This window comes from Dendropsophus ebraccatus, chromosome 5 (genome assembly GCF_027789765.1).
Source record: "Dendropsophus ebraccatus isolate aDenEbr1 chromosome 5, aDenEbr1.pat, whole genome shotgun sequence".
In the NCBI taxonomy this organism is placed as follows: Eukaryota; Metazoa; Chordata; class Amphibia; order Anura; family Hylidae; genus Dendropsophus; species Dendropsophus ebraccatus.
Window position 1 is genome coordinate 33,910,150 of NC_091458.1, and position 112,312 is coordinate 34,022,461.

The 112,312-nt window shown below is 42.6% G+C and overlaps 2 protein-coding genes across 4 annotated transcripts in view; one reads left to right on the forward strand and one right to left on the reverse strand.

Moving 5' to 3' along the window:
• The window catches only part of SGCG (sarcoglycan gamma), a 189,979-nt gene extending 159,401 nt beyond the window's left edge, over positions 1 to 30,578 (forward strand). For both annotated transcript variants that reach the window (XM_069972053.1, XM_069972054.1), the window contains exons 6-8: positions 17,763 to 17,835; positions 26,236 to 26,359; positions 29,760 to 30,578. In XM_069972053.1, coding sequence (XP_069828154.1) covers positions 17,763 to 17,835; positions 26,236 to 26,359; positions 29,760 to 29,936 — 374 coding nt within the window. In that variant the 3' untranslated portion in view covers positions 29,937 to 30,578. The remainder of the gene's footprint in view (positions 1 to 17,762; positions 17,836 to 26,235; positions 26,360 to 29,759) is intronic.
• Positions 30,579 to 48,694: 18,116 nt separating this feature from the next.
• Positions 48,695 to 108,251, reverse strand: SACS (sacsin molecular chaperone). 2 transcript variants are annotated; one of them, XM_069969830.1, is made up of 10 exons: positions 107,899 to 108,251; positions 98,869 to 99,249; positions 88,542 to 88,692; positions 76,870 to 76,957; positions 75,997 to 76,082; positions 75,404 to 75,515; positions 73,751 to 73,897; positions 71,210 to 72,692; positions 68,951 to 69,042; positions 48,695 to 61,381 (listed from the first exon to the last, which is right to left on the reverse strand). In XM_069969830.1, exons 2-10 carry the CDS (start codon positions 98,886 to 98,888, stop codon positions 49,818 to 49,820), a joined length of 13,743 nt encoding a protein of 4,580 aa, XP_069825931.1. In that variant the 5' UTR covers positions 98,889 to 99,249; positions 107,899 to 108,251; the 3' UTR covers positions 48,695 to 49,817. The 2 variants fall into 2 exon arrangements, with proteins under 2 accessions (XP_069825931.1, XP_069825933.1); XM_069969832.1 differs by lacking the exons at positions 68,951 to 69,042; positions 71,210 to 72,692; positions 73,751 to 73,897; ... (4 more) ...; positions 98,869 to 99,249; positions 107,899 to 108,251 and adding an exon at positions 67,842 to 67,871.
• Between the last annotated feature and the right edge of the window lie 4,061 nt (positions 108,252 to 112,312).

Consider the following 112,312-nt stretch of genomic DNA (forward strand, 5'->3'; position numbering starts at 1 on the left):
CAAACAGCGGACGTTATTTTTTTGTTGTTCACACACAGTTTTTCTTTTTTCACTGTCCTTTCTCAGTTTTTACTATTAAATTGAATGAACTTTTCAATTAAAGACATACCCAAAGGCCAATCAGTCCACCTAAACTAGAATAATGTACCAGCAGCTGTTATCGCACTGACGGGCAGCCAATCCTCAAAATAACGGACGTCATTTTGGACGCAAAACGACGGACTACATTTTAAAAATTATAAAGGGACAAGAAAAAATGTTGTGGGAACATAGCCTAAGTCTTTATAAAAAAAAACAAAAAACATTTTGCTTAGTTTTTTTTCTACATCCCCTGTAGTTTTCTGTAAGAGTTGTGCTTTACCTCTTCATTACATTTAGTAGCAGCTAAACGGTAGGACAGTTTTTAATTAAGACTTTTTAGAAAGTTGCTTCACTTTGCTTTTAGAAAACAATGAATCAACAATTAAAAAGAAAAACACAAAAGGTGTCCATACCCTTTAAAATTCAGCTGGAAATGTCTGTCTTCTTGACATTAAATGTTTCCACCTATATAGCATCTTCCTAGTTCTGCACAGCAGACGGCTTCTCTATCCTTCATCTACAAAAATAGACCAATTTTACATCATAAATCCCTCTCAATATACTGTACTGTGATGTAAGAGACATAAACATTGCAGAGAACCTAGGGGTTTGCCCAATGCCATTTTTCCAATGTTTTATTGCTAGGCGGGTCCCCTGACAATAAGCTAAGTATGGAGTATTTCTTCAATTACCATTGATCTATAGGAGAACCTCCTGTGCAATGTTTGGTTGTGTTTTATTCTGGGTGGAAATCTTAAATGTGAATGCTTGTTACATAAGGTTATAAAATGCAATGATCAACTAACATGCGCAATGTCGGCTGATCCTTTTTTTTTTTTTAACATGTTGAAAAATTTTTTGAACAATAATGATGATCTGCTGGCCATCGCTCTGTGTAATAGGAGCAGCAGCAGACTGCCGCTATCTCTACAGAACGTCCGGGGAGCCCCTCCTGCAGCTTCCCGTGCCCCCCCCCCCAAACACACACAATGACCCGCTCGCCATAGGCGTGTGCAATAGCGCCATCAGCGAGCGAGGAAGGAGAAGCAAGTGTGTGCTGATCTGAGAGGGCGGCACTCGCTTGCTTACTTTAGGGCCCTATTACACGGACCGGTTTTCACTCCATGTAATAGAGACAACGATCAACAGATGAAACCTTCATCGGCTGGTTGTTTCTTTAGGTTCAGACTTAAAATGATCAGCCGTGCATCGTGACGTGTAATAGTGATGCGTGACCGGCGGCTGAGGATTGAACAAACAGTTAATACATTCCCTGTCCACGCTCCCGGTCTTCTCCTGTGCGCTGCATGTGTCCCAGCGCCACGGCTGCTGCTCTTGTTGGCTCAGACAGACCACTCAGCCAATCACTGGCCGTGGCAGTCCAGGCCAGTGGTTGGCTGAGCAGCCTGTCATCTCAGACAGGTCACTCCAAAGCTGCAGCCGCAGTGTCGGGAAGCATGCAGAGCGCAGGAGAAGACCAGGAGCGTGGACAGGTAATGTATTAACTGTTCGGGCAATGGCTGCACACACATTGCTAGCGATGTCCGTGCAGCCCTTGCTGAATGATTATCAGACCGTGTAATAGGCCCATAAGAAGTATGAGCGAGCTGCAAGATTATATAAAGGCCACTAAGTGTGGAAAACACCAGGTGGCACAGACCACCATGTCTGGTGAAGCAGAAACAGAGCCAAGTGTCCCATGTCTTCCATTTTGCAAGAGAGAGGGTAAGAGAAGGACAGTAATGCAGTTATACCATGTGTGTACTCGTGCTATCCTCCTCCTTATTGTTCCTGTGTGTGGCCAATCCAGTTCAATAAAGACAAGTTAACTAGCGATGTGGCGTTATCAGAAAAGGGTATACACCCCAACTCCACCATGTCCCCCCATTACATGAGTGCAATCCACAAAGCATGGGCCGTCCTGCTGACTAAAATAAAATAAGTATGATAATCTTTTCTGTATTTTTGGTGAGAAAATTTAAAATGTCAAAATGAAATATATGTTGACATTGCTGTCAGACATTAGACTGTGTACAAAATCCACAGCAGATCTGCCCAGGGCAACACTGTACTGCGGTAACATCACCTTAGGTCTGTGTGGGTTCTTAGCCTCTGGTTGGAACAAGAGCGTCTACATTCATTGACAGCAATCACAGTGAAGACTTGACAAAAAATAATATAGTAATAAGTAAGCAGAAAGTTACAGAATGGTTCAGCATACAGTAAAACAGCTAGAGTCACATAAATGCCAATAATAATTTAATCAATGCAAGGTTAACCATGAAGAGAATTGCTAGGATGGTCTAGGAGGGTGACGTGTTTCATGCTCTTTCTTCTGGAGGTGCTCCAACCAATTTGGAATGAAAGTTGGTAACTCATGCACCACCATCTAAATCCCCAATGTCCTCCTTTCCAGCCCCTGCATCCATAACTACCACTGTAGCAACCATAGCAGCTGCAAAGGGCCCACCGCATCAGGGGGCCCATCCTTGCAATACACTGGGCCCCCTGAGCTGCCATCATACTACCAAGGCAGATGCCTACCATGGGGAACACTATGTACTGGGGAGGATAGGATACTAGAGAAGATGCCTATTTTGGAGGACACCATGTGAGGCACTATCTACTGGGGGGAGGGCTAACAAACAGCGAGATTACCTACAGTAGGATGAGGAGGTGCCCAATGAAAAGTTTGCTATGGGGCCCAATCCTTTCTAGTTATGCCACTGCACCCTACTATGTCCTACCATCCGAAGGTTGGATATAAGGCCATGTTTCCTTTTTAAAAAAAAAAAAAAAAAAAAGCCTGGACAATCCCTCCAACCCCGTCCAAGACTAATAGTGTGTTTACACAGATTATCTGACAGATTTTTGAAGCCAAAGCCAGGAACAGACTATAGACAGGTCATAATGGAAAGACCGAGATTTCTCCTCTTATTTAAATCCCTTCCTGGTTTTGGCTTTAAAAATCTGTGTAAACACCCCATTGGAAGGAAGGCTTTTAAGCTTGGTAAACAGCTCAATGGAGGATTCTACAAAAACCGATGCAGGAAAAAAGTGAAGTAGTCACTCACGACTACCAATCTGCACTTTTCATTTTCAAAATGGTCTGAAATTTGTAACTGTTTAGCTGAACTGACCCTCAGTATACTATAGCAGGTGCAGCTGTGATGGTCAGATCCAATTTTTGCCTACGGGTGTCCCATAGTCATTTCCCTTACTAGTTCCGTTCCATGCGGACAGAAAATGCCGGCTCAATTCTGATCAGCCACTGAGTGGGCCCAGAATGTCACTGCAACTAGTAAAGAAGAGGAAAAAAACGACAAGTCCGGCAATGGAAGGGGAATGGGAAAATATTTAGTATAGCTTGTATAACATATACGGATACAATGATAACATCACCAACACGACTACTAAGCAATAGATTCGATAAATTTTTAAGGTGGCAGGTTTCCTGTAAGGTTGCTCACTTCAGTAGGTCTCTGCTGCAATACCAGACATAACCAATGGACAAGAAGGGCACTGTTCCTCAACGATAGCAGCCATGTTTTTTTTAATCCTATAAAACTTTTGCCATTGTAAGAGCTTAAAGCGTAACTATAATTTAAGTAGCCAAAAAATGAAATTCCTCAAATAAAAAGCCCATGTGTTACCCTTTAAAAATAGCCCTAAACTGCGTTGATAGCCAGATGTTTGGCTCAGAATAATTTTTCTCCTGGCTGAGAGAAAGTGGGCGTGGCCTATCCCTCATCTCCCTGGCTGGGTCCCTCCATTCACTGACCAGCACCTTAGCAGATGTATCACACATCGCAGGATCAGATAGAGCCCCAGCATACAGTATCACACAGTAAGATTAGATACAGAGCCCCAGCAGATGGTATGACACACAGTGGGATTAGATACAGTCATCTTCTCTCATAACACTGTAGGATAATGTCAGCCATGGAGGTGGGGGCACCTGCTGCAGACATCTGATAGGGAATATTATATGTACTATGGAAGGACTACAGCTGTGTTGTGCTGGGACTTGTAGTCCTCCCCTCAGTGACTCACCCACTCTCCCTCATGCAGTACATTGGAGTTATGGCTGGCATGTCCCTCCTGGGTGAAGCACTGGGTACTTGTCCCTCGATCCAGCTCCTCCCCTGCGCTGCTCCTCATACGGCACCCTGACCTCTGTGAGGGGAGGGGGGAGAACGTGGGGGAGGAGGTTTTGTTTCTGTCTGTGTCAGGGCTCTTATCTGATACTCCTGTCAGAGTCCGTACACTCAGGATGGATTTCCAGAGAGGGGCGTGTCCAGCAGGATTGCAGAAATAACACAGAGCTCTGAGGGGACATTCAGCTTCATGTATTTAAAAAACTGTTCATTTTATCTTATTAATGTATATTGCAAAAATTCTTATGACCTAAGCTAACTAAAACTGAAAGGTCAAAATATTTTATAGTTACGCTTTAATATACAGTTTAGACTGCTCAGTACTACTCTGTAATGTCCTCCATGCTGCTGCATTTGATGTGTTCTATATAGATATAGGAGAGCAGGATCCCCTCTGTTACTCCTTATGTATACACACAGGGCAGCTGATCCTGAAAAGGTACCTGAAATGATGGCTGTGTTTTAAGTTGCAAACATATTAATCTCTGAAGCTAGTGGAGGAAATCTCTACCCAGATAGTAAATGGAAAAGTAAAGACTGATGCCACACATGTAGTTACATTGGCAAAGTTCTACAAGTGCCCTATGAAATCCATTGTTGCCCACTGGTCACATAGTACATGATCACAATAATAGACACATACAATACGTTTCCTATGTGAGCAGCGTATTGTTATTCTGCAGCAACCAATTTCCGCTAGATGAAAGAATAGGTAAAATTATTTAGCTCTATGTAGCTCCTGCAATCATTTAAAAGTACAACCTGCAGAGTGTTTCCAGTACTCACATTAAAAGCGCCAGTTTGAGAAATCCGGTAAGTGCGCACTTTACGTAGAGTTCATTCACTATCCAAAGCCATTAGTAGAAATCTATGTAAGCGTCACAGTTGCTGCTGGTTGCTCTCAAGCTAGTAACAAAACAAAACAAAAAGCACCCACTTTTACTGCTTTTATTTCCATGTGCCATAAAATTCCATGATTTATAAAATAATTGTCACTTTTATGCATGAGAATAATTAATAATAATAATAATAATAATTATTATTATTATTATTATTATTATTATTTATAAATGTTTCTTTAATGGATGAAAATAATTTATAATAATAATGAAAATAATAATATTATTATTCGACATGGAGAGAAAGGAACGGCTGCACATCCCATCTATGGCTGATACTAATGCCGCTAGGCCTATTTTAAAATTCAACACCAGGGTGTCTGTATACAATTTGATCAAACCATAATAGCCCCGTGTACCACGTGCAGGTCCTCTGGTCCACACGGGTCCCTACACTAACTCACCACCGTGTCGGTCAGTGACCGCCAACCCCGCAAAGCGTGCACATGCAGGGAAGGGAGGCCATGGAATGGCCCTGCAACCCCAATGTCACAGGACCAGACCCAAAATGCCCCACCAGAACCCAGCCAGCACCACCGGCAGGGAAGGCTGACCCCAAACAACACAAATATGAATAAGGTATTACACTCACCACTGCTGCTCACACAGAATGGGGAAGACATAAGGGTTGCAGGGCCATTTCATGGCCTCTCTTCCCTGCATGTGCACGCTTTGCAGGATTGGCGGTCACTGACTGACACGGTGTGGAGTTAGCGTAGGGACCCGTGTGAACCAGGGGACCTGCAAGTGGTACACGTCCTAGTTCCTGCTGCAAAACAACAGCCTCAAAGCATCATGTTAACTCCACCATGTAGCATTGTGGGTATGGTGTTCTTCTGGCGATGCGCCAGGTGTTGGCCTTACGTCAAATATTCCAAAATTGTAAACCTTGATCTCATCAGGCCACATGACATGCTCTTGGCGGACTTGATATAGGTTTTGCCAAAACATATTTTGGCATGGATTTTTTTCTTTATAAGAAAAGGTTTCCATCATGCCACCCTACCCTACATCCCAAACATATGAAGAAGGAGATTGTTGTCACATGCAGTACACAACTAGTACTTGCCAGAAATTCCTGCAGCTCTTGTTCTTGTGATGTTACTTGTCATGTCACTGTTATGGCAAATTCTATCCATCTCTTGATGATGTCTTCATTGGGTTCCATGGGATATCTAATACATTATAGAAATATTTGTTTGTTGTACCCTTCTCCTGACTCCTTTTAGCAATGAGATCCCTTTGATGTGTTGTTTATGGGCCATGGCTTTTACTACAAATGCAACTAAGAACAGCTAAACCTTATACAGGATTAATCAGAATCACTTTAAAACGAATGTACCACCAGGTACATTCACTTTAAGTGTTACACATGAATAGAAGGGCCCGGGCTGAAGCACTAGAGGTGTACCGGCCCGCCCTAGTGGGAGGAACCCCCCCCCCCCTTCCCCTCTGTGACGCCGCTCCATTAGAATCAATGGACTTTTGAGTGTATATGTGATTGGCCAATTCTAAACACAACCCCATCCCCAATTGTAAAAGGTTGTTCACACTAATGCAACCACATTATTTTAGCTTTGTTATTTCAATTTTCCCCTTTGTACAGTTTATGGTCTCTAAAGTTGGAAAAGATCCAAAATAATTTTTCTTGATCTGATTTTTTTACATGACCTAAAGCTGGCTGGCATGTTAACAGGGGTCTGTAGACTTTTCTATTCACCATAGTTGGACAGTAAGTTGCACATTTGTAAGTTCTGTTTAGTGTCACGTTCAGTCTTTTTACACTTCACACTTTGAAAATGAACATTTTGTAGGCTAATAATATAGTAAGTATTATCTCAGCTCATAACCCACAGCTTGGTGACAGCAGGCGGCTCTTGAGCACTTTGCCTAAAGGCCTCGGCTACAATGGCTGTGCAGGTGCAAGCACTTGGCTCCGGCAATGTGGTACAAGTAGCTATTACTGAATTCTTCTCAAATAGCCTCTCCCAAGGCTACAGCAGAAGGAAGCTTGTTGAAATACACGATGTGCAATCTGAATCATGCAACTTTCTTTTTAGTCGGTGCTTTTGTATTGAAATGTATCAGTTGCAAAATATGAAGGTGAAATAGGAGCAACATATTCTCAGTTTTCTTAGCATTTATGTAAGCGGCGAGTGAGTGTAAAACAATGGTTATGTAGAAACTTTAAAGGTGTTTTATAGCTTCTATGGAGTTTTTAAAGAGTCACTGTCATAAAAAAAAAAAAAACTTTTGATATGTCTTCAGACATGTTAAAAGTTATTGATCACTGTGGGTCTCCCTGCTGAGATCCACTGCAATAAAGATACGCCAAACTCCCCAGCCCGCCGAAGATTCCGCCCCTTTTGCGTCATCATAGTCTGAGGCTGTATCCATGCTTTGCAGGCAGTCCTATGGTGCGTTTACACAGAGAGATTTATCTGACAGATTTTTGAAGCCAAAGCCAAGAACAGGCTATAAACAGAGAACAGGCCATAAAGGAAAGACTGAGATTTCTCCTCTTCTCAAATCCATTCTTGACTTTGGCTTCAAAAATCTGACAAATAAATCTCTCTGTGTAAACACACTATCTTCAGCCACCGCTAATGAAATGCTGCACAAGCAGGCTTGAGGTTCGCTCATCTCTAATAGGTACAGTACTCTTTAACCCTAAACGACCTAGGGCGTACAGGTATGCCCTGGAAGTCTGTGCCCAGACGACCGTGGGCATACCAGTACGCCCTGATCTATAAAGCGTGCTCCGGAGCGTAGCGCGCTTCATAGAAGGTGGGGGGGGGCTGCAGTGAGCACCTCACCGTTAATGACAGGCTGCAGCGATAATGCTACAGCGTTTCATTAACCCCTTAAACACTGCGATCGCGTCGCGACCGCGGCGTTTAAGTGTCAGGGGGAGTCCCGACTGGGGGACTGGGGGAGTGTGACTGCGGGGGTCCCGATCGTTGTAACGGACCGCCGGAGGTCTCTCACCTGCCTCCACGAGGTCTGATTGGCGATCTGCTCACTGAGCCTGCTCACAGCCTGTGGCATAGCAGGGATCAGTGTGAATAATCACACAAATGTATGTAAACGTCCCCCAAGGGGACTTCAAATATGTAAAAAAAAAAAAAAGTAAAAAACATTATTGCACTACCCCAAAGCCCCTCCCCCAATAAAAGTTCAAATCACCCCCCTTTCCCATTATATAAATAAAACATATAAAAATAAATAAACATGTAATATACCGTAGCGTGCTTAATTGTTTGATCTATTAAAATATAACAAGCGTCATCACCAACTGCGTAAACGAAAAGAGCGAAAAAAGTGTGCGGATTACCAATTTTTTGTTACATTATATATAAATTAAAAAAATTATGAAAAGTGATCAAAACGTCCGATCTTCACAAATATGGTATTAATAAAAACTAGAGATCATGGCGGTAAAAAGGACACCACATACAGCCCCGTAGGTGGAAAAATAAAACCGTGTATTACGTAGACACAGGAACCCCCCCAAACGTGACCATATTGCATTCTTTTTTACGATTTCACCAATTTAAATCTTCATAAATAATAATTTTGGGATTTCATCATACATGTTATGGTAAAATGAAAGACGCCATTACAAAGTACAACAACTCCTGTAAAAAACAAGCACTTACATGGCCTTGTAGATAGAAAACTGAAAGTGCTAGAGCTCTTAGAAGAGGAGGAGGGAAAAACGAAAGCGCAAAGATCAAAATTTGCGCGGTCCACTGGGTCATTTTGAACCTGGTCCTCAAAGGGTTCAAAACTGTGTAATAGAGGAAAGGATCAGCCCATGACAGCAATCATCGGCTGATCATGCCTTTATGTCCGACAAGAATCTGACTGTGCATCACTACATGTAGTAGTGATGCACAGCCAATAGCTGACAATTGAATAAGTTGTTCATACATTACATTTTCACGCTCCCGATCTTCTCCTGCCCTCTGCTTGCCTCACCGTGCCGCGGCTGCAGCTACAGAGCGGGTCTCTGAGCTGTCAGACTTCCACTGTGGTCAGTGATTGGCTGAGCAGCCTGTCATCTCAGAGACCTGATCTTAAGCTGCAGCCATGGCGCCGGGAAGCATGCAGAGGGAAAGAGAAGACCGGGAGGGAGGTAATGTATAACAATTTAGGCATATGTTTACATTAATAATCGAATAGGACCCTTTGTGTAGTTTCCTCATCAAGTTTCTATTCGAGTCTATAGAACAAAAAAGTTGGATGTCCCTGCTGGCCAGGGATGGGGCGCACTGCCCCCAGCTGTATCTAGGGATTATAGTGGGCTTTTAGGAGCAACACCCACTGCTATCAGTAACCTTCCATGTCTAAGGACATGTCAAAAGTTACTACAAATGACACTTAAACAAATTAAAAAAAAGCTGAACTGCATCAAGTCCCGGAAGTCTGTACCGGTTAAAACATGAAATTGTTCATATATTTGCAGGTGTACTTCCATACAGCCAGAAAGTTCTTACACTGTTTTAGCTATGACTAAAGACCACTGATCACCTAACATTTGTCCATGTCCTCCTTTGGCTCCATCGTAAACTTTGTTGCTACAGTATCTTTGTACACTCACTCAGACTTTATACGGAAGTTTTCAGATAAGCATGTGGTGTAAATTTTATTAAGTCCCTAATAAAATAGGGATTTGGTTTGTTTACTGCCATTAATAACCAGACATGTTAAAACAAGGAAATGTGTTAAATGTGATACTCGACAACAAAGGAACATTAATCTTTCCCAGTATTTACTGCCATACTGACACATGGGATTTTTAATAACTGTCTATGGAGCCTAATCAGGATTTCTGCTGATCACAGATGGACTAAATGAAAGAAAAATTGAATTACCGTGTTAATATTTATAACTTTCTAATTCAACAGAAATGTAATTTATTTCATATTACCATAATACATGTATACTTCCTCTACGGAGTCCAGTAAGTGTTTGTGTAGTTTTATAGCATTAAACTAGCTTTCACGTTTTTGTCCAAGGCTAACAGATGTAGTGATTTCTGTAGAAACTGAAGCCGGAGAAGAAGCTGACTACTTTTCCCTTGTTGTTATCATTCAACTCCTCTTCTAGTGTTCTTTGTTCTTCAGGAGCCAAAAAGACAGAAATGGCAATACACCATATTGCCTCATGTACCACGTGCAGGTCTTCTGATACACATGAGTCCCTAACCAAAAAATATCACTGTGCCGGTCAGCGACCACAATCCCCGCAAAACGTGCGCAAGCAGAGAAGGGGGGCCACGGAATGGCCCTGCAACTCCGTTGTCACAGGACCAGACCCTAAAAGGCCCCCCGGACCCCGCAGGCGCCACCGGCGGAATAAGTGGACGCCAAGCAACACAAGTGTGAACAAGCTCTTCTCTCTCTCTCTCTCTCTCTCTCTCTCCATTCCTCTGCAGGTAGAATGGGAGAATACTCGGAGATTCTCCCCTTATGTACACAGGTGCTTCCTGCTAATTTGGATCACATGGGTCTTACAAAGCACGAGTGCTAGCCACAATGAAAAAAGGGACAGAATACATAAAATATGCACAAGCCAAAAAGACAGAAATGGCTGCACATCGCACCTATGGCTGACACGAAAGATTATTCAGCTACATTTAAAACCAGCATCAGAAGTTAGTATATAATTTAGCCAAACCATATTGCCTCATGTACCACATGCAGGTCTTCTGATACACAGTCCCTAACCAAAAAACATCACTGTGCCGGTCAGTGACCACAATCCCCGCAAAACGTGCGCAAGCAGAGAAGGGGGGCCACGGAAGGGGGGCCTCCTGGTAAGACCCACATGACCGCAATCAGCAGGAGACACCTGAGTGCACATGTTTTTAATCCCTCCTGTTTGTCCCATCCTATCTGCAGTAGCTATGGTGAGCGCAATACCTCATCCAGACTCGTGCTGTTTGGGGGCGACCTTCTCTGCCGGTGGTGCTGGCCGGGTTCTGGCGTGGCATTTTTGGGTCTGTTCCTGTGATATGGGGGTCGCAGGACCGTTCCACGGCCTCCCTTCCCTGACTGTGCACGCCTGCGGGGGTGGTGGTCACTGACCGGCACAGTGTGGACTTAGTGTAGGGACCCATGTGTATCAGATACCTGCACGCAGTACATGGGGTAGTGTGGCTTGATCAATTCATACACAAAATTCTGATGTTTTTTATGCAGCCGAGAGGCACTAGTGTCAGCCATAGGTGTGAGGTGCAGCGCTCTTTTCTCTCCTGTATTGCATTTTGCTTTCTTTCTTTCTTTCTTTCTTTCTTAGTGTTTTGCACTCCTCCAGGTAAGACCCACATGACCGCAATCAGCAGGAGACACCTGAGTGCACATGTTTTTAATCCCTCCTGTTTGTCCCATTCTATCTGCAGTAGCTATGGTGAGCGCAATACCTCATCCAGACTCGTGCTGTTTGGGGGCGACCTTCTCCGCCGGTGGTGCTGGCCGGGTTCTGGCGTGGCATTTTTGGGTCTGGTCCTGTGATATGGGGGTCGCAGGACCGTTCCACGGCCTCCCTTCCCTGACTGTGCACGCCTGCGGGGTTGGTGGTCACTGACCGGCACAGTGTGGATTTAGTGTAGGGACCCATGTGTATCAGATACCTGCACGCGGTACATGGGGCAGTGTGGCTTGATCAATTCATACACAAAATTCTGATGTTTTTTATGCAGCCGAGAGGCACTAGTGTCAGCCATAGGTGTGAGGTGCAGCGCTCTTTTCTCTCCTGTATTGTTCTTCAGCATATATTTAAAGCAACTCTGTACCCACAATCTGACCCCCCAAACCACTTGTACCTTCGGATAGCTGCTTTTAATCCAAGATCTGTCCTGGGGTCCGTTCGGCAGGTGATGCAGTTATTGTCCTAAAAAACTAATTTTAAACTTGCAGCCCGAGCCAAACAGGAGTATCTGTGCCCTAACTTTGCATCACCCCTCCGTCCCTCCTCCCCACCCTCTTCCTCATTAGGAATGCCACTGGAACATTTTCTCCATGCTGAACACTTCACAGGTGTCTTATCGAACCAGCCCATGTGCCAGGCTGACACAGGTGGGGAATAGGAGGCAATCTGCCTGGGGCATTCCTAATAAAGAGGAGGGCGAGGAGGAGGGACAGAGGGGTAGTGCAATGTTCGGGCACAGATACGCCCGTAGGGCATGGGGCTGCAAGTTTAAATGTCGTTTTTTAAGACAATTACTGCATCACCTGCCGAACAGACCCCAGAACAGATCTTGAAATAAAAGCAGTTATCTGAAGGTACAAGTGGTTTGGGGGGGGGTCAGATTATGGGTACAGAGTCGCTTTAAAGAGAACTTCTGGTTGGTACAAACAGAATTTATGCTTTTAAAATATCATCTTGTAGCCCCCGAGTGTGTGAATCTAATTCTTGCCCCTCAGCCATATATTTCCACCCAAGCCTGATTCACACCCCTTATCCTTATATTCCTCCATCCTTTTGTCTAGCAATCACACCCATATTTTTTTTAAGAGGAAGTCCGGCTATAAACAGGGAACAGGTCATAAAGAAAAGACTGAGATTTCTACTCTTTTTAAATACAATCCTGGCTTTGGCTTCAAAAATCTGTCAGATAAATCTCTCTGTGTAAACGCACCCTAAGGCTAGCAGAAAAAAACAGATAGGTGGGGGGAGGAAAACCTGTAAATCACCACACAAAGCTGACAGCTGCGTTTAAATGCTATAAAAGCCCTCACCTCGTCGTCTAGTGGCTGGGCCGCCAAATCCCCGCCCCCTCAGCGCCATGTACATATGTACTGTCATATTTCTTTTTTTTTTTTTTTTTTTTTGCAGAAATCAATAGTCCAGGCGATTTTAGGAAACTTCGTAATTGGGTTTATTAGCCAAATATGCCATTATCCCAGACTTTTCCCAGGTCCCCCCCCCCCCCTCCTCTTTTCCATTCACTACAAAATATCAGGAACTTGTGACTTGTTGCATCAGACACAACACTGTCTGTTCTATAGAGAGGAGAGGGGGAGGAGGGACATGAGTCGGCATCGAGAGCGGAGAACAAAGGATTACAGGCACGGAGCTGGGTGACAGCTGTATTCAGAGGTCAGAGAGGTCAGTGCTGACTGTCAGAGGAGGTAGCCGGGTCATGTAGTTGTAAATTAACTCTTTGTTGTCCTGTTTTGGTGTCTCATTTCCCTCTCTCCATAGGAGAACAATGAAGACAGGGGGGAGAGCTTCAAACTGCTTTTTCATGATAAAAATTCATTTTTCGGCGAATAAACCCAATTACAAAGTTTCTTAAAATCGCCTGGACTATTGATTTCTGCAAAAAAAAATTTTAATGACAGTGACACTTTAACCCTTTAAGGACATGGCCCATTTTCGTTTTTACGTTTTCGTTTTTTCCTCCTTGTGTTTAAAAGGTCATAGCACTTGCATTTTTCCACCTAGAAACCCACATGACCCCTTATTTCTTGCGTCACTAATTGTACTTTGCAATTACAGGCTGAATTTTTGCATAAAGTACACTGCGAAACCAGAAAAAAATTCAAAGTGTGGTGAAATTGAAAAAAAAAACGCATTTCTTTTATTTGGGGGAAATGTGTTTTTACGCCATTCGCCCTGGGGTAAAACTGACTTGTTATGCATGTTCCTCAAGTCGTTACGATTACTGTGATATATAACATGTATAACTTATATTGTATCTGATGGCCTGTAAAAAATTCAAACCGTTGTTAACAAATATACGTTCCTTAAAATCGCTCCATTCCCAGGCTTATAGCGCTTTTATCCTTTGGTCTATGGGGCTGTGCGAGGTGTCATTTTTTGCGCCATGATGTGATCTTTCTATCGGTACCTTGATTGCGCATATACGACTTTTTGATCGCTTTTTATTACATTTTTTCTGGATTTGATGCGACCAAAAATGCGCAATTTTGCACTTTGGGATTTTTTTGCGCTGACGCCGTTTACCGTACGAGATCAGGAATGTGATTAATTAATAGTTCGGGCGATTACGCACACGGCGATACCAAACATGTTTATTTATTTATTTATTTGTTTACTTTTATTTAAAACCTGGGAAAAGGGGGGTGATTCAGACTTTTATTAGGGGAGGGGGATTTTTACTATTAACAACACGTTTTTTTTTTTTTTTACACATATACTAGAAGCCCCTCTGGGGGACTTCTAGTATATACACTTTGATCTCTCATAGAGATCTCTGCAGCATAGATATGCTGCAGAGATCCATGAGATCGGCACTCGTTTGCTTTCGGCTGCTGCAGCCGGAAACAAACGAGTGCCGAGCCGAGGACGGCGCCATCTTGGACGCGTCCCCGGCCGGCATCAGTAACGGAGATCGCTCCTCCGGGACAAGGTCCCGGAGGAGCGATCTCCCCCACTAGACCCCAGGGAAACGTTGCCTCCGGTAATCGGAGGCAGCTGTCAACTTTGACAGCTGCCTCCGATTAGCTAATTAGCGGGCACGGCGATCGGACCGTGCCCGCTAATAGCAGCGGTCCCGGGCTACTCGCGGCACCCGGGATCGCGGCACTTCAAAGCGGGGCCGCCGCGCGGCCCCGCTTTGAAGTGCTAATGAGGACATAGGACGTACCGGTACGTCCTATGTCCTTAAGAGGTTAAAAGCAGTCCTCCTGGAAAAACTCAGCCCTGTAGCTATGGAAGCTGCTGGAAATAAGTTTTACTGCCAAGTGAAGCTTCAAGAAAGCAAACTCCAGTCTGGAGTTGGAAGGCCTGATGCTTGTAATGTAAAAAGAAATAGAGATTTTTAACACGCTGCATCTCCACAATTTTATTTACACGTACAATATAATCCTGGCTCCTATCCTAGAACAGAGCCAGACCAGCTCACGTTGACAACTGGGTTGGATGGTGAAGGAGGGGCAGCATCTCTTTTTCTTTTGCTTTCTATTGCTTTCTGCAGGTTCTCTGTTATGGTCCCACTAAAATTTGTTTGGGTCTTAAAGAGTCTTTTATATCTTGACTTTATATTTGCAGTGAATCCATTGTCACATGATGACTGCACATATATTACAATCCTTCAGGGTGTGTGCTATATTAGAAATAAGTGGCAAATATTCTGGATTCATCTCCATGCATCCTATGGGATCTATGGGATTGTAAATGCCATGTAATGACTGCAGCATTTACATCTGTATTCTAGGAAAAAATAAAGTTGTATAACCCAAACTCCGAAAGAAAAATAATTATCCAAAATGCCAAACCTCCTGTGGTCCAATTAGACGACTTAATTGATGGCCCAGGCTTCCGAGGAAGAACATCGGAAAATATCTCTATAAAACTTTAACAATGGAGTTATATTATAGAGGAAGGACGGGGCACCGCAGATACTGAGCAGTAACATGGGACAGTCAGAGCGCCGGTCATTAGCAGTATACAGCAGATTCCAGATAGGGAGGACTCCCTCCTGATTTTATTAATTTTTATTTTCATTATTTTATTCTTCCCTAATAAGTTCAATGTTCTCTTCCAATTCACATTATAATAGATCTTTATAGGACTCAGAGCTCTGCATTGCTGTAACAAAGCATTACATTGCCTGCTTCACTTTACCTTTTGTCTGCCTGAAGCCACTACTAGGGAAAGACCACCACATACAGACCGATACATGTCCTAATACACTGATTATTGTTTTATAAATCTGTGCGCTCCCTTGAGGAGCTACGGGTAGAAAGAATTTCATCATTTAAAGGAGAAGTCTGGCCAGTTTTATTTTTGGGCAGCTTGGCAGGGGGGAACTTACTACAGAACACTAACTTACTTCTCCACGTGCCCATGCCGTGCCGCTACACCGGCCCCGGGGCCTCTGCCGGAAGGTATTTTCCCTCGAGTTCTGATGATGTCATGACGAGGGGGGAAATGCCTTTCCAGCTGATGGATTTCCTGCTCAGCCATTCAGAGACTGCAGTGGCGTCCCGTTCCAGTCACTGATTGGCTGAGCAGGCAGTCAACCGGGTTGTGACGTCAGCTAAGAGAAGATCCAGGGTCCCAGAGCAGCGATCCGATGCTGGAGAGGCGTGGGGAGAGGTGAGTTAAGGTTGTTTTTATGTCAACCCCCCCCCCTCCTGCCTTTGTAAAAAAGTAGTCTCCTCAACGGACTTCTCTTTTAATTCTATTGTGGCAGGCCTTTAGCTACCCTAAGGGACCTGTGGTCAGTCCAAAACATTTAGTTTTTGCATCACTGGGTGCTAACTCCAATGGTGTTTTTATTTTCTTGCTATGCCATCCCATTCCTAACATAAAGGGATTCTATTATTTGGTTGACTATCTGCATTTAATAGTAACATAGTTAGTAAGGTTGAGAGAAGACAAGAGTCCATCAGGTTCAATCTAGGGAAACCCTACTGTGTTGGTCCAGAGGAAGGCAAAAACCCTTATTAGCCAGACAACAATAGGTGAATGCTCAGCTCAGGGGGTGTGATAAGGAGCTTCACAGTCACACCCACCTGAACTTGTTTTGTACCCCTCAGCCTCTTAATACCTCCATGCTGAAGATGGTTTTTACCCCTCAGCCTCCTAATCACACCCCTTAGACTAGCATTCACAACCCTTTTTGAAACAAAGTTCCCACGCACCTGACTATTAGAGATGAGCAAATCTTTCAGACTTTTGGTCCGAAAGTAGTTCGCTCTATCGGCATGCCTGTGATCCCAGCCGCTTAGTTGCGGTCCCGGGAATATGCGGCCAGGATATTCCAGGGAATCGATCTGGAATTCCCTGGAATATCCTGACCGCATAGTCGCAGGATCACAGGCATGATAATAGAGCACAGATGCTGTCGGACCAAAAGCCTGACGGTCCGCTGATCACTACTGACTATTCAGTGCTAAGCACTTCTGCCTCTTCGTACTAGCGATCAGCTGAGGTCTCAGTACCCAGACTTCCACCGATACAAACTTCTAACATCTGGCTATAACATGTCAGAACTTTGTTGAAAGCAGATAGTAAAACCACTATATGACCATGACCACACAACGTCTTTTTTTAGCATTTTTTTGGATGGCCCTCATTTCACGGCCAAATAACATCTTTTTTTAAGTAAAGGACAATATTTGGCCATGCAATGATGTCCGTCTAAAAATTAGCCTCCAAACGGCCAAAAAAAGACATTGTGTGGTCATGGCCTCTCCCAGGAAAAGTCTCTTTTGTGCACTGGTAAACAGAGGTGCTCTGTCTTTTCCAGATAACACTTACTAGAACAGTGCTTCTCATTTTTAGTCCTCATGGCCACCAACAGGTCACGTTTTGAGGATTTCCTTAGTATTTCACAGGTGATATAATTATACTCAATGCATCGGGTATTATCACAGGTGTTCTTTCGATGGAAGATCTTCAAAACATGATCTATTGGTGGACCATGGGGACTACAGTTTAGAAGCACTGAACTAGTACATTCGCTATACCCAGTGCTTTGCATCCAATAAATGATTGTACAGCCAAATCCAACTGAATCCAAACTAAATCAATGGCTAATTCACGCTGAATCTTTCTAAATTTAAATTTGGTAATCTCTGTTGGTAGAATATGGTAGAATATTGGTAGATATTGTTATAATGTTGTATTATGCTCTTTGTTCCAGGGCCAGAGGGAGCTTTGTTTGAACATTCGGTAGAGACCCCTCTAGTTAGAGCCGACTCCTCCAAACAACTCAGGTACTGATGTCTATGTAATGATGATGAGATGCTAATACATGTTTATTGCCCCAGAAACAATGCCTTGCTTGTCCTTGGGTTGTGCCACACCACCCAATTTATTTATACTTTTTGTATATCCAGAAAAAGAAGAACATAATAGTCCTATTCAGACTTTACTGTAATACTGTGGAGCTCATTTACATAGAGCATTGGATGGGTACTGCATATTACTTTGCTCTTTTGTGCCTGTGCACTTTAAGGAACATTTTCATTCTTTGTATAAAGGATAACCATAAAGCAATGGATCTTTGACCTCCAGTACATTCATCTGTTCTGTGGAGAAATATATGATGAAACATTTTATCTACATATGTATTTATTTAGTAGACTGTCATTATGTAAAGTAGTTGTATGGGTAGAGCCACAAGGCCCTATAACAATCAGTGCAAATGGCTGCTCAGTTTGGTAAAACTGCATTTTATTAGCATAAAGAAAAAAAAACACACTTAAATAACCTTGGTCCTCCATGTCTTTCCCACAGCCCCTGTTTACTTCCATCAGATCCCCCAAGCACTCAGGAGCAGGACCTTATAGTTCAACCAATCACTGGCTGCAGCTGTGTCCTGTCTCAGTCAGCGATTGGCTGAGCTGGCAGGTCCTGCTCACCTAGAAAGCAGGAAAAACCCAGACGAACAGGGGATGAGATGGATGTAAATGGGAGGACTGGGGTTTTGTATGTATGTTTTTTCTATTTTTATTATTTTTATTTCCTCCACCCAAGTATAATAAACTTGACACTAGAGCCAGAATACCCTTTAACAGCCTATTTGGAAGCCTTGTGTGATGAAGCGAGGGTGTGTTGGTGCAGGACACAATCGCAAAGAGTTCAGGGTTCACTGCAGAATGAAACTTTACTAATAAGTTCCTCAAGGTACAGAATAACTGTAACAGTCTTAGGGCCACATTACACCAACAGATAGCTGACAGAATTTTAGCCAAAGCCAGGAACAGACTATAAATAGAGAACAGGTCATAAAGGAAAGACTGAGATTTCTCCTCTTTTCAAATCCATTCCTGGCTTTGGCTTAAAAAAATCTGTCAGATAATCTGTTGGTGTAATAGGGCCCTTAGTTGAATATAATACTACACACAATATTTTGTTCACAAGACAGTATAGCTTGGGAACAGATCTGTTGGTTAATTCCCCTTCTTGGATTACTGCTTTGTCCAGGAGTAGAGAGCTTTAGGAGACTTTTGAGTAGCTTGAGAATATTCTCTAACTTAAAGCGGCACTGCCTTTATAACTTTCAAGCACTAAATCAACAGTAGATGTGATATAAAGCAAGTTTGCAATATACATAAATTTTTTCCTGTTTTTATCTTGCTGTAAAAAAAAAAAAAAAAAAAAACTGAACTTGCCAGACATTCAGGTCCAGTGTCCTGAAGGCAGATTCTCTGACCTGTGCTGGTTAAAAAAACAGACTAAACACAGAAATTCCGGCCAGTACAGAGAGTCACGGCTCAATGTGTTTGCCAATCACATGACTGTCTTCTCTCTTTGAGCGCTCGGCTCAGATGGCCTGATATACACAAGACTTCCTGTTCTCTGACTGTTTCCAGTTTTTTGAGGGGAAAAAAAACTGTCAGAAAACAGGAAGTGCCGTGTTTTCCATGATCACTTAAAAAAAAAAAAAAAAAAAAGAATTTAAATTGCAAAGTTGCTTTTTATCACATCTACTGTTGATTTAGATTTTGTAAGTTATAACGACAGCGTCACTTTAAAGTTACTTACACAGGTGTGACAGGGTGGACTACTAAGAGGGGGACTGTCCATACAGTTCTATGCTCTGCTGAAGAGGGTCCTGACAACTTTGGATTGGTTACAATAACTTGAAAGTATTTAAAGAGAGAGAGAGAGAGAGAGAACCGGTACTCATGGAAGAAGATCCATCCTGCTGTACACTAAGCCATATCCAGTATAGTGCAACCCTGGTTGGAGATGACCTTTGAAGTTTGCCAGTAAGGACTCAGCAAAAGTAAGGGGGCCCTTCGGCAAGAAACCCAGCTTCTCCAACCCCTAGTTACACTTTACTCACTGCAGAACGCAGAACTTGACCTGAAGACTTGAAACTGTAGTGATGACCCTCTCAGCATGGACAGGTAAATTCCCCTTATGTGTAGTCACACCTCTAGTGGTTGAATACTGGATGGTTATGAAGTCAGGAACATAGCAGCAGTCTATGCACCTCCACACCTACACTAGACTGGAACTAAGAGGCAAATTTGCTAAATTAATGTATTTGCAAAAATATTTAACTTCATGAGTATTACAAACCCTGTTAGTTAAGATGGGAAAACCTCTTTAAGCATTACAGTACAACAGCAAGTCAAACCCACGCAAGTCAAGCATAAGCAATTTTGAATCAATTTTTCCTAGCTTTGGTGCAAATGAAAGTGATAACAGATGTACCGGAGGAGCAACAACAAGACAACCACTGAAGATGGCATGGGTCTGCATTTAATGGTCATAGTTACTTACTGTACTTCTTAAGGTGATAATACACCAACCGGCCACTCAGGCAATCACTCCCAACAAACCTGGCTATATTTTGGAGCACCAGATTATGATTCACCCTTATCCTTACTGACTGATTCTTTTTGGACTTCTATATTTTGTGTCCTTGATTCTACTGGTAGCATGAGGCAGTAGTCCATTTGGTAGTCCATTTGGGTTGCACAGGCATTAGAGATCTTTCTCTGTCTCTCAGCACAGTCTCAATAACATGGAGCTTATACCAAGACAGGTCGTTAAACAAGAAGAGCTGACAGTATTAAAGAATTTCATCAACCCAGTAGCAGGACCAGTATCTGCTCCTTTGTACATGGACAAATGGGATGCGTGGTGCCAGACCAGTACAAAGTAACCTCCACTAGGCTGCTAGTCAGAAACAGACTCCATAAGAGCGTCCTCTAATGGGACCCGTGCTTATAGCAATCCATTAAAGGTATGGACTCCTCCTTTAGAAATAAGTGCACTTTTTTCGGAGTACCTTTTCTCTTGCATGTTTTGTATTTCGAGCTGCCTTACTATTGGTAAAAAGTAGCTGCCTTTACTGTACCTTGAAACTAGTCAGACACCCTTCAAGCAGAAAATGGCCACTGAAATAGCCTTGTCGAGAGCGTTGTGGTCTGTGACAGTACTGACCATAAATCAAGCATTGTCCATGTTTTCTTCAAGGTAAAGACGCAGCGTTTCTGCGGCAATGTTATCTGAAAGGATAATTAACATTACTTAAGAGCTATGACAGCATCTGCACCCTGACAAATGGAATTACTTTATTTGGGCCTTCTTCTAATCATGGTATGAATCACTGCATTATAGAAGGGAGGTCAGCTCACTACCTGCATGTAATACTCTATCAAACAGGCCAGTCTGCTGAAGAGGCCCGGCTATTACCTGGTCCTTGTGTGCAGTCCGCCTTCTCTGTTTTGCAAGGACTGTGACCTCAAAGTACATGATAGATGTTTACAGAGATGATGCTTCTGGCAGACTAGCTTTTATGCAGTTAAAAAAAAAAAAAAAAAAAAACGGTGATAGGTAATAGAAATCATTAAGGCAATAGTTAAAGTGAATGGCTGACTTTGTTATTCACCTTTACGTTTACAAGCCCCTAATATATAGCTATTACTCAGATCAAACTCCTTTCATTGTGATTCACATAATAGAACAAAACAGATGCAAAGAAATCAACTTCCCTGCAGCTGCTCTCCCTGATATCATCGGCGCGACTGGAGAGCGGAGAAAGCTGTAGTGATGTGCTAGAGGTCAAATAAGGCCTGACATGATGGCCAGACTGTGTACATGGTGCCAGCTAGAGGGACTTTACTGACGTTATTTTTCCCACTTCTCTACCACATTGCCAGAATCCTTCCCACATTTAAAGGATTTTACAGAATTGTTTGTTGTAAATCTCAGCTTTAAAGGGAACCAATATCCCCTGAGGAAGAGCTCAGAGTTGACCCCAGTACCTTACATCTGGTGGACACAGCTCTCCGGCGAGGCAGTAATTTCAAAATCTTGATCTTTGATTGTCCGTCCTGGCACTCAGTTACTAGACATAGGGGCGGAGCCACAGCACCTTTTAGTCGTGTTGACTCCGCCCTCTTGCCAGCCACTCACGCTTGGCAGCCTGAGCTCTGGGGACCTTTATGGCCACTCTTTACTCTAACTAGTAGATGAGATAGGCCTCCTTCAATAAAGCTCTCTTTCATATCAATGCTTTTGTTATTGCTCTGATGGTTTTCGTGTTGTGATTTATGCTAATTTCATGACTTCTGACTATGTTGGAGAGCTGCTTGATTTTCTTTTCTTTCTGTATCACGCTCCTACCAGTGAATTATGGTGTTGGCCGTTGTAGGCCTTTTGTTTTCTGTTAGCCTATGTTGGGCTTTGTTCATTTCTTAAAAAAACTCATAAAAATCTTTGAAAACCAACAGGGCAGACAATGCCTTTAATCGAGCTAGTATATAGAGAATAAATTATGAAGTTTCCTTATTTCTAAGTATTTTTGTTATTTTTATTTTTACTCCGAAAATCACTACAATATGAAGTATTAAACTAAGTGCTCTGTTTCTCTTGCTGCATAAGATGGCCACAATAGACTTTCTATAGAATCTGTCTCATGCAGTGAGGGACAGGAAGAGAAGCACTTAGCCTAACGTAGGCATTCTAGTGATTTTTCCAGACCCTAACTGACCAAACTTTGGAAATGTCAAATTTTTTTCTAAAATCATTGTAACATTTTAAACTTTTTCTGAGGCAGCCATATTGAAGACATGAACTTTCTTATGCATTAACTATATGAAATGGGCAATCTAGTGACAGAGAAGTATCAAAGGTTGTCACAGTCTCTAGGAAGAGTTGGAGTAAAGCTCTTTCCCAAATTGGAACAGATTCATGAAGTTCCTTATCTGTGTATATATAATGTATTGTGTCGCTAGCCAATCATATCAAGGCTTCTAGCAGTACAATGGTGCTGTCAATCATGATAATGAGATGACCCTGCCCATTCTGTACCTGTATATATGGCAAAGCTGACAAGTGCTCTGCACAGAACAAGAATAACATCTTATCGTTGCTGCTCTAAGTAGTGGATGTAAAAAATAGAATGCTGTAAAGGGGTTATCCAGCATTAGAATTTTTTCATATAATGATGCCCTGCTGGAAAACAGAATAAACATGTTATGCCTACCTCTCTGCACTCCTCCGTTTTTCGGTTGCAAGGTCGCAGGTGTCTTTCGCTGACCAGAACCGCCACAACTTCAAAGATTAAACTGTTGCAGAAGCAACAGCCTATTCAGCCAATCACTGGCCGTGGCACTGTCCCATCTCAGTTAGTGATTGTCTGATTGGAAGAGGCGGCGGTTACAGTCAGCGAGCAACAGGACACTAGGGGAGTGCGGAGAGGTAACATTAGGGGGGACATTTATGAAGGTTTTGCCCGAGGCGTACGCCAGGGAGAAGACGCAGATTCGCCCCTTTTCCCTGTCATATGCCTGCCGATGGGCGGGCAGGGGGTGCCTGGGGTGCTTGGGCGGCGCGGCAAGGTGGGGAAGAGGCGTGGTCTCCTCCCTAACCTCCTTTATCATGATTTACACCTGCACGCAGGCTAGAAGGCTAGAAGCAGGTAGGGATTTGTTGCACCTGGCATGGGATCAGGCGCACGGCCAGCCAGATCTACTAAGAGGCATGCGCCTCTTAGTGAATCCGGACAGGATAAAGGGGTGGGGCCTAATTTAAGACCGGTGTATGAGATTGCCGGTCTTGATAAATCCCCCCCTAGATGTTTCTTATGTTCTCCAAAATTCCTAACGCTGTATAACCCCTTTAAGATTTTATTTGTCCCATAAAAACTACAAATTTTTTTTTTTTAAACACTTAGAATAAAATACATTACCTGTAAACCAGGCTTGTTAAAGAGTTATTTGGAAATCTTCTGCCGGTCACATACTGACCTCCACAGCATCGCCCCTTGATGATGTTCCTACTATGTAGTTACTGTAGTATAATATCTTCTTTTAATGACCACTCATGTTAATTTTCTCTCAGTCTGTCTCCAAGTCTCTGCCAATGTTTGGGAGGTGGAATTCAGCAGCTGTAGCTTAAATGGTTATTTATTACCCGTTTCTGTCTTGATCAGAGTTTGTCTTATTTTTATTTCTCTGTGCTAATTTTACAGCTTTTACGCAGCTACTGAATTTTATTTGACACTTTTATGTGCCGACTCACATGTCACAGCGGAAGCTTTATTGCTCCGCGAGCGTTATAGAACTCAGAATAAATCAGTTGCTATGATGGTATTATTGTGTCTTGCAAGGTAAAATGTCTCATTTCCGAAGAGTACTAATTGAGTGGGGAGACCAACGAAAGACACAAAGTCTGTGTAAAGAGAGAAGATGTCACAGTCGATTATCTTCCACCTTGGAGAACTTTAAGTTCTTGGGGAAATATACATTATTATTATTATTATTATTATTATTATTATTATTTATTATTTATATGTTTATTTATTTTCATGCCGATAGAAATGAAACCAAGTTTTTTAATTTTTTTGGGAAAAAACTAAAAATTGAACACAGAAATAGCTTTGGTATATTCCTAATAGAGAAACCTAAGGGTATCAATAATGTTGTTTCTAATGAAGAACTCCCCTTTAATTTTTTAGCTGTGACCTTTTGCTTCCCTGTCATGTTCTTCGACCGAGGAAGGACAATGTTTTCCTTAGAGGACCCAAACCCCCTCATCTGTCTATTCTTCCCAGCAGGAGAATGGGAAATGACATGTTTCTCAGATTCTTTGTGAGCTGCGGTTCTTTGTGGAGTCTTTCTAAAGAGGGTCAAGTGTATCTCAACCCTGAGCCCGGGTTAAACAAGAAAATCTGAAAATCATAAGAATACAAGCAATGCTTTCACAGATGCTTTAAGTAGCAGAAAATAGTGTAACACTATGCACAGTAAGAAGTGAAGCATTTAACTCTATGGAGAATTTAGTTAAGTGCACATGGATGTGATATGGTTCTAGGTAGGACTAGGTAGTCATTGCCTTGGGCCAGAAGATCCCCAGGAGATCAATGTCTTACTCAAATGAAGCTTTGGGAAACCCTTTCATGATCCATCAGAACATAATTTAGTTTGTTCTTGGCATTAAATGTAGGGTTCCTAAAACAAGGATTAGGAATGTTGGATTTCATCATGTTCAACCCTATATACTGCCAAGCTCTGAGGTGTATGGTGAACCTGAGTGTTTATTGGGAAGCTGAAGGAGATAACTTGTAAGCTTAACAAGTAGAAAGAAAGGATATGCAAAGCAGCTCTCACTCCACCTTCTCAAGGTAGCTTTACCTTAAAGTCTGGGTCTCACTCCAAATACAAGTCTCAAAACATAACTGGGATTGCATGCCAAGCTAGAGATCTCTCCAGAAGAAGAGCTGACAACCAAGAAATTTCACAGTTTGTAAGTCCCATAGCCTGTAAGGGTGAAAAAAAAGACATCCATCCATCCAACACAGTACAGCTGCTAAAATCAACCTCTTTTATATAGAACAATTAAAGGATTGGACATTCACAGATTATAATTTTTTTTTTTTTGCAGTAGGGTCTACAAGAACATTCCACTCCATTTGTGACATGTCAGTTTTTCATGTGACCGGATGGAATCCCAGCTGGAACGTATACTATGTGTATGTACTACAGCCGGGATTGCATTCATTCAAATACAACGTATGTTTAGCATAAATCACAGTCGTTGTTACAAATTGCAACAATGGCCGTGATTTAAAGAGGATGTACCACCAGGTACATCCTCTTTAACCTGAAGCCACGGATCGAACGGCACCGGCACGGGGAAGCCGGTGCCGCGGTCCGTTTTCGGGACTGAGGCCCGGTTCCCGTGCACAATGCCGTTCTATGCACCGAAACCGTCCCCACTGGGGAAGGGCCGGCCTACCTCCAGTGCTTGAGCACCGGCCAGTTCCGGTGCACAGAACCGGCTTCCCCGTGCCGGCGCCGTTCGATCCGTGGCTTCAGGTTAAAGAGGATGTACCTGGTACATCTCAAGCTAATCTGCAACTCAAAAACTTTACAAGAAAGGTAGTAGGTTTTAAAGCATGACTGACAATTCACCTACATTAAGTTATCATTAGTTAGTGTAATCAACAATTGTAAACTTTGGACAGGTGTGACACTGTCCAAAGAAGCCATTTTAGTTCTTCCTCCTATGTCAACAAACCTTGCACAGACAGTGGGAAATACCGCCCTATAAATGAATACGTCTGGCTGCTCCACAACGATCAATGTATTTTGCGCAATAATTATTTATATGCTGATATTTTCACTTATTATTTATTATGAAATTTTCAGACTGGAGTCTCCAACTCGATCCTTGAGCATGGACGCCCCTAAAGGAGTTTACATCAAGGCCCAGACCGGAGAAATTGAGGCGATTTCACGAAGAGATATCAAATTACACAGCAACGATGGAATGGTTTGTGATTTTCTTAAATACTTTGGATTTAGGTTCTGAGTATTCCAAATGTACAATACTCTATCCGACAGGTTTCACGGAACCAGAGATTCTGCCTATAGTAGTGACGGGATATTGATAGGAGCTCTGCATATTATATGAGCAATGGAACCATATTGTACCAAGAAGGGCACACCCCCCCCCTTTTCAAACACCTCCCAATGGCTGACTAATATTACCATACTATTATAAAATAATGTCGCCATACCATGACAAAACATTAGAACTGCATAATAACAGCAGGGAGTACAACTCAACTAGGAGCTCCTACAGCAACAAGGGTAGTGGGGGATGCAGCTCCTGTAACTCCAATATTAATCCAAACATTGTCTCCCACCTAACACAGGGATAAGGAACCTTAAAGAGGATGTATGGTGCCGTCACGGGGAAGCTGGTGCCATGGTCCGTTTTTGAATGGCAGCCCGGTTCCCGTGTACGGCGCCGTTCTATCCACGGGTCCTGGGCCGGAGCTGAAGCACAGGAGCTCCCAGTGGGAGGAAATTCCCTTCCCTCTATGACGTGGCTCCATTAGAATCAATGGAGCCGTGTCAAACAGGGGCGGGGGATCCCTCCCACTGGGGGCGGGCCAGTCCGCCTCCAGTGCTTCAGCCCTGGCCCGGGACCCGTAGATAAAATGGTGCCGTACATGGGTACACGGACACAGGCTTCCCCATGACAGCGCCGTTCTATCCCTGGGTCAGATTAAAGAGGATGTACCTGATGGTATATCCTCTTTAAGCCCTCCAGCTGTTGCAAAACTAAAATTCCCATCATACACGGAAGCCAAATGCAATAATTTTTCCACCATGTGTAAGAGGAATGGTGGAGAATTTTAATGTAGAATTTGAAAACAAAAATTATATCATTTTCCTGCCATATTTTTTTGATTCCCATATTCATTGTTCACCTCAAATGTCCAAATAAATTATTCCCTCGATTAACTGAAATCCACATTTCTAGACAGTTTATCCGTTGCCCTTCCTGGATATAAATCATTGCAGTGCTGTGCAGCCAGGGCTCTCTCCAAACCCATCAGTCATTCTCAGAATGAACAAGGCACTTGACACTTTTTATGTTCACACTGCAAAATAATAGCATTGCGGCCATTATGAAGCCCTGCAGAAGTCACACTGGGATATCTCCGTCTAAAATGTCATTATTTATAATGGTCTGGAAAAAAAAGAAGGCTTTCAGTGGAAAACCCAAGGTGGCCAGTTGTTGCTTTTGAATCAGTGCATAAAGCTGCAGGTCACATGGTTGGCTACAATTTTATTCTCACCTAAGAACCCTGAACTTTAATGAACTTAACATTTCATTAATTTTTCAGGCATAATGGTGTGGGGAATGTTACCTTGAGTCCTTTGTTACCTGTGGATAGATGCTTAGACAGTAGGGTTGATTTTAAGTGTCACTGTCATTACAAAAAACCTTTGATATGTAGAGCAGCAAAACACAACAATCACTCACTCAACTTTTTGCTGCTCAACGAGAGCAGCAAAAAAACAACAACATCCAATTAAGTATTTAGTCAAGAGTCTCCATTGATACATTGCCCCCTGAACAATTTGTCAAACTTTGAAAAAACAGATTAACAATAGAGATGAGCGAACCGGGTTCGGGTTCGAGTCCATCCGAACCCGAACGTTCGGTATTTGATTAGCTGGGGCTGCTGAACTTGGATAAAGCTCTAAGGTTGTCTGGAAAACATGGATACAGCCAATGACTATATCCATGCTTTCCACATAGCCTTAGGGCTTTATCCAAGTTCAGCAGCCACCGCTAATCAAATGCCGAAAGTTCGGGTTCGGATCGACTCGAGCATGCTCACGGTTCGCTCATCTCTAATTAACAAGTCTTTAAACATGGGAATAGCAAGAGGGGAAGGAAACCCTTTCCTAAGGGGTGTCTCCCAGTGGGGAGATCATCAAACCACCCTGATACGTAGCCCCTTAAGTCCCACTCAGTTGCGAGTATTAGGACACAAATCGGGAAATACCAGGGTGATCCCTTATTGTCAAAGTCTAACTCAGTTGCGAGTATTGTGTGACATGATAAGGGATTACGAAAGCCAGACAGATCATCAACAGACAGCTGTTTCGGGGTATTACCCCTCATCAGTGTGGAGTAGGATTCTGGTTATTGGGGGCAATGAATAGTAGACCAGCAAAACACAACAAATACTGAGCTCAGGGAGATCAGCAGAAAAAATTCAGTGGAATACTCACTCAAGAGTCTCCATTGATACATCCAACTGCATCCAACTTTAGGCAAGTGGCAGATTTGGCTAACTTTAGTATAGAGTATATGGACATTCTGTTAACATTGCAAAACTAAAGTGTCCTGTCCATATAGGACAATATTCCTGCTCAAGTGAAGGTCAAAGGAAGCCCATTGTGCTACTAGATAATGGTAGTTATAAAGTGGCCATTCAGTATTTATATTCTTCTTTTATGGAAAAGCCTTTTAGTGTTAACCAAAAGAGTTTTTACTTACGATAGCTAGTAATAATATTTAGAATTTTAACTCAGGAGACCCTCAATCTTTTAAAGGGGTTATCCAGCAAAGATCTTTTACTTTCAAAGGAACTGGTTTCAGAAAGTTAAAACGATTTGTAATTTACTTCTATTTAAAAATCTCAAGTCTTCCAATACTTATCAGCTAATGTATGTCCTGCAGGAAGTGGTGTATTCTTTTCATTTTGACACAGTGCTCTCTGTTGCCACCTGTGTCCATGTCAGGGACTGTCCAGAGCAGCAGCAAATCCCCACAGAAAACTTCTCCTGCTCTGGACAGTTCCTGTCTCGGACAGCGGTGGCAGCAGAGAGCACTGTGTCATGGAAAAAATACACCACATCCTGCAGGACATACATCAGCTGATAAGTACTGGAAGACTTTAGATTTTAAAATAGAAGTAAATTACAAATCTATATACATTTCTGAAACCAATGGATTTGAAAGAAAAAGGTTTTCACTGGAGTACCGCTTTAAGGGCCACAGTGATCCCTCATGTGCCTATTAGAGATGAATGTAACTGAAGCACGCTCCAGTCCGTCCAAACCTGAGTGTGTGGCTGAAGAAGTTGGATGTAGCCTATGGCTGTATCCATGTTTTCCAAGCAGCTCTAGGGCTGCATCCAACTTCTTCAGCCACACACATTAGGGTTCGGACGGACTGGAGCGGGCTCATCTGCTATACACTTTTAGCAGCTAGACATTTTATTGACATTTTTAAATTTAAAAAAATTATCAGAAAGTGTTAATCTGCCGGGACCCCAAGTGATTATCTATAACCAATAATATTCTGTATTATGTGAATCGATACGACCATTCCTATAGTAACACTTCTTTTCTTTGTAACACAGGTAGTGCTGGACGCTGAAAAAATATTTTTACCCAAACTGCCTCAAGGTACAAAGACTAACTCAGCTGACAGCTCTCAGGAACTCTATGAAATATGCGTCTGTCCAGATGGAAAACTCTATCTGTCGGTAGCCGCATCAAAATCCACATGTCGGGAATACAGCCGAGACTGTCAATGAGGGACTTTTTTTTCTAAGCTGCTGGATAGTAGTCATGCATTTTATATCAACCGGTGACTTTCTGCTGTTTGTTTGAAAGGATTTAGATACTTAAAATCTCGAAGCGCATTGGGATGCACATTTGTATTTCACGACACAATTTTAAAAGGAATATTACAATATTTTTGTAGCCGGCGTAAAGCAGCACAAGTTCATTTTTGACTTGGAAACGATTCCTGATCGCTTGGTCTTTGGCTAAAATGAGAAAAATTACGGGCTGGAGCGGTTTGGAGCTCGGCCACCTAATAAAATGAGTATTTTGTCGCGTCACTGAGCTGTACCGTGGTTGTTGAACTGGGTAATTAATTGAACAGCGTCCTAACTTTTTCCTCCAAATTCAAGTCCATTTCTGCTTATAGTATGCATTATTCTATTCATCTGATCTCAATGACCTGTTTCCAATATCTGAGAAATGACTTGGTACCAGCAATATACTATGCAACCCGTACTGCAATAATATATCTCCTATGGTCTGCTGTTTTTATTGTGTGTTATATTGGGTTGTAAATTTTCTATGTATGATCTTTAAGTCCTTCGATCGCAATTTGAAGAAACAGGTAATAGGCTGGTAATAAAAAGAATAAATACACTGTTTTCTTAAGATTTCGGGGATTTCAATTCTCTTTCTTTACTCATCACTGCATCAGAAGGATGAAGCTTCCCGTATAATGGACTAGCTTCCTGGGAAATGGTTAGGAATATATGGTAATACTTGTCACACAAGACCTACGCTCTATTGTATTATAGAGTTCATGCTGGCCTAGGCATTGTGAATATGCTATACTGCAGAAGCAGCTCCATTTTTTTCTGGAAAATATACCTCATTCCTGTATATAGGCCACTCCAAAATGTTTGATCCACTGCCCTCAACACACCATCTAACCCCTTCATCGGCTGTCAAGACCTCAAAATTAATTCAGACCTGAGATTTAGGAACCTAATAAATTAAAGGGAATCGGTCACCTGCAAATCACATTTCAAACTGCTGACACTGTTAGATAGATTTTAGGTGAAGAAGACACCTTTCATATATCCATCTGTGCTTCCAGACTGTAAGAAAATGCTTTTATTCTATAGTACAAAGAGTCGACGTGCAGCAAGCTGTAAAAGTCCCTATGCTGAGGGTTTTGTCATTGGTTTAAGGTTAGTGATGAGCGAGTACTAAAATGCTCGGGTGCTCGGTACTCGAGACGAATATTTCCAGATGCTAGAGTGCTCGTTTTGAGTAACGAACACCATTGAAGTCAATGGGAAACTCGAGCATTTTTGCAGGGGACCCAAGCTCGGCACAGGGAAGGTTGTGTGAAAACCTGTCAACCTCAGAAAATGATGGAAACACAACGGAAATGGACAGGAAACAGCAGGGGCAGCATGCATGGATGGATGGAGTCTGTGTGTAAGTGCTGCTATATGGTGTTTGCCACCTCTTACACAGGACAATGAGCAGTGAGGTTAGATATGGCTGCACTAACCAAAGAAAGTAACCCTGCAGACTGGCTGCAGATGACAACAGATACTGGACAGGTTTTTGGAGGTAGTCGTATAGAGTCTGTGTGGTGCTTTATGGTGTATGCCACCTCTTTAACAGGACAATGAGCAGTTAGGTTCTATGCAGCTGTACTACAAATCACAGCAATAAAATGTACAACAACCGCAGCACCAGCCACAAAAAAAAAAAAAAAAATAGTACTGAGGACTTCTTTGGGGTCTGTATGCAATACCTGCTGTCCCCTTTCTGCCAGCAGTCGATCACTACATTGTGCTGCTAAGATTGTGGTAGCTGCACTGCAAGTCCCAGCCAGCAGTCTGGAGTAAAAATATACATTTTAAGCCCTTACAAGGGCTGTTGTGTTCTTTGTCTAGTATCCCTGCCTACAGGAATGTTAATTCCCTCCCTAACGCTCTCCCTGACAATCAGCAGCTCTGTCCCTAATCTCTTCCAGCATGCATGTGAAGCGAGCACCGCCGGCTCAGATTCTTATATACCTGGGTCATCTGATCTGGCCAACCAATCGCTGCTATTGACATGTATGGGTCCCATGTGATCGCACGATGTACCAAAGAGTCTCCTGCATGTTTATTGGCTAAGAAATTGTGCCTAAACTTTCAGGAAAAGGATGATGAGATTTTCTCAAGTATCGCAAGATGCTTGTCCGAGCATCGAGCACCTTCGAGTACCAAGCCTGGACGAGCAAGCTCGCTCATCACTATTTAAGGTATATGGGGCTCTCCTGACCATCCACCAATAGATGAGGTAGGTTGAGATCAGCATGATGGAAAATCATTGTCCAATCCATTTGTTCTGGCCGAGTCGCAGTCATACTAAATCTTCCCTGCATTCTAGAGAACATAGGAGTGCTCCAGCAGGCTGACTATTTCTGTTTATGGGGAGGACGTTGCCCAGATGGGAGAGATAACCGTCAGCTGAATGATTGTTAAGGCCCTATTACACAAAACGATTATTGGCTGTATTTGGCCCATATCTGCCAATGGCTGATCGTTGTCTGTCATTTGTCTTTCAACATGTTGAAAGACAAACAACCTAGATAGCAGCGATCTGCTGCCGTCGCCCCGTGAATTAGGAGCAGAGGCAGCAGATCACTGCTATCTGCTATGGGCTGCCTGGGCAATCTAGCGATCACCCGTGCAGCCCCTACGCAGCTCCCCAAGACCCCCCTGCACTCACCCGCTTGCTGCCAACGCGTGTAATAGTGGTGGCAGCGAGCGGGTAACAAGGAGTAAGCGAGCGCTGACAGCGCTCGTTTGCTCCTCTCGGTTGCCCTGTGTAATAGGGGCTTTAGACTTTTGGGTATTGAATGTCTGTGCCCACGTTAACAGGATCTCGGAAAAAGGCCATTCCCACCAGATCAGAATTTTGGAAAAGCCTCTTTGACTCTTTGTACTATATAATATGAATTTTTCTACATCCTGGAAGCACATCTGGATATAGTAAAGGTACAATGCGTCCCCTTGCCCTAACACCTGTCAGTTTGGATTACAGCTGACAGATTCGCTTTGAAACCTTAGGTATTTGTGGAGCAGAAAAGGTATTATATTACCTGGTCCTCTCACCTGTCTTGAAGGGTGTAGGTCTGGACAGTGGAGCAGGTACTATGTTGCAATGATGATTGCAACATAGTACTGGATACACTGTTGGGGCCCACACCCTTCAAGACATAAACCAAGGTCGCTGCGGCACTGAGGCCAGTAATTGGTTGGACAGGTTGGATTTAATCTTTATGTGAACCTTTCTATTGGGTCGGTGATTCTTCACTGTTTGTAGGTTGCAACCAGAGATAAGTGAAGAGCGAAGGACACAGAAGGAAGAGTCTGGTTATAAGGTAGACCTCCCTTTCCCCTCAAGCTTCATTAATCGTAGACACATCACTTTGTAGCCTTCACAAAATAAATGAAATTCATTGGCAAACTGGTATAAGAAGGTAGTAAAATTATGCTTTTTCATTGCCGCCCAAGGCACCTGATTCTTGGTCTCAGCTTCCTGTGCACCTATGGGTATCCTGTTGGAATATAGGGGGAGATTTATCAAACCTGGGGTACAGTGAAACTGGCTCAGTTGCCCCTAGCAACCAATCAGATTCCACCTTTCATTTTTCAAAGAATCTGCGAGAAATGAAACGTGGAATCTGATTGGTTGCTAGGGGCAACTGAGCCAGTTTCACTTTACACCAGTTTGACAAATCTTCCCCATACTGTTTCTTTTATGGACAACCCTTCTTCATATACTCTATGAGAAGGCTTCAACTCTAACACACCCGGCCAATGGGCAGCCACTCATATAGATTAGCAGCTGACCTTGTCTTCACTCAGCTGTTTAATGGGGTCCTAAGTGCATGGCCGGCGTCAGCACAGGGCTTACCTGGGCAAGTGCCGGGGCCCACAGCGCCTCTAGGGGCCCAGAGACCGGGAGACAGCCCGATCACTGAAGCGCAGGGTGGGCGGGCTGAACATCAAAAGACACTGGAAATGGAGCAGGACCAGCACAGAGAGAGAAAAAAGGTGAAGGACCTGATCACATGACCGTAAGGTCCTCAACCTTGCAGTATGGAGAGCAGCCCGACAGAGAGGAAGATGGAGAAGACAGAGCTATAAGTGCTGTGTGTCAGTGTCTGAGTGTGTCAGTGTCAGTCAGTGTCTGTGTCAGTCAGTGTCAGTCAGGGTCTGTGTCAGTCACTCAGTCAGTGTCAGTAATGTGTGTTTGCTTGTGTATGTTAGTGGTGGTTTTAGTGATTGTACATAGTGTGTGCATGATGGTTGCATAGTGGATGGATGAGGCGCCTGAGGCCCAATTCCACCAACAGATCTGACGACAGATTATCTGCCAAAGATTTGAAGCCAAACCCAGGAGTGGATTTGAAAAGAGGAGAAATCTCAGTCTTTCCTTTATGACCTGTTCTCTGTTTATAGTCTGTTCCTAGGTTTGGCTTCAAATCTTTGGCAGATAATCTGTCGTCAGATCTGTTGGTGGAATAGGGCCTTAAGGCTCTGTCGCCCAAGGGCCAGCAAAACCTAGAGCCGCTCCTCCTTAAGGGTGCATTCACACGTAACAAGATCCGGTGGGGATCCCTGCCCTGTACACTCTGGGCAGACAAACTCGCCGGAGCGTATATATCACCTGGTACACGCCCTGGTTTGCTTCGGGGCTCCCGGCGTCTTCACGTTCCCCTCAGCCAATCAGTGCGCTGCGGCTTAGCAGCGCACTGATTGGCTGAGCGGAACGTGCCGGGAATTTCTGAAGCAAGCTGGAGCGGAGACCAGGTGATGTATACGCTCCGGCGGCGGGGGGTTAACGGGGCGGGCTGCAGACATACTCACAGCGGGATGTCCATACCGCTACGAGTTTGGCTGCCCAGAGTGTACAGGGCAGGGATCCGCAGCGGATCTTGTTGCGAATTCGCAGCAAGAAAACTGCTGCAGTTCCGTTATTTGTGAACGCACCCTAAGTGTCAAATCTATGGTATTCTGATGGTCTATTTTCTGCTCTGATATCAATGTCATCTTCTGTGGCGTTAAACCCAAAGGATCAGCGATTTGAATATATTGGTATAGTGCGACTATGATGAATCACAAATGATACAGATAAAAGAAGTAAAAAAAGATCTTCATATACAGTGGCATTAACTTTGACGATTGTACCAATATTCAGCAGAACAGAACAATATTCAGTAAAAAGCTTTCTATAAATAGCAGGGTTTCTGTGTATCTCAATGCCGGGCACATAAACAGGACACGGACACTGACCTTGGGCTCCTATGAGTGGCCTGGATATGAATAAATCAAGATAATGGTCTCTATCCTGTAGTCTTCTGGATTATCTTGTTAGATAATAGGCCCATTATTATGAAGAACATAACACATTCAATGGAAGCTCTTCAGAAGCTTTACCAAATCTGAATTTTATGTCATTTCTTTGCTTGACCTTGCAATGTCCTCCTCTAGGCTTGTACTCCGTGTTAGACGAGGCCCCCTATTCCTTGCAGTCTTTAAGAAGGCGCCATGAGGTTCTTTTATTTGAGTTTCCCCATCCCATAATTCTCTCTCCTGATATATTATTATGATAATGAGAAGCCTTAACTATTACTGTAAAATGTTTAATGCTTTGCCACCTGTTCTCATCCAGAACTGACATTGAGATGCAACATCAATTTCTTAGGAAGACATAAAATCCTGGTTGTGACAGTGCACCTTCTTATGTAAATGTTCTGGGGTGGATTTTATGTCGCTGGGCGGCCTGGTATAGAGGCAGTTTTTGGAACATTTGTTTCTTTTACCATTGGTAAATGTAGAGAATAAGAATTTTATGGAATCACAATTGCTTCCTATGGAATGTGTAAGGCAGGGATGTCAAACCTGCGGCCCTCCAGCTGTTGCAAAACTACCATTCCCATCATGCCAGGACAGCCAAAGCTTTATAAAGTTATATAACCCCCCTTCAAGCATTAAAAAGTATACTTACTGTCACAGATGCGGCCACCCTCGCTCTCCTCACCCTGTCTCTGCTCCAGACGCAGCGTCCCTGATGCAGGAAGCAGGTCCGCTTGTCCATGTGGGCTCTTACCCCGCCACATTCCTGCTTGCTCTCCTCGTCACTGGAACGTGCAGGCCAGCTCTCTGAGATTAAAGGGGCAGTATGCCTGATATAAAAATATAATGTAACACTTGGCAGATAAACTGTAAACACTTTGTAGACAGTACAATCTTGACACAGACTCAAGTGCTGACTTAGTGCTTAGAGGTAGGTGCTTAGAAAGAGTGAAGCTCTGGTAGAAGTAGTAGTAGGGCTTTGTGGAGGTAGAGAGAAGAGGACAGGAGTTTGCCAGAGGAGCCCTTGCCCAGTGTAGATTCTGTACTCTGCATGAACTATAGTGTAGATAGGTAAGAAGTAAAGTAATCCTCGAACTCATGTTTAGACCTGTGTCTGACCGCCTTCTGCCCTGCAGTTACGAGCTACTCGTCCTGCTAGGGTAGTACGAGTCCCAGTTGTCGGTTATCTGGGTGTAGCTAGGTGCCCGAGTTTTCTCAGTCAACCTGCACTGCGCAGTAGGATACTTAGACCTTTTAAATACTGGTACTTTGTCCTACTGGGGTCAGATCCTCTTGCTCCAGGAGTGCTCCTGCACTTTTTGGAGAGGCTCCTGCCGTGGGCTAAGGTATTTCTTGGTAGATGCTCTCCCCTAGTGTAGTTTAGTACTGCATAGTTGAGATAGTGATTGCTTGCATAGAGAATAACATCTGTCTTTGGTCCCTGTCAGGGGTCCTGGCAATAGCCAGGCATCGGCTTAACTTCAGCAGGAACTGTGTTTCTGTGTGCCCTCTATCACTAGAACCTTAGTGAAGACTGACTCATTTCCTCCAGCAGTGTAACTCCTCCTACAGGAGCTTTTGTGTACCCTCCTGTGAGTGCTGGGGATGAGTGTGTGTAGAGCAGCGTTTCCCAACTGGGGTGCCGCGGCACACTGGGGTGCCGGGAGAACCCGCCAGGGGTGCCGCGGGATCCCGGTGGGAAATGTGCACTGTCACTTTAAGCATCCCGAGAAGCTGCGGCCGCGCAGCTTCTCGGGATGCACAGATCACTTTAATGTTCCGCCCGCACAGTGAGCGGTCGGAACATTAAAGTGAGCATAATGTAGAAGCAGGAAGTGTCAGCATCCTGCTCCTACATTCACTCCCATAGGCTACCGGCACTTCATGCCCGCAGCCTATGGGAGGCCGGGACGTGACCTCTCCGGCAGGCGTGATGATGTGACGTCATCACGCCTGCCGGAGGTCCCGTCCCTGCGGCTCGCAAGATGGAGCCAGAAGAGGAGGAGGAGAGCTTCTGCCTGCAGCCACAGCGCGGATTAGGTGAGTAGGATGTTTGGTTTTTTTAGGGGCAGAGCAGGGGGCATTATTAGTTAATGGGGGGCACCTCTGGAGGCATTATTAGTTCATAGGGGCACCTCTGGGGGCATTATTAATATATGGGGGCACCTCTGGGGGCATTATTAGCTCATAGGGCACCTCTGGGGGCATTATTGGTTCATGGGGGCCACCTCTGGGGGCTTTATTAGTTCATAGGGGCACCTCTGGGGGCATTATTAGTATATGGGGGCACCTCTGGGGGCATTATTAGCTCATGGGGGAACCTCTGGGGGCATTATTAGTTCAAAAGGGGCACCTCTGGGGGCATTATTAGTTCATAGGGGGCACCTCTGGGGGCATTATTAGCCCATGGGGGCACCTCTGGGGGCATTATTAGTATATGGGGGCACCTCTGGGGGCATTATTAGTTCATGGGGGCACCTCTGGGGGCATTATTAGCTCATAGGGGCACCTCTGGGGGCATTATTAGTATATGGGGGCACCTCTGGGGGCATTATTAGTTCATGGGGGGCACCTCTGGGGGCATCATTAGTTCATGGGGCCACCTCTGAGGGCATTATTAGTTCATGGGGGAACCTCTGGGGGCATTATTAGTTCATGGGGGAACCTCTGGGGGCATTATTAGTTCATGGGGGCACCTCTGGGGGCATTATTAGCTCATGGGGGCACAGCAGGGGATCCTACATACAGCGGGCACCTCTGGGGGCATTATTAGTTCATGGGGGCACAGCGGGGGGATCCTACATACAGGGGGCATCCCACATTCCTACTCGCTTTACTGCACATAACACCAAACAGCGCAGTTACTTTGGGAGCCTACAGGAGGAAGAAAGGAAAGGAAGTTGCTAGAAATGTGCGGAGCCTAAATTGTTTGTCTCGCAGGTTCTAAGGGGATGAAACGTATCTGGAAGAAATCATCATGGAGGACTGGGCCGGATGGAGAGGAAAAGGGAAAGTGATACCTCAGATCAAAGAAAACGTCACCTGTGAGTCACTGTATGACCGTTTTCTTATTTTGTAGAACATTATTTAGTAGGGGTGCCCCGAGGAATTTTCTTTTTCCAAGGGGTGCCCCGAGGTGGAAAAGGTTGGGAAGCACTGGTGTAGAGAGAGGAAGAACAGGATAGGCTAGAGAAAGTAGAGCACCTACTAGTGGTCAGCACAAAACACATGATGGTGGGACACCACATATATAGAGGTCTGTGGTTTCTAAATACATTCAATAATCTTACATTTATGAAAGTCTATGTATGAAAAAAAATAATAATAAACTTTTCTTAATCAGTCGTGAAGCCATAAACAATGTATCCCAGTGTGTCTTCCCTGGTGAGGGGTTTCACTGGCCGGAGAATCTCGAGATATTTATCTGCTAAATCTTATCTAAACCTTGTGCCATCAATAGAATGCGAGTGGCCTTTCAGATTATTAAATGTCACAAAGAAAAGGTTAAAGCACAATGTACCTGCTATAAAATACAAAACCATCGGAGGAGACTGAATTCTGTCCGCAGCCTCCAGTCTAACGCTGGTTTATATTGTGAGATTGGTGAAAACCCTAAAAACGGGTAGAGAAACATTGGAGGGGGCTCTGGGAAGGGCCCAGATTTATTTCCTAGTGAGATTCTCGTTGTGGCCCACAGCAGCCAATCACAGCTCAGCTATCATTTTACTAGCGCCAGAATTCGGGCGCAAGATTCTGGTGCAGTTTAAGCTAAGCAATATTGGACCTAAACTTAGGCAAGACAAAGTTCACACTGTGTTTTTGCTGTCCGTTTAACGTATACATTTTATAGGGGAAAAATGGGATGAAAAAATAATTCAATTGTGTTTAGTCTGTTTGGATCCATTTTTCCATTGACATCCAATATAAAAATGGACCACGTTTTTGTGTATGTTAAAAGTAACAATTTAAAAATGGATACGTTAAACAGACTGCAAAAGCAGTGTGAACCCGGCCTAAGGGTTTTAACAGGTTTATCAAACAGCCTGAGCAACTTGGTGCATGCTTAGGGCCATATTATATGGCACGATCTAGTTTGGTAAGTAATCGGCCAGTGGTGATCGAGGCACGGAGGGCCCTTGAGCCTGAGGTAACCGGCTGGGGGCGGGGGAGCATAAGAAGAGTAAGGTGGCCGGTTCTTACACTTGGGATTCTTAGCCTCAAGGACCCCCCTCCTTCCGGTTTTGGGATAATGTTTAGATAGCATATTTATGGCTATTTATTTTGATATGTTATATTGCATTGTTTGTATATGTTCCATGTTATTTATGTTAATAAATATTGGCTGCTGTGGCCATATATTTTCCATAGAAACAGGTGTTAAAGCGTATTATTAAGGGAGGGGTACGTTTGAGGGGGAGGGTGAAGGGGGGAGAGATATAAGGGCTGCAGCAGGGAGATCAGTTTTCCCCATGTCATGTCACTTCTATAACATTATATATAATGGAGTCTCAGGCAGTTCTTATCCTTCTGGAGAGGAGCTTCTTATCATATTTTCCCATTAAGCATTGCCCGGCCTGTAATGCTCCTTATAACTGCTTGGTGGTCTCCTGAAGTGGACCCCTTACTCCCTCAGACCCACAAAGTGTTAAAAGGGAAACAAAACAGAAATAATGCTAATTCCAAACCATATATGTATTGTTATTATTAGTGTAAATACATAAATGAAAACATAGGATTTTAAATTTAAAAAATGGAGATATTTTTAAGAACTTTTAAAAAGTTTTTTCCTCCAGAAGTGAATTTAGAGCTGCAGTTGTTTGACCACTGTGTATTGCCTCTATGTAATAGGGTTTTGAGAACCCCCATCTACTTGTACTGTATTGTCTCACTATAAATATGCAATGGGTCAGCTGAATCTGTGTTTATACTAAGGCCACTTCCACATTTTTGCAAACTCCAATCTTCCAGTACTTATCAGCTGCTTTATGCCCTGCAGGAAGCCTTGTATTCTTTTCAGTCGGACACAGTGCTCTCTCCTGCCACCTCTGTCCATGTCAGGAACTGTCCACCACCCCTGTCTTCAGGTTGTATGTGGTATTGCAATTCAGCTCTAGTCACTTCAATGGAACTGAGCTGCAAAACCCCACATCCAAACTGAGGACAGGAGAGGTGCTGTTTTTGGAAGAAAGCAGACATCTTTTTAGAAGACTGGATAACCCCTAATATACCCGAATTTAGCAACTTAAAGGGTTACCCTAGTGATTGTTTTTTTCTTTTAAAGTAACTGGTGTCAGAAAGTTATACAGATTTGTAAATTACTTCTATTTAAAAATATTCAGTCTTCCAGTACTTATCAGCTGCTGTATGTCTTGCAGGAAGAGGTGTATTCTTTCCAGCCTGACACAGTGCTCTCTGCTGCCACCTCTGTCCATGTCAGGAACTGTCCTGAGTTGGACAGTGTTTCTATGGGGATTTGTTACTCCTCTGGACAGTTCCTGACATGGACAGATGTGTCAGCAGAGAGCACTGTGTCAGGCTGAAAAGAATACACCACTTCCTGTAGGGCATGCAGCAGCTGATAAGTACTGGAATACTTAACATTTTTAATAGAAGTAAATTACAAATCTATATAACTTTCTGACACCAGTTAATCCAGGGTACTCCTTAAGGTCCCGGCCCAACAATGACTCTAATGACCCAAACCGCCTGCATTGGAGATCACTATACTGCTGTCACTTCGGGTCATCGGTAGCTATAGTAATTGTGCCTGTAATATGGATGGCAAAATGTAAATCTTCTGTAAATCCGCCCTTATCTAGTATCCGCTCCCCGCTTTGGCTCAGGTTCCAGCCGAAAGCTTGTAATTGGGTAAATCGCCCATGCAGATGAAAAGATGAATGAAATGCACAGGTGTCTGCCAGCTGATCATATTATACCTGCCGTCACCCAATGCTTCTCATGTAAGGAGAACATCTGCTGTCAGCTATAGAGCTGGAGATGTTAATGCATAGACAGGATTAGGTAAATGGGAAAGCATGCTTCTGCCCAAGTGTGACTCCCATGCCTCGTCACTGTATATAGGCAAATATATAAAAATACTAGGAAATACATGCTGCCATATAATAGGTGACACCAACTGGGTGTTAGAGGGGGTTTCTGACTTTAAAGGGATTTTCTGACAATCAATCGGCCCTCAATATTAGATCAGTGGGCGTCCAATCTGCCCATAGTGAATTAAAAGGGTTGTCCAGGCTTAGAAAAACATGGCCGCTTTCTTTCAGAAACAGCACCTCTGTTCAGTTTGGATGTTGTTTTGCAGCTCAGTAACATTGAATTGTAAGACCCCACATAAACTGGGGACAGGGGTGGAGCTGTTTTGCAAGAAAGGATCTTGGGGGAGATTTATCAAACATGATGTAAAGTGAAACGGGCTCAGTTGCCCCTAGCAACCAACCAGATTCCACCTTTCATTTTCCAAAGAGTCTGTGAGGAATGAAAGGTGGAATCTGATTGGTTGCTAGGGGCAACTGAGCCAGTTTCACTTTACACCATGTTTGATAAATCTCCCTCTTTATTTTTTTAAAGTCTGGCCATTTGTATCTTTGGGCAGCCAGCAGGGGCTTGCGCCGCTACACCACTCACTGATTGGCTGAACAGGCAGTGAATCAACTGGGTTGTGACGTCAGCTGGGAGAAGATCCCGGAGCCCGGAAGGGGTCCCAGAGAAGCGATTCGTTGCTGGAGAGGCACATGGAGAAAAGAATTCAGCTTGTTTTTATGTCCGCTTCTCCTTTAAAGACTGCATTGCTCAACGACCATGGTGGCCATGCTAATCAGCTGATTAGGAGGGGTGCCAGGTGTTGGACCACATCTAATTGTGACTGATAGTAATCACATATATAAAGAAGAAGGGTTCCCACAGCAAAGACCTAAAAATGATAAATAAATGGAACAAAAAGTCATTCAGAACTTTTTATGACGCAGTGATCACAAATTCTTAGACTAAAAACATAAAAACTCCTAATTACCCTGCAGTTCACTCTAGGAAAACCAGTGAATCTGCAAAATGATGGGGTTATGCTGCCATCTAGTGCAATCATGTGGTAGTACACAGTTGTAGATTTCTAGATTAATTTCTGGAAGAATTATCTAGTGGACTGATATACAATAAATAAATGGTGAATATATATATATATATATATATATATATATATATATATATATAAATATATATAGTATAATGTATAAATGCTCTTAATAAACCAATAAAGCTTCCAATGTGCACAGATACTGGTTTGCAAGACTGTTCTGCCAAAATTGAGAATGCAGGAAAACATGCATAAAGTAATTTCTGAAGGCAGCCTTCCCAAGCCATCAATCATCAATGTATTAATAGGGTCTGACCATTGCAACCGCAAAGTGGTTCTGACATTCCAAGTGTTTGCAGTTTGTCCATTAGGAGAAAACCCAGGTAAACTCAGGGAATATACAAACTCCTTGCAGATGTTGTCTTTGGTGGGATTTTAACCCAGGACCCTCCAAATATAACCAGCTCCAAAGCACATGTAAGACTTCCCGGGGCCTCAGGCTGGGCCTAACATGTCATGATTGCCATGCTACTAAATAATCAAAGAGCATTGCAGTTCAGCGTCAGTGTATACCTTCCCTAAAGGATAATCTGCCTAAGCCGATAATCTGCCTTTGTAAAAGTGTCAGCGATCAGTCGAGGAGCGATAAAAGGGCCACTTAACGGCTGATTGCATTTTTTTGAGCACCCCTTAAATCATCGTTTATTGGCCCCACATCTCTGCGTATACAAATAGCAATGTATTTAAATAGACAAATAATACAGAGATTATTTATGCGGCCAGCCACTTGACTTGTGCTGTGTAAAAGCATTTCAAACGAGTGCTGATCTCGCTGATCGCCGCTTGTTTGCTTTCATAGGCGGCCACAAATCCGGCCGTGTAAAAGGACCCTATCTATCAACCAAGGCTGTCGAGACAGGGACTTGTGGATTAGCCAGCACAAACACCATGACAGGATAATTTTGGACAGCACTGGATTTGACCTTAACATGTGTACTTTTGCTTAGTTTTTTAAATACTTCTCTAGGATACTCTAGTGCTGATCAGCGCCTACAGCCTCATGCACCCAGAACAGATACTGTATATACAGGGTGTGTGTAGATGATATTATCCCCTAGGATAATGCCTCTGGGGACGGAAAGATCACCCGGCTGGTACTTAAGTACCAGCCAAGATGATCCAGCCAGAGACCGGACGTTCCGTGACCAGGCCGGGGTCACGGAACGGTCGGTCTCATACGTTGTGTGAACATAGCCTAATGATGCATTCCATACCTTTTTTCCTTGTGGAACTCTCTGTGTCTTGCACTCCACCATCCACTAAAGAAGGCCTCCCACCGAGAAACTAACCTTAGTTAGGAGTGACCAGGTCTAACCTGCTATTGGTGGGGACAGTGCAGAAGAATAGAGAGGGAAGAAGTTTAGTTGTTGGGTTGTATGTGAGGTACCTGCACCAGTGATTGGTCAAACAGTAAACAGTAAAACACATCAGTTAACCCTTTACCTTCAGCTGTGCCTTGACATACAGATAGGGGAGAGTGAGACACCAAGTGTGGCACATGACAGAGTAACTTGGGGGCTATGTTCACACTACGTAAGTTTCTGGACATAGCGCGTTCCGTGAATAAGTGGCCGGAGATTTACGTAGTTTGCTTACAATGGAAAGTATATGATCTATGGCTGCACAGTTCACACTACATAAGAACTTACGCCCGGATCGCATGCGGCGCCGTAAAAAATGAACCAGACCATTGTTTGATGACGAAAATGCCATAACTTACGCCCGTAGCGTAACATGCGGTCCTGTACGTAGTGGTGATTTCTTCATTTTTGCACTTTTCTTTGCTGATCCAAAAGGTTCTGTGGGGTGTCCGGGGCTAGGCAAAGATATCCAAGTAAAAGATCGCTGTCAGATCGCTACGTAGGGCGCTCGGGAAGCGTAAGTAGACTACGGGCGTAAGTCCGGGGACCGTACGTAGCCGGCCGCAACTTACGTAAATCCCGGGCCGGAGTTTTACACGTATATGTCCGGCCGCGAAAAATATGTGGCCGGACATATACGTAGTGTGAACATAGCCTTAACCTGGTGGCATAAGACTTAGTGGCACACCTGTATCGGGACACTACAAGTGTGAGACAGGACAAGTTAAAGGGCAACTCCAGCATTGTTTTGTTTGTTTTTTAGCTTATTTAACACACATTACAAAGTTATATAACTTTGTAATGTGTCTAATTAACCTATGTGGCTCCGTTCCCCCCCTTTCCGTATGATCTGTGTGTGTGTCTGTTTTTTTGGGGGGGGTTTCGTTCCGCCGGAGTTGTCCTTTAACACTGGCCAACAGTGTCCACCAAAACAACATGTACAAACATCCACCACACTTTTTATGTTGTAGGATGACAGTCTGGTTCTTAGCCAGGATAAGAAACACTGCTTTTACATAACACTGCAATCACAGACTGCTGTGTCACTTTCTTTCTTTCTTGGCCCATCATGTCAGATGCTTGTCAGCGATCTTTTTAAGGGCCTGTATGAATGTAACTTAAAGGGGGAATACAGTAAAAAGCTTTTTCCCAGTAACTGAAACATATTACAAAGTTATATAACATTGTAATGTGCTTCAATCACCTATCTGCCCCCCTTCCCTATCTTTTCCCCCCTCAACCCCCCACCAGGAAATGAAGTAAACGTTTTCTTACCTAATGACTGTTGACCCCAGGCTGCTCTGTGGCAGCCATTTTGTGACAACGACATCATCAAGAAGGAGACGGGTCTAAGCCCTGACTCAGGTTGATCAGCTCTGATTGGCTGAGCAATCTGTAAGCCATCTAACAGTTCTACAGAATCAGTTAGACTTCACAGGAGACAGTGCATCATGGGAAACCCCAAACCAGAAAGCGAAGAAAAAATGAAGACACCAACTGGAGCTTCAGGGACCTGCAAACAGTGGGAAATTCAAACTGAGACAGACTCAGGAGGGAAATAAGTGGGAAAACTATATTTATAATTGATTTTTTTTTATCAGTGCCGGAGTACCCCTTTAAGGTATTTGGCCAAAAAAATCTAAACCTTTTGACAAGATTAGAGATTAGGTTTTGATAAGTCTTTGTAAGCCCTAATTGATTTGGGATAAGCATATTATCATAGATCGAAGAGGTGGAGAATAGAGCCAAGAGAGATACAAACTCCGAATCAGAGGTTTGAATCAGTGGCATAGACTGTAAGTTACATGATAAAATGCAAGCTGTCACCAGTCATTATTAGTGGGAAGGTCACAGAGTACAACAATACTGATATATTATTAAAGGGGTGACCAGTCAGGTGATTTTTTTTAAAAGGGGCAGACTGAGTTTAAAAAAAGAATAAGGATCACCAACCCCATACAGCTGCTGCTCTGATGCTGCCTGGTTGCATAAACAGTACACAGGGCCCTTTCAGACAGTCAGCCTGCAGCTAGCAAACGAGCACCAATCAGCGAGATCAGCCCCCGCTTGCAGAGTCTTTACAAGGCTCAATGAAGGCCCTATTCCACGGGCCAACTGAGAGGAGCAAACGATCGCTATTAGCGCTTGTTTGCTCTTCGTTCCCTGCTCGCTGCCACCGCTATTCCACGCGGCAGCAGCAAACGGGTGAGTGCGGGAGGGGCCGCGGGGGGCTGAACGGGTGATCGCTAGATCGTCCGGGCAGCCCATAGCCTACAGCAGCGGTCTGCTGCCGCCCCTCCTACTCCAATGGAGCGACGGCAGATCGTTGCTTTATAAGTTGTTTGTCGTTCAACATGTTTGAAAGACAAACGACGCAACGATCAGCCGACATGAACGATGTCGGCTGATCGTAGCCTTCTATTCCACGGTCCGAATACGGCCGATAATCGTTCCGTTGAATAGGGCCTTTACTTGTGTAGCCAGGCCACACAAATGATCAATAAATTGTTTGTATGGCCCACTTAATTTTTTTGTTATTGGCCACAAATAAGTACACAGGGAGTACACAAAAGTACACAGGGAGACGGGCAGTCGATGACATTGATTTTCTTGTTTGTTTGTTGAGTGATCGCTGGCCTTTTTACACCTTTTAGGATGATTACCAAGAATGGCTATTTCAAGGAGCACTCATTTGCCCATTATTCAGCCCATGTTTAGGGGCTTTTAGCTCTTAAAGGGAATCTCACAGCAGGTTAGAAGCAGATGGTGATATTCTTGCCTTGATCCTCTGCACCGTTTTTCGGAAAATGTCTCCTTTATTTCATATGTAAATGAGGCAGTTTGGTGCACTGGAGGTGGGCCTACCACCCTTAGTGCCACAGTTTGCCCAGACAGCCCACCGCTCCCAATGAATATTTGGCAGTGCTCTGCAGTGACATCATTCCAGCACTCATCACTGTTGCACTCCAGATAAATATTCATTTTGAGGGGCAGGCTGGCTGGGGTGGATTCCCTTTAAAGGGAATTTGTCAACTCCAGTTCATATTTTGGACTACTGATACTGTTAAATAGCTGTTAGGAAAAGGAGACACAGGGGGGGGGGATTTATCGAACATGGTGTAAAGTGACACTGGCTCAGTTGCCCCTAGCAACCAATCAGATTCCACCTTTCATTTTCCAAAGAGTCTGTGTGGAATGAAAGGTGGAATCTGGTTGGTTGCTAGGGGCAACTGAGACAGTTTTACTTTACACCATGTTTGATGAATCTTCCCCAGGGTGTCTTCCATATATCCATCTGTGCTTTCAGATTGTAGAAAAATGTTTTTATTCTCCAGGCCCTTGAAGTGTTGGGGGCTGTAATGCCTCCTCAATCGGGAAGATGACACTGGGGACTGACCTGATGATTTGAAGGGGTTATCCAGTTAAAATCTTTTTCTTTCAAATCATCTGGTTTCAGAAAGTTATACAGAATTGTAACTTCTATTGTTACTTCTATTTAAAAATCTTAAGCCTTCCCATACTTATCCGCTGATGTATGTCCTGCAGGAAATGTTGTTTTCTTTTCAGTCTGACACAGTGCTAATATCTCTGTCCGAAACAGGAACAGTCCAGAGCAGCAGCAAATTCCCATAGAAAACCTCTCCTGCTCTGGACAGTTCCTGTCTCGGACAGAGATGTCAGCAGAGAGCACTGTGTCAGACTGAAAACAATATTTCATGCAGGACATACAGCAGCTGATAAGTATAGGAAGATTTGAGACTTTTAAATAGAAGTCAATTACAAATTTATATAACTTTCCAACACCAGTTCATTTGAAAGAAAATTTGGAGTACCGCTTTGAAGTGAATGTGATCACAGGTTCCCTTCATAATAGAAAAATCATGAATGTATAGTCAAATATATAGATAGGAGATAGATGGAATAAAAATCAACATTTTAGTTTGAACACTTTTTTTTTTTTATTAGAAATGACCAATATGGATGAAACTAAGCAATTTAAGGCTTGTATAAAAAGAAAACTTGAAGGAATTAATGTTCTGCTCTTTGATGCAACCCCCAATGCAATGGGACAGTATAATTTATACTCATCTACAGGCTTTATACATATGTTCCAAAAAGAAAACATGTAGACAAAATCACTCTTAAGGCTCCAGCATCTGTAGGACACGGGACAGGAACACAAAGCTAATTTCAGTGCACGTTTCCGATCACTAGTGACGTGTTTGTCCTTTAAATATTACATGAATTTAAAGAAAAATGCAATGAAAATCAACTTTGCACAGTATAAAAGGGACAAATATAGAGCAAGGCAGCTATAGAAAGTGATATAGCGAGAAGTAAGAAAACTGTACTGCAATAATATCACAACCAGATCCAGCTGATTATAGTCCTAGGGTAAAGTGAAGAAAAGCAATGAGCTGCAGGGAAGAACATAGATGAATAGGGGATCTATGGCAATACTGGAGGCTGACACACTGAGCAATGAGACTTGTATATGAAGGGATTGTCTAATGTGCTGCTCAGCTTTGGTTACATAAAGTGCTTGTTTCGGGTATGCACAACAGACATTCATTTGTACAGTATATACATCATTTCCGTTCTATTCACATTACACATTTTGCATTAAAGCTCGGAGATGCCGCTTCTTAACGTTTAGCAAATAAAGCCCTTGCTAAAAAATAACTATATTACTACTAATTTTCTATTACCTAGGTATATACATTATAAGGCTCTTCGAGTAAAATCTATAATCCAATTGAGACCCTTTAATAGTTAAGGTGCAAAGAATTAGGGGCAGAGCACCCGTTTATTACAGGGGTTGTATGCTTTGGAAAATCCCTTTTTGTTAGAGGGGTTCCCTGATGAAAGCGTGATCTGGCGAAAAGTACCGCCAGAGGGTAAGTATACATTTCCCAGAGGAAACCTCCAGAGACCCTCTTTGTAGTCCCATCGCCTATGGCCGAGTACTGAATGGGCGATCCTCTTCAATGTATTCATAATTCCCTAGGAGGGTCTTTAAAAATGGATTTTCTAAGCCAGACAACCCCTTTAACTTCTTCATATTCTACATTTCTATATGTATCCTGTTTTACAGTGGGCAATCATTTATAACACTAGAATTTTTTACAGTAGCACATTTCAAGAAATTAGTAAGCCATTGTCGATTTGGAATAAGTTTGTTAGCTTAGATCTATGAGGCAGGGAATAGGGCCAAGAAGGACACGGAGTTAGACTAGAGCTGGCCATACATGTGAGAAAATGGTTGGATGAGCAAGTAGGTTTATTTCAATAGGAAAATGAGCTTTAGTTCTGCAGGAACATAACTAGAAATGGCTGGGCTCCACAGCAAACTGACCACTGGGCCCCTCGACTGACCACTAAGCCGTCAAGTGTAATTATAACTGCGTGTTTGCAGTTAAAGGGGCATTTGCAGAACCCGGAAAGGCCCGCTCAGCCACTGGGTGCTGCAAATGATGACAACTCAGGGTTTCCAGTGTATTGCAGGAGCAGGCCCCCTGATGCGGCGGGCCCTGTAGCAGCCACTATGGCTGCTACAGCAGTGGTATTTATGCCCCTGTGCAAGAACAAAGCATTAGGTGTGATGAAATAAAATATGCCTGATCCCTCCTTCCTCCAAGGGCGATCAGAAGATCATGGCAAATATGATACATAAAAACCGGGCCCAGCTACAGAACAGGTTAGCGAATATACAGTAAGCAGATCAATGTGAAAATGTCCATACATCCATATACAAATTTGAGGGTTCATTGACCTTTTCAGAGCCTATAGGTGTTCTATATACTAAAATATAATCCTGTCTTTATTAGCAGCAACAATTCTGCAAATACATTTTATTTAAGTTAAACTCTTCCACTTTTCTGACAAGTCTACTGTATCGACCCTCTGAGTAAACATTCGAGTGATAGCATTTAGTGAAATGAGCTCCTGTACTGTGCAATCTTTACATTGTGTGAACCCTATTTGCATACGTAAAAGAAGATGTTCTTCAATTTAAATAATCTTATTTTGTATAAAATTTTCAAGTTTTATAATTATACAAGCAGTGCATTCCATTACCCTCATGGCTACATCAGAGGTGAACCTGTCATTTGGGATTTGTGGGAAGGGAAGCATGTCAGGATAGCGAGTCTTTAAGCTATCCACCCCGTAAGCCTCCAAGGTTTGGACATCTTTAGTGAGACCTTCTAGCTGGTGACCATACTCTTCAATCTTCTGTGCAAGGGCCGTTGGTTTTACATCTTTATCGGATTTTCCTCTGACGGCATAATCGGCTGCAATCAATGCTAATTTGGTAGAGAGATAGCATTTGAAACACACCCACTCATTTGCATTCTTATGCATATCATTTCTTGCAGCAGAAAAGTTAGCCCTAGCTTGCCTAAGCCACCTACGGGCTTCAACGGGGTTACCAACAGACTTGAACGTTGGAGGTACAAAGAATCGCTTTGAATCATAGGATCCTGTAGGGGCAGTAAACTTTTCTCTGTACTGTTGTCTCTCAGATTTATGATTTGTTGCCTCTTGGTTCCAGGAAGAATAAAACCTTTGAAAGGAAGACTTTTCAGACTGAAACCTAGAAGATGGGGTGGTGTAGGTTCTTCTTGCCGTCCTTTCGACATTGATATCTACAAATGCTTGCTTCTCTAGTCGGTTGATTTCATTTTGAAGATGTTTAAAAACCTCAGTTGCTATATCAAGATTTTCTGCGTTTTTATCCGGATGCCACTTTAGATATAGTCTTCTTATTATCTTCTTCCTTTCTGACTCGGCAAGCTTCCAGGCCTGTTCTATCACAACAGTAACTTCCTTTAGGATCTCTGGTAAAGAATTCAATTTGATCTTTTTGGGTGACTGATGTTTTGAGCTTGTTTTGTTACTTTCCTTGTTAGTAAATGATGGGGCTGTCCGCGGGCCGGGGTGAGGGAATTCTGTTGGACTTGTTGGTGTTGATGGAGCACTGTCTTTGTTTGGAACACTTTCCTCTGGCCTCGAAAACTTGTACAAATCAAGTGAGCTAACTATTTTATATTCACTATAACCAATGTCTATCTGATAAAACTTTCCCAGAGAACCTGAGTTGTCATCTTCTTTTTCTACTTCTTGCACAATGATTGCATAGGTGTACGTTGGCTGGTAGGAGCCAAATGAGTCTCCACCTTCAGCATCCACTAGATATCCAACATATTCACCTGGGTAGAAAACATTGGTGGGATCCATAAGTAGTGTATAGTGAATTTCTGCTGGTATAGGGGTACCAGGCATAGGAAGTTCAAGTTTTGATTGTTCAATGGAGGAGTCGTATTTAACACCAAGACTATCAAGCTTTTCATTGATCCTGTAGATGTCATTGCAACCCAACATAGCAATCAGATATGATGTGTCGGATATGAGATTGTCTGTTGCAGATTTCAAGGTCATAGCTAACGCTAACAAGAAATTAATATCTTTGCTGTCAGAGTGCTGTATGTAAAGTAATATCACTGCATGTCCGTATCTTTTCAGAAATGCAAGAGTTTCACTCCTACTGTGTGGGATCGGGTTAAATCCCTTGACTCGTAAAGTTGTTTGCAACTTTTCAAAGCAGGACACCTTTAAGCCTTCTCGTAATGCTTTGCAAAGCTTTATGGCTTTATCCTCATTTGCTAAAAATGCATTGTCGTTTTCATGTTTCATGATTCTTATGAGTCCAGTGATGAACTGCTCAGAAGAAAGTAACAACTGAAGTCTGCCTTGCAAAGAGCATAGCGTACCAAACTGGCATGTTTTGGGTGTTTCTTCATCCAGCTGTTCTTCGAGTATGCTACTAAGGAGTCGTGGTCTTAACTTTTGAGGAAGAAGCATAATGATTCTTGTGTGAAAGCCATGATCCTTTCCCATGTAACACTGGCTAAGGTCAACAAGCATCTGAACGCCAATGTTTCCCTGAATTCGGCTTTTATAATGGGGGGCATCATCAAACACTAAAATGCTAGATTTGACCAATCTTCCATCTTGACTTGGAAGGTAAAGTGCAAGGTCTCGAATGTTTTCTAAGTCATTCCGTACTTTAGCTGAATCATTCTGAAGACTTTTGAGTAGTCCAGACACCACTCTCTTTACAGTGCGCATTTCATTAGGATCTAGCTGTTTTCCTTCAGAATTCTTAAAAATACGACTAAGAACTTCAACATACTGCTTTGTAGAAACAACATCTTCTGTGCCCAAGTTCTTAAATAGCTGATGAAAGGTGCCTAACTCCAGAGGAAGCTTGTAAAGGTATGGTTTAAAGTCAGACTCAAATTCCAGATTTATCACCACCTCTTCTGGCTTTAAAAGTTTCCACCCATCTTCAACCATCACAAAAGCAACTCCTCTAAGCTGGAACTTGAATTCTTTCTTTTCAGTGCTGAGGAATTCATAGATACTCCTCAGAACCTTTACCCTTGTCTTCACAATTTCATCATCTATGGTAGTAATGTTGCATATATTTCGACAATTGTTTATCACTTTGTCAAGTGAAGGATCCAAATTTACATTAAGCATTGTTAAAACTTGTTCAAGCTGTTCTTGTGGGCCAAGTGTACTACCCTCTTGTTCTTTAATGGTTAATGGTGTTGCCTTTTCAGGAAGAATTGGGCAAGATGTCCAGAGCAGCTGCATTACATCTGTCTGTTTGAACTTTGGATTTACTTGCGCTCCATTAAATCTTATGAGAGGGAGTGTTCCATTTACCTCCTGGTACTGAGGATGAAAGCGTACAAGTTCTGCAGGTGCTCGTTCTGGACACAAAAAGGGGACCATTGACAACTCCTTCAAAAAGTTTCCAGCAAACAAATCTGTTCTTTCTTGAAAAACATGATAAAGAATGACATCAACAGTGTTTTGCAGCACTTCTTTTGTCCAACCTTCTGAATTAGCTCGCATACTGATCTCTTTTGCAAACTGCAACAACTGTTGTTGGGAAATAACATGCCTTAGGCCTATGTTGCGGAGAAATTTGATCCACGAGAGAAAGAAAGAAGTTTGGTTCTTTGGCTTTGTAATTTGCTCTAGTTTTTTAAAGAACTCAAGGGGAATGAACAGTTTGTCAGAAAGCATGACCTCAAAAACTCTCACAGTCCGATCGTAAAAGTTCTTGGCAGGTTTAAGACGGCCACTGGAATCATGAATAAAGGCCAGGTCTTCTAGTTTTGCAAAAAGTTGCTCCTTTACTGTAGAACTGTCTTCCAGGTTGGATAAGCAATTTTTTAGGTAAATCAAGTGCTCCACTTTGGCATGATAGGAGAGGTTTTCAAATTTTGGCAGAAGATGTTTCAAATAAATTTCTAGATCATCAACAGGGACACATCCTAATGCATTGTACAATTCTTTCAAATTAATCTTTTCTTCGAGAAAAGCAAAGGATGATGAGTGAGACCATTTATCCACTTCGGCTGACGGTATGCTCTTTGTTAGGACATAACACGTCCCATATTTAGACAGGGTAATGTAACGACCGCTGACAGACTTGTAACATGGAAGTGACTTCAAAATGGTAATTGCATCTTCTGATGTAAGTTGGTTCAAATGGCAGTTGAAATACATCAAAAGGGCATCAAAGTCATTTTCAGCTATCTTCTCAGTCCTAAATGTTGATGTCTGAATCATGTGATAGATAGCTCGGAGAATACTCATTGGGTTGTCTATATTTGCTGTATGTCCAGCCAACAAGGGGAGCAATATATTGTCTTTTGAGCAAATTTTGTTCAGCGCTAGTTGAATGCACCCAGTCTTCATCAACGTATGAAAAACTTTATCACTCTGAGCATTTGGAAAGATTGCGATGTGCATGAGGCTAAATGGCAGTAACACATCACCATCTGGAATGATTAATTGGCCAGGTGACACTGTGAACTTTATTCCTGGTAACAGAGCCCAATCTTTTAGGGTCTCAACAACCGATTCAAATGTAGTGGCGTTGTTTTGGTCATCTTTAACATTTACAGACTCACTGATAAAATGCCAAGCATTTTTTAGCCACGTTTCGCTGGCAAAATTATCTTTCCAAGGAACAAAAACTTTTGTTTTGTACTCTCTGGGAAGAACGGAGGAGAGCAGGTCGGCAAAACTGTTGATGTCGAAAACTTTGGCAACTTTGCTTGACAGTAAAATACTGCTATACCTCAGATACAAAGTATTCATAAACAGATCTTTTCGAGACGGGATTAGCTCATGGTAAGTGGTTAGGAATTTTGCTTGCTTTGCATCAAAAACTTGCAATACATTGTCCAGAGTAATTAAAAGTGGCAATCCTTCAATCTGGATTTCACTTTCTTCTGCATCTTTCAAGCAATAATCTACGAGAAGCTTCAAACTGTGAAACAGCTTGAGGTTTGTCTGCTGCAGGCGGCAAGGTAGCTTTCCAATGTGGCAGTTTGTGTCAGGAGAAGAGAAAGTCATCAGAAAATGACGGACATCTGAAGGAGTCGCATAAGTCACTGGGATGCCTGCATCAACTAGACAATGATAAAGATTTGCCGTCTCGTCACTGTAATAAACCAAGTTGAACCCAATTTCCAAGAGGAGATGTTTGAGTCTGTAAACATTTTCAGCTACTGTCTTGCGAGTAGTTATATTGTATTCCATATTTTTCATGTGATGTAGTTCATCTTGTAATAAATTGTCAAAGTACGGTTTCCCAGAGTTTACAGCTGACATGTTTACCCATGTGATAATGACAGCTGACTGCATGTCGGAGCCGTCAACATTTGGAGCTCGTACTACAGGCAAGAGGCGCTTTGATTCCTCGTATATGCAAACATAGACAGCTTTCACCAGGCAATACCAGTCTGGCTGTAAATCGAGTCTATTTACTGGGAAAAAAGACAAGAACTTTTTCAAAATGTCCTTCACAGCATGGACTGGGGTATTGTGCAATACAGAGATTGTGGGGTCCGTTCCAGGAAAGTTACGTTTCTTTAGTTGAACCAGTAACTCTACATAAGCTGGAGCCACTAAGGAAGTCATCAAGCTGTTATTCCAGTCACTTCTCACTCCAACTCCATCATCATCTCGCCACAAATTACGTCTTGCTGAATCCAAAGCAAAATGTCCATTGACATGAAAAGGAAGTCCTGTTTCCAGTGAAAGGGGCAAAAAACAGAATGCTCTGTATGGCTTCTTGTAATTGTGGGTAACGCAAGCAGCTACTCCACCTCGTGGAAACAATGTGATGTCATGATTTTTGTGTGCAGATATCACGCTCTTTAAGACTTTACCCATGTTAGAGTAACCAGAACGATTACAAATTAACCATGTTGTGAGATTTCCTTCAGTGTCTTCAATGTCCATTGTGTAAGTAATTTGTTGGACTGGGATATCTTTCAATTGTTTTTTCTTGGTAACACTGTCAATTACAGATGAATGAAACTGTTTGCGTTTTAGCCGGTCACCATCTGTGATTTTGCCTTGGACAGAGTATAACACTTTTAGAGCACCAGTTGTCTTCTCTATTTCACAGATAGAAATCTTCTCCATGTGATTCAAGAACATAAGAAGTTCAGCTCCATCTGTGCGCAACTTGTCAAGGAGGTTTTGCACCATCCTGTCAGAGCAAGGAACTGATGAGATCTCAGAGCTTTTCGCCATCTCTGAATTTCTTAGTGGAAAGCGAAACATGGTTGCACTGGAAAGATTAAAGTGTTTTCCCAAATAGAGATTTAGAACATCTGAAAACTGTGTTCTGAAATCTGCATCCAAGTCTCTAAACATTCGTCCGGGGCTAAGTGATGTTGCCCCTGGGGCATATCGTGCATGAGGGTCGAAGATGCATATTATGTCATTGGATGAGATGAAAGAAGGACAATCTGTAATGTGGTAAACAGAGTTGAAGCCTATTCCATACTGACCAGTTTTACAAGGGTTGCCTTCCTTGGTTCCTCTCCCTAAGTTCTGAATGCCTCTTATATCATCATCTGTGAAGGGCTGATTGTTGTATACACACAGTGCTGGACCTTGTAGAGGTGTCCATTTCTCATCAAATATTCTGTCGGATGGATGGTTTCTTGGATCAAAGACAAAACATATTTCGGTGGCTTTTGCATCATCAGCATTTTGAAGAAGCTCCTTCAACATCTCCTTTTCAGACGGATAAGCATTGAGGATGCTTTTGATTCTGCTAGTAAGCTTCTCCTTCTGTCCAAATTCAGTTCCAAGTGTAGTAAAGCAAATGTTAGTTGCATACCTTTCTAGAGCTTTGTGTCTTTTTGGTATTGACCCAAGCTTTACAGCCACCTCCCTTGGAATGTCAGAATGGCAGTACTTCACGGCAGCATCTTTTACTTGAATCCATGGGCAGTCATTGTAGCATAGCGATTTAGCTGGAAGTAGGTAAAGATTGGCATCTGGTAGAAGAATTTGACCATAATTCATCTCACAAAATTCTTGACTTTTTTCTCGGATAAGCCCCCAAATTCCTTCACTAATAATGCGTCGACAAAGCTGAAAATCATTCTCTGATATTTTTTTGTTCTTATTAACACCTTTGATCGTTTCAAGCACAGATGCAAAATCTTCTACTGTGAAGGTCTGTTTCACACCAACACTTTCAAACAATTCACGAAAATTATTTTTGTATTTGTTAGGCATCTGATAGAGATAAGGAGCTGCGTCAAAGTTGAGATGGAAGGAAACTTTTTCTGAAGTAACGTAGATGCCCTCAATAAATATAAAAGGAAATGTCTTCAGTTTTGTAACAACCATTGTCTTTGTAGCTTCATTTAAGAGGATGGCTTCATTGAGAAATTTATAGCAGGCATTTGTAATGTTTTCTTGGTACAAGGTGTTTCCATCAGTATATTTTGCAATTTCCTTTAACTGGTCAAGAACCAACTCAGGTGAAGGTTTCTTAAGTAAACCGAGATATTCTTTGACTGCTAAGGATATGGGTCCACAACCCCTAAAAGAAGGAGAGTTTTCATTAAGAATTGGCTTTAAGAGGCAAACCGTGTCTTGGTGCTCAACCGTGTATAGATCTGTAGCTGCAAACATTTCCTCACTTTTAAAGTCACTTCCTTTCCAATGAAGGGAGAAACCAGCTGGCTTAGTAAGAAAAGGCAAAAATGGAGAAGTTTGGCATTTGTTGCAAAATTCCTTGGACTTTGGGTCCCTGAACTTAAGTTTCTCATCAATCAAACTTAAAATAATATTGCTTCTTAGGCAAGCTGCAGCATGATCAGTTTTATTGATCAGCGTGATGGATTCAATGCGTTCAATTAAGTCCTCCCATAAAATGTCATCCTTCATCATCCCTAATTGAACCAGCTTTACCAAAACTACTGGGTTTAAGTAATTCTGATTTGTTCCATAGGGAAATCTCCCATCATTGTTGTCATACAGTTTGGCTACTCTACCTTCAGGATGGATGAGCCTTAAAGGAACAACCAAAGCATGGTCCTCACTAGAGCAAGGAATACATGGCGTAACTTGAAGAATTTCACTGAATGCTTGTATTCTTTCGTTCAAAACAAAAAGCATCAATGGATCTCGTAGTTCAGGCTGGATTTCGGCTATGTGTGGAAAAAATACTTCCGAAAAAAATTGTCTTTCCGAAAAAGTGTTCTCAATCAGCACATCGGTACACCCTGCTTCTTCAAACCCCAATTTAACCCAAGATGGCAGTTCCACAGCACAAAGGTTTTTGGAGCCAGTCTTTTTTAGATATTTCATGAAAATCTTGAATGCAGCTGGTCCAATGTCTGGTCTTTTGAGTAAAGAGTCATCCAGAAATCTCACATTTTTCATAGAAACCCAAGATGTTCCATCAGAAAATACTTTCATGCGGTCTTTGCCCTTTCCTTTGGCAATGTCTTCGTACAGTCCTTGGCAAATGACAGAAAAGTCATCATGGACATAGTCAGGGTCTGGCCATATAGAATAGTAGTTGTAGTTTATCAGCTCTCCACTGGTAGACATGTCTCTTAAGACGCAAAGAGCCTCTAGATAAGAACGCACAATTACATGCCTCATGAATACACTATTCCACCTTCCCTTGGTGTCTGTTTTCCAAATTTCTTTCCGATTTGAGGTCACAGCAAAGCAGCCATTTATGTGTAGTGGCAGTCCAGTTTTGATACGGAGAGGTAGATAGCAAAACACTTCGCCAATATTACCAGAAAATGGTTTTACTGTCCATTTTCCGCCTTGATTTTCAGAAAGCATAACTGCTACCCCACCACAAGGAACAAGCCCAAGTCTCTTGCCACTATCACTCAAAGCAAATTTCAAAGCTTCGCTTATATCCATACAGGAACATATAAGCCATGTTGTTGAGTCCATAGTTTTTTGTGGCAGTTCCTCAGTCATTCTCTTAGTCGGTCCAGACTTAGCCATCTCGAATATGTGTGCTGGTTCATCTTCAGGACCCCTGAATAATGGAGAATGAAGGTCAACTATTCGCCTGAATACATGATGAAACTCTTGAACCACGATCTGCAAGATGCATGATGATTTGGGCATTTCATTCGGATACTTCTTGGAAGAATTACAGTAACTCATTACTTTGGCGGCTTCTGTAAGTATTCTTGTTGGGTTAGCTAAAACCTTCGAGGAGCACATAGTTTTTTTAATAGTTACGGTGTCTTGAGCTAATGATGGTTCTGATTCTTCAGGCTTTAAATATTTCAAGACCATGGAGTTCACATTCTGAGTAAAAAGTATTAGTCTGTAGCCACACAAGCTAAATTCATCCACAAGCGTATAAATGTCCGCCGTGTTGTAGCAGGAGCTGCTAATCTCACTCATTTTGGCTTCCTGTTGTGTTCTAAAGGATAGTCGGAAAAGAGTACCTTTGTAGCAGTATGGCGCCTCCACAGCAAGTGGTAGATGACAATTAAATACACCTATAAATGGCTTGAACTGATTGGGAAATTTGCGAAGTCTTTTCTGCTGTTTGCTCCAGTTAATTTTGATTCCTGGGTTAGACCTGTCTCTTATATGTTTGCTGATGTGATTAATATTTGGATCAAACATGATCATAAACTCTCTACTCATAATGATGGGAATGTCTGTGATGTGGTAGACAGAGTTGAATCCTAGGCCAAATTTTCCGACTTTGTCAACTTCACTTCTTTTTAAGGATTCTCCAAGTCTTGTAATGTTTAAAAAATCTTTATCTGTAAACTCTGAATTATTGTACGACCATAGCGCAGGCCCATGACATGCTGCCATTCCCGGGTCCAGAAGATTTTCCCTTATATCCATATTTCGTCTCATGTCAATCATGAAATTGCACTCAGAGGCTGAGGCATCATCTGCATTTTGAAGAAGTTCCTTGAAGATATCAGACACAGAAGGGTATTCTTCCAGAATATTTTTAATCCTCACTGTAAGTGGCTCTCTTTGGCCTGATTGTTCAAACCCCATGTTTTCAGGGTTAATAAGCCGTGTACTTAAACATGGTACATTCAGCCATTCTGCTGTCTTCATTGGTATATCTTCATGTACTAATATTATGGGTTCCACAGAGTCTTCAAGGAGGTCATTGAGGTCATCAACTTTAATATCACAGTAACAACATTCATGAATCGGTCTCATTACAAGTTTTGAGTGATCTTTGTTAAAATGCACGGGCAATGGTGTATCTAGACTTACAACAATCTGATGACTATACATCCACCTTACAATATTCAGCATTATGTTCAGGTTCTGCATGTTCTCCTCCTTATCCATGGGTTGTTTACTACGTTCATATATGATGTTAACAACGGCAAAGATTTGTCCAGGTGTTAGCTGCTCAATGGAACCACAAAACTTGAACAATTTGTGAAATTTCACCATAGTATTTGGTATGTTGTGCAAAAAGGGCTGAAGGTCAAGGCTGTAGGCTGAAGTTATGATTGCTTGCTTTGGGGAACAAAATGTCTTGCCTGTCCAGACCCATGGAAAAGATAGGGCTTTGTAGAGTTCTTTGCCTTTTTCAAGACATTCTTGCATGAAACTATATATCTCTAGCAGGATGTGCTGGAACTGATAATAGTCCTCATCAGTAATTGCTTTGGAATTATACCAATCAGCTACGACTTTAAGATGTTTCAACACGGCTTCGATGCTAGGCTCCCTCGAAATGCCAAGGACTTTTTCAATATTGTCATGCATGTTTTCCAACATTGGAACAGAAGACCCCACTAGAACAGCATAAGACACACTGCACATATCTCCAGGAGCGTACAATTTGAACTGGTCTCCCATCCAAACCAAGGAATTTGGATAATTTGGTGGTCGTTCTTTGATAGCAGGTATCCACTTGATCTTTTTTAATATGGCTTTTCCTTCAGGTGACTGTAAAAGCTTATAATTTCTTTTTAAAATAGTGAGTAAAGTTTTTGCCTTTTTTACAACAATCTCGTCGTTTCTCCCCGATCCACCGTACAAAGCCTCGATTTTCTTAGCAATTTGAACAATGTCTTTTTCTAAGATGTTAGAATCATTTTTCAGACCAACTTGTCTAAGAGAGTGTAAGACATCTGAGGATGTAAATATAGCAGGAGGGAAATAGATCTGTTCCTCAGAACAAAATAGGTTTTGGAGGATATCTATCTCTGGATCAAATAGTTCACTAGCTGAAACAAGTCGTTCTTTATGAACAGGTATGAATTTAAGGCTTGACAACCAATTAATTACCGCATGGTTCTCGTTTTTTAGGAAAGTTAAATTTTCCAGAACCCAGAGCATAACATTTGTCCGTTCTTCAGCTGAATAAAAACCCTTCTCTACATCTTGCAATATAATTTTCAAGCAGTCCGTGCTTTTCAATTGTTCTACCTTTAGCATCTTGGTTAGTCTAATGGTTTCCTCATCACTGCTATCGATTATGGGAAAGGAAAGACGGGTTTTGGGTGGAAGCTTAGCATTGTGATGAAGTACTTTGCACCCTCTTAAGAAAACATAGGAATTCTTTTTTTCGGAAGTCTGTTCGATTCTTTTAAAAACCATCAGCTCTTGAATGATTTTCCTTTCTTTTTCATTTATGTCTGTTAGACTAGCAAGGAACCTTCTCAAGGCATCTTTTTGAATTGGGGTCAATGAAGCAATTTGGCTGGATAGCTTTTGAAGAGACATCCTGTCCATTATTTGTAGAAGAGCACTAGGTGTGGGGGGATAGACATATTTTTTGAGTAGAGGATGCTGTACAGATGGATCTAAACATGTGAGGACAATACCGCCAAGATTTTTAATTATTTGAGGCAAATGTTCTGGGAGCTGAGTGTCAGACACATCATCGTAAATTACAGGAGATGGTGTCCTCAGACGAATAAGTTCCAGTTTGGTTTCTTGTTGTTCTTCTTCTTCTCCTTCTTCCTCCAGCAGTTTTGTAGGGATGAGTGGCATATCATCAAGACATGTCAAATCTTCTGAAAAATGTATGTACAAAAGTCTCCAGACCATTTTAAGCCATGAAATAGGAGGATGTTTTTTGTCTTTGCCTGGAAGCCATTGTACAACCAAGTCTCTTGTTGGCCATGTGGTATTCATTATTTCTTTTATAAGACGTATAAAGCGTTCAGGATTCAAGAGTTGAAGCTGGGTACAGGGTCTACCTGTGGGGAGATAGAAAAAATAATTAGGCCTCTATAACATGGATTCTCTAACGTGGATTCTCTAGAAAAGTGTCTAAGAGCCCTACTACACGGTGTGATAATCAACTGAATCAGGCTGATTCAGCCAATTATCCCTCCTTGTAGTAGAGGGATATAGACGATCGGCTGATGACACCTAGACCTAAAATCATGCATAAATGTAATAGCGATGCGCGGCCGATGGTTAACAATTGAATAAATTGTTATACATTACCTCTTCTTCTGCCCTCTGATTCCTCCCCAGTGCCACGGATTAAGTTTTAGCATCTCTGAGCTGACAAGCCGCTCAGCCAATCATTGGCCACAGCGGTCCCAGCCAATGATTGGCTGAGCGGCCTGTCAGCTTAGACAGGCCGCTCTGAAGCTGCAGCTGCCGGGAAGCAGACAAAGGGCTGGAGAAGTCGGGGAGCATGGTGAGGTAATGTATAACAGTTTAGGGCAAGGGCTGCCTATCGCTAATGATGTCCGTGCAGCCTTTGCTAAATGATTACCGAGCAGTGTAACAGGCTTAGTAAATGAGTGCCGATCTAGCTGATCAGCACTCCTTTACATTATTGATTGTGCTGCCATCATGCCATCTAATAGGACCCTAACACTGCAGCTTGCCCTATTCAACTCAATGATTTCATGCAGCCTATGGACAGATGTGGCACAGATCGTGTTTTCTAATCATAGACAATCCCTTTAATATTTTATTGTACAATAACCAAAGAAAACAATTCTATGAAAATGCATTAATAGATTGTTATACAAGCATTACTTACTTATCACATATAGAACTAAACACTTAAAATTCTCTTACAGACAACAATGTTAATAATACATTCCCATTTACATAGGTTAATGCATGCATCATTTATAAATACTGGCAGAGATTCTATTCCCATGATGCCATAAGAGATACAAGCCACAGTTGGAGGAAATACTAGGTTAAAATGGTGTGTGCCAGTTTTTTCTTTTCTTTTTAGCCCTCTACTCATAGTTTTATTACTTCTGTAAACCTGAGAAGACAGTGGCTAGTCTGTGTCCCATCATCATGAGAACCTCTGTTTACAAATACGCAAGAATACTTGCCTAACAGCTTGCTGGGAAAAAATGTTTTTGTCATTTATAAAAACCTTTTACTGTCAGACTTGTTGAAAGTTTTGATTGCTCAAGGGAGTGTTCAGACTCTGAGCAATCTCTAGATATTGCTGTGAGATGTGTGCAGTAGTGCAATTTACTTCCCAGCTAGCCGCAATCTCTAACCAGCTACAATTGGCGGGCCTAAAGGAGTCCGGCAAAAAAATTATTTAAGTATTATATTGCCCCCAAAAGCTATACAAATCACTAATATACACTTTATGGAAAATGCACATAAAGTGCTTCTTTCCCCTGCACTTACTACTGCATCAAGGCTTCACTTCCTGGATAAAATGGTGATGTCACTTCCTGGATAAAATGGTGATGTCACAACCCGACTCCCAGAGCTGTGCGGGCTGTGGCTGCGGGCTGTGGAGGATGATGGCAGGGGGACACTGAGGGACACAGGGCACTGGAGGGAAACTGAACATGCCCCTGCCATCATCCTATCCAGCAGCCACAGCCCACACAGCTCTGGGAGTCAGGTCATGACATCACCATTTTATCCAGGAAGTGATATCACCATATAATCCAGGAAGTGACATCACCATGTAATCCAGGAAGTGACATCACCATGTTATCCAGGAAGTGAAGCCTTGATGCAGTAGTAAGTGCAGGGAAAGAAGCACTTTATGTGCATTTCCCATATTAAGTGTATATTGGTGATTTGTATAACTTTGGGGGGCAATACAATAATTTAATTTAAAAAATTTGCCGGACTTCTCCTTTAACAAATTTATAAATCGAGCCCATCCATGAGATCACAGCCAACCTAGAAGTAAAGTACCTTACACGCGCTTCTCCTGACAACTGCCTAGAGATCAGTCATCAGACATGTCAAAAGTTGTTTCGCTAAATGACAGAAATACTTTCAAAGAAATATTACAAGTGAACCATGCATATGGCATATGGAGAAGTTATACATCCATTAATAATTTCGAGAAAATTGTAACACATAGGTGAAATATTAGTGTCGTAACAACTGAAAAAAAAACTAAAAAACAAACTTGAATAAAACCTGAATTGCCTATTTAAAGAAAAGAGAAGCCAGAGTTTAATGTATTGATATTAAGTCTTTGGCACATTAAGAAGGTGCTGCCCCATTGGCACTGTTCTTTAGAGAGGCAATCATCTGGCTCTTCCTATGGCAGCATTTGGTCGGCACTGTTTATTGGGGCACTCTGCTAATAGTATTGCTTATGGGTTTACTCTGCAGATACTATTATGTGTAGGGGACACTGTAGAAACGTCTGTTTATGGAGGGACACTTCTCTGACTAGGTGTATTCTAATGGCACTTTTAATGCTTAACCAACTGCACTTCCTACACCCATTAGGTGTCCCTTTAGGTGACAAATTTAGTCCACTTTCTGCCATTACTCCCTGCCCTGCAGAGATTGGCTGAAGCGATACATAATAGGTGGATCAGGAAGTCTTTCAGCCAACAAATGCAAAGCAGGAACTGATCTCATAAGAAAGGGGCCACCTTTTTGGCAACGTCTCTTGTAAAGTCTAGTAAGATGTAACCATTATGTTCTATCTGTGGTGTTTAAGGGGTATTCCAGCTGCAAAAAATATTTAAAGGGTATCTGTCACTAGCGTTATCCTGACTTAAATGAGGGCAAAATAAGCTACTGACAGAAATGCTGAACAAATCAGTGTATGACTTACATCATTTTGTTCAGCCGTTCTCCTAATATGCAGGAGAATAGGATTGTTGCTGCACTATCCTCCCACCCTCCAGCTGCTGACCCTCCAGTTGACTGCCTATACACAGCATGGATATATAACTGACAATCAGCAGCTGGTGGGTGGAGTTTCTGCTACTTATGAATAATGCTGGGGTCTGTGAGCTATCAAACCGGCAGCTGCAGGGGATCAAGGCAGGTCAATACGCTTTCTTTTTATTTTTACAGTGCACTGACTCACTTTTTTTTGTTTTTTTTCTGATGATTCATACATACATATCTCATTCTACACATACTTGCAGACATCAACCAGGATCTCCTTTTCCATTAATTCACGGTTAACATGAAATCCAAGCGGAACAAAAAAATGGTGCATGCTGGAGATATCAGACACATCAACACCATGCTAAAGAATTCATAGTAATGATTTCCACTCAGAACACTGCATGCAAATATTACTGTACATACAAGACATTTCATATACTGGGGTAAACACTGACAGGGCAGATTGGTGGGATCCCTTACATTAGATAATCCATTGTATTTATATTTACAGGAACGTAAAAAGGTTGTCCCACTAGGAAACCCCATCCTATATGGTCTATAGGGATGTAAGGATGTCAAACATTGGGACTGAGTATTAATGGCCGAGATTAAATATTTCTGATACCTATCTAACAATCCCTTGAATGCTTGTCAAATGCTGACTTCAGCATCTAAGGGATCATTTACACAGAAAGATTATCTGACAGATTATCTGCCAAAGATTTGAAGCCTAAGCCAGGAATGGATTTGGAAAGGAGAGAAATCTCAGTCTTTCCTTTATGACCTGATCTCTGTTTAAAGTCCATTCCTGGCTTTGGCTTCAAATCTTTGGCAGATAATCTTTCAGTGTAAATGGACCCTAAAGGTCATATTACATGGATCAATAATCTGCCTAATAAGGCCGATTCAGCAGATTATTGCATGGTGCAATAAAGACAACGATCAGCTGAAATAACAATTATCCGCTGTTGTTGTCCACCGACCACGCATCGTTGCATGTAATATTAATGCACGCCCGACAGCTGGTGAATGTCTAAAAATATAAGACAGTGACTTATATTAATTTATGTTCTAAAAAAGGCAATACATACGGGGAGATTTATCAAAATGGTGTAAAGTAGAACTGTCTTAGTTTCCCCTAGCAACCAATCAGATTCCACTTTTCATTCCTCACAGATTCTTTCAAAAATGAAAGGTGGAATCTGATTGGTTGCTAGGGGCAACTAAGACAATTCTACTTTACACCCATAGGGTGAGATTTATCAAACTGGTGTAAAGTAGAAAACGACATCTGGTGGGGTCTGGGAGACACTGCGAGGACATAGGGACTGGTAAGTATACCTTTTTTATTATGTTCCCCCCACCCCACCTCTGCCTACACAGGATTTTCTGTTTTGCAGGAGTTCTCCTTTAAGCTTCTTAATATGTTAGAGGACCTCAAAAACATAAAAAAGTAGAAATAAATACAAAAATGGCATGAATGTATAGTTGTAGTGGCTGCTAACTGTGTGAGCGCTGGGCTATGCTGTTTGCATGGCAAGTTATGCTAATGGTGTGGAACACCACAGAATGCATATACAGGAGTAGGGACGTTGTACATGTGCATAGCCTTGCATACAGTATCACTGCCCAATTTACAGCCATTCACTTTGCTTTCACTCCTTGTCTGGCAAAAGTAGGTTTTGGGTGAAACTGTGTCCAATAGCAGCATAATGTCACCAATGTTGTATACACCTGCCCCTTCACATCTCAAAAGGTAGGTGTGTGTGTGTGGGGGGGGGATGAAAGTGAGGAAGTAAGCACCAGAAAGCAGGAGGCATAAGCCCAATTCTGCTCCCCAGACAATATATTCAGGCTTTGTTCACACAGTGTCCTTATCTGGCCATTTTACACTGCTGTCATTTTGAGTCAAAATGTGGCCATATTATCTAAAATACAGCTCTAAGGCTGGGTTCACACTATGTATATTTGAGGCAGTATTTGGTCCTCATGTCAGGTCCTCATAGCAACTAAAACCAGGAGTGGATTGAAAACACAGAAAGGCTCTGTCCACACAATGTTGAAATTGAGTGGATGGCCGCCATATAACAGTAAATAACGGCCATTATTTCACTACAACAGCCGTTGTTTTAAAATAACAGCAAATATTTGCCATTAAATGACGGCCATCCACTCAATTACAACATTATGTGAACAGAGCCTTTCTGTGTTTTCAATCCACTCCTTGTTTTGGTTGCTATACAGCCTCAAACATACAGCCTCAAATATACGTAGTGTGAACCCGTAATTTGTATAATATGACCATATTTTTGTCTCAAGAATTATGGCTGTTCACAAATGTAAAATCGCCAGAAAAACATGCTGTGTGAACAAAGCCTTAACCAGTTATACAAAGAAATCCTAACTATCATGGTCAATTTTTCCAGGGTATTCTAGGGAACTTTAAGGAATATACAGCATTTCCACATACACAGAAGACTAAGGCTATGTTCACACCCAGTAAAATATTACCAAAATACTGTGCTCTATTGAAGTCAATAGGGAATTGACCATCAGAGCACACACAGTAGTGAAAAACGTCAGTAAACTGAGCACAGACATAAACATGGCTATTATTCACAACCTATTTTTGCAAAAAACTTTTGCCATTTTTTCACCTGTTCACATACTGTTTTATTTTCACTCAAAATTACGGCGGTACTTTGGTATTATTTTACTGTGTTTAAAGCGAATGTACCAGCAGATACATCGCTTTAAGATTTTCACACTGGTATGCCAGTGCTGCAGTCTTTTGTGAAGCGCCGGCCGGTTCCCGCACACGGCACCATTCTATTCCCGGTCACCAGCCCGGCCTGGAGCACTGGAGGCGGGCCTGCCAGCTCCCAGTGTAACGTTCTGCCCTCCCCACTGTGATGCGCTCCATTAGAATCAGGGCAGAACGTCACACTGGGGGAGGGCAGGCCTGCCCCCAGTGCTTCAGACCGGGCACCAGGAATAGACCAGCTCCATGCGTGGGAACTGAGCCACAGTTAAAGGAAAGCCTATTTATGTAAAGTTCTTAAAGTGATGTACCTGCTAGTACATTTGCTTTAAACATAGCCTATATGTTAGTACTGGGATCATTCAGGAGTTATTTCTTTCAAACAATCAAACACTTTTGTTAGAGGAAAAAACTATAGGATGCAGAAAAACAACATTCCTTATACTAGTGGTTCTGCAAGCAAACGTTACCGTACCTGCGTATCCCCAGAGGAGCTGCTGCGCTACAATGTAATATATTATACACTGTTTAAAATGTCAAAATATATTGTTATTATTTACCAGTCTAATTGGGAATTTGTTGCATATTTACCCTGAAACAACATGCTGCATATGGATAAAAATCTATGTATAATATTGGTATCTCAGCCACCTGGATCATATATTGAGTTTGATCATAGTCATTTCTAATCTAAATGTGTAACTATGTAAGCTTCCGCTATTCCCTGCTAGTTTAATATCTGGACAGACAACATTTTAATTGTTTGTATTCTTAGGAGAATCTATAGAACAAAAAGTTTTCCATACTTCCTTTGGTGCTAGTCATGAACTGGCTATAACACCCGCACTGTAAACTACTCAACACTGTTTTATTTCTTCCTTTCTTCCTTCTCTGCATGTCTCCAAGCAGTTATTTAGATCAAATCTGCTGCAAAAAATCCACTGCAATACGGTGTGTGTGAAGCTACCCTAAAAGAGTATTCCCAGGATAACCCACTTAATGCTTCAGCTAATACAGGTCTAATACAGGTATTACGCAATAACGCATAATATATACAGATTTAAGCTATGTTGACACTATGTAACTTTTGTATTAATTGGCAAACAACAAAAAACAAATAGGCAACAACGGCCGTGATGAATACAAAAGTTACGTTGCACTGCAGTCAGAGGGAATCCCAACCGGAGTGTCCCAACCCTTGTAGCTGCACGAAAAACTTTTTTCGTTTGTGCGGTCACTATTCATTGAATAGCGGCCGCACAACATTGACAGCTCACACAATGGAGAGTGCACCCGCATCCCAATTCAGCACAAATGAAGATCATCCAGCTGGTGCTGCAGTACCGGCTGGGATGATCTTCACTGACACCTGCCGTTCTGTGACCCGACTGGGTCACAGAATGGCCGATGTCTTACGGTGTGTGAACCCGGCCTTAAGAAGTGTTTCCATAAAAGAGCCTGCAGTGAATTTGCTCAATAGAACAAGGTAATAAATATATGAAATTTTACACTGTAATTTAACAACAAGCAAAGAAGTTATATGGGTCTATGGGTCTATGGAAGAGAAGGCACTCAGGGCAGATTTCTCCCGGCTGGTTCTGATCAGAAGGGCTACTACTGTATATTATATCCTGGTAAAGTGTGTGGTGCTCCATTACAGTCAAAATGTTCATAGAAACTGTTAGATCAGGAGTACGGAATATTGTATAAATGGTCTAATAATGGTCATTATTAGTGAGTCCCATTCCTCCAATGACACCACTCCTGCAGTGAATCAGGTCAACAGGACGCTAACACTTAAGTCTTCTTTAGTATCTGTGTGCCAGCATCAATTTAATGGTAATAGAGTCAAACTGTGTACAGCCGGCCCATGTAAAAAAAAAAGTTAAAAATAAACAAACCCAACAATCCTTACCTCTACTTATCGCAGCTTCCTTCAAGGCTGTAAGGATTTTCGTTTTTAAATCTTCAGACAGTAGTCTTCCTTCCAGTCCTGGAAACAGCGCTCTGGAAGACATAGCAGTTTTGTTTCAATCGCTTATCTCCTATATCCTGCATCAGGGATGGGGAACCTTGGGCCCTCTAGCTGCTACAAAACTACTATTCCCATCATGCCTAAAAGCCAAAGCGTTGGTTGTCCAGGCATCATTGAAGTTGTAGTTTGCAACAGCTGGAGGGCCAAAGGTTCCCCATCCCTGTCCTACAGAAATTATAATTACATGTTCTCCTTATAAGAGTTGGATGCCGCCCAAGGGAGTCCCAGAAAATATGGATATAGCCTATGGCTATATCTATGCTTTCCTGGCAGCTTTAGGGCTGCATCCAACTTCCCCAACTACCGAGCTCCATAAATTTCACCCATTTATATCTTTCAATGAGAATCTCAATACTGACTAATCTAAACTTTTGACCCCTCAATATTTATTTACATGACACTAACACTTTAAAACTAAGAATAAAGATGTGTACACCCTTACCTTTTCTTTAGTTAAGGATTCCAATATTTAATGAAGCTATATTAACACACTACTACAAAAGGGTATCAAAGCACTGAAAATATTTATATTTATATACCAATCTCTATGCATCAACACATAGACCAACACAGTATACATACTTAGGGCCAGTGTCATAAAATCACATTGTTGTCAGAAGATGGTAATGTCACTCCATACATCTCAGAATATATTGGGGGAGATTTATCAAAGGGTGTAAAATTTAGACTGGTGCAAACTGCCCACAGCAACCAATCACAGCTCCTCTTTTCTTTCAGCACTGCCTAAAGCTGAGCTGTGATTGGTTGTTGTGGGCAGTTTGCACCAGTCTAAATTTTACACCCTTTGATAAATCTCCCCCATTGAGTTTAAGTAGAAGTTAAACTGGAATCTAAATTGTAAGCATTATTATGTAAAAACATGCTCAGCCTGGTAGAAAACATAAGGCTATGTTCACACCTGGTAAGACACCAGCTGTTCTGTGACCCGGCCGGTGTCTGAAAAGATTATCCCGGCCGGTACTGCAGTATAATCTTCACTGCCACAGAATTCAGATGCGGGCGCATCCACGTGCGCCCGCATCCGAATTCCCCACTTCACACAATGGAGCGTGCATCCAGAGCTGCACGCTCCATTGTGTGAACTGACAGGATTTTCTGCGGCCACTATTCATTGAAGAGCGGCCACAGAAAACTGACATGTTAGTTTCTTGCGGCGCCGCTAGGGGTCCTGGCCGAAGTGTATACACTCCGGTCGGGATTTCTTAGAAGGTACCACTAAGAAAGTTCTGTAGTAGTCATGGCCGTTGTTATAACAGCCATGATTATTACAAAACTTAAGCAGTGGGAACATGTCCTAAAACTGCTATACTTACTTTCCTTGCTCCCTAGCCACTACCGCTCTCCCAGAGTCGATACCCTTGTAAAGTGCTTTAACATTTGGGGTTGGTGCATGTATTGACCACTCAGCCAATAAGTGACCAAAGTTGTAACCTGCTTGAGCTGCTAACTGGCTGGGTGGGTGATGTACACGCCAAACTGAAATAGAAACACTGTGCAATTCGATTGGCTTCAGAAGGAATGGCGGCGGCAGGCAGAGAAAGGAGGGTAAGTATATGTTTATTATGTTTTCCACCAGGCTGAGCACATTTTGATTTAAAACTTACAACTCAGAATAATAATAATAATAATAATAATAATAATAATATTTATTTGTATAGCGCCAACAGATTCCGCAGCGCTTATACTGCGGAATACTCCTATTAGAAAGGACACATCTGTATTAAGTTTGATCCTTTTTGAGAAAAATATTGAAGGAGTCATCCAGGCTTAAAAAACATGCCTGCCTTTTCCAAGAAACAGCACCCCTCCTGTCCTCAGTTTGGGTGTCATTTTGCATCTTCGTTCCGTGTAACTAAATTGCAATACAACACAACCTGAGGACAGGAGCAGTGCTCTTTTTGCAAGAAAGTAGCTGTGATTTTAAACTTCTGGATAACGCCTTTAAAGTACCGCTGTATACTTGACTCTAATTCCAGAAAGCAGTATTGATAAAAACAGCACAAAAAATTAGACACATTGGAATGGATCTGGCACCCTAACTGCCCCAGTTCCAATCCCACAATTATAGTGGATATTTCAGATATACAATCTCCTTGTACTCCGGTTATCTGCTCATACCTGGGGTACTCCTCTGAGGTTATGTAAATAACATCCTTATCTGATACAGATGAAGAAAAAGAGATAAAGCTCCCATTCTGCAACGGAAGTATTTCAAGCCCGATAAGATCACTGTAATTCTCGTCGCTAAGTATGAACTCAAGGATGTGAAGCTTCTCATGCGTAGGCCCTCGATGTCCACATTTCCTCAACACCTGTCGAACCAGCGCTGGGTTGACCTTCTTCACTGGCTTAGAATTGTTTATGGGAATTTGGAATGCAGCAGCAACGTTAGCCGGTACCTTGGCGATCTGAGTCCCTGAGTTCTGGAGGTAGTTCAGGACAGTTCTTGTGTACTCCGTATTTTCATCTATTTCGGTGAAGTTTACATCGGATTCTTTCAGCCAGCATTTCTTAGAAGTGTATATCACAGGATTCTGAAATAGTTCCTTGAACAGAGGTTCTATGATAGGTTTCCAGTGTGTCCTCACTTGGTCCACCTCTGGCCACATTCGGTAAATGCTATCAGCAGAGAAAGGAAAATCAGGATTCTCTTCAGTCTCCATTCTCTTGATACCTTCCAAAATAAGAGTTGCATATGTTTTTGGGACAACATTTTTGACCAGAAGTTCATTCCAAAGAGCTGCCGGATCTCGCCACTGGTCCAGTTCTCTCCATTTGATGCTCCTTCGGTTGTCGGTTAAGCCAAAAAAGCCACTAATATGAACAGGGAGACCTGTCTTGCTCTCATCTCCCGGGGGCAAGGGAAGAAAACAAAATGCCCTTCCAACAAATTGTGACTCTGCTCCCTTGTCTTCTCCGTTATGCCACAGTGGCATAGAAATTCCGATAGACGGAACAAATTTGAGGTCATCGGCAAGAGAGTCTAATTCTGTGCAGATACCTCGACCGCCAACGCTGTTGCACACCAACCATGAGGAGGTTTGGGTTTCTTTGAAATTTTCATCCTCTACAACAATGTTTACGTGATAGGCCACACATGTTATGCTATTGCTTGGGACCCCATTACAGTAATTCTCAATGGCTGTTCCAAGGATTTTGATTGAGTTGGGTCGATCATGTTTTAGTAGCTTGTTCTCACTAGCTGTCACACGGAAAACCAGCTTTTCAGATCCATCTGCCTCTCTAATGTGCAAAGACACTTTCTGGACATTCTTGAGAAATAGAAGCACGGTGTCTGCATCTGCTCTAAAGGACTCATATAGTTCTAGGACTTTTTCTTTATTATACAGGTTATGACTAAGTAATGATGGCTGGACACGGAGGGGGAATCTAAAGAAAGTTCCTGGGTAAAAACCTTCTGCAAAGGTTTCTTTTGTGCTGCCGAAAATGTCAATATATGGGGCAAATTGGTCCACCAGTTCGCTTATTTCTTTGCTGTCTTCTTTAACATTCCAACACTGGCCTGACTCATGACGTCCAAAGAGTACTTGGTGGGGATCCAGCATCCCTATCTGATCACCGCTGAAAATACTGGGAACATCTATAGGGGAAATATAGGAACAAAAACATTAGTGAGCATCATCAGCTAAAAAGGGAAATTACCGTACTTTCCGACTGGGCGTATAAGACCCCTGACTTTTAAGAAGATTGTCAGGGGTTCGCCTTATACGCCGGAAAACGTTATCCCCTGCCTGACTGCAGCCCTGCTGCGGTCAGGCAGGGGTTAACTGCAGCTACAGAAAAAAAAAAACTGTAAACTCACCTGTGACCTGTTCCTGGCAGCGTATGTACCCGTTCCTGGTGACGTACACTGCCTGCACTGGAGATCCCTGAAGCTCTCCCAGGCAGCCGATCGTCTCATTGGAGAAGCTTGGAGATGGCTGGCTGCACAGAGAGCTTCGGGAGAATGACAGAGGCTTCAGGAACTTCCAGAGGAGGCAGTGTATGTCACACTGTCTGCGCCGGTAACAGGACAGGAGAAGCGTGGCTGCCAGGAACAGGTCACAGGTGAGTTAACTGTTTGTTTTGGATGTGGGATGCGGTCATTTTTTAGCTCCCCCACCGTACAGGGAGACCATACCTGGCGTATAAGACGACCCCCGACTTCTAATAAGATTTTTTCAGGGTTAAAAAGTCGTTTTATACGCTGGAAAATACGGTATATTACTTTAAAAAAAACCTAAAGACCTGAATTATTACTTGGCTTTTACTCTTGTGCCTAATGACAAACCACATTATGATATACCTGTAGACAGGTTGTGAGAATACTGAGGGACTATTTTATATAACAGTCAATGACCCGCTCTAATCAGTAGAAAGAAATCTTTTTAGTGTCTACATTTCCTACAGCGCATCCACAGGACAAATCAAGCACTACAGAGCTCCCAATGAAATCATTGGACTGTCCACATAATTCATGCACATGTTGGGTCCTCCAAAGCGAACGGCTGTTATTGTAGCCTCACTTTAACCTGACAAATAGATGAGTGTCCTTCTTTTTTTAACTCTATATTTCAGTATTTTATTTGATCGGCATCTTTTAGTTTACATTTCAGTTAAACAGTAATGAAAATCCTGAACACTACCATATTGTATCACCTGTTATATGGTAAACGGAGTTAAATCCTATTCCAAACCGGCCAACCTTCAGTGGGTCATCTTTTTTCCTACTTCTGGCAATTTCTTGAATTCCATGCCAGTCTTCGGGAGTGAAAACTGCGTTATTGTATACGTAAAGTGCAGGGCCTGAGAATTAACCAAGAAAAACACAGCGTAAGATGAAATAGTTCTATCATGTGACTTTATTTGAAAAAAATCAGAGCGGCACTCCGTGGTAAATGGGTGGTGCACAAGGAAAGGAGCGTAGTCCCAGCAAAATCAAAAGTAGAAATCCCGGCAACTCACCACTTGATCATCATATAATATTAGTTTATTTCGGTTCCATAAACCATAAGTGTGAACAGTGTAACAGCAGAAGGCGTTTCGGCGATGTGCCTTTGTCAACTGGCAGTTGACAAAGGCACATCGCCGAAACGCGTTCTGCTGTTACACTGTTCACACTTATGGTTTATGGAACCGAAATAAACTAATATCATATGATGATCAAGTGGTGAGTTGTCGGGATTTCTACTTTTGATTGTGACTTTATTTGAAGCACACATAACTGTAGAGTATGTAAGCAGAATAAAACCATCTAGCTATATGGGTTGTTATTGCACCATCTGAACAACATGGTCATACCACAACTAGAACCTATATTATGTATCAACTGCTTATTCATTGGGAGATCCTCTTCTCTCCCCCTAATAGGATACATACTTTATTAACATTAAAGGAGCGTTTTCATATAAGAATTTCCCCCTGATGTGTATACTACCGATTGAAGTTTCTGGCCATCCACTGTGCGGGAAACTGTAGCACAACACCATGCAGATCAATGGTCAATGGATGTATTGAAGTTCCCTGCAGATCTGATGGCCAAGAACACTGCAGTACAAGAAAAATCTTTATGGGAGCCCGATCATCCTGAGCATGGTGGGGTCCTGGCAGTCAGACGCCAACCAAGGAAGCTATGGCATACCCTAGTCACATGCCATCACTTCCTATATTAGGAAAATCCCTTTAACATTATTTCACACAACTGTGACAGATGTTTTTGAATACAAATTTCCATCATTATGGGTAGCATTAGATGGGCAGGCATGTGCCTGATCAAGGAGATTGGTGCCCATTTAAAGAGCCTATTTTATGGGTCAATTATTGTGCAAGCAGGGTCGCTGAGGATGATTGCTGAGATTTCCTACCACTGGGAATAGTAATAAATGGCCAGACCTATGGCCAATACAAATTCTGATCAAGCAGATTGACGCTCTTTTAAAGGCACCTAATAGAACGAATTTTAAACCAATGAACAATGATTTTTGACCGATCGACCCATGCAATAACGGCCTTAACTGAGAGCTACAGACTTTGTTTGGACAATTGTGAGGTTTAGAAGTAGTCTAAAGTAGGTGAGAAAACTTCTTTAAAGATGTATGGGTATACCTGCGCGGCCATCATTCTCTATGGGGTTACCAACTACTTCTAAAAATGTGGAAAATGCATTTACCAACAGTGATATTGTAAAATACACATTGCATGAAATGTATCAAGAAAGACCAGAACATTTATATTATAATTTTCCCAGAATCGCAAGAGTAGCTGTTCAGGACCAAGTCATCAGTCTTTACCATATTAACATCACATACATACCTTGATGTTGGGCCATTTCCTTTGACCATAGGGATTCAGTGCCATAATGCGTTTCATCAAAGAGGAACTTGACTTCGCTGGCCCCAGCATCTTCTGCGTTCTGAATCAGCTCCTAGATTGCACAATTGTGAAATGAGTTTAGTAGTATACACTTGAATGCTACCATGTCTGTCTATTACATGGGGCAACCCACAGATGTCAAAGAGAACCGAATAGTACGGAATATAAACTGTGATGGTGCTGCAGGTACTGTAAGAGGAACACTCATGACCACATCCCCTACAAATTGATAACTTTAGGGAGAAGGATACCCAGTTATCCCCTTTAAATACCTAATAAACAACATAGATAGGCTAAATTTTAGGGGCAGGAATGGAAATGCCTGTTCAACTAATACCTTTGGTTGTATGATTTTTTTTTTTCTTTAACCACATCCTGCCCCCCTTTTTTCATTTTAACCTGCTAGAAACCCCCTTTAATGTTCCTGTATAACTTCATAGAGTACAGAAAAAATATGCCATTATCGGATGTTTCCCAATTTAATGCATCACTATGGAGCTATGTATATATGGCACATAGGAATATTGCTTTACCTTTAAGATCTGTCCTCCTTCTGGGTATCTCCTTAATATATCCTTAAGAAAGTCAACAAGGGGTGGGGTGGTCTGTCCAAATTTACCTATGAAATAAAGCAGCATATAATAAGTTAAAGAATTCATTACAACCATTGAAAGGGAAACACTGATACCCCTCTGCAGTTTTGCACCTCATGTTCATGGCGTCGGTCTTTTTTTTGGGTCCCGCTGTTTTTGAGAACTTTGATTCAGAGCAAATAAGCCAATTTGCTGGTTAGGAGCACTTAGGGTGTTCCTCTGCCCCACATAGCACCCTGTCGGCCCGCTGCCTCTCTCAGTGACGTCTACCTATGCATATATATATATATATATATATATATATATATATATATCCAGGATGCTCTTTGATGTGCATTTGCGAGAGAGCCTGTACAGAGATGGACTGCTTTTCCTGTGCATGCACGTCAAAGACAGGCCTGATTATACTTACATGAATATACATAGATAAGCAGGTGGACCAAGGGGGTGCTTTGTGGGGCTGAGGAATCCCCTCCAGTGCTCTGAACCAGCCAATTTGCTCTGAATCAAAGTCTTAAAAACAGCGGGACCTAGAGAAAAGAGAAAACCTTGAAGTACGCAGCTTCGGAGGGATATCAGCTGGTTCATTTGCACAAACCTGCTGATACTTCCCCTTTAACAGGGGCCAAAAGGAAATCATAAAATACCAAAGGAGTTACTATAACTTCATCAGCGTCGGGATAATAAGAACTTTTCTTGTAAGTTACTAGTACCATAGAACTGGCCACCTAGCTCTGTGAATGTATCCAGCCCTGATTTACCTGCTTGCTGGAATTCTTCCCTAATAGAAAACCGGGTAAAAAGTATAATTACCGCCTCCTTTTAGTCCTTTTGATTGGAGATTTAAAAAAATATTTGTTTCCTCGGAGGTCAGGTCTTCAATCTTGGTCCTGTCACGTAACTATGAAAAAGAGAAACGTCAATGTCTATGGGTCACAACCAGGATAAAGGAAACAGTGACACAGTATTTTACAGTAAAAGAACCTGTAAAGCTGAAGATGCCATCTGAGCGGTGAGAAGCACATTACAGAACAGGAGTGGTAGATAGACCTATCACTAGCCAGCTAATACCCTTATCTGCACCGAAGAAGGGCAACAACCCCAAAACAGCTGTCTGCAGATGGGAAATCTTTCCTTTTGGAGAGATTGTTTGGCTTGGCATAAAATCCCCAGTCAATGTTCTAAAACTGCTAGATTAAGTGAGAGTTGACTTCTTGACCTCTTGACCTCTTTGCTCAAGAGGTGTGAGAGCTATTTTGCATATCCTTTCTTCCCAGAAAAGCAGTGGTCAGGCCTGGATACTGCAGCTCTGCTTGTGTTCACTGGAAGTAGAGCTGCAGTTACGGCGGCACCATCACCAAAGTACAACTTCTGGCACTGTGTAGAGCGGACACTGAACATCTGATAAGCATTAAGACAGTTGTCGGCACCAAGATAATCGTTGATGGATGGCCTTTCCTGAGAATAGGCGATTGATCATATTAGCTTGGAAAACCCTTCAAAATTTAGGAGTCCAGTGGGAGGACAAGTGTATCTGTACAAATGTATTCAAGCTTACCTAACTTGAAAAATATTTGATAGTTGTTTTGGATACTTTTTAGACACTTTTCCACCTCGTTCTATAAGGGGAGCGACTTGGTGTGGCTTTTGCTAGAAAGGGATGTGACTTTTTCTTGACTTTGAAAATTGTGCCAAAATCATGGAGTAACCTTGAAGTAAAGTCAGCCAGTTAAACTGTTGGTCTAAACTTCAGGCACTTTTACACAAGTTGCAAAAGGACACTGGTTGACCTCAGGTAGTTCAACCAAAACACTGCAGAGACACCATCACGTCCTTTCGCATGCACTTGCAAGGCATTGCTACCACTAGCCTGAATCCTACTCCACACTGATGAGGGGCAAATACCCCGAAACAGCTGTCTGTAGATGGATACCTTGCTTGAGTGGTTTCCTTGACATTCCTTGGCTTTGTTGTTCCATCCCGGAGGAAGGTTTGGCTAGTTCACTGACGTTGAGACAAGTGATGGTGTCTCTGCAGTGTTCTTTTGCATATTTGATTTCTCAGGGGGCAATGTTCTAGAATACACTGACGTTGAGACACATGATGGTGTCTCTGTAGTGTTTTGGTTGATCTCCCTTAGGTCAACCAGCGTCCTTTTGCATGCACTTACTAGGCATTGCTCCCACTAGCCTGAATCCTACTCCACACTGATGAGGGGCAAATACCCCGAAACAGCTGTCTGTGTATGGATACCTTGCTTGGGTGGTTTCCTTGATTGGAGAAATTCCTTGCCTTGGTTGTTCCTTCCCGGGGGAAGGTCTGGCTAGTTCACCGACGTCGAGACACCTGATGGTGTCTCTGCAGTGTTCTTTTGCGCACTTTTACACAGGTTGACGGGCTGCAGTAAGCAAGCAAGCTCCAAACTCTGTGATAGGGATGCACGATGCACCAAAATATCGATACTACTATCGATATTTTGGGCAAAAAAACGGTTCAATACCAGGATTTCCTGGTATCGAAACTTTAAGTTAAGCTGAGAACACGGTGGGCGGCTAGCTGAGCGCCGGCCATGTTCTCTATGTGCCTCCCCCTGTCCCCTGCAGTCTCCTCCTCTGCTCTCCCTCCCTCCGCTCCCATTGGCGCCAATTTCGAATAGCCGGCACTTAGCTATTGCTAGTGCCGGCTATTTAAGTATATAGATGCCGCTGTCACACTGACAGTGGCATCTGACCCCTCCTGAGCCCGCTCCATATACAGCGGGGGTCGGCTACTGTGTGTAACAGACCCCCGCTGCTGGTGTCTCTCTGATAACAGAGTCCGGCTCCGCCAGACTCTGTTATCAGAGAGATTATTTATGCAGAGGAGCCGGAGCTGCACGGAGGAGAGCGGCTGGAGAGGGAGAGCGGGAGAGGAGGACGGAGGAGAAGGCTGGAGGGAGAGCGGGAGGTCCGGGAGAGAGGAGTACGGAGAGGGAGAGCGGGATGTCCGGGAGAGGAGCCGGAGCTGCACAGAGGAGAGCGGCTGGAGAGGGAGAGCAGGAGGTCACGGAGAGAGGAGGACGGAGAAGGCTGGAGGTGGGGAGGATGAAGAGGGAGAGCGGGGGTCTGTGAGATCCGGGAGAGGAGGCCGGGGGAAGTGCAGCACATGTGAGGATCCAGCCGGCTGGCAGGTGGGGGAGGTGGCCGGGGCTGAGAGGAGCAGATAAGATCGGCTGTAGTGTGTGGGATCCTGTGTAACCTCCTCTTCTCTTCCTCCGCAATCTTGGTAACTGGTGCAGCAGAGCTATCTTAGTGATGGGTGGTGCAGCAGAGCTGTCTTAGTGATGGGTGGTGCAGCAGAGCTGTCTTAGTGGTGGGTGGTGCAGCAAAGCTGTCTTAGTGATGGGTGGTGCAGCAGAGCTGTCTTAGTGATGGGTGGTGCAGCAGAGCTGTCTTAGTGATGGGTGGTGCAGCAGAGCTGTCTTAGTGGAGGGTGGTGCAGCAGAGCTGTCTTAGTGATGGGTGGTGCAGCAGAACTGTCTTAGTGATGGGTGGTGCAGCAGAGCTGTCTTAGTGATGGGTGGTGCAGCAGAGCTGTCTTAGTGATGGGTGGTGCAGCAGAGCTGTCTTAGTGATGGGTAGTGCAGCAGAGCTGTCTTAGTGATGGGTGGTGCAGCAGAGCTGTCTTAGTGATGGGTGGTGCAGCAGAGCTGTCTTAGTGATGGGTAGTGCAGCAGAGCTGTCTTAGTGATGGGTGGTGCAGCAGAGCTGTCTTAGTGATGGGTGGTGCAGCAGAGCTGTCTTAGTGATGGGTGGTGCAGCAGAGCTGTCTTATCGCTTGGTATAGCAGAGCTGTCTCAGTGATGGGTGGTGCAGCAGAGCTGTCTTAGTGATGGGTGGTGCAGCAGAGCTGTCTTATCGCTTGGTATAGCAGAGCTGTTTTAGTGATGGGTGGTGCAGCAGAGCTGTCTTAGTGATGGGTGGTGCAGCAGAGCTGTCTCAGTGATGGGTGGTGCAGCAGAGCTGTCTTAGTGATGGGTGGTGCAGCAGAGCTGTCTTATCGCTTGGTATAGCAGAGCTGTCTCAGTGATGGGTGGTGCAGCAGAGCTGTCTTAGTGATGGGTGGTGCAGCAGAGCTGTCTTATCGCTTGGTATAGCAGAGCTGTTTTAGTGATGGGTGGTGCAGCAGAGCTGTCTTATCGCTTGGTATAGCAGAGCTGTTTTAGTGATCAGGCTATTTGGAAGAGCAGAATTGTATTAATGATAATGACTAGTGACTATATTTCTACCCCTGTGGGTTTTTTTTTTTTTTTTTTTATACTTTACTAAGTATCGAACCGGTATTGAGTATCGAAATAAAAAAGTTAGTATCGGTATCGAACTCAAAATTTTGGTATCGTGACATCACTACTCTGTGATCGGCGCTTGTTTGCTGTTCTTAGGAATAACCCATGTAAAAGGGCCCTTAGACTCCACAGTCAAAGATGCTCCAAATCCATCAACAGCCTAATTTTACAGTGTCGGGTCTCACTTTCACTGTCTGTTATATAACACTGGTATCTCTGGACCACTGTACAAATCATGATGGCATGCTTTACTTCTACTGGCTTTGGGAATAATATAAATGGGCATCGTATTTATTGCACTATATTAAAATAGGGCGATTATCTATGATTTTCCCTCTTCTGATAATTACCATGCATATAGCAGAAACCAGTGACCTCACATAGTCTATCTCGTCTGTCCTTATATCATTTCATATCAACCTTCTAAAATTGGTTTTAAATAAAAACAACAGCATAAAGTGTGTATTACTTTTCACCAGATAAAGCATAGACTGCCACGATCGGATAACATTGATCTAGAATTATTGTCAGTCATCAGATTTCTATCCCTGTAGGAGAAGAAAACAAGGGGGAAGGGCAGAGTATTGAGGAATATCCTGACGCTAAATCCAATAAAAACCCAATCAGTAGAATTGCGAGTTAACAATGCCCCTACGGATTGTAAACCAACACAACTTGCCTCAAAAAGCATTATTCACAAACAGAAAGAATACATTGTTCATGTCGGCTTCCAGGAAGACAAACCAATATCGATTAAAATCAGGGATGATGCAGTTGTTAAAGTTTTTACAGCCATATATACCTTCCATTCAATTCAATAGATTTTGCAATGAAAAGAAGAAAAAAAAGTATCCTCTAATGACCCAAACATAATCTAACCATTTATTATGCTTACAGCATCCAAATACCCTCTAAGGGGGTCAACGAGAAACACCCAAGCCCTGGTTTATAAGGGGATATAAGGCCCTTCAGCCGCATAAGACGCAAGTATTACAAATGGTAGATGGAAGGGACAAGAAAATTGGGGCCCAGGGGCTTCTATATACACCTCTATAATCTAGGGTGCTTGGTTCATATGTTTCTAAATATTTAATTTTTTAAAAACATCAGTCCGGGTCTGAGTGTTCAGACAGGTACCAATCGGGAGATAGGCCAAAGAGAGAACCATAGCTGCAGAACGGAGAGTGGCTCTCCCAATTGGTACCTCTCTGAACACGGACTGATCAAAACTTTTGACGTGTCTCTATGACATGTCAAAAGTTTTTATAATGTCAGGTACACTTAAAGAGCTGCACATAAGAGGTTATTGCCTTTGCTGAAACCAGGAGTTAGGAACAGAGACTGTTCACACTTAGGAACAGAGATTGCTTTATGGTAGAACACCACACAGTAAAGCAGAACCAATGGTCTTGTCCGTTACAGTGTCCACCACAATACCCCTATAACACAGCCATGGTGTGACTTTTCCCAGTAACACAGCCATTCTGCAATGGTAGTAAGTGGAAGAAGGAACTTGGGCTTTAGCCAGAACAAAGACTCCCTAGACCCAGAGCGCGAAACACAGTGCCCAATAAAATGGAAAACATATGCCATCATAATTTATTTACTGCTGCTTATACAATGGCATTTCTTTCAGACACACTATGAGGACAGATAACCACATAATCAGTGTTTTTTAAAGAGTAGGAGTAGAACAGAGAACCCACAATAAAAACCATATAATACAACGATGGGCATTTACACTGTTATTTGTAGACTACAGGAAGAAGATAACCTTGGTTGGATTTGAACCTAGGGCCCCAGTGCTAACTGCTCCGTTACCATTCTACACACCCTACAATGACCCTAGACAGGAACTATGGATGCAAAAATCTGTAGGCTTCATAGGGTAGAACTTTGTAACATTAGGTTTAGGGCAAAGAGATACATGTTAGAAAACAGAGATTACTAAAGCTTGTGTCTCGAATTTGTTCAAGGAGGACAGTATCCAAAACAATGATGCCAGTGTTCTATGCCTTCCTCTCAGATTAGAAGAAAATAATTTCCATTGGCTATCATGAAGAGACAGTGGGGGAGATTTATCAAACATGGTGTAAAGTGAAACTGGCTCAGTTGCCCCTAGCAACCAATCAGATTCCACCTTTCATTTTCCAAAGAGTCTGTAAGGAATGAAAGGTGGAATCTGATTGGTTGCTAGGGGCAACTGAGCCAGTTTCACTTTACACCATGTTTGATCAATCTCCCCCAATGTGTTTTAAAACTGCGGCTTTAACTCTTTACTCTGCTGCGCCGTACATTTGTAGTGCAGCAATGTTAATCATGTATGGTGCAGGTCTGGAAGCACCCAGGAGCTGCTGGTTGTCACGGACAGTAGGGTAGCGCCAAGGCTGGTCAGCTAACCATAAATGCCACTGTCAACAGCAACTGTGGCATCTAGACACTGGGGGTCGCACACATTATGGCCCATTGCATGTTATTATTTAAGGAGACCGAACCTCTCGTTTAATAGAGGATCTCGACACTGATCTGGCATGGAGCTAGCATGACCCGAACACTTTAAAGGGGTTATCCAGCGCTACAAAAACATGGCCACTTTCCCCCTACTGTTGTCTCCAGTTTGGGTGGGGTTTAGAAACTCAGTTCCATTGAAGTAAATGGAGCTTAATTGCAAACCACACCTGAACTGGAGACAACAGTAGGGGGAAAAGTGGCCATGTTTTTGTAGCGCTGGATAACCCCTTTAAGGCTATGTTCCCACAGCGTATGAGACCGGCCGGTCCATGACCCGGCCAGGACACGGAACAGCTGGTCCCTCAAAAGATGATCCCAGCCGGTACTGCAGTACCGGCCAGATGATATTTTGGGACGCAAAGTTCTGATGTGGGCGCATCGAGGTGCGCCCGCATCAGAACTCCCGCAGCACAGTATGGAGCTTGCGGCCGGAGCCGCTCGCTCCACAGTGTGCACTGACATGGGTTTCTGCGGCCGCTATTCACTGAAACACGGCCGCAGAAAACTGACATGTCAGTTGTTTGCGGTGCCGCTAGGGATCCCGGCCAGAGGGTATACTATGTGTTTTAACGAAAATATACGTTGTGTGAACATAGCCTAAAGGGGTTATCTAGTGTTAGAAAAATGTGGCCACTTTTTTCCAGAGACAGCACCACTCTTGTCTGCATTCCCAAGTGAATGGCACTTAATTGCAAACCATACCTGAACTGGAGACAAGAGTCATGTTGTCTCTGGAAGAAAGTGGCTTTTTCATAACTAAATTAACTAACTGGTCTATGAGGTTACGTTCAAACAACATAGTTTTTTGGACAGCCATCATTTTGACATCAAAATACGGACGTATTTTGGCCTTAAAGTGGTAGTTCACCCAAAAAAATTCTTTCAAATCAACTGGTGCCAGAAAGTGCCAGACATTTGTAGTTTACTTCTATTAAAAAATCTTAAGTCTTCCAGTACTTATCAGCTGCTGTATGTCCTGCAGGAAGTTCTGTATTTACTCCAGTCTAAGAAAGGGCTCTCTGCTGCCACCTCTGTCCATGTCAGGAACTGTCCAGAGCAGTAGCAAATATCCATAGAAAACCTCTCCTGCTCTTTACCTTAGCTCTATTTCTCATTCCATTTGTGAAAACTGTTTTATCTGTTGTACTTTCGATGTACTCTTGTTGTACTTTTGTTTGCCAATCTTCACTTTTGTTTGCAAAAATTTATTGACAAAGGTTCAATAAAATATATTGAAACAGAAAACCTCTCCTGCTCTATTCCCTGCTGAACATTTTGGGGGGAGGGGGGGGCAAACTACTCCTTTAAAATGATATAACAACAATATATGGATTGTCCCTTTAAAAAAATCTAAAGAGAAGGATTCCAGCAAAGAGATGTTAGAATACAGTTATAGCTGAGGCCATCTAGGCTTATCTGATAAGTTCCAATTGGATCCAGCTTGGTGTCCCCTCGCTGTGACCCTCAGAACACTGGACACCTGTTTCACATCATGTAGGGGCCATGGGACGGCTGTTCCTATTGAATCAAGATGTGGCATCTGGCCAAATTGTGTAATGTTTTATTCCTGTTCGCCAGCCTCCTTGGAAATTAGAGACATGTGACACCAGATATCTAGCTGCTAAGAAGCTGGTAATGTAGAGGAGTCACCGGCTGTGCACTGTAATCATTTGTTAATTTCTAGCTCCTACTTAAAGTGGATGTATTATCAGATATTAGATATTACTTAAAGGGAATCTGTCATCACTTGTAAGCTTTTCTGTAAAGACTGGGACAGGTGAGCAGAGTTATAACAATATCAGTAGAGAGCGGTTGTATGACAGTCTTAAGGCCCTATTGCACGGAACCACTATCGTCCGTATTTGGCTGATATGGGCCGTTACGGCCGATAATCGTCCTGTGTAATAGAAGGCAACGATCAGGCTCCATGGAACAGGAGAGGCAGCAGATCGCCACTTTCCTCTATGGGCTGCCCGGACGACCTAGCGATCACCCGGGCAGACCCCCTGCAGCTCCCCGCGTTCTCCCCTGTACTCACCCGCTCGCTGCCGACATGTGCAATAGCGGCGGCAGCGAGCGTGGAACGAGGAGCAAGCAAGCACTGACAGCGGTCGTTTGCTCCTCTCAGTTGCCCCGTGGAATAGTGGCTTTACAGTAACACTATACACAGATAAGACTATCTCCCATATCACCCTCAGGTTTTTTGTGGGAGGGGGCTGTACTCTACAAGTGTAAATCTATTGATTGTAAAATCTTAAATTAAATAAGCAAGACATTTCCTTTAAATACAAAGAAGAGGGACGTTAAGTGGTGTGCAACTAATGCTGCGGCTGATGACCGGTAGGGACTCACAATAACAGGCGCAGCCACTTCTTTTTTTGAAGCACACTTGACTACAGTTCCCAGCAGCTTTGGTAAGCCTCTGCAATCTAGAGGAGGAACTGCAGAGGAAAAGACTGATTGGCTGAGCACAGAACTGGGGGAGGGGCACATGTAGACAGGAAAAGAAGGGGAAGAGAGAACCTCACAGCAGGGCATGGCAATACTACAGGACTCTCAGCAAGGTTTTGATGGTGAAACTGCACCATACTATGGTAAAAGGTTAAGACAACCCGCTTACGGAGGCAGGCAGAAAGGGGTGTTACACAGATTTCTTGTTTGTGTATCACCATAATAAAGAAGACTGTTAGTCAAGCTTAAAACAAAAATAAACCCATGCTAAATTGAAAGAAAGTGAAATAAACGTTTTTCTGTGATGGTTCCTCTTTAAAGGGATTTTCTGGTGGTATATAAATAAAGTTTCATCACTGTGCAATAAATTGTTATGAAACTTTCTAATATTAGTTTCCATTCATCTTTGGTAAACCCTTGTTTTATGTCGCAATACTCGCAACCGAGTTAGATTTTGACTTAAAAGGGACCACCTTGGTATTTCCCTATTTATGTCCCAATACTCGCAACAGAGTAGGGCTACGTATCAGGGTGGTTTGGTGATCTCCCCACTGGGAGGTCCCCCTTGGCAACCGGTTCCTTTTCTTGAGGGATATCTGGCTATTCCCATGTTTTGAGCCTCGCAACCGAGGGTCCACGGACCCCTTCTTTGCATATTCAAATGTTATAGGGGCAATCAGTGGAGACTCTTAAATGAGTACTCCACTGGATTTTTTTTTCACTGATCTCCCTGAGCTCAGCGATTGGTGTGTTTGTTGGTCTATTTCTCCCTGAGCTCAGTGATTGGTGTGTTTTGTTGGTCTATTTCTCCCTGAGCTCAGTGATTGGTGTGTTTTGTTGGTCTATTTCTCCCTGAGCTCAGTGATTGGTGTGTTTTGTTGGTCTATTTCTCCCTGAGCTCAGTGATTGGTGTGTTTTGTTGGTCTATTTCTCCCTGAGCTCAGTGATTGGTGTGTTTTGTTGGTCTATTTCTCCCTGAGCTCAGTGATTGGTGTGTTTTGTCGGTCTATGTACTGTATGAGGCTTAAAGTGCACCTATCAGTGTAATATCCTTAGACACGTCATAGAGACATCAAAGGTTTTGATCGGGTGAGTGCCCGAGTGTTTATCAGTTCTCTCCCTGCCCTCTGTGTCCACAACAGAAGCAATCCCATAGACTTACAATGGGAATACTCACACCCAACCAATTTTATTTGACTTTGATCTGAGATCTCAATACACATCATCTTCCTAAATGGTTGTCAAAGACAGAGCTGACATAACCTTGTAATGTAAAAAAAAAAAAAACTAGGCATGCGGTAGAGACATATTGTGCTCTGTGTTTTAGGTCATATGGTTCACAGGCGAAAAAAGAAAGTGATATCTTTAAACAATGCTTTAATTCATACAAGCTGCGATATTAATACATCACCCCACCCATGACCTTGTACAACAAGAGTGGGCTGAAAACACAAGGGGAGCACCACAGGAGTATGGAAGGGCTGTTTTGGGTCAATACCAAAATAAATAATTTATCAGTATTTTCCATTTGTGTTACAGATTTTTGCTAGTCATCCACAACATGACATATGGGTAAATGTGCTGTATGTGACCACTCTTCCCCCAGGGGCTAAGTTGCTCATGTTGAGGAACTATCACCAGATGACATATTAGCCTTTCTCTGTAGCCCCCAATATGCAGTGGTTTGGTGCCCCAGTCACTGGTGTCCACTGATTTAAAGTCCCAGTCTGGAGTTTTCCCCAAAGCGCCTATTTCTTAAGACAAAACCAAAGCTGTAAACCACTATGGAGCCCTACTGGGGGAGAATAGCTCTATAATATAGCTTTCAGTTCCAGTCTCTGAAGTTCCACCGGCCACTGAGGGGAGTGGAGAGAAGAGAGGAAGATACTGAAGAACAGGCAGAGACACGGGGAAGCAAGGTGCGGTATGTATGTACGTTATTATTTTACACTTTTAAAGCAACGGCTGCACGGACATCGCTAACAATGTCTATGCGTCCCTTGCTGCACAATAGTCGAGCGGGGTAATAGGCTCAGTAAATCTGCCAATCTGGCAGATCAGCATTCGTTTACATTACTCATCGGGCTGTGTAATACAGCCCTAAGGATCTGTATGACAGAGTTGCATTGATTCTGTATGCCTCTATATGGCAAGTATAGACAGCACATGGCCCTAATGTGTGCATGAGGCCTTAAGGCTTTCAATATCATGCTCTGGTGCTGGCTTATTTCTCCCAGAACAGTAAGGGTTGGGAAGTAGAAATCCAACACACTACACCCTTCTAATAATGTCGGTGGAGAGTTGGAAGCCAAAATACATCTTAGACAGACGGCTGAACCTGGCAAAGGTGGTGGGTTTGGACAACTTTACTCTAAAGGCCCTATTCCATGGGCCGACTGTGAGGAGCAAATAAGCTCTGTCAGCGCTTGTTCGCTCCTCGTTCACCGCTCACTGCAGCCCATAGAGGATAGTGGCGGTCTGCTGCCACTGCTCCTGTTCCGTGCAGCAACGGCAGCAGATCGCTGCTATCACAGTCGTTTGTTTTTCAACATGCAAAGACAAACGACTGCAACAATCAGCCGACATGAATGATGTCGGCTGATCGTTGCCTTCTATTCCACGGGACGATTATCGGCCGATATCGACCGCTGAACGACCGCTGCGTGTATGTAATTCTGCCGGCCGCTTAACCCCTTTAGCTGCCGCCCGGCTCCCGCTCTGTATACATTACCTGTCCTCGCTGCACGGGGTCCCGGCGTACTGCTCTCCCGCCCGGCCAATCAGTGGCTGCGGTAGGGCAACACACTGATTGGCCGGGCGGGAGAGCAGTATGCTGGGACCCCGTGCAGCGAGGACAGGTAATGTATACAGAGCGGGAGCAGAGCGGGAGCCGGGCGGAAGCTGAAGGGGTTAAGAGGCCAGCAGAATTACATACACGCAGCTGTCGTTCAGACCACTGTGTGTATGTAGTGAAAGTGATCTGCCTAGGACCTAGCCGACTCGCAGCGCTATTAACGCTGCGAGTCGGTACATGTGAAGCTACCCTTAAGGTGTTTGAGAACCTTTACAGTAGCCAAAAGTTGTCATGGGCCCACGTAAATCTCAACAGAGAAGTTGCATTAAGCCCCCGTATCCTAAGGGCCCCTTTGCAGCTGTGTATTCAGTACTATCCTTCAAATTTCCCTCATTCACAACTTACCTCTTTGTTGTGTAGCAGAAGACGCTGTTCTGAGACAGGAAAATCTGTTTCTCTGTAGATGAGCTGTTTGATGTCCTCGATAACAGCTGAGGCAGGCACCTCGTATGTTCTACAGCCAACATACTCGTGTAGGACAGTCACCCTGGACAACCTGTCAAGGCAAAGAAAATACTATAGCAATACTGCAAATATATGGGTATAATATGGGTAACACATTTAAGAAAAGCTAAAAAAAAGGGCTAAAAGAAAAGTAAATAATATACAGCAGACTTGTTTGATGCGTATTTGTATATACTGTCTACAGGAAAGACTGGGCTCATACTAGCAGAATAGAAATGCACTCTTGTGTCTGGTGACCCAAAGATGACAACTGCTGGATTGGGTTATGAGACCCGTAGTCAGGTTGTGACTTATGGCCATAATAAGGATGCAATAAAGCATCCATATTATGATAGTGTGAACTTAGCCTAATAGTAGCAATTAGTATATGACATGCAAATACACATAATAATTTAATAATTATTCTGTCATTAAAAAACTATAACAGTGTTCAGACTGTACTAAGCATATGTTTTATTTGATAAGTGGTGAGAGTGGTGAGAGATGTGGCACTGTAGTATCACTTCACACACGCCTGTTGTCTACCCATTAGAACAGATGGACGAGTTACTGATCCCCATCTGTTGTTGGTCTGCACTGTGACCAAACACATGCTCCGTAAAGTAACATACAGGAAGGAAAAGACATGGTCAGGTCAGAGCCAATCTGCAGGCTGTCAGCACCCTATAAATATATCACTTTATATATATAAGCTATAGAAGTGGGTGGTTACTCACAATGAAATCTCTTATGCTTCACATCTCTGTTAAGGAATATTGTGCATGTCTCAACAAAAGCTATGGAAGTGTAAATGACGGGTTATGGTTGAAAGATCTGGGGTAACATTCTACATAACCAAATGATACTTTCACGATATCACACAAGATATGAGGTGTGTTCCTTTAAGTCACAAGTATGGGTTCCTGGAGCTAAATGGAAGACAATAATGCTGCGTTTACACGGAACAAAACGATTATCGTGCGAATTTGCACGATAACGATCGAATTCGAACGATAATCGTACGTGTAAATGCAGCGAACGATCAAGTGACGAGCGAGAAATCGTTCATTTTGATCTTACAACATGTTCTAAAATCGTCATTTGTCGTTCGCAAAAAATCCGCAGAAAGTTCCATGTAAACAGTCGTTCACCGATTTTACCTATGTGCGAGATAGACTTAAGCGACCGCAAAACGATTTTTCCATACGATATATCGTTCCGTCTAAAAGCTGATTGTTTAAAAAAAAAACATCGTTCTTTCGATATTGTTAATCGTACAATCGGGCGAATTATCGCTCCGTGTAAACACAGCATAATACTCTCACATGACCAGGAAGCTCCCTAGGAGTCTTCCACCTGGCACCAGACCAAGAGGTCTCATCTATGCCGAGAGTCGGAGCAGCTCTCCACAATGGGTCGACCTCTCTCACTTATTCCCGACGCTCTTCTAACACCAGGAGACAAGGTGCAGGGGGAGGCTGGACCCTTCAAATGCAGGGACACACATCCAAACTCAATGTAGGAGGAGAGATAAGAATTACTAAGTTTACACGTGCTCCCTGCACCCCATAGCGTTATACTCTAATGGTAAGAGGGTCAAGAGGGTGATAACCAAAAACTGGCCCAGATCCTAATAGATGACACCATGTCCAGATAACTGTTGCTGGCCTGCAGTTTCCCGAGAGTAGAGCTGAACCTGCATGATAACATTTTCATACACTGACCAGAACCACAGCAGTCTATGGCATCTTGACTTTCACCGACAAATAATATATAATCTAATAGCACCGAATTTACATAAATAGGCACAAAATATATGGCACTATAGATACATGAAAAACTACATCCAAATCAGCACTGAAAAACACATGACAAATTCTATGTTGAGTTTTAGGTCGTTTTCTAGAGCAGTTTTCCCTGTGTGAACATACCCTTACTGTACAAGATGGTGCATACTTAATGAGGAATATAGAGTCCTCTACAGCCCTCCCCTTAACCTTCCTTGAGTATCCATTTGTCAGTTCTGTCTAGTATCTATATGCAAACATTCCCTTTAATAGGTGTCCTTCCATCACAACACACCTTAGGCACAGGCCTACTGTGCCTATACGGGCACCCAGCGCTGACAATTACCAAGTGTTTTCTTTTTAAGTGAATTTACACACACACACATATCCATATAGATAGACAGGTTTAAAGGGGTTATCCAGGTCTAAAAAAAACAGCGCCACCCCTGTCCCCAGGTTGTGTGTGGTAATACAATTAATATTTATTCACTTCAATGGAAATAATCTGCAGAACCCACACCCAAATTAAGAACAAAAGTGGTGCTGTTTATATAAGCCTGGACAACTCCTTTAATTTCAAAACAGACCTAAGTGGATCACAATATATATTAGAAGGCTGTTTTTTATTACTTTGCCTCCACCTCCTTTTCACCCTGAGTGAGTGTATAAACCTATACCTGTCCTATAGTGACAAGTAGGCCATTTTTTTGTATCTAAAAAAGGACCAGTAGTAGAGACTGTCACAATGACTCACGACATGGAGCACTCACAATTTAACACTTTCCGTCACTACACAGTTGTATAATTGTGCAGCCGCATAATAGAAAAACGTTATAGTCCACCTCCTGACTTTATTTTATAAGAATTTCCCCTGAGAGCGTTGGTCAGATGCCAGGAATAAAGGTAGTTTCCATTGGCCACTGACACGGCTCTGCTCAGAATATGTTGTGGTTTTAGCAGAAGAGTAGAGAGTAAATGGAGTCAGTGTGATCCATATGAGTCACCCGGGCCTCTACTCTCACAAGTATATGGGCATGAATGAGTCACGTATATGGTTAGCTATTCTTCTGTGTAGTGTCCTGTACAGTGTCAAGAAAGCCATGTGTACAGATTCTGCTGATCATATTCAAGCTCCTAGATTCTACCAAAGCCAAGTAGCCGTAGACTACATAAGAGATACACTACTATGTTACGTGTCTGTGAGTAGTCAATGGTCTATACTGTATATAATAGTCAAGACATGCTTAGATCTGTAGTTGTGCAACAGTAAAAACCACAGATTGGCCTATGCTAGATATAGCAATACATAGTATTTTTTTTAGTTATTTCCTTTTTTATTATCTGCCTTTTGCAATCTGTAAAGGTTGAAACATTATTTAAAATGCAGATGTACTTCTCTATTCACATGACGTTTTTGGGATAGGTTGCCAGTGTTAGGGCCCGTTCACACTGCGCGAAAGTGTCGGAATTTCAAGTGGAACCCAAGACGCAGACGCCGCTTTAAATTCCACCTGTCCCATTGTTTCAATGGGATTTCTCGTGCGCCTCTGTTCTCCACCCAAAGAATTAACATGTCAATTCTTTGGGCGGAGAGCGGAGACGCGCGAGAAATCCCATTGAATTAATTGGACAGGCGGAATTTAAAGCGGCGTCCGCTTGAAATTCAGCCATTTTTGCTCAGCGTGAACTTACCCTAAGTTTGGAAATGCATGTAAACATATACCACAGCATACCCACACATTCTGGAAATAGACCAAACACAGTCTCTGATAGACTACGTTTGGTTAGGCCTGTCTCTAATAGACTATGTGTGGCTAGGCCTGTCTATAATAGACTATGTTTGGTTAGGCCTGTCTCTAATAGACTGTGTGTGGCTAGGCCTGTCTATAATAGACTATGTTTGGTTAGGCCTGTCTCTAATAGACTATATTTGGTTAGATCTGTCTCTAATAGACTATGTTTGATTAGGCCTGTCTCTGTTAGACTATGTTTGGTTAGGTCTGTCTCTAATAGACTATGCTTGATTAGGCCTGTCTCTGTTAGACTATGTTTGGTTAGGTCTGTCTCTAATAGACTATGTTTGGTTAGCCTTGTCTCTAATAGACTATATTTGGTTAGGTCTGTCTCTAATAGACTATGTTTGGTTAGGCCTGTCTCTAATAGACTACATTTGGTTAGGCTTGTTTCTAATAGACTATGTTTGGTTAGGCCTGTCTCTAATAGACTATGTTTGGTTAATAGACCTGTTGCATTATATGATCACTATGGCAGCTGCAAGGTAAATATCTGTATGATATGGCAGCCATTCATTTAAATACAAACACAGATCAAGTCTGGTACAATGGATCAGCCCTAAAGTCCTCTCCCTCTATGACTGACATACGTCGTAATAGGGCAAACAAACCGGGGTTGTCTTCAGGATACAACCCTTTTAATAAAACCTACACCTTGATAACTTTTATTATTCTTATATATCAAAGCTATACACAAGTGACAGTCCACGTACAAAGATTTGAGAAAAAAAATGTGCTGCATATACGTTTTACAGCCATAATAAATATGTCAGTATGAAAGGTTGTCAGCTATTGCTATCATCAGCACTTATAATGAAAAGGTGAGTTATACAAAATCCACAGGTAAGCACTGTGTCATTGTAACCGTCAGCCCCAGGGGGATCCTGCTACTAGTTCACAAGGGCAAGTCCTCTCTATCCTGCTTCGGAATATGCCTCCACATGTACAGAAGCCCAGAGTCAGCCACTCAGACAGTAGCTGTAGTCTGAGAAGGGTTATAGAAGAGTTATTGGTTATTTCCCTTAAAATGATAGTTCAGCAAAAAAAAAAAAAAAATCTTTCAAATAAACTTAAATCAGAAAGTGCCAGAGATTTGTAATTTACTTCTATTAAAAAATCTCAAGCCTTCCAGTACTTAGCTGCTGTATATCCTGCAGGAAGTGATGTATTCTCTCCAGTCTGACACAGTGCTCTGTGCTGCCACCTCTGTCCATGTCAGGAACTGTCCAGAGCAGTAGCGAACCCCCATAAAAAACCTCTCTTGCTCTCCATTTGGGAAATAATACCACTTCCTGTAGGACATGCAGCAACTGATAAGTACTGGAAGACTTGAGATTCTTTTTAATAATAAGTAAATTCTGGCACCAGCTAAGTTAAAAAAACATTTTTTTAAGCTGAACTACCCCTTTAACAAGGAATTGCAAATAAAAGCAGAAAACAAGAAATAAAGTCAATGTCCACCACCATTCTGTGCCAACCAATGCCAACCACTTAGCTGATGCCAACTGCAGCATTGTGCCACATGTGAAGGAACAGCCAGGGACCAAACACGAAACAGGCCCCCACCTCCCATTTGTTATCTATAATCCTGTTGTCCGGTTATAGGGTAGAGGGGCCTCTGCACTACCCCTGTGTAGTTTTTCTTACTTCTATGTAGTTCTTGATTATTAACAGCAGCTTCTCTTGTTAATAACTAGTGGAACACTAGATCCATGTCACAACCCATTAAAGTCAGTCTCCACGAGGAGTCACTTTCCAGAATCTATATAACGGTATTTACTATGACTCCTATTTTATGGACCAATATGGAGTCCTTAGTTGGGAAATCAATAGGCAGTCTTTACCATATTGACAGTGATGTCTCTGTAGTTACGGAGTATTGAACATGTCTGTAAAGAACGGCACTCACGTAAAGTTTATGGGACAAATGGAAAATGTACATATCACTTTCTTGTATATCTTTATTGTATGTTTCAATAAAAAGATGTCAAATAATCGAATTCTAAAAAGGATAGAACACGAGTTACTCCTTAATACACAGATCATAAGAGACTGGAGGCTGGAGGCGTGAAAAGTTTTTTTATAGTACAATTTATTCAACCCGTCAAGGACACAGCTAAGGCTGGACACCCTCTGAAGCATGAATAATTCAAAATCGGGTGCCAACTACGTGTGGGTCTGAGTAGAAACTCATATAAATATAGTAGACCACATTCAGACCATAGAAGTAAATAGGGTCTGTAGATGGGCACCTGAGTTTGACGTACATATGCTTTGGAAGGCACAATCATGGTGTTGGGTGTCAGGGGATGTACTCTGGATTTTAGGTGCCAGGGAGGGAGTACAGTACCAGAAAAGCACTTTTAGCCTTTGCCAGATACATGGCTAGGGTCTAATGGTCTTTTCTGATAACCCAATATGGGGCCATCTACTGAAGCAAACGAGTGCCGATCGGGGAGATCATAAGGCACGATTAATCGCACATCTGTTTACACAGGAAGATGTTAGGCTGGTAGCAATGTACTTTAGCGCCACACAAAAAAAAAAAACGATCAACCAAGGATCAGGCGTTTTCCCTCTCCTCGTCTGGTCTCTGACACCTTTAGGCTATGTTTACACATAGTATTTCCGTCTTTTGGTCAGTCTTTTTTCAACCTAGACCAGGAGTGGGTTGAAAACAAAGAAACTCTGCAATTCTATCGGTTATAATTTTGCCCTGTCAGTTCCACTCCTGATTTTAGTAGAAAAAATATAGAAAAAAAGGCCCTGTACACTGAATCTGTGCCCTAGGTTGGGATGCAATCCAACAAAAGACAGGTGGAGGGGTTGGCACTGCTACTCAGATGTGCAGTAGTGTCAACGTATTGCTAGGAAAAAACTTTGGGTGTACAAAGGTACCAACATATTTCAGGCCTAGACTAGCCCTTAGATGCAGAAGAAACGACCCAGCTCAGTCTCAGAATAAAGGCCCCAGAGGAGAAACTTAGAGCATAGATGAGGATAGAGCATCAGCCATCCTCTCTTCCATCCATCAGGTTAGCAAGTAGTAAGGAAGTAATGGAGGACAGTATGGCTTCAGGGACAGACTTGTTTGTAGTCTGTTACCATGGAGTTGCATTCATCTGCATGTGAGCTGTAGACTAGTTTTCTAAAATGTCTTTATTTTCAATGCATTAAAACACTAAAAAATCTGTTACGATTCGCGAAGGCCTTTACATTATCATCACATTACTAAAGTGATAAGAATGAGCCTGGTCATACTGGTAAATAATCGACATCGACCTGCCTTCCTATGAATACAGTGTATAGAATATCACATTAAACTCCAAAAAGATTGGAGGCAGGAATTCCATATAAAAAGTTAATGGATTTGACTTTGACTTTGCAAAAATTAATTTGGCAGCTTTATGAACGAGCGTGATTCCTATCTATAGTAATGAAAAGGTTCCCTCTGCTGTGAGTCACGCTAGATGAACGACTTCAGTGAAATACGCCGCTCATTTCTCCATGCAAACCGCGAGATAAGAGGAAAGAACACGGTGCGGTGATAAACTGGTCACAGGGATGTTCAATCCCAGTCTACCCCAGATACTAAGAACAGAAATATAGAAGCCGACAGTATTAACCCTTTTCAAAGAATTTTCTCTTTTTTTAATAGTTCTTTTTTCTAATCTTCTTCTATTTTGTCATTGCAAATTTTTTATTAAATGTTTTTGTCCATTTTATGGGGGGCATCATTTTGCCTGAACTGTTTAAAGGGGTTATCCAGTGCTACAAACAAAAACACGGCCACTTTCTTCCAGAGACAGCGCCTCTCTTGTCTCCAGATTGGTCGGGGTTTTGCTGCTCAGTTCAAGTGAATGGAGCTTAATTGCAAATCGCACCTTACCTGGAGACAAGAGTTGTGTTTTCTCTGAAAGAAAGTGGCCATGTTTTTGTAGCACTGGATAACCCCTTTAAAACAGTATTTAGAGATTTGCTTTCCAGCAACCACCATTGACATAGACACATTAGTATGAAGGAGACCTTATTCCCATGAATTATTTTCTAGACATGCTCTGTGACCTGTGCAGAGGTCATTCATCGAGAGAAAAGCTGAGCAGTGAGTATAAGCTATTGTGTTATCTACCTGGTGTACTCACTGGTGTCACTTTTCACTGTAAGGCTATGTTCCCACTACGTATAAACAACAGACATTAATTGGCACTCAAAACAACGGCCGTTGTTTTAAATGAAAAATTTCCTTAGACAGGCATGAGAATCACAAGTCTCAGAAAATCTGGCTCATTGTGTTGTCTGCCAGTTCCAAACTTTTTGCTTCATAGCTCCTTCAACCATCACAGGTAAAAAAAAGAATTGCGCTCATGTTTTCCCAAGTTCTCCTGCCAATACTTGTTGGATCAGATAGTGTTTTTTTAGGTCTTACAAACTATTACGCTTGCTCTTAAATAATTCGCCACGATTCTCCCCTTGACTTAAAAATTACAAAAACTTTATTTCTTTGTCCATAAAAAAATACAACATGGTTATAAAACACTCCAACGCGTTTCGGGATTATCTTAAATAATCATGGCCCATGATTAGGGGACATAATCCTAAAACAGGTTGGCACGTTTTTTTAATCATGCTGTATTTTTTATGGACAAAGATTCCGCCATCCACCTGAAGAAGTAGCGGGTTAATTCTCCGGGCAGATGGTGGAATCTGCCAAACCATAGAATGAAGCCTATGGGACCAGCAGAGTTGCGCATGGCCACCAGCGGGGGTGAGCTACGGGATCCGGGATTCCGTAGTGTGGACATACCCTTACTGTAGTGATAGTGATAAGTCTGATGGAAAGTTTTTCTACAAAACAGAAAGTGTCAGCTTTTTAATAGGCTTAGTGGCCAGAATGGAAACTTTCAGAATTATTTTGAACTATAATTAATAAAATTATTATACAGATTCCGCCATCGGCCCAAAGAATGAACAAGCTCATTTTTCGGGTGGACGGCAGAATCTGCCAAACCATAGTATGACGCCTATGGGACCAGTGGAGATGCACGCACCCGCGAGCTTCGGAATCCGCAGTGGGTGATCCGCCAGGATTCCGTAAAGTGGACATACCCAAAAGGTGACACCTGTATATTGATAAGATTGGATCAGACCATTCACAACAGGTGATGGCCATACCTTCCTTTTCCCCCACCCTCTGCACAATTAACCTCCCAACAGGTCACAGAGGATGTCTAGAAAACTCTCCTATACAAATAAGAAGTCATCTCCAGTCTACTATTTTCTATGGCTGCAGTAAAGCATCACTCTAAATGCTGTTAATGGAGCAGAGCAATATGGCCTCCTCCATTATAATACACACAAAAAGGCTACAATCGGAAAATACAGAAAAAATAGAAACAAGTTAAAAAGATGCAACATGCTTTAGTATCAGGAAAAAAAAATCTAGATTATACAATCACTTTAAGTGCATCAATTCTATATACTGAATAATTTCTTACAAAACTTACTACAAATAATGCCATACGAGTTACCATCCTGCATCCCTTCCATCATTCACAAACTGAACTCTTCTACATTTACTATTGTTGAAGTGACCTTTTCATTGGTCAATTCCTGGCTACATAAACTCCATAGCTAGGATGCTGATAACTCTTATTGATGGTGCGTTCACACCTACAGGATCTGCAGCTGATTTTCTGCAGCAGATTTCATTTAAATAACTGAACACAGCATCAAATCTGCTGCAGATCTGCTGCAGGACCTGTAGGTGTGAACGCACCCTAATAGTAGAATGAGTAGATTAGGCTCTATATCTGAGAGTCATACAGTGCATATAATGTACAGCAGAGAAGAGCGAGTCTTCCTCTGCAGATGGCATAAAAAAATTGCAAGAAGGATCCAAAGCTGCAGATAGCTCAGTGTAAAGGACTGCGGACTAGAAGTAATGACTCAGCACCTAGATTTAGATTCAGGTCATGTACAGTGTACAGAATAGGCAAACAGACAACGTAACATCCTAATACAACACCAGGGAATTGATGGTTTGTGGGGAGAGGTTGCTTGTTATAAATACGTGACGCTCCTGTGCCTATATTGATTTCTTTTCATTTTTATATACAAGTAAATATGTAATTAAATACCATTTTTTTAATTTATTTTTGGGGGTAACTCAAGTCAAACTTGGATGCCGAGATTGATATTGACCATGGCATATTAATGGGGGTATTTCCATCTCAACTTATATAGTTATACTCGTAGGTCTCGTCAAGCTAATTTTTGCAAATAAATTCATTTAGAAAACTTGTTTCCTTCTCCTGATATGCTGCCACATCACTTATATTGTTAACAGCTTGTTGTCTACGTTACCGACCACCACTCTGCTCTAAAAGATTAGATAGATAGAGAAGGTATAGATGTATGGAAATATAGCATATATAAACTGTATAATATAAAAAAATAAGTATATTATAGCTACATATACACCAGCCAGACCACTGCTTTTAGAGCAGAGTGGTGGTTAGTAACCTAGACAATGAACTCAAATTTGACTCCCGGAGGCTGGAGAAGTTGGATGCCCTAGGACATGGGTACAGCCTATAGTTCGGAGAACCTTGTGAACGCGAACAGTAAAAAAGAATACCACAGACTTACTTTACATCCCTGGCTTCCATCGTATTTATCTTGTGACTCTGGATATACACGGAGAGAACATGGACTCTTCTGCACTTTGTAACTTTCCTGACTTGACCAAGCCGCTACCTAACAGCAGACATCTTGTCCTGGATTACTCTATCACTCCTCTGATCCTGTGGGGCGCTTGTTTGTCTCTGGCACCTTCACCAACTTCACACTGTGGCCAAATAACTTCCGGTCTCCTTCTCCTGAGGCGGACACGTTCCTTTACCCACAACACTGGATACCCTTCTGGGTGTTGACTACCCTCTTGTCTTTCAGCACATGTAGCCAATTCACACGGGGGGGATTTCCTCTCCTTGACTTATTAGCAGCCTGTCATGATCAGATGTGCGGCATCTTAAAGAAGGGAAGAAGATCAGAAGGTCATTTATTAAAAATGTAGACAATGCCATATGTTGTATGTAAAAACATAAAACACTCAGTGCTGCATTCTCCCCAATGTATTTGCCGCTAGATGTAGCCATAAAGCAGGTACAGTTTACTACGTACACATGACGGTAAGATGAACTAGGATCAGAGCTCACTTGTAGACATTTATTAAAGGGAAACAAACACCAAGTTAGAAGCCTCAGTGCTGTTTTTGTTACGTTTGGTGCCCTTGGCAGGGGATCACCACCCACAGCTGGCCTGCCTCTCCTGATGAATATTGGGGTGGTGGTCTGCGGTGATGCCACTCCAGAACTCGTCACTGCAGAGCTCCGGATGAATATTCATTAGAAGGGGTGGATCACTGCACTGGGGGCTGAAGCCCCACCCCCATGGCACCAAACTCCCTCATCTGTATAGGGAATAAACTACCGATTACACGAAAAAGGCGCTAAGGAGAAAAGGCATCTAACCTGCTGTTAATTTCCCTTTAAGGAAAGAGTTTTACATCTTATCCACAGGTTATTATAAAGGTCTGATAGGCTCAGGTCCTATGTCCTTGTCTCTTTTAGTAACTTGCATACACTTGAATGAAGAAAACAATGCAAGCATGGCCTCTTTTAAATTGACTTCAATGGGGACAGTGGATGAACATCATGAATTATTGAATGTGAGGGCATGAGACCCCCATTCTCTTAAAATATGACACTTCTATTGGTGGGACCCACACTATGGGGCAAGATGTGTTGATATAATACTAATACTAATAATAATAACAATAGTAATAATTTATTGTATTTTGGACTCATTCAGGTCATGAGGCTTAATTTTACTATAAAGATGTTTTGAAGAATCCCTTTTTTTTTTACACCATTTCATATGGTTAAACAGAGTTCTATAATGACTTTATACACACATATTGGACACATTCTACAACCTTAGATCAGATAGACCAGCCTTAAGGGGTATTCCTGGATCACTCAGCAGTTATTTTTTGCATTCATGCACAGACATGACCCAGGGCGGAGGGGGGCTCAGGAGAGAAGACGAGCCCCTTATCTGATGTACAGTGTGACATATCATCCCAGAGGGGAGGGAGAGTACTGCTTACACAGCATGGAGGATGAGCGCATAGGGCTATGTGATCACACTTCCTGCCTGGTCGGAAGTGAGAGAAAACCTGTTCAGATACTACAGCACATGGATATTAGTAAGTGCTTTCATTTTAATTCAGGCACCCAACACTGAAGAGTATTCCCTCTACTCTAAGGGTATGTGCACACTACGGAATTTCCGCTAAGACTTCAAGCAGATTCCAATGGGTGGTCTCCACTTGAAGTTTCCCCCGTTCCATAGACTTAATTATATTTGCCAGCGAATTGCGCCATGGGCCAAAAGAATTCACATGTCAATTCATTTGGCGGATCGTGGAATCTGCCAGCAAATATCAATAAGTCTATGGAACTTCAAGCAGAGACCACTCTGCATAGCAGGGTCTGCAATACTGTACTCTGACCCAGGAGGTCTCCCTCACCTTACAAATCAAAGCAGAGCCACTTCAGGCTTCGGCTTGCATCAGGGGACAGGACTGTGGAGGTAATGTCTTCATAGCTGTAACCCCTCTCTCCCCGGACAGAGAGTGCTGCTATACTGTGCCCACATCTGTCCTGCTCATTCCTTCATGCTCCCTGCAGTCTCTGTCAGTCCTTGTGTTTCCCATCCTCTCCATTCCTGCTATAATGTACCTGCACTTACACTCAGCTATACACACTGCTGCTATAATGTGCCTACACTCACACTCAGGTATACACACTGCTGCTATAATGTGCCTGCACTCACACTCAGGTATACACACTGCTGCTATAATGTGCCTGCACTCACACTCAGGTATACACACTGCTGTATAGAGAAGTTTCAGTCACTGTCCTCCTGCACAGCTCTGTGATTCTCACTTCCTGATTGGTCCAGGCTGAACACACACCCCTTCCCCATTGCTGCCATGAGACCACACAGACCTCTGACAGCAGCCCTGTTTCTATATTCTATATAGCTTGTTGTACTACACTCCTGCATTATGGGGATCTGCAGTTCCATCCTGTATCTACAAACTACATTATACTCCACATGCTGATGGCTTTACTGTACAGTAAATAAACGTTTGTTTCATTTGTTTTACATGTTATTCAGTTTAAAAAAAACATTATTTTTGGGGTGTGGAACCAATTGTTCCGGTCCCGGAACGAATTATGCTCGTAATCCAAGGCACCACTGTAATTCTAATATAGGTCTGAAACGCACATTTCATTATATAAAAAAAAACAATTAAGGCATCTCAAACATACATTGTGCGAATCTGACATATTAATCATCGGGCAGGCTGACAAACCACAGACACCTGCTGTATTTATATTCTAGAGCCCATCTAGCAACTATGAGCATAAAGACAAAACCTACTCAAATCTATGGCTCTCTGATCACAGGCTGGAGTCTTATTACAGGCTTTGGGTAATCACTACTCACCAGCCAACCAGCTAAAGCAGGAATCGGGAACCATTTTTTTCTTAGGCCTTTTTACTATCTCTGAGTAATGTTTGCATATGGTAAAGGAACTCGCTGCTAATATATCCTCCATAAGCCATCACTTCTATAGTGATTGATTTGCTCTGTTAGTGCAGGATTCTTCTCCATGTATGGGAAAACTAACAATCTGCTTTATTCCCCAACTTCATCTGGGATAAGGATTTGGCAGATATAGTAATAGGTAAGGAATGTCAGCGTACTGCGCACATCATACACAACTGACTGATGTACAAATAGCTGAACTTTCATTCCATAGTATTTCTCTTCTACTGAAGAAGGACACAACTACATAAGGTACAGCCCCGCCATCAGCTCAGCTTTCCTCTAGATATACTTAGGCTGCTCCAAGGTCACATCAAGTCATGTCACTGCCGCAACTAGTGATATACATGGGCTAGAGAAGCAAGTATCACAGCGGGACCCCTCCATCATTCAGAGTGCACTGTCCCTAAAGGTGACCATCCTGAAGGTCCAGGGTACAACACCGAGGAAGACTCTGAGCTCCAGCAGATGTGAGGACAACAGACAATGCAAAATACATAGAGATTTAACCCTAGAAGGTCTAGATCAGGGGTAGGGAACCTTGGCTCTCCAGCTGTTGCAAAATGACAACTCCCATCATGCCTGGACAGCCACAGCTTTAGCTTTGGCTGTCCATGCATGATGGGAATTATAGTTTTGCAACAACTGGAGAGCCAAGGTTCCCTACCCCTGCTCTAGAGAGTGCAGAGGACTGACACCCTTTCCTCTAGGTGGCAGCTTGTTGGGTTGCATCCTTGGAAGAACCTTTTTTGAGAAAAAGCCACCCTGGAAGTTCAATAAAATGACGGTGCTATGTTCTGCCACAGATGGGGGCATTGTGTTTGCTTCCTCTTCTCTTCCATTCCATCGCCCTTAGGCCAATTCCCTGACGCAGTATATGATTATTCAGAATAGGTGAGTCCGGCACAAGTTACTGGTACCAATATTTTTTTTTATCAGTATTCACATTGTGCTGGAATGTCAGCACGGTGGCTTAGGGATTAGCACTGTAGCCTTGCAGCGCTGGGATCCTGGGTTCAAATCCTACCAAGGACAATATCTGCAAAGAGTTTGTATGTTCTCTCCGTGTTTGCGTGGGTTTCCTTCGGGTACTCCGGTTTCCTCCCACACCCAAAAAAACATACAGATAGGTGGATTTAGATTGTGAGCCCTATTGGGGACAGGGAGCACCCAAAAAAACATACAGATAGGTGGATTTAGATTGTGAGCCCTATTGGGGACAGGGAGCACCCAAAAAAACATACAGATAGGTGGATTTAGATTGTGAGCCCTATTGGGGACAGGGAGCAATAATTGGCAAAGTGCTGCGGAATCTGTGTGCGCTATACAAATAAAAAAAAAAGCAATGTCTACTACAATCCACATTATACATATCCATCCCCATTGTCAGTCCATGGATTTGGTTTATTTATTGCTAATGGTTTTGAAGCCTTTTGTTCAATATGCATCTTCTACCCTCATCTGTTGAATAGTATTTACTATGCTACAATAATGTTATAAAGCATTTACTATTGTAGATGTCATATATGTGAGAGCATTAGATACCGGCGTATTACGGGTCTGTGTAATAAGGTTAGAAAATACCATTCCCATTCTATATCTCTATGTGCTTCCGACTGTATTGAGATACACAAACCTATATAATTCTATAAGGAGAACTTGTTCATTGAGAAAAGTTTTCATTCTCACTTGAGACTTTATTGAACACAACTACGCTATCAGCCCTGACTATCCATGGGCCCTTCTAATGTCCACCTCTGCATGAAAGCATATCCCGTAAGGTCAATGCAATCTAATAAAAATCAGGTTTTCACATAGCTAAATTGTCAAATGATGTCATATAAATCAGTATTTTTATTACACCTATAGTCCAAGGTCACTAAACCTGTATTGTGTAATGCCCTTCTATTGGACCCCTCATCATATTGAATGAGAATATTTGCAATTTCTGTAATTCTATGTGAAAAACAAGGAAATTACAAATTTTAATGGATAGGTAGGTAAAAATAAGGATGTCATCTTTTAGTGAAATTTGAAATACAGACTCCAGATGAAGAATCACTGCTGAGGGCTGATGTATCTCCCTACAGCTAAAGGGTTATAACCTCAAGGCCTCATTACACGTAGCGATTATCGTTCAAAGATTCGCTATAATGATCGTTCTCTAGTGATTTTTTATCAAACGATTCTGATGTTATTACATTCACTGATTACTGTTATGAACGATTGTTTTTACATCGTTATATGGTCGCTAATCGTTCCTCAGGACGACCAACACAACATGTTTTGTCTACAAACGACTTATTACTAGAGATGATCGAACAGCGGGAATTTTCAGGTTCGTTTGAACTCGAACCATCAGCTTTTGAATCTAAAGCCGAGGGTTAGAGTTCGTACGAACCTGAAAATTCCCGTTGTTCGATCATCCCTATTTATTACACGAACAAATATGCAAACGATCAGCGAACAACCAACGATAATTTTTCAACATGTTGAAAGACCAAGATGAACCATTTTTCATTAGTCGTTTCATTGTTACGTGTTATTACACGGATAATCGTTCATTTTTTCTAAATTTAGCTTATTTTTAAACGATAAGCGTTCAGTGTAATAGGGGCTTCATCACAGAGCATTGACAGTGCTCACAGCTAGAGATGAGCGAACCGGGTTCGGGTTCGAGTCCATCCGAACCCGAACGTTCGGTATTTGATTAGCTGGGGCTGCTGAACTTGGATAAAGCTCTAAGGTTTTCTGGAAAACATGGATACAGCCAATGACTATATCCATGTTTTCCACATAGCCTTAGGGCGTTATCCAAGTTCAGCAGCCACCGCTAATCAAATGGCAAAGTTCGGGATCGAATCGACTCGAGCATGCTCCAGGTTCGCTCATCTCTACTCACAGCATATACTTCTATTGTCACAGAGGAAAGCTGTCATAGAAGTTTACTGCACCCTGAGACAATGGACCAGTGTGCCATATGTCCACATTAAGCGGGGCTAATCACTCTGGAACATACCACTAACACCCCCACCCCCCCCCAGCCATTCATGCTAATATTAGACATCAGTCATTCCTATGAACAATGGCATCACAAGAATTTACAGAACCCAAGTCCAAAGTAAATAAGCGGTCTGTATTCATAGACAAGCACTAACAGATTTATGCCTCTGGGTCTGACACTTATAAAACATACGACAAGCCCTGCAATAGACAATGGTTGGCATATAAAGCTTCTCAATGGATAAGCAGTGTTAATGTCTTTACTATAATGAGTATCAGATTAGTCAGGGTAAATCCTTCTTCATAGCTCAGAAGTGTGTAAAGAGTGAGACAGCAAGAGTTGTGCTGAGCTGCCGCATTGGGAAGTGATGTCAGGCTATGAGTCAGGGATGGACTGCAGTTCTGCATGTCCGGTTAGTATAAGGTGTACATTGTGGTATCAACGCATCATGTTCTCCCAGGAGGGGATAGGATACAAGCCCAGGCCATAACGTTCCTTAGTATAGACAGCACACTGGACAAAATGGATCATGCTTTGTCAGGACAATATACACTGCAAACCCAGAATCAATGTCCTTCTAGCTCATGGTAGCACACCAAGCAAGTCCTGGAACTTCATACATTGAGCCCTTTGGCGCAATATAGTATGCAAGATCTGGAATACAGTCCATAATGCTCTACAGAGATATTACAGACATTATGAGGACTATTAAGACATCATGGGTTGCAAACTCTGGATCTGGACAGTCAGCAAGCTCCAATTGCACTATGCTTGGATAGTACACTACAGCCTGTGACCCTATATCCTGGTCCACTTGGCTTTGTGTGTATGGAACAACGTGTTAGATCCTGATCTATTACTCTCTATCAGACTGTGAGTCCTGGATCTTGGTCCATCATGTCCTGTTGAAGTAATACATAGTGAGAGCCCTAGATCTTGGTCCATCATGTCCTGTTGAAGTAACACATAGTGAGAGCCCTAGATCTTGGTCCATCATGTCCTGTTGAAGTAATACATAGTGAGAGCCCTAGATCTTGGTCCATCATGTCCTGTTGAAGTAATACATAGTGAGAGCCCTAGATCTTGGTCCATCATGTCCTGTTGAGACAATACAGACAGAGAGCCCTGGCCCACGATGTTCTTTGAGGCAATATAGACTGTGAGCCCTGGATCTTGGTCCATCATGTCCTGTTGAGACAATACAGACAGAAAGCCCTGGTCCACGATGTCCTTTGAGGCAATATAGACTGTGAGCCCTGGATCTTGGTTCATCATGTCCTATTAAGGCTATACAGACTGTGAGTCCTGAGTCCTGGTCCATCATGTCCTGTTCAGACAATACAGACTGTGAGCCCTGGATCCTGGTCCATAATGTCCTGTTCAGACAATACAGACTGAGAGCCCTAGGTCCTGGTCCACCATGTCCTGTTAAGACAGTACAGAGTGAAAGCCCTGGGTCCTGGTCCATTGTGTCCTGTGGAGACAATACAGACTGAGAGCATTGGGTTCTGGTCTATCATGTCCTGTTGAGGCAATATAGACTAGTCCATCATGTCCTGTTCAGACAGTACAGACTGAGAACCCTGAGTCCTGGTCCATCATGCCCTGATGATATAATATAAAATGTAAATTCCCTACCCTTGTCTATAATGTCCTGTTAAGGTCATATAGGTTGTAACCTTTGTATCCAAGTCCATTGGGCACTGTTGGGACATAGGCTGGATGCTCTTGATCTTAGTTCATTGAATACCTTTGGGTTAGTGTAGATTACAAGTCCCATATACTGGTTCACCACGTTCTGGTGAAATGGCAAGGTTTGCAAGCACAAGTTCCTTGTCAGTCCTGTTTCGATGCAATTATATATGCAGCAACTTAAGATCCCATAATGCTAAAATAGTATAAGGTGCACATCCTGAATACAGATAAGTGATGTTCTATTAGTGCAATAAAGACCACAGGTTATATATCCTGGTCCATTAAGTCAATATAGATACTTGAGTTTTGTAACCTAGATTTCTTGGGTCACCATAGGCTGTAAGTTCAGGATGCTGGTCCATCATGTTATGTAGGGATAACACAACTGGCTGAATCCTGGTCTACCAGTTCTATATCCTGGTCCATTACCCTTTTGTTATGTAGTAGAAACATCATAATCTGTTTTCTGGTCCATCCCATTCTGTTAGGAGAGTACAGACAGTCCCTGGATCCTGGACTATCATGCCATGATGGCACAGTTCACACTAGAAGAATCTGACAGTGATCCACTTAAGACCTTAGGCACATGCATGGGTGACATCAGGTGCCAGGACATAGCCCAGTATAAGGCCACAGAGAGGAAGAGTATACACAGGCCATGGCTTATATTCACACACACACAGTTTACAGCTTTCCTATATAAAATTATACCATTTCCCTTAAGCACACCATAGGGAATTGTGCTGCAACTGCAAAGCTCCGAGTCCTTCATTCAATGAGAAATAGAAAATGCAAATCCAGGCAAAGATGCCTGAGATTCTTCAGAGAACCCACCTCAAACTGATACAATGTAAAAGCAATACAACAAAGACATATAACGTAAAAGCTATACAACAAACAGATGCAACAGAAAAGCAAAACAACAAACAGATGCAATAGAAAGGCAAAACAACAAACAGATATAATAGAAAGGCAAAACAACAAACAGATATAATAGAAAGGCAAAACAACAAACAGATATAATAGAAAGGCAAAACAACAAACAGATATAATAGAAAGGCAAAACAACAAACAGATATAATAGAAAGGCAAAACAACAGATATAATAGAAAGGCAAAACAACAAACAGATATAATAGAAAAGCAAAACAACAAACAGATACAATAGAAAGGCAATACAAAAAACAGATATAATAGAAAAGCAAAACAACAAACAGATACAATAGGAAAGCAAAACAACAAACAGAATGAATCAAGGACAAAACAACAATGAGATACAAGGTAACAAAGTCAACCTACTTGTATGGTGAACAGACCAGATGGAAGAGGAGGCAGCAGGGAAGGGAGCTGATACTTCCAGGAGTGCACAATGCTGGAGGGGATCTCAGTCAGTCAGCAGCTTCCCCACATAGTGCTGCAAGGCTAATGCTGCACCAGGAACAGATCCAAACAAGTCCAATGCAGCACAAGCTATAGCTCCCCCTTTATGCTTCCCCCTTAAAGACACAGCTTGCATTTCCCTTCAGTCCTCCCAGTTCTGGGTCCCTTCAGTCTCCTGTGACCACTGAAGCTCATGTTTGAGAAGTGGATATGGGAGTTCCCAGAGCAGCACTCCTCACTGCAGCTCCCAGATACCGTTAGAGCTGCCTGGGGCCACTATGGGCAGTGCACATGCGCACTACACTGCTAGGTGATCCGAGGAAGCCATGTTTAAGGGCAGTGAGCATGCTCAGTAAGGTGATGCAGATATTAGGATCCATGTTTGAGGGCAGTGCACATGCCCTAGGAGTTGAAGGAGTTTGATGTAGTTTGCTGTAAGTTACTGTATTAGCAGCAGATACTGGAGATGTATGAGGAACAGGATATGCATTGTGCTGGGAATTAAGTCACTGGTATATATAAAAGTATTGTAATGTGTACATACCATATATAAAACTGCAAATACCCTATGTACAGGGGCAGATTAATGCAAAACTATAACACTGTGTACATAACATATAAAATATGCTAGCTATATATATATATATTTATAGCTATATAGACATGCTATACATAAAATTTTATAAATATATATATATATATATATATATATATATATATAAATACAGGCTCGGACTGGCCCACAGGGGAGCAGGGGAATCCCCCGGTGGGCCCTACCCCTTGGTGGGCCCCTGATCAGGAGCTGGGCCTCCCTGTTTAGCAGCTCCAGGATGACATATAATCCCCCAGCTATGCTGCACACACCTGTCACCCGGTCGTTCATTTTATCATATTATATATTATTATATCAAGAAACTTAAGTGGCACACTATGCTGTTTGCATAGAGTGACTGACAAGTTACTAGCAGTGAGCTAGCATCGACGTTCACATATATAGCTCCATGCAAAGTCGCTATAGTAATGTGAAAGGTTTGGCGCCAGTTATATCTAATATATATATATATATATATATATATATATATATATATATAGTGTATATATATAATATATATATATATATATATATATATATATATATATATATATATATATATATGATACTACAGCACAGTGCCCTTGCAGTACTGGAGTGCTGATATCAAATGTGGCCAAGGACAACATATGAATGGAGTTTGTATATTCTCTGTGTGTCTGTATGGGTTCCTCAGAGTACTCCGGTGTCCTCCCACACTCCTGGAAAAACGTTTGTTACATTATGAAAAAAATCTATTCAATAATACAGTAGTAATAATTGTTAGACATGCCATGCTTCTCCCAGCAGCCAGTATGTTCCTAGCAAGGTCCTATTACACAGAAAGATTATTGGACAGATTATCTGCCAAAGATTTGAAGCCAAAGCCAGGAATGGATTTGAAAAGAGGAGAAATCTCAGGCTTTCCTTTATGACCTGATCTCTGTTTATAGTCCATTCCTGGCTTTGGCTTCAAATCTTTGGCAGATAATCTGTCAGATAATCTTCCTGTGTAAATGGACCCTTAGACAAAGCGATTTTTAACGATTAAGGATAAATGATTGTAAATCAGAGCTACCCGAAATTATTCACCATATTACACAGATTGATAGTCGTTACAACGATTTTTTACTCCATCTGATCCCAGCAAAAGAACGTACAGTGTGGAATTACACTGAATGATTAGTGAACGACTAACAATGATTTAGGTGTCAGAACAAAATCAATGATCATCAACACACAACCGATTTCTCGATAGTCGTTCTATCAGTGCCTGCATTTACACGAAACGATTAAATTTGAACGATATAACAATATTTCACACAATAATCATCCTGTGTAATAGGGCCCTATTGATTTTGATGCTCAGAACAATGGGATGTGGCTAGCTATAGAGTAGAGGGGCAGGCCTTACATATGGATAGGAGCCGTAACTTTATGGACTAGGTCGCCAACCTCCTTCACTACCCATGTCTTCCTCTTGGCCCATCGGGCAGACTCTAGGGCTACTTTGTGACTAGTAATTTGCACTCATATATATCAGTTACAATTTCAGTACGTAGCAGCTTAGCACATAAGCCTTAGTAAGCAAGGATACAGTCACCTGTGTGGGAATGAGCGTGGATACTGTATCACATACCCTAATGCTGACATGTCACTGTGCGCCACGTACTCAGCATTGCCCCAGGGAGATTCTTTGTCTATTGCTGTTAAGCGTCTGGCCTGAAGTAAGTATCTATTTCATTTTGTATGGAGGGATACTTGGTTTCTATGAGTTTTTTAAACTTATAAGAACCATCCAGTGATTGGGGCGTAACTAGTAATCCGGGAGGCTCTCATGAAACTTGAATATGATTACAACACACCCCACCCACACCCCATCCGCGCTCATTCACTGACAGTTTTCATTTTCATTCCCCATTCATACCGTGTTTCACAGAAAATAAGACACCCTCCTAAAAAAAGACACCACCAAAAATAAGGCACCCCTACTGTAAACTGGGGCACCCCCGAAAGTAAGGCGACGCCCATTGACACCTGCTGCCACCTAGGACTTACCTAATTCCTTCGTGGACCTTCACAGCCGCAGCTAAACTGGTCCATGGCCCCCACATCCTCTGCATGTCCCGATGCATGCAGCCACATGCTTGGCACATGTCACACATGTTCTGCCGGCACATCCCGCTGCTGAGGCCCTCTTGGTCCTGCTGCTGATGCGCTCCTTAGCAAAGATGTGAGTATTCCAGGGAGGTCTGGGGGGGATGTCTTAGAGAAATAAGAGATACCCCGAAAATAAGACATAGTGGGAGATTTATCAGACTGGTGTAACATAGAATTGTCTTAGTTCCCCCTAGCAACCAATCAGATTCCACTTTTCATTCCTCACAGTCTCTTTAGAAAATGAAAGGTGGAATCTGATTGGTTGCTAGGGGCAACTAAGACAATTCTACTTTACACCAGTTTGATAAATCTCCCCCATAGTGCCTGTTTTTTAGCAAAAATGAATATAAGGCACGTTACTACCTGCAAGAACGGGTAAAGTAGCTGATGAATGACATGGCTAAATATATATCTATATGTATTATATGTAATGGTTGTGCCCTTAAGAGGGGCTCAAATGTTCTTCCTTTAGGAGAGCACCCCACAAGTGTGTGGAGACTTATAGGCCAATTTAAGCTCCACTGAGACTGGGAAGTACATGCAAAACAGAATCTTTTGGATGTAGCTTCCCCTTCTAGCCAATGCCTTTGCCCTTTCAAGAAGAACAGGACTGAATTTAGGACCAGTTCACACGGAGTAAAACTGGTGGGATTCCGCAACAGAACTCTCCACCATGGAATCCCACCAGCCTCCGTGTCATACAGGCAGTCTATGAGAGGGCTCATGTCAATTCTTCCGTGGGGAGAGAGGAGGCATGCGAGCCTCCCATAGACTGCCTGTATGACATGGAGGCTGGTGGGATTCCACGTGAACTGGCCCTTACTAAGCCAAGGTACTCTTCTCAAGAAACAAAGAAACATTCCCCCTTTAGTCCCCCATCACTGGCCTCTCTGCAACCAGTCAGCAGAAATGTATGTACTGGAGTGAAAACAGATATCTACAAATAGGTAACATAGGGGAACATAGGAGAACATGGGAACTGATATTACCCATTCAGTAGAATATAAAGGGGAATTTTGCCCATACCCAAAGCATCTGGTTTCCGAAACTTATACAGATATGTTTGTTCTGCTTATTTGCTAGGGAAAGGTGAACTTAAAGGGGTTATCTAATGCTATAAAAACATGGCCACTGTCTTTCAGAGACAACATGACTCTTGTCTCTAGTTCAGGTGCGGTTTGCAATTAAGCTCCATTCACTTCAAAGGAACTAAGCAGAAAAACCCTGCTCAAGCTGGAGACAAGAGTGGGGCTGTCTCAGGAAGAAAGTGGCCAAGTTTTTGTAGCACTGGATAACCCCTTTAACCTCCCACCTTTGTCCAGACCAGATGACACCTGGTGGGATGATGTCAGGTAAAGTCCAATAAAGACAACCCTTACTGACGCACATTCACTTTAAGGGTAGCTTGACACGTACCGACTCGCAGCGTTAATAAAGCTGTGAGTCGGCTAGGTCCTGGCAGAACACTCACTACATACACACAGCGGTCTGAACAACCGCTGTGTGTATGTAATTCTGCCTTCCGCTTAACCCCTTGTGTTGCTGGCCCCAGCTCCTGCTTCCGCTCTGTATACATTACCTGTCCTCGCTGCACGGGGTCCC

Bases quoted from the DNA above. Each gene is read 5' to 3' on its own strand.
- SACS (XM_069969830.1), bottom strand. From the start codon at position 98,888: ATGGAAGCCAGGGATGTAAA. The intron at 76,958-88,541 runs GTAAGTTGTGAA...TCTTTTTCATAG, and splicing joins TTCTGCTACACAACAAAGAG to TTACGTGACAGGACCAAGAT. The intron at 72,693-73,750 runs GTGATACAATAT...TTTCCCCTATAG, and splicing joins CTCCGTTTACCATATAACAG to ATGTTCCCAGTATTTTCAGC.